The 144,179-nt window shown below is 47.2% G+C and overlaps 2 long non-coding RNA genes across 2 annotated transcripts; one reads left to right on the top strand and one right to left on the bottom strand.

Moving 5' to 3' along the window:
- Nucleotides 1-47,220: 47,220 nt before the first annotated feature.
- Nucleotides 47,221-71,634, bottom strand: LOC119967421. Its single transcript, XR_005460982.1, has 3 exons — nt 71,601-71,634; nt 62,855-62,906; nt 47,221-47,416 (listed from the first exon to the last, which is right to left on the bottom strand). It is a non-coding gene; the product is annotated as an uncharacterized LOC119967421 (long non-coding RNA).
- On the top strand, nt 70,138-111,295 carry LOC119967414. The gene is made up of 3 exons (XR_005460981.1): nt 70,138-70,364; nt 94,422-94,460; nt 110,708-111,295. It is a non-coding gene; the product is annotated as an uncharacterized LOC119967414 (long non-coding RNA).
- Nucleotides 111,296-144,179: the final 32,884 nt, after the last annotated feature.

The raw sequence follows: 144,179 nt of genomic DNA, 5'->3' as shown, positions 1-144,179 counted from the left end.
GGTGAATGGAGAGGTATGTTCCAGAAACATATCTATAGACAAATTCAAAGATGCCAGACAATGCTTAGAATGCAAGCATTTGCAGGTAATTAAATCTTTACAGATCCAAAGATAGGGGTGACCCCAGGTTAAAGAGGTGTGAATTGTCTCAAGCCAGGACAGTTAGTAGGATTTCGCAAGCCCAGGCCAGATGGTGGGGGGGTGAATGTAATGCGACATGAATCCAAGATCCCAGTTGAGGCCGCACTCATGTGTGCGGAACTTGGCTATAAGTTTCTGCTTGCCGATTCTGCGTTGTTGCGTGTCCTGAAGACCGCCTTGGAGAACGCTTACCCGGAGATCAGAGGCTGAATGCCCTTGACTGCTGAAGTGTTCCCCGACTGGAAGGGAACATTCCTGCCTGGTGATTGTCGCGTGATGTCCGTTCATTCGTTGTCGCAGCGTCTGCATGGTCTCGCCAATGTACCACGCTTCAGGACATCCTTTCCTGCAGCAATTGACAGTTCCAACGCGCCACTGCAAAAAACCGCACTGACCTCCTCAGAAGACAAACGCGGGACACAACCGACAGAGTACCATTCGTCGTCCAGTACTTTCCCGGAGCGGAGAAACTACGACATCTTCTTCGCAGCCTTCAACACGTCATTGATGAAGGTAAACATCTTGCCAAGGTCATCCCCACACCCCCACTACTTGCCTTCAAACAACCGCGCAACCTCAAACAAACCATTTTTTGCAGCAAACTACCCAGCCTTCAGAACAGCGACCACGGCACCACACAACTCTGCCATGGTAATCTCTGCAAGACGTGCCAGATCATCGACATGGATACCACCATTACACATGAGAACACCACCCACCAGGTACGTGGTACATACTCGTGCGACTTGGCCAATGTTGTCTACCTCATACGCTGCAGGAAAGGATGTCCCGAAGCGTGGTACATTTGCACGACCATGCAGACACTGCGACAACGAATGAATGGACATCGCGCGACAATCACCAGGCAGGAATGTTCCCTTCCAGTCGGAGAACACTTAAGCAGTCAAGGGCATTCAGCCGCTGATCTCTGGGTAAGCATTCTCCAAGGCGGCCTTCAGAACACGCAACAACGCAGAATCGCTGAGCAGAAACTTATAGACAAGTTCCGCACACATGAGTGCGGCCTTAACCGGGACCTGGGATTCATGTCGCGTTACATTCATCTCCCACCATCTGGCCTGGGCTTGTGAAATCCTACTAACTGTCCTGGCTTGAGACAATAAACACCTCTTTAACCTGGGGTTACCCCTATCTTTGGATCTGTAAAGATTTAATTTCCCTGCAAATGCTCGCATTCCAAACATTGTCTGGCATCTTTGAATTTGTCTATATATATGTTTCTGGAACATACCTCTCCATTCACCTGAGGAAGGAGCAGTGCTCCAAAAGCTAGTGTTTGAAACAAACATGTTGGACTTTAACCTGGTGTTGTAAGACTTCTTACTGTGCTCACCCCAGTCCAATGCTGGCATCTCCACATCATGGTAGGAAAAGAAAGAGTGAATCCAATCTCAGTGATAAAGGAGAAGTGGGTTGGCAAAGATTTTTTAAATATTTCAATCCTATCCAAATGCAGCTTCACACTGTGCAGCAGAACTGGTCGATAGAATTCCAGCCTTTTCGGGGAGGATCCTTTCCCTTATTTTATTCGTGTCAAGGAACATAATGCAGAATTAATAGAGCTTCTAAAAGAAACTGAACACAATGAATATGTTTGCAGCACAAAATGACCTGTATTAATATAGGTGGTTGGCATCAAGTCATCATCTTGTGTTAGGTGTGAAAGTACCTGAAGGAGGCAGTATTGCACATTTCCAAAGGTTTAGCCACTGTGGAAACTGCAACCACTGCAAAGCAGAAGCAACATCTAAATTGAGTCCAGGGGACTCACGAAACAGTCTTTGGGTTTGCACAAATTTTATTTTTAACATTTATCTCTTTCCTCTTCCTGAAAGTGCTAACTCCAGCTGATATCCGATGCCAGAGTGAAATGGGCTGACAGAATCTCACTCAAATGGTCATTCTTTATTTTTGAGATCAGCAGGCTGCTTGGTCAGGGGAGGCATCACAGCCAAGTCCTCATCCGGGATGTTGCCGAATAAACTTTCCAACAGGAATAACAAGGGCGCAATGAGGAGCAAGACAGCTGACAGATTTACTTATTCCTCTGTCTGCTTTAAATTATTGAGGTCAACTGTAGCATGCCAGCTGAGATGAATTAATCTTGCACAGGCTGCGTTTGAATCATGGACCTTCGTGTCTGTTTCATTTCATTCTGTATTGGGCTGGTCTGTTACCACTGCACGAACAAGGGAATCTAACAAGCTTTTCTTGAATATTAATTTTGCTGGCAGGAAGCGGCCAATGAACACAACTCTATTTCCATTTTTTAAGAGGCAATAACCGACACAGATCCAAAACGGTGCAATAGTGCAAATGGTAGGCACAGTCTAATTGTTCTGTGAAAGGTAAACACTTATTAGTTTTTGTTTCTTTCACAGAGTTTGGCTGATGGTCATGGCTGAGGAGACACTTACATATCCTCAAGGCTAGAATATGGAAGAGTGCATGAAGCACAGAAACACAGCAATGATAAATACAGAAGTACAGGACAATAATCTGCATGTGCCTGGCTGCATGGTCCCCAGTCAGGACTACAAGAAAGAAGGCTCACTAATACACATCAATCTGCAGTAAAACTCTTGGTCAATCTGATTTCTTACTTTAAGAGTTCTGAGGTTGGTTGTAATTGTTCAACTCTTGAGTGAGATTGGTTAACTTGACAGAAAAGGGACCATTTTGGTCCCAATGGAGAAGATGGTGGTGAGTTTAACACTTTCTGTACATTCCTAGTTGCATGATTCACCAGGCACTTGTCCCAGTGTGGTTCAGGTGAAGGAAACCTCAACACTACATCACCCTCTTTCCCCAGTACTGGTACCAGCGCCACATGAATCAAAACCCATTTCTTGAGGGTTACGTGATGTGAGTGTGGGAGTGGCTGTTTTTTCTTAAGCTCTAGCTCTACTTGCCTTTTAATGCTTTATTTTAACTTAATGCACATCCTATAATTACTTATGTTTGGGATAATATGCCTTGTACCATGTCCCTGGAAGATGCTGGCTAGATTTTAGCGATGAGGGGGCCAAGTATATCAGAAAATCTGCATTTGATTGAGGTAGTCGGAGTTGGCTGAGTGTGGGCATTTTAGACACCCCTCATCTTGTGTTTAGACCCCCCTCACCTCGTTTATAGAAAAGATGAGTAGAGCCACGGCAGGGTGGTGGGTGGGTGGTTAGGTGGTGGTGGGTGGTAAGGTTAGGTAAGTAGATTGGGGAAAGTCCTCATTTAGAGATATCTGCATCGGATTTTTATTTTTGCATTTTTGTTACTTTGAGTCTTGAGAATCCGTGCTTTCCTCCGATGAAAGCCCAGAAAGTTCACATGTCCTAGAGAGGTAGAGAGGACTGGGTTCCTTGTGTATCTTCATTGTGGTTGGCGTCTTTGGAGTTGTTGCAGTTGGGGGAAATATGGGGTGTGTGCACTTAGGTGTGGTACGGTTAATCTTTGCTTGATTTGCTGGAGTGACAGTTTCTACACTGTGGATATGTGCTGTTGGCACCCTGCTTAGGTCTGTGGGTCGGCTAGGTGGGGTAGATTGGTCCCTCCCTCAAGTGGTCTTATATGGTAGCCTCCTGGGTCTCCTCATTGTAGCTGGATATTCGATGGGGAGCAGTGTTTTTGTCTCTGTGGAGGCAGCTTTGTTCCCTAGTAGAGCCTTTGTTCCTCTGTGGAGGTCTCTTTGTAATGGCATACAGTACCATACAGGTCTGTGTCTGGGTTTATTCCTTGGCTAATCTGGGCATTTCTCCCTTATGGGGGTTTCTCCTCATTATCTGGGTAGCCAACATGTTGATGCAGGTCCTGATTTGGGTTATGGGGGTGGAGTCTCCCTTACGTATCAAAACGCCTCCTCCCAAGATTGATGGTTATTTATTTTATTTCATTACGGGACGTGGGTTAGGTATTTATTGCCCATTCCTCGTTGCCCTTCAGAAAGTGCTGATGAGTTGCTGCAGCCCCTGAGGTGTAGGTACACTGTGCTGTTATAGAGGGAATTCCAGGATTTTGACCAAACGACAGTGAAGGGGTGAAGGAACGACGATATATTTCCAGGTTGGGGTGGTGAGTGACTTGGAGGGGAACTTCCAGGTGGTGGTGTTCCCAGGCATCTGCTGCTCTTGACCTTCTGGATGGTAGTGGTCATGGGTTTGGAAGGTGCTGTGTCGAAGGTGAGTGACTGCAGTGCATCTTGTAGATGGCCAGACTAGGTAAGATGACAGATTTCCTTCCCTAAAGGGCATTAGTGAACCAGATGTTTTTTTTTATAACAATTGACAATGGTTTCATGGTCATCATGAAGACTTTTAATTCCAGATATTTTTTGAGTTTAAATTCCATCATCTGCCGTGGTGGGATTTGAACCCGGGTCCCCAGATCAGTATGCTGGATCTCTGGATTACTAGTCTAGCGACAATACCACTATGCCACCGTGGTATAGTTCATTACCCTGATCCCGTCTTCCCCCCATTTCCCTTGAGTCCATTAGTCCCAAGAGCCAAATCTAATTCATTTATGAAATTACACAACGTTTTGGCCTCAACTACTTTCTGTGAGAGTGAATTTCACAGACACACCACTGTCTGGATGAAGAACTTTCTCCTCACCACAGTCCGAAAAGATTTACTCCTTATCCTCAAACTATGAACCCTAGTTTTGGACTCCCCCCCCCCCCCCCCCCCCCCGCCCCCCGCATTGGGAACATTCTTTCTGAATGTTCCCTGTCTAATCATAGAATCAGATAGAATTTACAGTGCAGAGGGAGGACATTTGGCCCATCAAGTCTGCACCAGCCCTTGGAAAGAGCTCCCTCCTTAAGCCCACACCACCCCCTCTCCCAGTAACCCTGTAACCCCACCTAACCTTAAGGGCAATTTGGCATGACCAATCCACCTAACCTGCACATCTTTGCATTGTGGAAGGAAACTGGAGCAACAGTGCCAACCACTGAGCTACCGTGCCGCCCACAATCCTGTTAGAATTTATAGAATCACTGTTGTAAACTCCGATGAATATAATTCTAACTGACTTAGTCTCATCTCATATGACAGTCCTGCCATAAGACAGGAGCAGAATTAGGCCATTCGGCCCATTGAGTCTGCTCCGCCATTCAATTATGGTTGATACTTTCTCATTCCCATTGTCCTGCCTTCTCCCCATAACCCCTGACCCCCCATCCCAGGAATCAGCCTGGTAAACCTTAATGCCATTCCCTCCACAGCAAGAATATCCTTCCTCAGGTATGGGTATTCCTTCTGGGCGGCACGGTAGCACAATGGTTAGCACTGTTGCTTCACAGCGCCAGGGGTCCCGGTTTAATTCCCGGCTTGGGTCACTGTCTGTGCGGAGTCTGCGCGTTCTCCCCGTGTCTGCGTGGGTTTCCTCCGGGTGCTCCGGTTTCCTTCCACATGTCCCGAAAGACGTGCTTGTCAGGTGAATTGGACATTCTGAATTCTCCCTCTGCGTACCCAAACAGGCACTGGAATGTAGTGCCTAGGGGATTTTCACAGTAACATCATTGCAATGTTAATGTAAGCCTACTTGTGAGAATAAGGATTATTATTACAAAGGACGCCAAACTGCACACAATACTTCAGATGTGGCCATAATTTGGCCGTAATACTCCAGGTGTGGCCAGGTTCTGGTCCTTTTTATCCTGAGACCCTCTACTGGTAGATTTCCTTTTGTAACCAGTCTCGGTTAGTTTGTTGTGAGGCGCTGACTGCACTTACTTTAATCAAACCTATTGTATGAACATTTGTTGATTCTCTCTTTATAAACATGTGGAATAATGATCGTTCTGTACAGTGCCTGAGTTTGGGGTTTTGTTGTGTCTTGTGGTATATGTAAACTATCCTTTTAGAACTGATGTTTACGCAAAAATAATTTTCTGCTATTTTTTATTTCTGCTATTGTGGAGTTTAAAAATCCATGACTGGCTTCTGCGAGGATACATACAGGTCTGATATCGGAGAGGGGGTGTTACAATGTTTTATTGGTGCCTCTGGTGTGTGGCTGGAACTGAGGGAGACATGTTCTGGCATGCGCCCCGAACATGGTGTGATGATCTTATCCTGAATTCTCATTGCGAGCAATCGCCGCATGGCAAGGTGTGCATTATTTTGCTATGTTTTCATCACCTCAGCCTCCTCTTTCTTGTTCTCTGGCAATGTATATGGAACTGCCAAATAGTGTTTAATGATTGTACTGGGTTAACTGTATTGCTGTTCTTCTGTCCCCCTCTGTATCTATGTAAGTTGAAGCATTTTTGCTGTGCTGTACCATTCTTATGGTTTTGTTGCATTATTTGTTATAATGGGAAAACATCAATAAAAATACTTTAAAAAAAAAATTTCCCCACACCAATCTCTGCACACCATTCAATTCTGTCTTCATATTTGTCCCATGCCAATTTCTTGTGGCTCAGGTAGTAATTCAGAGACGATTCCCTTTAAAGTTCTGCTATTTAATTTAGTCCCTAGCTGCTCATACTCCTATAACAGAACTTCTTTTGTAATCCTACCTATGCCATTGGAACCCACATAACCAAGATAATTGGCTCATAGCCCCCTCACTCCAAGTTCCTCTCCAGCCCTGAGATGATAGGTAACTGTTTTGAATTAATTGGCAGATAACAGGCAGTTCCTAGTGAACTATGCTTTTTAACTAACTTACAATTTCAAAGTTCTGAGCCAAAACCTAGCTGTTAATCTAAATCAGAGCTCGAGAAGAAACCTCCCAGAGTAACCCACTTGCACCAATCCCCAAGGTTAGCACTCGTACCTTGAAGCCCCCTATCCTCAGCTCACTCTGTGCTCTCAGAGGAAGGAGAACCTCCCACTACTTCAAACTGGCAGCACAATCATAGACAGCTAGATCCATCATTGGGCAGTTGAATTCATTGAGACAGGACTATCAATACTCAGGTGGGTCGTGAAAAATGATGCAACCGTTTCCTCCATTGCTTTCATATCCTGCTCTGGATGTTTTCTGTAACAAAGATACTTCCTATGTGGAAAAATGATTACCCCCTCCCAGAGAGATAGGCTAGATACAAAGCAGGGGAAGGAATGGGGGAAGCATAATTCCACTCCCATCAGATTTGATGATCCCTGTGGATGTCAATCCAGTACTCAAGGGACTGGGACAGTCGTTTTTGCTTGCCAAGGCTATCTGGAGTGGGACTCAAACTCATAACTTTGAGTGTGAGGCAGGAATACTACCACTTAATGAAAAATCACCACTCAGGTGCTATATCACAGTACAATACCCATTTAAAATCTCAGAATGGAATTGTGAAAGTGCAAGTTGCCATAATCACCTAGGACCATAGGCTGTTCTCCCTTTTTTGAGAGAGAGTTGACTGGTGATGATTTAATCTGAGGGACACCGCACCTCAGGTGAGGGGCAAAGTTTGAGAAGGTGGGGCCTCCATGGATAATCTTAGCCAGCACGGGAATTAAATCCATGCTTCTGGCATCATGAACCAGCCGTCCACCTAACGGAGCTAATGGAAGAGGTTTTCTTTTGAGGGATTTTGGAGGTAAAGGCATTTTGGGAGGATGACAAAGAGCGGGTTCATGCTGTTTGTAAAGACAATGTGGAGCAAAGGGTAGAAAACAAGGGGCTGGTTTAGCACACTGGGCTAAATCGCTGGCTTTTAAAGCAGACCAAGCAGGCCAGCAGCACGGTTCGATTCCCGTTCCAACCTCCCCGGACAGGCGCCGGAATGTGGCGACTAGGGGCTTTTCACAGTAACTTCATTGAAGCCTACTCGTGACAATAAGTGATTTTCATTTTCATTTCATTTCATTTAAACCTTCAATCAAGCGAGAGGCATGGGAAGGAATGTACTGAAAAAAACAATGAGGTCAAATGGGATAAGGTTGTGGAAGCATTTCAAGGTGACGACAAGGATCCTGAAATTATTCCAGACGCAGGGTTATGTGTGTGAGGACACAAGAAATGGTATTCTGAATGAGATACAGTTTGAGGCCTGGAAACTGGGGGAGGTCAATCAGGAGAGTAACTGAGGTGTGACGTAACAAAGTCCAAGGGTTTTGCCCTGTCACGGCAAGAATCTCCCACTGTTTAAACTTGGGAGCATACAAATAGACAGCTGGATCTACCATTGTGTGGTACAATGTTTGACAGTTAAATCCTGTGGAATTTCAGTGGTAATGAGGGGGGATTTGTAGAAATCATCAAAATGTATGACACGGAGGGAGGCCATTTAGCCCACCATGTCCATGACAGCCGACAGAGACATTCAGCTGAATCCCATCATTTGGCTCTTGGCCTAGTCAGGCACTTCAAGCACATATGCAAGTACTTCTCAATGTTTTGAGGCTTATCAAGTACTTCTCAATGTTTTGAGGCTTTTTTCCTCTCCCACTCTTTCAGACAGTCTTCCCTATCCCTATCACCTGCTGAGTGAAAATATTCACCCCAAATTTTCCGAAATCTCCTCCCTCTTACTTTAAACCTGGTTACGGAATTCTCCAAACAAGGAGTGTCGGGCCTTGTTATCCACTCTCTCAAGACCCATCGTAATTTTAAAAATTTCAATCAATCACCCCATAGTTTCTCTGTTGTTTCATGAGCAGCTTACCATGTGGGACCCGATGAAAAGCTTTGCCAAAATCCATGGAGACAACATCAAATGACTACTCTCAATAGGCGTCCTTATCTGCTCAAAAAATGTAATCATGGGCAGTTAGGGGTGGGAGCTGGCACAGAAGTGCAGATGAATGGTTTCAGCAATGGGCACGATGCAGGTAAAGAATTCGGCTCAAAAAGAAGATTGTTCAATTTCCACACCACCAGAGTTAGTCTGACGTTGGCATTTGGGCACCTTGATAGAGTCACATAGGAGCTGATTAGAGCCAAAAAGGGATGCTTTCAGTATTACTAAAATTATGTTGGAAAGAAGGTTTACATTTCCAACACTTAGTGCCAGATATTTTGAAAGGAACACAAGCTGGGAAATCTTTAGACTGCACAGGGAGTGGATATTTTACAAACTACCTCTGTCAAGAATCTGTGTGGAAAAGTGAAACTGGATGATACAGTACAAGAGACTTTTATGTTTTGTGATGATGAGAATTTAATTTTACATTGTGAAACCAAAGGCCAAGATTGAACACAGCAGAAGAGAAGAAATAGTGGTTAGCTGACATTGTGGTTTTTAAAAAGCTGTAAATTCGAGGGCTGGGCAGCAGTGGTGGCTCAGTGGTTAGCACTGCTATATCACAGCATCAAGGACCCAGGTTTGATTCCGGCCTGGGGTCTCTCTGTGCGGAGTTCTCCCTGTGTCTATGTGGATTTTCACAGGGTGATCCGATTTCCTCTCGCAGTCCAAAGACAAAGGTGGAGTGGCCATGCTAAATTTCCCCTTAGTTTGCCTGTGTGTGCGTGTGTGTGTCTGTGTGTGTGGTGACAGACCAGTGAGCTGTTCTAGGAATAATTAGCTACAGGTACAGACGAAGATCTGACCTATGCACCGTCAGGCTGCAGAAAGGTTGAGAGAGGGAGAAATTCGAGGACTCATGGTGATGAACAAATGGGGAAGAATGGGGCACATTAAGCAAGAAGAAGATGATTTCAGTAGTGAGGATGTGCAATAATCACAGAAACATTATAGAATCATAGAATTTACAGTGCAGAAGGAGGCCATTCGGCCCATTGAGTCTGCACCGGCCCTTGGAAAGGACACCCTACCCAAGCCCACACATCCACCCTATCCCCATAACCCAATAACCCAACCCATTACAGTACAAAAGGAGGCCATTCGGCCTCTTGTGTCAGCGCCGGTTCTCACCGCCTAATGCCATTGCCCCGCATTCTCCCTGTAGCACTGCACATTCTTCCTTTTCAGATAACAGTCTAATTCCCTTTTGAATGCCTCGATAAGGATGAAGACTGCGTGGTATGCTATATTTGGAACTGAAGAGGAGCAGTTACAGTGACTGTTCTGTTTGCCCGGTGCTCCTCATTCAGTGCTGTGCTGTTGTCGTGCCAGATGCCATCCACTAGATGTATTCAATGAGCTACAGAAATACACGAGCTCCATCTAGTGGCAAAGACTTGGGAAAAATGCTGAGGTGGTGTGGAGTCAAACTGCACACAGCAGCTCAGGTGACTGAACTTTGGCTGTGATTCCCAATATTTCCATATATTTGAATTCTGACTAGTTGGGCTGGCTCATTTCAAGTTTCAATCGACAGGGGTATGGGCAGATTTTCTCTTTTGGCTTTGTGTAGTGAAATGTATTTTTTATTCAGTAGCTTTACGATGTCACTAGGTAAGCCATGGAAATCATCCCCCATGGAGAGGGTACTTATTCAGCAAACACCACAGGAGGTAAAAAAAACCAGTCGAGATCTGGGGTTTGAACTGCAAAACAAAGATGGATCTGGTCGCTTTCCTTTCATTCTTCTTTCACATTTTTAGCTTTGCTACTCCTTTGGTGGTGGGGGGATGAGGGGAGTGATGATTGGTGGAAAGTCAGCTGATCTGTGCCTATTCAGTGAAGGAGGGCCTCACATTAATGTGTCAAAACTGAATGATACAATTCCTTTCCCTTAGTTATCCTGCTGTCTGTGTGATATATATATATAGATAGATAGGGCAGCACGGTGGCACAGTGGTTAGCATTGCTGAGGACCCGGGTTCGAATCCCGGCCCTGGGTCACTGTCCGTGTGGAGTTTGCATATTCTCCCCGTGTCTGCGTGGGTTTCACCCCCACAACCCAAAGATGTGCAGGATAGGTAGATTGGCCACTCTAAATTGCCCCTTAATTGGAAAAGATAATTGGGTACTCTAAATTTAAAAAAAATAAAAATAAAAAAATATATATATAGATAGATAGATAAATAAATGGTTGTCTGTGTGTATATGTGACAGAGAATAATAATCATTATTAGTGTCACAAGTAGGCTTACATTAACACTGCAATGAAGTTACTGTGAAAAGCCACGGGTCGCCACATTCCAGCGCCTGTTCGGGTACACTGAGGGAGAATTCAGAATGTCCAGTTCACCTAACAAGCACATCTATCGTGACTTGAGAGAGGAAACCGGAGCACCCGGAGGAAACCCACGCAGACACAGGGAGAACGTGCAGATTCTGCACAGACAGTGACCCAAGCCAGGAATCAAAGCCAGGGCCCTGGCACTGTGAAGCAACAGTGCTAATCACTGTGCTACGGTGCCGCCCACAAGGGGGAGTTTAGAGAGTGTTATTCCCTCACAGCAAATATGGAATGACATACACCAAATTTCTTTGTAGGGTTGACTGGGCAGGTGGACTCTTTGCTCTACAGGTTGTTCCCAGAGACCTACACCGAGGGAAACATCTGCTCTTGCTGGAGAATCGTCAACTCAGTGAAAGATGCTCTTTGGTCTGCCCGAAAATTGTTGTACTTCCAGTGTGTTATTCCTTGTCCCTGAATAAAGCTCATTTTCGTCTTTTGTTCCCTGAAGACTGTAAAATGTGCTCAGACGCCATTTTACAGTGGATTTCAGCGTTTTTTTCTTTGTAAAAAGTTAAAGTTACTTTTTCCTTGAGATTTCTAGACTGAACCCTTTCTGTTCTGGTAGTGATTGTTTGAGTTTTGCATCACTCATTCCCTGTGCAAGTTGGTCTGTGAGCATACAGTACTCTTCAAATTCCATACAGTACTTGTTAAATTTTTTCAGTATTACTTCTAATTTGGGGCTGTCTTCACCTTTCAAGTATATAAAGCAATTATATATTTCTCTAGCTTCATGTCCTGCGATGAGCAGTGCTATTTTCATTTCTTCTGAGGCTGCTTCTAAATCATTAGCTATGATATACATATCGAACATTTGTTTAAATCTTTTCCAGTCGTTACATAAATTACCGGTTGTGTTCAGCTGGGGTGAGGTTCCAACAAATATCATCAAATTAGCAAAGTCTTCCCACAGTCCGGTAGGAGTTTTCCTTGCCATTTTGGTATTTCTGTATCTGCAGCTTGTGCAATGTTATAGTAAGCGTTCTGAAGTCTCCTGGTACCCTGTGTTGTTCCTTGTCTCTGAGTTTGTTCTCTCTCCAGCACTTAACTGATGTTACATCTGAACTGCCTGTCCATTCTGCTCCCAGCTGCCATTCCTGTGAAGTCCCTTTAACTTCCTATCTGTCTCTATTTTTACCTCTCCCGTGCTCCCTCTGGTGCTTGCTCAGTTGTATTGCATCTACATTGACCACTTGTATATATACAGATCACTACATCCAGTGCAATGAGTTGGCCCTGACCAAGTGTTGCAAACTGACACATTAAAGTCCAGGGCTATATGCTGGGAGATGCACTAAAGCTGGGAGTAGCCACCGCAGAGGCGCAATGGGGGAACGGCAAATGTCTAAGATCTTTCAGTCATAATGCATCGAGGGAGGGAAGGGGAAATTGTATAGAACCTTTGTGGCTGTGTGACTTACATTGAATGTATACAATGAATATTACATGTATCACAATTGTATTGAAGCACCTCAGAATGCAACCTGATCTATGTAAGCAACTTAATTTCCATTGTGCTTACTGTAATGACAATTTTAAAATGACTGTAATGTTCTTTTGATTGTAGTGAAGTACCTCAGAGTGCAAGTTAATCTACGTCGAAAACTTGAATATCATTGCACTTTTTGTGATGGTCAGTTTGAAAAGTTTGTAATGTTCTTTCAGATATTTTACAAATAAAGTATATCTTTGCAACAAAGATCTCAGTCCCTACATGAGATGCCCTGATCAACATTTGTCCTCAATCAAAGCAGGCTATCTGCTCATTTATTTGATTGTTGTTTGTGAGCTATTATTGTGTGCAAATCAACTGCATTCCACTATTGAATACGCTGCACCTTGACTGTGCTGTGCTCTGTAGGACATCCTCAAGTTGTGGGAAGTGCAAGATAAATGCAAGTTCTTTTTAAAATTTATCCTAATGTAAGATTCGGAGTTTTAAAGTAATTTCAATCCTAGGGTAGTATTTCAAATTTCATAATTCAATTTTGAAATTATTTTTTTCTCTACAGTTCTAATAGATTGGATCCTAAAATCCGACTAAACCAAGGGAGAGTATGTGACCTTGGTTCGCAGGATAAATTGCCTTTGGCCGAATGGACCTTCCCTGGTTGTATTAATGGGCTTGAATTTTGTGTCCATTAGCAATAAAGTAGGAATCGATTGTGCATTCACTCACACAGTTTTCATTATGGAAAGCCACAAATTGATTTTTCATTTTATTCTGATTCCAGGCCTGACATGCACAGAACTTTAACCATGTGTAAATTTACCATTTATTAGACTGGCCTCAAGATGGAGCACCATTTCAGTCAAGGGTCCATCTCCTCAGATTGGCTAGAGAACATCAAATCGTACCAAGTTGCCAAGGAGTTTGTCAAAAGAGCTGAATGTTCAACATATGCAAACTAAGTCTTTACGTAAATTACTTCCACTTGTCCTGCCTTGTCAGACCTGCTAGATATAAAAGAAAACCAATGTAGAGACATGCTGATGACGAATTAAAAGACTTGTGATAGCACTAGTTATACAAAACAAATTGAATCCTCCCAGCTGGAGCATGGAGGTGTGAAGCAGCAGTATTGTATCTTTAATAATAATCTTTATTAGTGCCACAAGTAGGCTTACATTAACACTGCAATGAAGTTCCTGTGAAAATCCCCTAGTCGCCATACTCTGGCGCCTGTTCGGGTACACAGAGGGAGAATTCAGAATGTCCAATTCACCTAACAAGCACGTCTTTCGGGACTTGGGGACGAAACTGGAGCATCCGGAGGAAACCCACCCAGATAACATGCAGACTCCACACAGATAGTGACCTAAGCCGGGAATCGAGCCTGAGTCCCTGGCACTGTGAAGCAACAGTGCTAAACACTGTGCTACAGTGCCTCCCAGGGCAATGTAAAATTTGCTTTTGTGTTTCACACAAAAAGGTTTATTCTGTGAGTGTGTTCAAGGCTCTCAGTGACCTCACCACTATCTGTGCATATCTTAAATCACAGGCAGCGAGTGGACCATGAGAAGTTTCTTCAGCGCACTGGCAGCCACCTATTTCAGTTTAGATTTTGCCTTATTTTCTCATGTGATCCCGGGGCCTGAGTTTATGATGCTTCTGCTTCACACTTCAAGTTAATTTTAATTTTCAAAGAAAATATTGACCCTATGCATCCCTTTTGGACTAATATAAAACAAGATAATCTATCCTTCCGAGCTTTAGCTTGTGTGCTTTGCTGTCCTCTAGATAAGAAATATGCCTCAGGAGACTAGGGAAATGGTGGATGGATCTGTTATCAGTTGGTTTGTGAATGGGGATCTTGATGGCCACAGTATTTGTAAAACTAACTAGGTTGGACATTAGCAAATCAATAACCAGCTGTTCTGTTACTTACTGATCTTTTATATGGGTTATAGTGTAAACAACTGAACCTGCAAGCCACTGTGTAATGGAAGGGAGGGCAGGTGATTTGTGCATCATTGTGGAACGAGGAGCGCAGCAAATACAATGCGGAGGGAAACTGGGCCAAAGGGGAAAGCACTGTAGATTCTGAATACCATCAGCTGCTGCTCCCAAAGTCTATGTACTATGCACAATGCAGGGTTGTTACTTTATAAGGAAGAGCTTGGTGGATACCTGTCTTTCTCCGGATGTGACGGCAAAAGGGATTCTATTATTTTAGGAATTTGTCAACAAATATTTTGGTATCTGCTACAGCTTACACTCAAGTGCGTTAGTTGCTGCTGTACCAACACTTTCTTGGCCTTTTGGGGATGAGTTTGATAGTTTAACTTCAAATTCATTTCATCCATGATTCTTCGAGCTAGAACATTTTCACATCCCATTAGTCTAGGTTAGACCTGAGCTCAGATGCCAGATATGAAGGGGGAATGTTCGGACCTGAATTTGAATTTGATTTATTATTGTCACATGTATTAGCATACAGTGAAAAGTATTGTTTCTTGCATGCGGTACAAACAATGCATACCGTACATAGGGAAGGAAGGAGAGACTACAGAATATAATGTTACCGTCATAGCAAGGTGTAGAGAAAATATCAAATTAATACGAGGTAGGTCCATTCAAAAGTCTGATGGCAGAAGGGAAGAAGCTGTTCCTGAGTCGGTTGGTACGTGACCTCAAACTTTAGTAACTTTTTCCTGACAGAAGAAGGTGGAAGAGAATATGTCCGGGGTGCGTGGGGTCCTTAATTATGCTGGATGCCATTCTGAGGCAGTGGAAATTATAGATAGAGCCAATGGATGGAGGCTGGTTTGCGTGATGGACTGGGCTACATTCACAAACTTTTGTAGTTTCCTGCGGTCTTGGGCAGACCAGGCTCAATACCAAGGTGTGGTACAACTAGAAAGTTCTATGGTGCATCTGTAGAAGTTGGTGAGGGTCGTAGCTGACATGCCAATGGCGGGATTCTCGCAACGGGAGTCGAAGTGCCGACGCCGGAGTAAAAACCAGAGTGTTTTACTCCAGCGTCGGTGCCCGTTCCCAAACCCCATTCTGGGGTCTCCGTGGGGCTGGCAGGGGCGTGGCGCGATTTGCGGGGGCAGGGCCTTGTTGCGGCATTGGAGACCCAGCGTAAAAGACGCGACGCCTTGGGTCCTGCGCATGCTCAGTTGGACAGGTGGCAACTAGCGCATGCGCAGTGGCCGTCCTCCCCCAGGCCGCCCCGCACAAAAATGGCACAGGGTTATAAAGTTGCCGGCGGAGGAAAGGAGGCCCGCCAACCGATGGGCCCCGATCGCGGGCCAGACACCATCGGAGCCCCCCTCCCCCGGTGAGGGAGACCCCCGCCCCCCACAGGCAGCCCCATGAGCTTTCACGCAGAGTTCCCGCTGGCAGCGACCAGGGGTGAACGGCGCCGGCGGGAGTCTGTCGTGTCTGAGCAGCTGCTCGGCCCATTTGGGCCGGAGAATTGGCCCTGCCGATTCCAGCGGCCCGCGGCCGGCGCCGCGCCAACGTGCTGGCGCAAATGGTGCCGATTCTCCGCATTTCGGAGAATCACGCGCTGGCGTCGGGGCGTCATGGCATGGTTGCTCCAATTCTCCGGCCCGGTGCAGAGCTCGGAGAATCGTCCCCCCAAATTTCCTCAGTCTTCTGAGAAAGTAGAGTCTTTGGTGGGCTTTCTTAACTATAGTGTTGGCATGGGGCGGGGGGACCAGGACAGGCTGTTGGTGATCTGCACAACTAAAAACTTGAAGCTCTCGACCCTTTCTACTTTGTTCCCATTGAAGTAGACAGGGGCATGTTCTCCACTACATTTACTGAAGTCGATGACAATCTCCTTTGTTTTGTTGACATTGTGGGAGATTATTGTCGTCCCACTAGTTCACCAGATTCTCTATCTCATTCCTGTACTCTGTCTCATCATTTTTTGAAATCCGACCCACTCTGGTGGTAACATCAGCAAATTTGAAAATCGAGTTGGAGGGGAATTTGGCCACACAGTTTTAGGTGTATAAGTAGTATAGTAGGGGACTGAGGACACAGCCATGTGGGGCACCGGTGTTGAGGATAACCTTGGAGGAGGTGTTGTTGCCTATCTTTACTGATTGTGGACTGTGGGTTAGAAAGTTCAGGATCCAGTTGCAGAGGGAGGAGCCCAGGCCAAGGCTACAGAGTTTGGTAGATGAGTTTCGTAGGAATGATGGTGTTGAAGGCTGAGCTGTAGTCGATCAATAGGAGTCTGACATAGGTGTCTTTGTTACCTAGGTATTCCAGGGTAGAGGGCAGGGCCATGGAGATGACATCTGCTGTGGAGCTGTTGCAGCGGTAAGCGAAATGTAGTGGATCAAGGCAATCCGGGAGGCTGGAGTTGATTCATGCCATGACTAACCTTTCGAAGCACTTCATGATGATGGATGTCAGAGCCACTGGACGATAGTCATGAAGGCACGCTGCTTGATATTTTTTGGTACAGGGATGATGGTCGTCTTCTTGAAGCAGATAGAGACCTCAGATTGTTGTAAACCTCTGGCACTGCCAGTGATTATTTTATCTATTTTGAGAACTGAAGTGTCAAATGAAAAATCAGAGAAGAGTTTGAGTGATTTTACGCCAGCCCATTTTCCTCAGGCTCGGAGGTCGTCTCTCCTGTCTGTTCATTGGACATGCTTGATTATCAGCAGAGTTTGGTGACACAGAAGTTAATGGGGATGCCTTCAATACAAAGGGTTTGACGTTGTTAGTCCATATTAAAAGCTGGACAACTTCCATAATGATTCTGAAATCACTTTAAATATTTTTTAAATGGGTAAAAACATCTTTGAGAGATTTCTTCCAATACACTTACACCTATTTGTTCAAAAACAACATTCTTCCAATTCTGCATACAAAGGACTCAGTAATCTGGTGGGATATGAGGTTTGCAGCATATTCCATATTTAAAAACAAACATATTATGCACATGTAGTGCTTTCAAATAATGATTGAGGTTCGTGGGTTTGATGATGTGAGTGCATAAAGCCATTAGCTTCGCTATATCTGTAAGCGATGGAACAATACATAATGGGAATCAATTGGAAGTAGCTTAAAAGTTCAGGATAACACGTAGGCAGAGCAATTACTATTCTGAGATGTCAACTCATGTCATTTGTGCAGTAAAGTAACCTTTTAAAGACACTGCTAATTGCATTGACTCACACTATTGTACTGGTGATGCTCATAACTTTTAAATGTGCGACGATGAGCAACCCATGGGAAAGCATTTAGTTCTTGCGCTGTTCCCTTTCATGAGAAAACTTAGATGAAGTTTTACTTGTATTTTGTTTACCCAGGTTCAGAATGGGAGCTTCAGAGCTTGTATGTTTAAACTGTGTGGTTAGTGGTGAACAGCAAATACATTTTTCACAAAGAAACTTATGCAGGTTGTTCTGTGCGATACATTATGGTAGCCACAAGATGGCAGCAAATCTTAAATTGAGAGACTCAGGAAGGGAAGCCAATCAATCCAAGAGCAATACCATTGTGGTTTAGTTTGCTTTGTACTGAAACATTCAGCAAAGCCTGTCTGAATAGGCTACGTTCCAGCTACTGAATCATGTGCAAATTGGCAGAACTGATTCAAATAATAACTGCCTTAACCCAGGTATGTCTATCATTTATTTACTGGGATTATGTGGCCAGCATTGTTACCTGGTGCAAATAGTTGATTTAATTCCCAATAAAATATTGATAAATAAAATATGAACTTACTCTTGAAAATGCTGGAAAAAAGTGAACCGAATTCCTAGCCCTGTAGGGGGCTAGTAGGGACCCGGAGTAAATCTCGCAGCTTTTGCTGCAGAGGCCGCGCATGCGCATCGCAGTGGCCTCCAACAGCTGCGCCGTGCTCCATGGCGGACTTGGACTGTGGAGGTAGACCCACAAAGGAGACCACCCCCTTCAGCCGCGCGCCTGACCCTCAAACCCCACACATTACTTTGCCGGCTGCCTATAAGGTCCTCCCGGCCTCCGAACCGCCCACCCCCGACCACGAGCATCCCAACCGGCAATAGTTGGTTAGTTCCACGCCGTCAGGAACTTGCCCGGTCGGGGGCGGAGAATGTCGGAGAATGTCGGAGCGAGCCTCTGGCAATGGCCCCCGGCAGAGCGGCATACTCCCCGGTGACGCCGAGTTTTGGTGCCCGGAGAACAGCCGAACTGGCGCCGGTCCTGATTACGCTGTCAAACTGCATTCTCCGCCTCGGCGGCCGCGATTGTGGCGTCAGGGTGCGGAGAATCCAGCCCCCTGTATTTTATTCACGCAATAACTATTGTGGAGGGAGGCCATTTCATCTACAACCTCCCTCATTGTAGAATATATAATTCCTTACTGACTGATTCCATTCCATATCTAACCAGATGGGTGTTAGATAGTGAGGTGTTTCTCGGCGCTACGAGCATTGGGAAACACGCGGCTAAACGCGCTCGCTATGGGACAATGGGACCCTCTTCCCATTTGGTTAGACTGGCACCTATATGTCAGGGTATTAGAGTGGGTTGTTGCTAGTTTTATTTAAAGCAGATTAAAGCAGCAGTGTCCTGTAAATGAAAGTGATTGTAACTCTCCATCTTTGTCTTGGCATAAAGCCTAAATAAGGAACTTTGAAATATTAGTTTAAAGTATTTATATCATTGGCATGTGTAGGAAGATTTAAATAAGTTAGTATACATGATAATGTTGTTATATGGTTATAGCTAATATTTCAGCATCAAATCACTGTTTAGTTTGTAAGGAGCAATATAATGAATTCCATACTTCAATGGAAACCAGTATCGCCTAAAGTGTTGGTTGTGTAAGGCTTCCTTCACAGCACATTAACTCTGGATTGAAGAGTCAGTAAAACAACCCAAAAAATCTGCAGTTGTTTCCATTTGCACAAACTGCAATAAATTTAGCTTGTTTATTTCTTTTACTCAGCCATCAGTCAGTTAATGTCCCAGAATCTCAGAGATTCAGTCATTGTTCAGACTGTCCATATCAACAGCAAACCCGTGTTGTGTCTAATAAATAAAATAAGAGGAAGTAGATTTAGGACTGAGTTGAGGAGGAACTTCTTCACCCAAAGGGTTGTGAATCTATGGAATTCCTTGCCCAGTGAAGCAGTTGAGGCTCCTTCATTAAATGCTTTTAAGATAGATATTAGATAGTTTTTTTGAGGAATAAAGGGATTAAGGGTTATGGTGTTTGGGCCGGAAAGTGGAGCTGAGTCCACAAAAGATCAGCCATGATCTCATTGAATGGCAGAGCAGGCCCGAGGGGCCAGATGGCCTACTTCTGCTCCTAGTTCTTATGTTCTTATGTGTCTGATGTGTTGGATGCGGAGCGGCAGGGGAGGGCGGACGCTGTCCATACTACCGGATGGCTAATCGCTGGTCAAAGGCAGACTATCTCAGGGTAGGTCCATCAAACTCTAACATCACACACTGGTACCATGATGTGTTGGGTATGCTGGGTCTGCGAGGACTGCGTTTACCATAGCAGTGAGAGAGAGACAGACTACCAACACTTGTAGAAGTACAACTCTATTTTATTGAACTATGAGCTGTTAAACATACTTGCACTGTGGGTTGACAGTATGTTGAGTTGACTGGAGACCTGAGGCTAACTTGACCAGACTATCTTACTACCACATGGTGGATGTTTGTGTTGCTGATCACGGGCTCTGGCTGTCTCAGAGGCTGCATCCCAAGAGAGCGGGAAAACTAGTGCCCTCTGGCTTTATAGTGGCCGTGTCCTGTCTCGTGATTGGCTGCTGTGTTCTGTGTGTTGATTGGTCATTCAGTGTGTCAGTCAGTGCCTGTCTATGCACCATCATATACCTGTGTGTATATTATAACAGTGTCATCCTTCAAGCTGTTTTATTACAACGGATTGGCCTGGGAATTAATATGTGCAGCCAAGTTCTTAACCTTACTCCTTTATTTTCTTGGGAAAGTCCATTTTCTCTGGAGGTACAGCAACTGGAACCAAAACCTTTCACGCCATTTAGAAAATGGCATGTTTGTAATGGTGAAGAACACCTGGCAAAAGCTTATGTTAGTTTATAATCATATTCAAATTCACCATATTGAAACTGGCACCCTTTTCCCCATTAAACTTGCAGTAATAAAGTTGTAAGAACATTTAGAGGGATACCTAAACCCTGAGACTAGTTATTTAGCTTTATAAATATACACATATAAAGGCCTACAAATGATTTAATTTCTAATGAGGAACAGAATAAAATAGAGAAAGAGGCCTGTGTGAGTGAAGGTAAAATCTTTAAGACTTTAAGTTAAAATCAGTTCAAATCATTTTAAAGATCCAATAGTTCTAATCAATGTGAATGAGAGTTCTCCCAATGTTCAGGTCACATTCCTCTGCCAGCCAGCACCATCTAAAAACAGATTGGCCTCTTGCCTGTATGTAGTAATGTGATGATGCAAAATCCCCATGCCTTTGTCTATCTAAGTTTTTGTTTCAAAAAATATACTTTATTCATAAAATCTCTACAGAACATTTTGAATTGTTGTGACTACATTTCCATCAAAGTTACATATTCACTTGACTTTCTTGCATTCAATTGGGATGACATTCCACACATTTCCCTGTTTAATTCACAATAACAGTTACTGCACTTCGGAATAATCCACCAAATATAAAGACCTTTGGGATATTGTTGAGAAGTCTGAGAACCCACTGGAGAATTGGCTCTCTTTATCACTATGGCCAAAATTCTACGGTCAATATTCATGTAAGGTTATATGTTCATTTCAAGTTTCTTTGCTAAATTGATCAAACTTGTTAATTTCAAAGAATTAGTTGGCTTTCTAAAATTTACTTGTAGTAAGATCAAATTTGTCCCTGTTGTGCTTCCTGCGTACATTAGCCCAATCTGCCATTTCAAATTGAAGGCCTTTTGAGCTGAAGCAACAAAGCCAAGAACCATGATGCCTTGCAGCTGCAACACCACTTCTCTTGAAATCCATTAATAACAAGCAGACAGAGCGGCCTCTGAAATAATCTCCTGTGTGTTGATTTGGTTCCTAAAATACGTGCATCAAAAAAGCATGTCATTTGTAGAAAAAAGTTTATGGCAGTTTAAAAGTAGAACGACTTTCAAAATGCTACTGAGAGCTTTTATTTTTTTGAAATTCTACAACACATTGCACATCACCGGTTTCTGACAATACCCACGCTGTAAAACCACTGCTGAATATTTGCACAGTGGATTAAAAATGTTGGTGCAGAAATACACCGAGGGAATGTTAATACTTATTCAAATATGAAGTGACTGCACAAATCAGGAGGCAAAGCCAGAGAAAGGAGTCACTTTCAGAGAAGAATCATAGAATCCTTACAGTGCAGAAGGAGGCCATTCGGTCCATTGAGTCTGCTCCAACCCTCTGAAAGAGCACCCTACCTAAACTCACCACCTACCTGATCCCTGTAATACCACCTAACCTTTGGACAATGAGGGGCAATTTAGTGTGGCCAATCCACTTGAGCTGCACATCTATGGACTGTGGGAGGAAACCGGAGCACCTGGACGAAACCCACTCAGACACAGGGAGAATGGACAAACTCCACACAATCACCCGAGGCTGGAATCAAACCCGGGTCCCTGGTGCTGTGAGGCAGCATTGCTAATCACTGAATCACCCTCTCTGCTAATCTTGCCCTGATCAATTCCCTGCATTTTTGTCAGCCCGAGGGATCATTTTACAATAGGGCTTTAAGGGACCTGACTTTGAAACTTACTGCAAATTCCTTTTACGGAGCCAGCAATTACTCTCCCTGACCTGCTTTTATCGAATTGGCTTCAATACACAATATCCTGATGTTTGAAAGGAAATGTGCCCTTCCCGCTGTGCTGATTTGAAGGTTCAACCACCGTCTGTCTTTGTGGAGAAAAACTCCACTCACCAATTTGCCAGGGAGTTATTTTGTCAAGCTGACAAGCAAAGCAACCGGCCTAACCTCTGAGCTGCTGTGGGCTGTCTGCTTGTGTGCCCCTCTCTCTCTGTCCACCAGCTATCTCGGCATGACTCTGTTCCTCTGTCAGTCTCAGGCTCTCTTTCTATCTCTTTCCTTTTCCTACTTCTTTGTTGTCCATTATCCTTAGTGACGTAGTCCTGCTTGTCTCCCTCGCCCCTTGTCGGTACCAAACATGCATTATATTATCATCCATTCATTTGCACCATAAGACAATTTCAAATGAGTGAGATTTTAAAATAATCCTCCTTCTAAAATCAAGCACCTCAAAAATGAGAGCTTCAGGGGAAATTTATCACAATTAAATGCATTTATTTCTGAATTCCAATTGTGGACATTTTCATGTTTCCGCCTCATCAATGGTCCATTGAATAGCAACATGATTAGGATTGGGTAAACCCAGCACTTAAAATTCATTCTCAGGATGTCGATGTCACAGTCAAGGCCAACAATTAGTGCTTATCCCTAATTTCCCTTGAGGAGTGAGTGGTTAGCAGCTTTCCTGAACTGCTGCAGTCTATGTGGTGAAGATGCTCCTATAACGTTCATAGGCTGGGGAGTTCCATGATTTTGAACCAGTGAATAAGAAGGTGCATGATAGCTTTTCAAACCAGGACACTTTGTGACCTGGAAGGAATCTTGGAAGTAATGGTGACTGTGATGAATGTATTCACCATAATATAAGTTGTCTGTATAGTACTGTGGCCTATGGCCAGGGAATGGTAATATTATCTCCTTCCATGTATTGGACTGGAACCCTGGTGGGCTCCGCCTCTGGCTCCGCCCCCCCGGATGGTATATAGACCGGCCGCCTGGGGGGCAGCGCTCAGTTGTTACAACAGTCAGAGGCAGGCAAGTTCTTGGATAATAAAGCCTATGTTCACTCGCTCTCATCGTCTTGTAGTGAATTGATGGTACATCAGTTTATTACCCAATGACATCACTATGGATGCCGCTCTGAAGCCTGATTAACTGGAACTCGACGCACGAGCAGCAGAAGCTCAGGAAATCTTCTCCCCCTGGCTCCGCTGTTTTGAGGCCTACCTCGACTCCTTTGAAAAGCCTCCCTCCGACATCATCAAGCTGCGCCTCCTCCACGCCCGGGTGAGCCACCGAATCTCGGGTACGATTGAGGACGCAGCCACGTACGAAGCGGCGGTCGCGATTCTAAAGAAACAGTTCGTAAAGCCCGTAAACGAAGAGTTCGCGCGGCACCTCCTCACTACCCATCCTCAAAGCGCTGGGGAATCGCTGGACGAGTACCTAGAGAGCCTGACTCCACATGCCCGCAACTGCAACTACAGGGATGTGAAGGCCGATGAGCACATGAACGTGATGATCCGGAACACCTATGTGACTGGGGTCCGGTCTAACTACATTCGACAGCGACTGCTGGAAAACGGGGCGACTGATCTACTGGACATGGTAAAACTAGCCACCTCATTGGAAGTGGCCTACCAGAGCCTCAGCGCGTTCCCGGCACACCCGGCGAACCCGTCATGGGCACCACAGGCACGGCCTGCCGGTACCGCCCCCTTCAGAAGCGTCATCTGCCTCGTGCAGCTCGTGGGGGCCGCCATCTTTAACTCAGCCCGACATGTGCAACCCATGGGGGTGGCCATATTGACCGCCATCTTCAACACCAACTGACATGTGCGACTGATCGGGGCGGACATCTTGGTCGCCATCTTCAACTCAGCCCGACACGTGCGACCCGTGGGGGCCGCCATCTTGCGACCCCGATACCTCCGACCACACAGACTACCCGCAGCTCGGTGCAGACGTCTGACTCACCCTTGACCAGTCGCAGCCAAAACAGTTGAAGAATTCGATGATGGCTGTCCGGGTCAATGGGCATGAGACCCCTGTCTTTTCGGCTCCGAGAGCACAGAGAGCTTCGTCCACCCCGACACGGTAAGGCGCTGCTCCCTCCACATCCACCCCACGTCCCAGACAATCTCCCTTGCCTCCGGATCCCATTCGGTACAGATCCGGGGGTACTGTGTTGTGAACCTCGCAATACAGGGCGCTGAGTACGCCCACTTTAAACTGTATGTCCTCCCTCACCTCTGCGCCTGTCTACTGCTTGGACTCGACTTCCAATGCAGCCACCAAAGCCTGACCTTAAAATTTGGCTGACCCCTACCCCCCCCCTCACTGTATGTAGCCTCCCGACCCTTAAGGTCACCCCCCCTTCGCTCTTTGCGAACCTCACCCCCGACTGTAAGCCCGTCGCCACCAGGAGCAGGCAGTACAGTGCACAAGACATGGCTTTTATCAAGTCAGAGGTCCAGCGACTCTTGAGGGAGGGGGTCATCGAGGCCTGCAACAGCCCCTGGAGAGCACAAGTGGTGGTCGTCAGGACCGGGGAGAAGAATCAGATGGTTGTGGACTACACCCAGACTATTAACCGGTTCACGCAACTTGATGCTTACCCCCTCCCCCGCATAGCGGAGATGGTCAACCAAATCGCACAGTACCGGGTGTTCTCTACGGTAGATCTGAAATCTGCCTACCACCAGCTCCCGATCCGCCCGGAAGAGCGCCACTACACTGCTTTTGAAGCAGCTGGCTGACTTCCATTTCCTCAGGGTCCCTTTCGGCGTCACTAATGGGGTCTCGGTTATCCAGAGAACGATGGACTGAATGGTGGACCAGTTCGGGTTGCGGGCTACATACCCGTACTTGGACAATGTTACCATCTGCGGACATGATCAGCAGGACCACGACGCAAACCTCCAGAGGTTCCTCCAGGCCGCCCCATCTTTCAACCTCACATATAACAAAGAGAAGTGCGTTTGCCACACAGCCCGGCTTGCCATCCTCGACTATGTCGTGGAAAACGGGGTTCTAGGGCCCGACCCCGACCGCATGCGCCCCCTCATAGAACTTCCCCTTCCCCACAGCCTCAAGGCCCTCAAACACTGCCTGGGGATATTCTCCTACTACGCCCAGTGGGTCCCCAACTATGCGGACAAAACCCGCCCACTTATCAAAGCCACTACATTCCCCCTGATGGCTGAGGCCCGCGCGGCCTTCAGCCGCATCAAGGCAGATATTGCCAAAGCCGCGATGCACGCGGTGAACCAGTTCATCCCCTTCCAGGTAGAGAGCGATGAGTCAGACGTTGCCCTGGCCGCCACTCTCAACCAGGCGGGCAGGCCAGTAGCATTCTTTTCTAGAACCCTCCATGCCTCTGAGATTCGACACCCCGCTGTCAAGAAGGAAGCGCAAGCCATTGTGGAAGCTGTGCGGCATTGGAGGCACTACCTAGCCGGTAGGAGGTTCACCCTCGTCACCGACTAATGGTCGGTAGACTTTATGTTCGACAAGGCACAACGGGGCAAAATTATAAACAACAAAATCTTGAGGTGGAGAATCGAACTCTCCACCTATACTTACGATATCAAGTGTCGTCCTGGGGAGCTCACCGAGCACTGAGATGCCCTGTCGCAAGGCACATGCGACAGCATGCAAGACGACCAGCTTCGGGCTATCCACAATGACCTCTGTCACCCGGGGGTCACTCGGCTTATCCACTTTATTAAGGCCCGCAACCTGCCCTACTCCACCGAGGACCTGCACATGCGAGGGGGACTTCTTTTGACCAACATGGGGTTGGCGTTCAGGGGCCAGCTGCGCCAGGAAGTAGGCCCGGGGGGAGGCGAGAGGCCGACCCGCCGATCGGTGGGCCCCGATCACGGGCCTGACACCATTGGAGGTCCCCCCGTGAAGGAGGCCCCCCCCCCCCCCCCCCCCCCCCCCCCCACAGGCCGCCCCCTGACCGTCCCCGCAGAGTTCCTTCCGGCAGCGACCAGGGGTAAACGGCGCCGGTGGGACTCTGTCGTATTAGAGCGGCCGCTCGGCCCACTGGGCCGGAGAATTGGTGGCCCCGCCGATTCCAGCGGCCCGTGGCCGGTGCAGCGCCAAAAAGCCGGCGCAAATGGCGCCGATTCTCCGCACCTCGGAGAATCGCGCGCCGGCATCAGGGCGTCGTGGTGCGGTTGCGGCAATTCTCCGGCCCGGCGCGGGGCTCGGAGAATCGCCCCCTTTTTTGAACAAATAAGATGGATTAATTTAGTTCGGATGAAATTAAAACATTGAGAATTAAGATATTCTCCCCCCCTCCCCCCGCCTCACCCCTCATCCCTCATCCCAATCTCTGGCTGGACAAGTGGGAAACCTATGCTGAATGTAGTCGAAGCTTAATTGGGATTTGCTGCTTGCCATTCAATGAGGCATTCAGCTGGGATTTTCTCTGCAGGTGACAAATCAAAACACACCTGCCATAGATAATATCAATTTATTAGATTAGGTAGAGGGCCAGTCCTTTTTGCTGCAGGGGTCACAGGACCCTCGGAGACGTGCTCAGGGTGGGGTGTTCAGTCCTAACCACACAGCATCACTTATTGCTGGAAAATGTTGAATGACTGTTTGTAAGGTTAAATCATAGAATTTACAGTGCAGAAGGAGGCCATTCGGCCCATCGAGTCTGCACCGGCTCCTGGAAAGAGCACCCGACCCAAGGTCAACACCTCCACCCTATCCCCATAACCCAGCAACCCCACCCAACACTAAGGGCAATTTTGGACACTATGGGCAATTTTTCATGGCCAACCCACTTAACTTGCACATCTTTGGACTGTGGGAGGAAACCAGAGCACCCGGAGGAAACCCACGCACACACGGGGAGGATGTGCAGACTCCGCACAGACAGTGACCCAAGCTGGAATCGAACCTGGGACCCTGGAGCTGTGAAGCAATTGTGCTATCCACAATGCTACTGTGCTGCTCAAGGTGTTGAGAGTTTCAACTAATTTTCCACAGCAAAGCTCTTGATGTGATTTGTCAAATGTTGCTATTCATTTGGCATTAGAAAGTGAGACTCACCTCAAACACAGTGTTAAGGTCACCTCAAGAGTAGCAGGCCATGGTTTCCACGGAAACAGCTGGCTGTTCTTCTGGCTAATGCGTAGAGCAGAGGGTCAGAGGTCATTCACGAGTTCCCACCTTTGGAGGAAATGAGAGATCAAAGGAGAAGGTGTGTCGAGGGAGAGCCCTATAATTTTGGAGAAAACTTGTCAAAGAAAGATAAGACAGGCTGCTAGTTGTGATAGTGTGGCGTATTTTATTATTATCACAACTTGGGGACTGAAGTTCATTGGAATAAGCTATTTACTTTCTGTCTGTCAAATAAAGCAGTTTACCAATTCATATCTGCGTTATCTCACTACAGGTGTTATCAGGTCTGACCCAGTGTTACCAAAACATTCATAAAGAGAATTTGTAGGGGAAGGGGGCTGGTGTCGTGGCCTTTGCCTCTCTGATTGCCTGACGACGGATTATTTTGCATTAGAGGTCAGATACGCTGCTGGGGGTTGCGGCTTGGCTGGTAGACCTGTAATAGTTTCTCCTGTTGGAAAAGATTAAATTTGCCATAAAGGGGTCAGAAGAGGGCCTCGAGGTAAGGTGGAGGCCGCTCATGACAATATTTGAGGAGCTGTTCAACGCGGGGGCGGTGGGTTGGGCAAGGAAGGGTTTAAAAGGGGAAAATGTGCAAACACTTAACTCTGCCTTGTTGGAATGTGGTTTTATTGTTATTGTATACATTTGTAATAAAATATCTTTTAAAAAAAGGATGAGAATTTGTGCAAAATGCATGATATACAATTCGAAGCACAAGGGGGTGCTGTTGCTATGCTCCCTGGGCTATGTTAGATGATTAGACACTGGGTGATGTGGGCACACTTTGAAAGGAAGACCTGTGCCTCACATATGAAGGGCGCGATCGGCCCACCACGCTCTGCCCAGAAAAGCAGCGCGTTGTGGCACAACTTGGCCGATAGAAGCCGGGAGACCTCACTCCCAGGATCTACCTGCCCCAAAACGCCTGCAAAGTGAATCCCACCCATTGGGGGTGGGATTACCTTTTGGCAAATCTGCATATTAGCTAGTCTCACTCTAATATCCAGTTTCCTGAGGCACTTAAGGCGCTGGGATCTGTCCCTTTCACCTTGGAGATCTCAGGTGAGTGCTGTTCAGTACTGGTCTCCACAAATGGAGACCAGATGGAACAGCATTTGAGGAAGTCTCCTAGGGGATCAGAGATCCCTATCTGCATACTCTCCAGTTTTCTCCAAAATTATAGGGCTCACCCTTAACACACCTTCTCCTTTGATCTCTCATTGTACCCTGGCACTGCTGGTTCCACCCTGACACTGCCAGGCTGGCACCCTGGCAGTGCCACCTGGGTACCAGACTTGCAGTGTGAAGGTGCCTAGGTTGTGCTGGCAGTGGCACTGCCAAGCACTAGGTTGATGGTGCCAAGTTGGCATTTTATGCGCAGCGGTGATAGGGTTGGGAGTGCCCTGTGGGCAGGTCAGAGGAGACCTCAGCACCCCTTCTTTGTGAGTTGGGGCTGGGTCATGGTTTGTGTTGTGGGCTCAAGAGATTGGAACACCATTTTTAAATGGCGTCCCATCTCTCGCTACACTGAGGAGTTCCAGCGAGCAGAGCTCCACAGGGCAGAAAACAAGGGCTATGTGCAGTGTTGTGGGCCAGGGTTTAGAGAATCCCAAAGTGTATTATGGAGTTCACCTGACCCACAACTTTTAATAGATTGTGGTATGGGGAGCACACGGCCCACTCTACAGGTGTGGTATAGCAGAAATGGAAAAGTATTTTTTTAAGCAAAGCAATATTTATTCTATGAATCCAAGTTAACCTTTTTAAAACAAACAGTGAACATCTTAGAAACCATTAATTCAAATACAACCACCAAAGACTACAACACTTTTAAGCTTTCCTTTTTGACATCCATACGACTTAAATACAAAACCTTTATCAGAAGTATATCAGGTTAAAGTCACTACAGAAAACATTTATAATTCTGAATTCACCACATGATCAAGAGATAGTCTTTTGATGGCAGAGAGAACAGCAGTACACCTGCTTGGTCTGGCTTCAGCTCCAGCACTGAAAATAAAACTAAAACACACCCCGCAGCAAACAGCCGAAAACGAAAGTAAAGTAAAAAGCTGACAGACAGCCCATCTCCACTCACTCTCTGACATCACTGCAGTAGTAAGCACCCATTTCTTAAAGGTACTCTCACTATAGATATTTATATATATATCCATTTATAAACACCCATTTCTTAAAGGTACTCCCACATGACACGTCCCCAAGAAAAAAAAATAAACCATCAACTTCAAGATGGTTTCATTTTTCACCTTTTGGATTGGATTGGATTGGATTTATTTATTGTCACGTGTACCGAGGTACAGTGAAAAGTATTTTTCTGCAAGCAGCTCAACAGATCATTCAGTACGTGGAAGAAAAGGGAATTAAACAAAATTCAAGAAAATACAATAAAATACATGAGAATACATAATAAGGCAACACAAGATATACAATGTAACTACATAAGCATTGGCATCGGTTGAAGCATACAGGGTGTAGTGTTAATGAGGTCAGTCAATAAGAGGGTAATTTAGGAGTCTGGTGACAGTGGGGAAGAAGCTGTTTTTGAGTCTGTTCGTGCGTGTTCTCAGACTTCTGTATCTGCATTCTTCAAGAAATGCACACAGTAAATATACTTTGTTATTTTTAAAAAAACACACGTAAACAGGTACAATAATATAGTCCATTTTTGTTCCTCCTCCAACTGAAATCCTTCTTGATTGACAGTCTCTTTGAACAAGAAGGTCTCTGCACAATCCGTCCATTTCTCTACGCCTCGGCATTTCTCTTTAAAGTCAGATACTTTAGTTCAATCTGATCACAGAGTCCCTTGTAATTCTCCAACACAGGAGCATTGATTATCACAGCTTTCAGGACGTCAAATGCCTGTTGAAAGTTCGCTGTCCACTGAAAGTTTCAATGTTTCTTCAGCAAGTCCATCAGTGGAGCAATCACGCTACAAAACTTGTGCACAAACGTTCGATCAAATCCACTCATGCCAAGAAATTGCATTATTTCCCTTTGTCTTGAGGGTATTGAAAACTCCTCAATAACTGTTGGTTTCACATCCCGTGTCTATTTGACCCTGCCCAATTGTATGGCCAAGAAAAGTGACTTGGGCTTTTCCAAATTCACTTTTGGCGAGATTTACCACCAAACCCGCCCCCTGAAGTCGATCGAATAACTCCATCAGATGTTTTAAATGTTCTTTCCATGTCTGGCCTAAAAGTACCAGATCATCGATGTCTACCGCACAATTGGGTAATCCTGAAACAACTTTGTTAGTTAACTGTTGAAATGTGGCTGGTGCGTTTTTCATGCCAAATGGCATAACTTTGAATTGGTATATACCATCTGGAGTCACAAAAGCTGAAATCTCCTTTGCCCTTTCGGATAAAGGTACATGCCAGTAACCTTTAAGTAAATCCAGTTTGGAAATAAAAGCTGATTGTCCCACTTTCTCAATGCAATCCTCCACATGTGGGATAGGATAATAGTCCATTATATCTGGTGTTTTTACCACATAATTCACCTCACTTAATTTCCTTTCAATCTGATAAGGTCCCCAAAACCTAGCTTTTAAAGGCTCATCTACCACTGGTAACAACACTAAAACTTTATCTCCACAGGCAAAACTACGAACTTTGGATTTCTTGTCCATTCCCGTTTCATCAGATTTTGTGCAACTTTCAAATGTTGCCTAGCCAATTCACCTGCTCTATTTAATCGTTACCTAAAAATTGACACATAATCCAATAATATAATTTCTGATTTCTCACTCACCAATTTTTTTAATGGTTGTCTTTCCACATGACCAAAAATTAGTTCAAAAGGACTAAATTTGGTTGACTCGTTAGGTTCATCCCTAATTGCAAACAGTACGAATGGAATTCCTTTATCCCAATCCTCTGGATCATCGTGACAATAAGCCCTCAACATTGTCTTTAATGTCTGATACCACCTTTCTAACACTCCCTGCGATTCTGGATGGTGCACAGTTGATTTAAATTGTTTTATTCCTAAGCTATCCATAACTTCTTTGAATAACCTTGAAGTACAATTTGATCCTTGATCCGATTGTATTTCTGTGGGTAGTCCATATCTAGTAAAGAATTTAAGTAACTCCTCCACAATCGTTTTAGCTGTAATATTGCGTACTGGAATGGCCTCTGGAAACCTAGTAGACACATCCATTATCGTCAGAAGATATTGATTCCCACTTTTTGTTTTCGGAAGCGGTCCTACGCACTCAATTAGGACCCTTGTAAAAGGTTCCTCAAATGCTGGAATGGGTATTAAGGGTGCTAGTATTATCACTGCTTGAGGTTTCCCTATCACTTGACATGTGTGACATGATTGACAAAATTTAACTACATCTTTATGTAGTCCAGGCCAATAAAAATGTTTCTGGATTTTGGCTTGAGTTTTCCTTATTCCCAAATGACCTCCCACTGGTACCTCATGTGCAATTCGCAACACCTCCTTTCTATACCCTACCGGCAATACTACTTGTTGAACTTCTGCCCACTTTTCATCTGCCTGCATATGTAAAGGTCCCCATTTTCTGATCAAGACATCACTTTTATGGTAATAACACTCTGGTATACACTCAGATTCCTCTTCCGTGTATGCTTTCTGATACATCCGTTTTATTTCCACATCTTTTCGTTGTAACTCCGCCTATTTTCTTGAACTAAAAACATCCACCTCATTCTCCACCTGTACTTGTTCTTTTTCAACCATCTGATTAAAAATCGTTTCTGATAATTGCACTTCAACTTCATCTTCAGTCTTTGATTTATCCTCTTGTCTTAACCTGTGACTTTGCAACCTTTTTACTACACAATCCGGAAAAATACCAGGATATTCGTCCTTCAACGCTTCAGTTGTCTGATTTTCCACTGGCTTATCAACCACAGTAGGCATCACTCCCACCTGCAATCTAGTTATATAATTACCCAAGATAAACTGTATTCTTGGACAAGATAGTTTCTCTATTACTCCTACTACCACTTCACCACTCTTCACTGGACTTTCCAAACTTTCCTTATATAATGGAACACTACTCCTCTCACCCTGAATTCCACATATTACCATCTTTTCTGGCAACATTCTTCCCAAACTCCTCGTCTCTTCCCGTTAAAGATTGACGCCCGTATCTCTTATAATTATGACTTATTTACCTGCTCCTCCTGATACACATGAGTAAATTTTACCCACACAAGTAAATTCTTTAAAGAGATCTGGCACCTTCTTATCAATCATCTCTTGATCAGGCTGTACAATCTTTTGCACCTCATTCACTTCACTTGGGCTTTCCTTTACCACTTTAACAAACCCCACTGTCTTATCCTGTTTTGCCACATCAGCCTTCCCAGTGCTTTTCTTCAACCACCAACACAGTGACTTTACATGGCCCAGTTTATTACAGTGAAAACATGTAAAACTTTTCATTTCTTTTTCACCCTCCTGGATTTCTTTTTTAATCTGAGGTACACTCTCCTTATTATCTCCCATCAGATCACCTTTACCTTTACCACTTGAGTATTTCTCATGTACCCAGTTTCTATCCCTCACAGGCTGAAACCGATGTCAGAAACCAAACTTTGATTTATGAACTAATTCATAATCATCTGCCATTTCTGCTGCTAATCGCACAGTTTTAACCCTCTACTCTTCCACATGAGTTCTCACTACATCAGGAATTGAATTTTTAAATTCCTCCAAAAGTATAATTTCTTTGAGAGCTTCATATGTTTGGTCCATTTTCAAAGCCCTTATCCACCTATCAAAATTACTCTGATTGAGCCTTTCAGACTCCATATATGTTTGACCAAATTATTTCCTTAAATTTCTAAACCTTTGTCTGTAAGCTTCAGGCACTAGTTCATATGCACCTAAGATGGAATTTTCACCTCCTCATACAACTCAGATACCTCCTCTGGTAGTGATGCAAACATTTCACAAGCTCTACCTACAGCTTTGTTTGAATCAATAATACCCACATGTCCTGTGACCATTTCATTTGTTTAGCTACCTTCTCAAATGAAATGAAAAAGGCTTCTGCCTCCTTCTCGTCAAACCTTGGCAATTCTTTGACATATTTAAATAGCTCCCCACCAAGCCATTGACTATGATAAACTTTCTCACTATTCTCATCACTATCCTCCAACTGGATGTTTCCCTTTACGTCTGCCAATTTTAACTGACTTATGTTTCATAGCCATTTTCTGAAGTTCAAACTCTCTCTCTTTTTCCCATTCCTCTCTGTCTCTTTCCTTTTGTTCTGCTAGGGCTATTCTTTCTTTGTTTCTTTCTTCTCTCTCCTTTTCTTTTTCCCCGATCCGTATCTCCCTTTCTCTTTCTTTTTCTCTCATTGCATATTCAAGCTACTATAATTCTTTTTCATCTTCAAGTTGCTTAATCTGGAACTGGATTTTTGCCATTTCTAATGAGTCAGACTGTATTTCAGGCAACTTTAAATGCTTAGCCACTGCCATAATTACTTCATCTTTTTGCATTTTGTCAGGTAATGTTAACTGCAATGTTTTTGCCAAATCTAACAGTCTGCTTTTAGTCTCTGTCCGTAAGTTACTGCATGTGACCGTCTCCACCCTCAAAAACTTCAGAGTGTCTGAAAGAGCCATTGTCCACAACACACTCCCTACTTAAACTAAAATACCACACCTGAAAAGCAACCCACAATATGCTCACCCCTCACTGTCTTTAAGTTCACTAAGCCAATCCAATAGATAGACTTTTATCCCAGACGAGCCCCCAATTTGTTATGACCCAGGGTTTAGAGAACACCAAAGTGTATCATGGAGTTCACCTGACGCACAACTTTTAATAAATTGTGGTATGGGGAGAACACAGCCCACTCTACAGGTGTGTTACAGCAGAAATGGAGAAGTATTTTTTAAAGCAAAACAATGTTTATTCTATGAGCTCAAGTTAACCCTCTTAAAACATACAGTGAACATCTTAGCAACCATTAATTCAAATCCAACCCCCAAAGAATACAACGCTAAGTAATCCTTTAAGCTTTCCTTTTAATGTCCATAAGACTTAAAACACCTTTTACCAGAAGCACATCAGGTTAACGTCACTACTGTTATTAGTTTTAAATTACCAGGATCGATTTACAGTCTTTAGATTACAGGGAGAGAGATTCATACACCTTCTGGCTGTGACTGCAGCTATCCAGCACTGAAAATGAAACTAAACACACCCTGCAACAAACAGCCTAAAATGAAAGTAAAAACCTGACATACAGTCCAGCTCCACCCACTCTCTGATGTCACTGCAGTCATAAACACCCATTTCTTAAAGGTACTCTCATTACAGATATTTATATACACACCCATTTATAAACACCCATTTCTTAAAGTTATTCTCACATGACAGGCTGGTGAGGGTAAGGGATCTACATCTGGAAGAGAGGTTCACAAGTGTGGAAGAGCTGCAGGAGAGGGTAGAGCTCCCGAAGGGAAGCAAATTCTGGTATATGCAAGTGAGGGACTTTGCACGTATACAAAGTTATGGAGAGGATTTCCCAAGTTGCCAAAGCATTCTCTATTGGAATGGTTGCTGCTTCTGGATGTTTAAGGCAAGGGTAGGATCGGGGGCATATACAGGTGGCTGGGGGAGCAGGGGGGAGCGCAAGTTGTGAGGATCAAGGAGAAATAGGAGGAGGAGTTGGGGGGGGGAGATAGGATGGGGAGTGTGGAGTGAGGTGCTTTGCAGGGTGAATTTGACCTCCTCGTGTGCGAGGATAAGTTTGATGCAGTTTAAGATGGTTACACAGGGCGCACATGACTCAGGAGAGGATGAATGGGTTTTTCCAGGACGTGGCAGACGGGTGTGAGATGTGTGCGCAAAGACCAGTGACCCACATGTGTCCTGGGGTTGAGAAGGTGGAGAGGAACTGGGAGGAAGTGTTTGGGACGCTTGCAAATATTGTGGAGGTAGAGGCCAGGCTGGACCTAATGATGACTTTTTTTGGGGTATGGGAAATGCTGAAGCTGATGGAGGGGAGGAAGGCCGATGTGGTGGCCTTTGCCTCTCTAGTTGCCCGGTGAAGGATTTTGCTGGAATGGTGGTCAACAGCGCCACTGGTGGTGTCGGCCTGGCTAGGGGACCTGTATGACTACCTCCGGTTGGAGAAGATTAAGGTTTTAAGGGTATCAGCAGAGGGCTTTGAGACGTGGTGGAGACTGTTCACCACCATGTAGAGGAATTGTTTGTTTTGGGGGGAGAGGGGAGAGGGGAGGGGGTGAAAAGGGGGAAAACCTTGTACAAACTGTAAATTGTGAGGTGTGGAGAATGTTATCTGACTTATTTATGTTTTTGTACTTATGAACATGTTTTGAATAAAATACATTTAGAAAAAAAAAGCAAACAAATGGTTGGCTCAAATTGGAAAACAAGTGGAAACAAAGATTCCATTTGTAAAATCGTAAACGTCCAACAAGAACATGGCGGGCATCATCCCAAAAGAAAATCCGAGTCTACTCTAGGAATGAACGGGCGGCACAGTGGTTAGCATTGCTGCCTCACAGCACCAGGGACCTGGGTTCCTCTGGGTGCTCCGGTTTCCTCCCACAGTCCAAAGGTTTTCAGGTCAGGTGGATTGACGCTGCTAAATTGCCCCTAGTGCCTGGATATGTGAAGGTTATGTGGGATTGCAGGGATAGAGTGGAGGTGTGGGCCTGGGTAGGGCGTTCTTTCAGTGGGTTAGTGCAGCCTCGATGGGCCAAATGGCCTCCTTCTGCACCATAGGAATTCTTTGATTCTATGGAGTGAACATTCCCCTCGGCTGGAACGGGACAAACCCAGAGTGCAAAAAAAAAATCATACCAGCTTTCCACCAAGAGAAATGCAAGTTGAAGGAGTGCAAAAAGTGAATCAAATGGAGATAGCGAAATACCATTACTACTACCATTCCTCCAAATGTGACAGACTGAGATGAGGAAGAATTATCAAGTCTCAAGATCGTCTGTATTGATAAAGCCAGAGACTTGAGATGGGGGAGCAGGGATAGTAAGTAATTATTATCTTTTCCGTATTAGGCAGGAAAGTTTTCTTTAGAGAAGAAAAGGCAATGTTGTGATATTGTCCCAGCATGCCATTTTAATATAAAGGTGCTCAGCAAAGCAAGGTTTAACATTAGACTGGAGAATCACACCATCCACTGTATGATGTATAGAATAACATGGTAAGGTACTCAGCGAGTAAACCCTAGAAGCTGCTTACCTGCATGGAAGCGACACCATGCAAGATGGTATGGAGCGGCGTGGTTAGCACTGCTGCCTCACAGCGCCAGGGACCCAGGTTCAATTCAAGCCTTCGGTGACTGTCTGTGTGGTTTGTACATTCTCCCCGTGTCTGCGTGGGTTTCCTCCGAGTGCTCCGGTTTCCTCCCACAGTCCAAAGGCGTGCAGGTTAGGTGGATTGGCCATGCTAAATTGTCCCTTCGTGTCCAAAAGGTTAGATAGGGTTACTGGGTTATGGGGATAGGGTGGGGGCATGGGCCAAGATGGGGTGCTCTTTTGGGGGGTCGGTGCACTCGATGGGCCGACTGGACTCCTTCTGCACTGCAGGGATTCTATGATTCTATGAAGGCAGTAACTAGGGATCTGTAAATAGATAAAAACTATCAATAAAGGGTTCATGTTTAAATATGCAAGTCTCAAAGATCTCCTCATTGAGACATCCAAAGAACTCATTACACAACACCAACTATTTGTGCTTTCAACTGATATGGCTGGATTCTCCGCATGGGCCACAGGTAGCAGAGTTAACAATGAGGCAGAGAATCCAGCGTCGAGGAATTGATGGGGTGCAACTTCCTGTGCTTGAGCCAGCAGGAGTATTGCCCAGGTGAGTGTTAAAGCAGCATTTTGCTAACTGCCTCTGTCTGGACTGCTCTCTAGCTTCCTGGCAGGGATCTCTCATATCGGGGGGGGGGGATGGGGGCATCCTTTTTTAGAGTGTCTTTGTGGGGTCTTTTGGGGGGTCTCTTTATTTAGGGAGTCTCTTTTGGGGGGGAGGGGTTATTGCCATGCAAGAGGGGAAATCCCAGGGCGGTGGGCTGAATTGCTTTTGTGGGGGGAGGAGGGGGGCTCAGCTACGGGACCTCAATTTCCGGCTGCCTGTTCCAAATGGTGGCCCAATAGTGGGATTCCCTTGAGAATCCCTCAAAAACATTGCATGGCTAAGGATTCGGGAATCGCTTCCTGATTGGAGCATAAATCAGGTGCAATAGTTCTGGTGGGAGAACATGGTTGCCCATGCGGAGAATCCTGCCCATAGTTTGTGTTGGTGTCACTGTGCTCATCTTTTCTTCTGAATGCACTTCGGATTCAATCAATGTTGAGATTGTGCGGTAAAGCATGTCTTGTGGCTTTGTGGGGCTATATTGCTGGTTCACACACTTCCTGCCCACAGTTGGATATGGTGGCTGAGTGCCGAGGTCAAAAAGTGGAGGAGTGGATGGTTCTGGTAATAAACGCAGCTGATTGCATTGGTGTCTCTATGGGGGATGTTTTCCCAGGCCCATGGAGGTGGGAGAGTGAGGATCCAGAGGCCAGGAAAACTAGAAAATTCCAATTGGTTGAAATGAAGCCGTGGTCACAACTTCCACTTCTCCCAGAAGCGGTTGGTGTACGTTGGGGCTAACATCCCTGGCAGTGGCAAGAAGCCAGTTAACCTTGTTAATGATTGAATTGTTAGTCAGTTTTGCCAGGACAGTTGAATTTCTTTTCAAATGTATTCATTCTTGGGACGTGGGCTTTGCTAGCTAGGGCATCGTTCGTTTGTCCTTGAGAAGGTGCTGGTGAGTTGCTGCCTTGAATCGCTGCTTTTCATGTGGTGTAGGTACATCCACAGTGCAGTTAGGAAGGGATTTTCAGGATTTTGACCTAGTGACAATGAAGGATGCCGATATAGTTCTTAGTTAGGATGATGTGTGGCTTGGAGAGGAACTTGTTGGCAGTGATGTTCCAATGTGTGTCTGCTGCACTTGTCCTACCAGATGGTAGAGGTCAGAGGTTTGAAGAGGCCTTGCTGCAGCGTATCATGTACATAGTGTACGCTGCTGCCACTGTGTGTTGGTTGTGGAGGTAGTGAATGTTTGAGGGAGTGGATGGAGTGCCAGTCAAGTGCCTTGCTTTGTCCTGGATTATGTTGAGCTCCCTGAGTATTGTCAGAGCTGCACTCAAGTGGGGTGCATTCCATCACACTCCTCACTTATGTCTTGTAGATGGTTGACAGGCTTTGAGTAAACAGGAGGTGAGTTATCACTGCTGACTTCCCAGCCTCTGACCTGCTGTTTTAGTCACTGTATTTATATGCTGGTCCAATGAAGTTTCTAGTCAATGATAACCACTAGGATGTTGGCAGTGGGGATTCAGTGATCATAGTGCCATTGAATGTAAACGAGAGGCGGTTACATTATCTCTTGTTGGAGATGCTTATTCCTGGCACTTGTGTGGCACAAATATTACTTGCCAATTATCAGCCGAAGCCTACGTGTTGTCCAGGTCTTGCTACATATAGACACGGAACGCTTCGGTACCTGAGGAGTCGAGGATGATGCTGAACTTTGTGCGATCATCAACGATAAAACAGCTGAAGGTGGCTGGGTCTAGGACAGTATCCTGATGAACCTCTGCAGTGATGCCCTGGGATGACAATTATTGACTTCCAAAAACATCAACCGTCTTCCTTTGTGCCACATATGACTCCAACCAGTGAAGAGCTTTCTCCCTAATTCCCATTGACTCCAATTTTACTGGGGCTCCTTGATGCCATACTCTGTCAAATGCTGCCTTGAAATCAAAGGCAATTGAGGTCTTATGTTCAGCTCTTTGTCTATGTTTGGACCAAGGCTGTAATGAGGTCAGGGGCTGAATCGCTCTGGTGGAACCCAAGCTGGGAATTTTCCAGCTTCGGATAGCATCCCTGCAATAAAGAACAAAGAACAACACAACACAGGAACAGGCCCAACCATTGCCAAAACCATTAGCATTTCCTTGTGCCGTACCCCTCTATACCCATCCTATTCATGTGTTTGTCAAGATGCCTTTTGAACACTGTAGTAATCCACGGGAGGCAGGAGTTCCGTCACCACACCAATATTTATTTACAATAACAATATTACAGGAGCAGCTACAAACAGTGCTGCTAGCAGTCCAGTCAACTTAAGACTGGCTCACAAAGCCTACACAGGTGATTATATGGGCTCCCTCAATGAGCTATCATTGAGGGAGCTCATACTCCAATTGGCCAACCAATAAAGCCAATTGGAGTCCATTACACCCCTCCCCCCCAAGGTCCGAGGAATTCCTGCCAGCTGGCATTCCTCTGAGCTTCTTCCTGCTCCTCATGTCTGGGTCTGTCACCTCTGTGTCGTCCGCCGGGTCGTTCTCCGAGGTGGGCGGGGTGTACCTTATAGGTGCTCGTCTTGTCCTTCACGACCTCCTTGGAAGTTGTTCGTCCTCCTCCTCGAGGAGAGGTGTCGCGGCGGCCTCGTCGAGTGTGTCCATCTCCGACTCTGATGACTGGATGACGGGGTCTGGAGAAATTGCTCGGGGCTGGGGTGTGGGTATCCTTTCCGTCTGGGCTATCCCAGCTTGAGGCGGTCCTGCTTTGCCTGCCTCCAGGTGTGGTTCCGCTGCCCTTATTTGGTCTAGGTGTTTCTTCAGCACCTTACCTCCTCTTGAAACCTCATAGGATATGGGCCCTGTTTGGGACTCTACAGTGCCTTTGACCCACGTTGGTCCATTCCCATAATTCTTGACCCAAACCGGTGCCCCTACCTGGAAATATCTCTGCTGCCGACTATTATCATGCCCCCTGCGTTGGGCCTCCTGTTGTTTCTCCACTTTCCCCGTTAAATTTGGGAAAAGGAGACTCAGCATCGTTCGCAGCCGCCTTCCCATTAAGAGTTCAGCTGGCGGTATGCCCGTTGTGGAATGCGGTGTGGTCCTGTAATCAAACAGCCAGCGGGAGAGCTTTGTGTCTATTGACGCTGCCGGCTGCTTCTTGAGTCCTGCTTTAAGTGTCTGGACCGCTCTCTCTGCCAGGCCGTTGGTCGCTGGATGGTAAGGGGCCGTTTTGATGTGACGGACTCCGTTTTCCTTCAGGACTTTTCCAAATTCCCCACTTGTGAATGCCGTTCCGTTGTCCGACACCAATACTTCCGGCAGTCCTTGTGTTGCAAACGAGGCCCTGAGCTTTTCAATTGTCAATGCTGTGCTTGCTGTGTTTACCCGGTGGACGTCCAACCATTTGGAGTGGGCGTCCACTATCACCAAAAACATTGAGCCCATGAAAGGTCCGGCGTGGTCAATATGCAGGCATGGCCACGGTCTGCCTGGCCATTCCCACGGGTGCAATGGCGCCACTGGTGGCACTCTTTGCCCCTGTTGGCACTCCTGGCACCGACGTACCAAGGCTGCTATGTCTGTGTCCAAACCTGGCCACCAAACGTAGCTTCGAGCTAGCATCTTCATTTTAGATACCCCTGGGTGTCCGTGATGTAACTCAGTTAAGATTGCCTGACGGCCCTGAGCTGGGACGATTACCCGGGCTCCCCATAATAGGATACCGTCTTCTACGGTTATTTGGTCCCTTCTGCTCCAGTATGGGTGCATCTGGGGCTCCACTGGTCTTTCCAGTTCCCCTGTTAGCAGTAAATGCTTCATCTTGGCTAAAACTGGGTCTTTTTGCGTCCAAAACCGAATATGTTGTACGTCTACTGGTAGGGTGTCCAAAAAATTTAGAGTCATTACTGTCTCCTCTACTTTTGGTATTTGCGGCGGAGTGTCCGTGAGGGGAAGTCTGCTCAAAGCATCTGCATGTGCTACTCGCGTTCCCGGTCTGTGTTCCAGAACGTATCTATATGCCGCCAGTAGCAACGGCCAGCGTTGGATTCTCGCTGATGCAATCGGGGGTATTGACTAGTCTTTTTTTAATAACCCTAATAACGGCTTATGGTCCGTCACTATGGTGAATTTCCGCCCGTACAGATACTGGTGAAATATTTTTACTGCGAATATCACCGCCAGTCCTTCCTTCTCGATTTGGGCGTACTTCCTCTCAGCCATTGCCAAGGTCCTCGAAGCATAGGCTATTGGCCGTTCTTCCCCATTCCTTCCTCTATGGGCTAAGACGGCTTCTACCCCGTAGGGGGATGCATCACAAGTGACCACTAACTCCTTCCTTGGGTCATAATGCTCTAGGACATTTTCGGATGACAGCTGTTCCTTAATGTCCCTCAATGCTTGGTTTTGGCGGGTGGACCATTTCCATTCTTGCCCCTTTTTTAGAAGCTGGTGGAGGGGTTCTAGGATGGACACCCTATTTTCAATAAATTTTCCATAATAGGTTACCAACCCTAAAAATGATCGTAACTCCTGGACCGTGGTGGGAGCTGGGGCTTCTTTTATTGCCCTTACTCTATCTTCTAATGGATGTAAGCCTGACTCGTCTACTTTATATCCCAGGTACGTCACTTGTGGGGCCAGAAAAACACATTTTTCCCTTTTTAGCCGTACGCCTGCCTTTGCAAAACGCCTGAGCACTTCCTCCAGGTTCCTTAAGTGTTCCCTGTTTGTCCTACCCGTGATTAAGACATCGTCCAAATAAATCGCCACCTGCGGTAGTCCCTGCAGAATATTTTCCATCGTACGCTGGAATATAGCGCAGGCTGATGACACTCCAAAAGGTAGCCTAGTATAACGAAAAAGGCCCTTCAGGGTGTTGATCGTAGCGAACTTCTGGGAGCCCTTGTCCAGTTTTAACTGCAGGTAGGCGTGGCTCATGTCTAGTTTTGTGAACAAAAGCCCACCTGCCAATTTGGCATATAGGTCGTCTATTTTCGGGATTGGGTATTTGTCCAGCAGTGCGTATTTGTTTACTGTCTGTTTGAAATCTCCACAGAGACGTATCGAGCCATCTGGCTTCAAAATTGGTACCACCGGCGCTGCCCATTCCGAGAATTGTACTGGTCTAATAATGCCGTCGCGCCGTAACCTTTCTATTTCGTCATCTACTTTCTTCCTTAATGCAAAAGGTACCGGCCTGGCCTTACAAAATTTCGGAAGGGTTTCTGGGTCCACGTGCAAAGTTGCTTCGGTGCCTATGATTTCCCCCAAACCTTCCTGGAAGACCTCCGGGTATTTTTGGAGTACTCCACTCAACTTCCCGCTTCCACTCTGGAAAATTTTCATCCAATCTAATTTGAGGTCTTTCAGCCAGTTTCGTCCAATTAAGCTCGGTCCGGTGCCCTCTACTATCGTCAACGGTAATCTGAGCAATTGTTTCTCATGTCCCACAGGCACATGCCTAGAACTTCCAGGGGTTCCCCCGTGTAGGTTTTAAGTTTCGGCGATGTTTCTGTTAGGGTTAGTGGCTGGAGTCCATCTTTGATTTTTCTAAATGCTGTTACTCCCATTACTGATACGGCTGCACCCGTGTCTATTTCCATTATTGTCGGCCGCCCGTTCACCCGTGGGGTAATCCTAATGGGTTCTGCTTTCTTCATTGTAATATTATATAATTGTTCCCCTTCCGAGGAGGATGAGGCGTCTAGGTTGTGTACTTCCCTGCGTTCCCACCTGCTATTTCTCTTTTGCCACCTCCTTCTAGGGTTTCTGTCGTTGTTACCCCACTCTGTCTGGTGCCAGAAACGCTCCTTCTCTGTTGGGGAAGCCTCAGCCGGTACTTCCCTCTGTCTCCAGTTAGTCCTGGCAGACTTAGGGGCAGTTCTGGGGTTTTCCTTTTTCCCTCTATTCCTCAGGTTTTTCCTGAGAGCGGCTATCTGGTAACAGGACCCGTTGTAGTAGTCCTTCTCACAGGTATCTACCTCCATTGGCGTGCCCTGTAGTTCCTGCGCCCCACTTGCTGCCTTTTCTAGGGACAGTGCGAGCTGTAACGCCTGCCTGCAGTCTAGCTCCGTTTCCGCCAACAGGCGTTTCTGTATTATGAGGTCGTTTATACCACACACTAACCGGTCCCGAAGCATTTCATTTAGCGTCGGGCCGAACTCACATTTTTCCGCCAGCCTTCTCAGGCGGGCCAAGAAATTTGTGACTGACTCCCTGTCTTCCCGCTTCGCTGTGTAGAATCTGAACCTACGCAAAATGAGGGGTGGTTTTGGGTCGTAGTGCTCTTTCACCAATTCCGTTACTTCTTGGAAAGTTTTCGTGTCCGGCGCATCGGGATAAGTCAGACTACGTATAATGGCGAAAGCGGAGGGTCCGCACACCGACAGCAGGATAAGCCGTCTCCTTTCGTCCGTCAGTATATCATTTGCCCGGAAGAAGTACCACATTCTCTCCACATACTGGGACCAGTCCTCAATAGCCGGGTCGAATGCCTCTAACCTCCCAAAAAACGGCATTTTAAAAATGGCAAGGCTTACCCTCCGAGTGCGGCAGCTGGTCTCCGCAAAATTCGTAGTTTACCTCGTCGCCACTGTAGTAATCCACGGGAGGCAGGAGTTCCGTCACCACACCAATATTTACTTACAATAACGATATTACAGGAGCAGCTACAAACAGTGCTGCTAGCAGTCCAGTCAACTTAAGACTGGCTCACAAAGCCTACACAGGTGATTATATGGGCCCCCTTTTTGGTTGGCGAATTGGAGTTCATTACAAACACTGTTAATGTATCTGCTTCCACAACCTCCCCTGGCAATGTGTTCCAGACACTCACCACCCTTTGCAACCTGTCAGTTCACAGAAGGTCTGAGCACAGTGAGAACTTGGAGCAGCAGGAAAATGACTGACAATCTGAATATAAAATGGGGAAAATAGCAAGTGTGTGAGGTAGTCCACAGGCAGAGATTTCTTATTGCATTAGGATCCCCTGCCAATCACCATCACAGATAGTGCTGGGGGGGGTGGCAAGGAACTGGCTGCTCGAACCTTCAGTCTTACATCACATCCATTTCAATCTGTTCTCTTTTGTGTCACTCACCTCAGCAGCACTCTCAGGGCAGCCACAGCGAGGGTTGCCGACCACCCTTCCAATCGTCCTCCTTCCTCTTCATCCTGCCCACTATCCGTAACTGGACAGCGATCCCGGAGGCTGGTTGTTAACTGGCTGTCTCCTGGAAGACTGAGCCAGAAGGCGCACCAATGCTCCAGGCTACAGAGCTGAAAATAAAGTTCTCTCACATTTAAAACCAAGGTGGGGAAATTGAGTCCAATGTGACATAGCCATGGCCAAATGTAAAATTGAGTGGAACATTTGATGTGATCACCTCCTGCCAAAATAGAGAATGGAATTAATTAAAATTCCTGTTAGAATTTCCTCCCAATGAGAATCAAACTGAATTTATGTAATGAATTAAAATCCTATTTTTACAATATTTAAAGATTGGAATTACACTGGAAAATAGTTTTTTATTACAATGCTGAATATAATTTGTATTATAGTATAATTTGTATTGGTGACATACTTGACAATCCCCAGCCCCTGTCAGAATCCTTCTTCAGTAGCACAGAATTCCTGGGCTGAATTCTCCGCTCCCCGACGCCAAACTCGCATTCGGCGAAGGAGGGGAGAATTCCCAATGATGTCAAAATTGGGGGTGGCTTTTGCCCCCTGAAAAGCCATTGCCTGAGTCCCGTCCCGCGATGCTCTGTCCCTGACTGGCCGAGTTCCCGATGGCGTGGGACACATGTGGCCTCACCCGTCGAGAACTTAGCGTGGCGGCTGCGGAGTCAGTTGGGGGAGGGCCGATCCGCCGGCAGAGGGGGCTTAATTCAGGGCTGGGGGCATTGTGGGCGGGTGGTCCAGGGCATGCGAGCGGCCGAAGGGGGGTACTACCTTTGCGGTCCAGGTCCATGGGCTGAGACCGCCATGAAGTACGGCGCGGCCGCTGCAGGCTGCCCCCATGCGCATGCGTGGCCACGGACCCAGCAATGCTCCATGCCATATCGGCAGCTAGAGCTGGGAGCTCTACGCTGTCTCCCTGCTAGCTCCCAGCAAAATGGCAAATCGGTGGCCATTTTGCGCCAGTTTTCCTGATGTAAAACACCACCGTTTCACGCCGGCGAGGGGACTTAATCCCCCAAACGGAGAATCCAGCCGGCAGCCTCCATGTGAATGGACAACGTGGCACTATAAATTTGCTTCAGTCCAAGTAAGGATTTTTTTCAATTCCCTCAATAAAATTGGTTTCAAATTGTCCTTTTAGTTTACATTCAGGTGTTAAACATGTGCATTTGGATATGAGACTATCGAACTTACTTTTGAGGTTACACAATTTGAAGCTTTGAGTTGATGCACAGAGAAGGAATCATAGATGATCAACTATCCATGTAGAGAAGATGTAGGGAAGACAGTTAATGCAGCAACCAGGTGTGACAGGGTTGAAAAGGCCTCCTGTGTAAGAATAGCATCAATATATTTTGCAGGCAGCATCCTGCATCCTGTTCAACTGAGTCTATAACTAATGCCCTTGCTGACCTTGGGGCTTTACTCCTCTGGGGCTCCCATGAAAAAAAGTTTTTTGTAAGGCACAGCCATGTAGAAGGCAGTACATGACCACAAAACCTGAGACCTTGGTCAGGTAACATTGCAGTGAACTCTCAGATCAATCCAGACTGTTGAAGCATGCTTTCAACAGGTCAGTCATCTGCTCAATTATCACTCTGCATCTCATTGCAGTAGTGTTCAGTTCACATCTTTATATCCCATACAAGCGTCACAAGGTACTGGTGCAGAGAACAGTATTGATCTCCCAGAAACCATTCAAGAATTGCCTTTCAAAGAGAAATGACATGGGAATTGTCCTATGAGGAGGGAGTAAATATACTTAAATTCCTTAGAATTTAGAAGAAAAAGAGGTGATTTCATTGAAATATACAAAGGCGTGATTTCTGTGTCCTGTGATTCCCGAAGTGCATTTCCTGATGGGACGCAGATCCGAAAAATTGGCAATCCGAAAAATTGCCAGCTGTTGGTGGGCACCAATCCGAATGTTCCATGACTCATTTGCATTCATTTATTGGCCCCGGCACCCCAATCTCCGGCCCTCCGTGATTTCCTGGACCGGGAATCATGTGGGCGGGAATTACAACAGGTCTCACCAAATGTGAGACTGACATGGTGGTCCTCGCGGTGGGCCAAGGGGATAACCCTGAAGAGAGTTGGCCCCAAAGTCCATCTAAGGGCTACCCTCCCCCCCCCCCCCCCAGAATGCGCTACCCACCCACACTTCCTCTACCAGAACGCTCTCCCAACCAGCCCCCCCCCTCGCAAAATGGGAGAACCCCTCCCAAGAGCCCAAGGGTCTCCTTTAATTAGGAGACCCCCCTTAGTGACTCCCTTAATAGAGAGACCCCTCCCAGGGACCCCCCCCCCCCTTAATAGGAGACTCCCCCGTGACCCTAACTGAAGGAACTCCTCACAGAGGAGGGATCCCCACAGTCCATCTCTGACTTACCAGTTCAGTCATTTTCTCTTTTTAACCAGGAATTGAAGGAAGAATATGAAACTCAAACAACGAGGGGTGCCAAAGGAAATTAGAGTCAGCAGCAACTGGCAAATAATGACCACAATCTGGATAAAGAAGTCAAAGTTTATTTTGAATTCCTTAGATTTATTGTTGACTCTCTTATATTTATGGTCCTTTGTTTTGGACTCCTCACGAATGGATACATCTTCTCTTAGTCTACCTCCATAAAACCCTTCACCATTTATCAGGTCACCCTTATCTCTCTTCTGAGATGGCAATGGCCTCTATTTGAACCTGAATGATTATTCCATCTGTGGAAATGTATATTCAGTTAAATTGTAAACAAACTTAAGTTGATGTCACGCGGAATTGTAAAACTACTGATGTTATTCATGACTGGTTGAGTTTATGAATGAGAAAATGATTGTCATCTGGCACATTTATACCTGCTTTAATTGAACTGTATATTTGTGTGGAGTTTGCATTTTCTCCCCATGGGTTTCCTCCGGTGCTCCAGTTTCTGCCCACAGTCCAAAGGTGTGCAGGTCAGGTGAATTGGCCATGATAAAACAAAAATTGCCCCTGAGCGTGTATGTTGGGTGGGGTTACGGGGATAGGACAGAGTTTGGGCCTAGATTGGGTGCTCGATCCGAGGATTGGTGTAGACTCGATGGGCCGAATGGCCTCCTTCTGCACTGTAGGGATTCCACGATTCAATCTGTTTGTGAATAAAGCCTTGCACTGTGCACACATTTCCTGTCTACCAATCTCACTTCCCGATTGTTATATATACATTTCCAATTCATGATATGGTAGTGTAGTGATTATGGTACCAGACCAGGAAAATATGAGTGTTGAACACCATGAGGAATTTACTAGTATGCTATATATATATTGCAAGATGCCGTGATAATGGATGTTTTATGTAATATAATAGAATCCAGTTTCATAAAATGATATGAACATCACCATCAATGGCATCCGAGGTTTCTGTTACAAGTAGCGTGCAATAAAATAACATTTTTCATCTACATCAAGGCCTTTCAAGTGATTTCACCAATTTCATTTGTGTCTGACTTTGTGGATATGTGTATTTCTAGTCATTATTTTTTTCTCCTTGAACTATGTCAGTGATCAGTCCCTAGATGCCTCACCCAATTAGCCTTTCTTCCGTCTGTGTTGGCATGTAACTTGTCCAGATGAGCCCATGAGTGCACTTTCCAGGAGGGATCATGGTGACCAAGTGGGGAACCCTGGGCGATTCCACCATCCCAAACTCAGACTGAACTGTAACCCCCTCTTGCTGCCACTTTACCCGAGATCATCAAACACCAGATCCAGCCTGAGGCTTTCCAGCTCATGGTACCGCCACAGTATGAGTGTGCACGAACTAGGCCCAGCATGGCAGTCTTCAGTGTGTTTCATTTCTCAGGATTACCTAGAAAAGCCTGAGCAGATTGAGTGGATTTGGAGGGAAAACCTAAGTGTTTTTCTGCCAAACACTTGACCTTTGTAATTTGCACTGTCTGATTTAGTTTATCAGCACTCTGTTAGCTGCCTTTTGTTGGGAGTCCGTTTCACATACCCAATACCCCAGGGAAAAAATTCTAATCGGCAGTCTTGCTTGTGAGTTGTTAATTCTGTACTCCTAATAAATTATATATTAGTTTGCACGCAGATTAAATAGGATCAATGGTGTCTTTACTTCTAACTTAACTCTCTTGATTCTACTACGTGTATGACTTTGGTACTTTTTATCAAATAGGGGGTATTGAAATTGAACTTATAGCCAGTGTTACTGATTGAAATATATGCTCACAAATGACAGAGATACTAAAGTAAAAAGAACTTATAAATAGGATGTGAGTGTCAGATGACAGCCTTAGGTAATTCCCTAACCAGATCATTCCAATCTACCTACTTCTTATTCTTGATATTTCTTTCTATAGATCTGCTGGGATAAAAAAAAAACATGTTCCAAATTATTAACTCACTGCTAAAAATTGTGGCTTCCTCAGCAGTTTCCAAAGAGAGACTAAGATATCGACCAGCACAAGCAGCAGCATGGAAGCAGGGAAAATGCAAATTGTCAAACGATTACTCACAAGATTTGTCAAACTAACCTCCAGCTGAAGCATGGATTAAACTCCATCACTGGTGTTGCAAAGGAGAAGTATTTCTGTGAGTGCTCCTTTTAAAATATCAGATGGTTAGAATTATGAGTGCATCTAACACCCTTGTGTTTTCCTATTCTGTCTGTTCTGTTGATTTATGAATATTTTTGTTTCAACACTGAGAACTGGTGATATCATTGGAGGACTGACTTGCAGAGGTTACTGAGTCTGACAGTGCGGGGGGGGGGGGGGGGGGGGGGGGAGGCAGAGTGACAGCTGAATTAACATCCATGGGTGAAATGACTGGGATTTCTGAAGCACCTCTGGGTTAATGACTGTATCTCTTCAGATGCTAACTCATCGTTATGCTGTTGGGCTATGTAGCTAGTTGATACATAACTGGCCAATTAACTATAAAATTAAAAAAGATAATCAAAGGAATACAAAAATGCTAAGTAGTCTGTTAAGGTTAATGATAATTCCTTGTGCTTGTTTAATTTTTGAAAGGGATACAAAAGGCGAGAATCCCTCTTTAAATACATTTACTCTCTGAAATTTTCACAGTGGTGTCTATCTGAATGGGTTCATGCCGTGTATTTAAGAAGCTTTGAATTATTGATTAATTTGGCTCAATGGTAGGTGGGGATGTGAATAAAGCTGCAAATTCACATCTTGGATTGGATCAAATATTCCTCATTCGCTATGAAGACATACGTTTGCAAAATGATTTGTTAAGCTTTTACACTTGGAAAATCCACCCGGGAATGATGTATAACATGATCTTATCAGTCTTTATATGTTCTCCATCTGATTGTGGATTTTAGCATTTCTTTTTCTATTACAGTTTACAAACTTTACATTGATGTAGAGCTGCCTCTATTGGCGGCACGATAGCACTGTGGCTTCACAGCGCCAGGGTCCCAGATTTGATTCCCTGCTGGGTCACTGTCTGTGCGGAGTCTGCACGTTCTCCCTGTGTCTGCAAAACCGGGTGCTCCGGTTTCCTCCCACAGTCCAAAGATGTGCAGGTTAGGTGGATTGGCCACGCTAAATTGCCCTTAGTGTCCAAAAAAAGGTTAAGAGAGGTTATTGGGTTAGGGGGATAGGGTGGAAGTGAGGGCTTAAGTGGGTCGGTACAGACTCGGTGGGCCGAATGGCCTCCTTCTGCACTGTATATTCTATGTTCTATTAGCTGCGCACTATGGTTCAGAGATACAGATAAGACAAACATGAGATTGTGTCTGTCCCTGCCCTCAAATTGAGTCCATTGAAACCAAGATGGAATTTGATGCTCGCCTTTATGGTATCATTGAGCGATGGGGCCCATTTAGTGAGGTGAGGGGGTAACAGGTGGGAACCTCGCTGTCGTCTCACCTCTGCCCTGATTAGGTCTGTGGCGGGAAGGCTTGTGGATGGCCTTCTGTTCTGGCAGCCAAATGAGACCCTTTGGTGGGTATTCACCTGCCAGTGGATGGGGGGGGGGGGGGGGGGGGGGGGGGGGGGGATGACACGCTCGCCATGCATGGTGGCCAGAAACCCTGTTGGGGTTTCCTACACCGGGGAGAGAGGTGGCAGAGGGTCCCTGTTCAAGGGCTGACAGCATTGATGATCCTGAATGCAATACCAGCAGCAGTCACCGCCTTTCCAGTGACGCTGTTGAGTAATGCACGGCTGCAAATCTCTGATTGACCGGCAGCACTCAATGGGGCATGATTTCTGTCCCTTGGGGTCCATGATCGCAGGGAAGGCCCGTTGTTAAGTGACTGATTGGCATTTAATGTGGCGGGCTTTCTCAAAAGTAGACGATGAGGGTCTCTTGCTGGCCCTCCAGCCAAGGGTGCGAGACCCGGGCGCCTACATTAAATACTGCCCATAATCTCAGTTGGAGTGAGTGACAGGACTGAGTGCATTGGATGAATTGGAAAGCAAACCTATGAATTCCTTTCTAATTGTTTTCAAGTACTACATCGTCACGGCAAAAACATTTACAAATGTGGAAAGAAATTCCCAAAATGCCAGCAAAGCCTGGGTGTAAGTAACTGCGGTGAAACCATAGTGACCAACCCAGCAGAAAGAGCAAAGTTTTCCTTTGTTTTTTGTTTACATTTTTGGGATCACAAGGAAAGTTTGGGCCTCCCCATCTGGGATTTCCTTACTGTGAATTTTCCTTTGCAAAGCCCATTCCAGCAACTTAACTGAGCGCTGGAAGCCGGCCTCCCTCTGCCTGAAATCCTGTAGTTTCCTGCCTGCCAGCAGCCACCTCCTTCTGATTCTGGCGTGTGGGAGATTGATTGGGCCTGTATTAACAGGGCTGGCAATGAAATAATACCACCAAAACTGGTCATTTAATAGATTGCTATTCATGGAGCTTCGATGTGTGCAAAATGCCTGCTGTCAAAATAATCCCTCGCCTTGGAGGTACATTTGAATATTAAGAAATGAAGGCGCTTTACACAGGTAAGTTTCTTTATTTACCTCAGTTAAATCAATAATTATTTGTGGCACTATTTAAAATACAAAAAGTGTGAGTAAATTCAATATAAGACAAAAACGTGCACTGTTTGGGGTTAGGATTAACCATCTGATTTTTAAAAAATTAAAATATGGAAGTCCTCAGGCTCTAACAAACCCCTTGATGTGACTTTGCAATCTTTACACAGCTGATGCTATAGTTTATCTCATCTGGTAAGTGGGCACTTGAGAATGACAGCTCTGATTCTGGTTCTTGTTACCTATTGACTCTGTCCTTGCATTGTTTAGCAGTCACATCGCCCAGTGTTTCAGCTACAAGTTTCATTCCTGGACTGATGGGTATTTTTAGCTTTGAATAACATCTTCATTACCTTATATAGCAGGGCCCAATTGAATTTCACACTCCCATTATTAATAGTCAGGGAGAACTTAATTCAACGCTGCCAAAAATAGCAGGCAAATACTGAAGCAGGGGGAGTGAGTTTAACCCACTCACAGACTCAAACCAGTGTTTGCTCAGAACAGCCTTCGTCTGCATGAAAATATTCATTTTTCCTTCTTGGTCAAATAAATTAAACTTTCATTTCTGAAACAAACATTCCATCATGCAAACTGCATTTGAAACTGCAGTCATTTGTCATCAATGTTATCAAAATTGTGGGGAATATGAGCACAAACCTGGAACAGAAATTCGACTTTGTCCAGCATGCATTGGTTCAATCAGGCTGAATTGAAGTCTGGTTTGAGGTCCGAAGAGGTAACTATTGTTCAGCATTTTGTGAGGAACCCACATTGTGCCTCAAACCACAATGAGATTAATTCATGAAATTATGAAGGTCCGATGTGAAATTAACCCTGAGATGCAATGTCCTATGTTTGGTTCAATGCTGCTTTAGGGGCATTGCCAAATTAGTAAAAGCAGTTTGGAGGAATTTCTGGTACCCACCTAAAGCAAACATTAGGCTTCTTACATACGTCAACGAAAGGGCTTAACTCCTGCTTTAGGCTTTCTCAGAAATCTGTTGATGATCAGCAGAGCTGCTCTCCTTCCAATTCATCAGTGAGCCTTCCAGACAAAGTGTAAGTAGTTTTTCAGAATAAACCCATCATCCAGGAGGAGCAGGAATGCTTCAGCAACTTCACAACGCATGTGATTGGACTACACCTCCCTCCCCAGAATGTACCTGTGGGACTTTGCCAGACGAATGGACCGACATGCCTGTTGTTCAAAGTGGTGAGCTGCCTGTGGAGGTGTGACAGGCATCAGCAGATCACCTAAATTATTCAATGTCAGATCAGATCTGGATCCTTTGCTTAATCTCTTTCTTCCCATTTTAAAATTTATCTTATTCTTATCCACATTCATTCACCGTCCATGATGACACAAGACAAACCTGCTCTGTCAATGCACTTCTTGAATCCAAGGCTTATTATGTGCATTTGTGTACACATGCACATGTGTGTATATGCGGATATGTACATGCAGGCCATTGGTTTTCGTAATAACACACACTAATGCTTTAATAAACTGATTGCAACATTCCATGACTGAATTGCTCCACACATACACTGTGGACTCAGCTTATCAGTCAGTGCTTGCAGTGTTACATAAAGAATGGATCTTATTCCTTTTTAATTACCCCTATAAAAATCAGTTGTGGAAATGAGTTAGAGTTCATTCCAGAGAAATGTGTAATGTAATTCATCTCAACAACATGTTCAAAGTATAAAGAATTTAGCAGTGCGGGGGTTAATGAAGTCTTGGAAAAGAAGATAAACAGGTTGATGCAGGCAGCTGAGGGAGATGCTCATGCCCTTACTAGTGCATTGGGTTGGAGTTTGTAAAATTACTTTTGTCATTAGTTAAAAGTGAATGAAGATCTGTTGTTTTCTCCAATTATGCAACAGCCCCAGAATCATTCTCCGGACAAAACTGAATAAGGTAAGACCAGCTTTACGGAGTGCTCAACTTTCCTTCGTTTAGCACTATGACCGTGCACTGCACAGTTTAATCTGGTGCAGTCAATGTTGCTTTGATAGATTTTGCCGACTGCATGCAGACGGTAGCAGTGTTGACAATTATTTTACTGGGCTTTGCTTTGAAACAGAGATGATTGTGCCATTGAACTGTGCAGTTTCAGATTGCAGCCCTGGTATCACTGCTGTTTCTCTTGTCACTGACCAAAGTGGAATCAGTGTAAGTTCAAAATGAGTTGAATGTTTTCAGGAGTGATTAGACTGATATATATTGAAAAGAGAGTGCAGTTATGTTGGAGTGTGCTATGGATTAAAAGTCAATTAAGATCTTTGGCGTTCAGAGTGTCAAATGTCAGAGTGAGGGGGCTACGAATGTTGATTGAACTCCAAGATTGAGGACAAGCCTATAACTTTCACCCAAACCATTGCTGCCCCTCTGTAGAGAATAAAGATGAGGTTTACTAGAATGTAAGGATGCTGGTGCAGCAGGTGGTAAAGAAGGTAAATGGTTGTGTGGCCTTCATAGCAAGAGGATTAGAGTACAGGAGCAGGGATGTCTTGCTGCAATTATACATGGCCTTGGTGAGATCACGGGCGAAATTCTCTGCAGACCGTCGTAACGCCGATTTCCGGCGAGAAAAATCGGTGTAGATGACTCCGGCGTCAGGGCCTTCTTTTAGGCCGCTATTCTCCGTTCCCGGAGGGGCCAGCAGCTGACTGACGCGATACGCGTCAGTTTCACCAGCTGCGGAAGTGGTGGGACCCGGCGTTTTGGGGGGGGGGGGGGGGGGGGGGGGGAGGAGGAGGAGAGAGACAGCCCGGCGTTTGGGGGGGGGGGAGGAGGAGAGAGACAGACCGGCATTTTTGGGGGGGGGGGGGAGGAGAGAGACAGCCCGGCATTTTGGGGGGGGGGGGGGGAGAGACAGACCCGGCATTTGGGGGGGGGGGGGGGGGGGGAGGAGGAGGAGAGAGACAGTCCGGCATTTTGGGGGGGGGGGGGGAGGAGGAGAGACAGACCCGGCATTTGGGGGGGGGGAGGAGGAGGAGAGAGACAGACGGCATTTGGGGGGGGGCGGAGGAGGAGAGAGACAGACCCGGCGTTGGGGGGTTTGCGACGTTGAGTTGAGAGGAGAGGGGGGGGGGTTTGCGGCGTTGAGTTGAGGGGGGGGGTTTGCGGCGTGGGTTGAGGGGGGGGTTGCGGTGTTGAGTTGAGAGAGGGGGGCGGCGTTGGGGGGGGCAGCGTTGGAGGGGGGTAGGGGTGGTGAAGGGGTAGGGGTGGTGAGGGGGGGGTTGGGGTAGCGGCGGCAGCGTGCAGAGGAGGGGGCGACGGATGCCCGGGGCCAACGCACCGTCGCCCCCCCTCTGCACGCCGCTGCCCCTACCCCAACCCCCTCCCCTCACCACCCCTACCCCCTTCACCACCCCTACCCCACTCCAACGCCGCACCCCCCCCCCACTAACGCCGCACCCCCCCCCCTAACGGAGGAAGGAAGGGGGGGAGGAGGAAGGAAGGGGGGGAGGAGGAGAGAGGGGGGGGTGTGTGGGTACCGGCCTTCAGAGGGAGGGGGACGGGGTGTGGGTACCGGCGTTGAGGGGGGGGAGACCCGGCATTGAGAGGGGGGGGACCCGGCGTTGAGAGGGGGGAGACCCGGCGTTGAGAGGGGGGGACCCGGCGTTGAGAGGGGGGGTTGCGGCGATGAGGGGGGGTTGCGGCGTTGAGAGTGGGGGGTTGCGGCGTTGCGAGAGATGGGGGGGCAGCGTTGGAGGGGGGTAGGGGTGGTGGGGAGGGGGTAGGGGTGGTGGGGAGTGGGTAGGGGCGTTGGAGGGAGGTAGGGGTGGTGAGGGAGGGGTGGTTGGGGTAGGGGGCAGCGGCGTACAGAGGGGGGGGGGCGACGGTGCGTTGGCCCCGGGCATCCGTCGCCCCCCCTCTCTGCACGCCGCTGCCCCCAAACCCCCCCCGATGCCGCAACCCACCCCCCCGATGCCGCAACCCCCCCTGATGCCGCAACCCCCCCTGATGACGCAACCCCCCCGATGCCGCAACCCCCCCCGATGCCGCAACCCCCCCGATGCCGCAACCCACCCCGATGCCGCAACCCACCCCCCCCCCCCCCCCCCCCGACACTGAACGGCGTCAACCATTGAAGATGGTTGACGCCGTTTTAAAGCAACTGTGATTTTCTCCGGGCCAGAGATTTGTGGAAACTAAAAAAAAAATGAAATCCCGCCGGCGCCAGCTGTTTTCAGAGGCTGCCGGCGGGATTTGCACAGCGCCGGTTTTTGGCCGGTCAGAGATTTAAAAACCCAGCGGGAGCGGGATTAACGCCGCTGCCGGCCGATTCTCCGACCCTGCGTGGGGTCGGAGAATTTCGCCCCACATCTGGAATGTTGTTTTCAGTTTTCATCTCTTTATATGAAAAAGGATGTTCTTGCTATGGAGGGAGTGCAGCAAAGGTTCAGCAGACTGATTCCTGGGATAGCAGGGCTGACATACATGGAGAGATTGAGTCGGTTAGGATTATATTCACTAGAGTTTAGAAGAATAAAGGGGGATCTCTTGAAACTTATAAAATTCTAACAGGACCAGACAGGGTAGATACAGAAAAGATGTTCCCAATGGTGGGGGATTCCAGAACCAGGGGTCATGGTCTAAGGATACGGGATAAAATCATTTAGGACTGAGATGAGGAGAAATTTCTTCACCCAGAGAGTGGTGAGTTTATGGAAATTTCCACCACAGAGAGCTGTTGAGGCCAAAATATTGTGGGCGCGATCGTATGGCCTCATCGCACCTGACTCGGGACGCGACAAGGCTGTTAAATCTCGTGCGAGGCCTAACGAGATCTCACAAGACGTCATGATCTGGATCTCGCCCTCACTGGGCAGGACCCAAATTTGCATATTTAAGTGAGCAGTTAGTCTCACTTAAATATGTCTGCGCTGGAGTCTCCCAAGGCTCAGGATCAAAGACCTCGCTGTGGCGCTGTTTAGCACTGGTCCATATGAATGGGAATCAGATGTAACGGCACCTAGGGGGATGGAGCTCCCAGGCCATCAGGAGTACCTGGGTGGTTGGGCTCTGGGCAGGACAATACCCTGGCATTGCCACCTGGGCACCATGGCAATGCAGCACTGGCAGTGCCAGGGTGACACTGCCAGGCTGGTAGGGGCACAGCCAGGGTGCCAATCTGGCAATGCCAAGGTGCCCAAGTGACAGGTTGCCAGTGCTGAAGATTGGGCCTGAGGGTGTCCTGCCCTTATGATGTGGGGTGGGGTGGGGTGAGGGGAGTAAGTAAATAAGATAGATGGGGAGGGTCTGAAGGCTACATCGAGGGGTTGAGAGTTCAGGGTGGCATTTAAAAACGGCACCCCAATCTCTTCCTGTACTGACGAACTGAGCTCATCAGTGCAGGGAATGAGGTGAGTGTTGCCACGGGGGTGGGTGGGGGGGGGGGGGGGGGGGGGGGGGGGTGTTCCTCGCCGAGGCCACAACAAAAAAAAAGTCTCGTTTGATAGCGGGGTCAGTCTCAGCACTGCAGGCGCTGAGAAACTCCCTGCTAAATGCACCCAGTACGTTCTCAAGAAGCAGTTCAATATAGTTTGTGATTGAAGCTAAAGGGATCATAGGATATGAGGGAAAGCAGGATCAGATTACTGAGTTGGATGATCAGCCATGATCATAATGAATGGTGGAGCAGAGTCACTGGGCCGAATGGCCAATCATGCCCCTATTTTCTATGTTTCTATGGTTTGAAAGGCTAATGACCAGAATTCATCAATAAAAATCAAGGGCAGCACGGTGGCGCAGTGGGTTCGCCCTGCTGCCTCACGGTGCCAAGGACCCAGGTTCGATCCCAGCTCTGGGTCACTGTCTGTGTGGAGTTTGCACATTCTCCCTGTGTATGCGTGGGTTTCAGTCCCACAATCAAACAGATGTGCAGGGTAGGTGAATTGGCCGCGCTAAATTGCCCTTTAATTGGAAAAAATGAATTGGGTATTCTAAATTTATTTTTAAAAATCTGTGAAGCTCTTACTGAAAGACCCAAAGTAGGCTAGAAAGCCTTGAATACGAATGACAAAGAACAGGTGTAAGAAATGTAAGGCAAAGAGAAAGGGAGCATTTCTGATAAAAGGCTCAATTTGATTTTAGCTATTAGAACATAAGAACATAAGAACTAGGAGCAGGAGTAGGCCATCTGGCCCCTCGTGCTTGCTCCGCCATTCAATGAGATCATGGCTGATCTTTTGTGGACTCAGCTCCACTTTCCGGCCCGAACACCATAACCCTTAATCCCTTTATTCTTCAAAAAACTATCTATCTTTACCTTAAAAACATTTAATGAAGGAGCCTCAACTGCTTCACTGGGCAAGGAATTCCATAGATTCACAACGCTTTGGGTGAAGAAGTTCCTCCTAAAAGTCCTAAATCTACTTCCCCTTATTTTGAGGCTATGTCCCCTAGTTCTGCTTTCACCCGCCAGTGGAAACAACCTGCCCGCATCTATCCTATCTATTCCCTTCATAATTTTTAATGTTTCTATAAGATCCCCCCTCATCCTTCTAAATTCCAACGAGTACAGTCCCAGTCTACTCAACCTCTCCTCATAACCCCTTCAGCTCTGGGATTAACCTAGTGAATCTCCTCTGCACACCCTCCAGTGCCAGTACGTCCTTTCTCAAATAAGGAGACCAAAACTGAACACAATACTCCAGGTGTGGCCTCACTAACACCTTATACAATTGCAACATAACCTCCCTAGTCTTAAACTCCATCCCTCTAGCAATGAAGGACAAAATTCCATTTGCCTTCTTAATCACCTGTTGCACCTGTAAACCAACTTTCTGTGACTCATGCACTAGCACACCCAAGTCTCTCTGCATAGCAGCATGCTTTAATATTTTATCGTTTAAATAATAATCCCGTTTGCTGTTATTCCTACCAAAATGGATAACTTCACATTTGTCAACATTGTATTCCATCTGCCAGACCCTAACCCATTCACTTAACCTATCCAAATCTCTCTGCAGACTTCCAGTATCCTCTGCACTTTTCGCTTTGCCACTCATCTTAGTGTCATCTGCAAACTTGGACACATTGCCCTTGGTCCCCAACTTCAAATCATCTATGTAAATTGTGAACAATTGTGGGCCCAACACGGATCCCTGAGGGACACCACTAGCTACTGATTGCCAACCAGAGAAACACCCATTAATCCCCACTCTTTGCTTTCTATTAATTAACCAATCCGCTATCCATGCTACTACTTTACCCTTAATGCCATGCATCTTTATCTTATGCAGCAACCTTTTGTGTGGCACCTTGTCAAAGGCTTTCTGGAAATCCAGATATACCACATCCATTGGCTCCCCATTATCTACTGCACTGGTAATGTCCTCAAAAAATTCCACTAAATTAGTTAGGCACGACCTGCCCTTTATGAACCCATGCTGCGTCTGCCAAATGGGACAATTTCTATCCAGATGCCTGGCTATTTCTTCCTTGATGATAGATTCCAGCATCTTCCCTACTAACGAAATTAAGCTCACTGGCCTATAATTTCCCGCTCTCTGCCTACCTCCTTTTTTAAACAGTGGTGTCACGTTTGCTAATTTCTAATCCACCGGGACCACCCCAGAGTCTAGTGAATTTTGGTAAATCATCATTAGTGCATCTGCAATTTCCCTAGCCATCTCATTTAGCACTCTGGGATGCATTCCATCAGGGCCAGGAGATTTGTCTGCCTTTAGCCCCATTAGCTTGCCCATCACTACCTCCTTAGTGATAACAATCCTCTCAAGGTCCTCACCTGTCATAGCCTCATTTCTATTAGTCGCTGGTATGTTATTTGTGTCTTCCACTGTGAAGACCGACCCAAAAAACCTGTTCAGTTCCTCAGCCATTTCCTCATCTCCCATTATTAAAACTCCCTTCTCATCCTCTAAAGGACCAATATTTACCTTAGCCACTCTTTTTTGTTTTATATATTTGTAAAAACTTTTACTGTCTGTTTTTATATTCTGAGCAAGTTTACTCTCATACTCTATCTTACTCTTCTTTATAGCTTATTTAGTAGCTTTCTGTTGCCCCCTAAATATTTCCCAGTCCTCTAGTCTCCCACCAAAATTTGCCACTTTATATGCTTTTTCCTTCAATTTGATACTCTCCCTTATTTCCTTAGATATCCACGGTCGATTTTCCCTCTTTCTACCGTCCTTCCTTTTTGTTGGTATAAACCTTTGCTGAGCACTGTGAAAAATTGCTTGGAAGGTTCTCCACTGTTCCTCAACTGTTCCACCATAAAGTCTTTGCTCCCAGTCTACCTTAGCTAGTTCTTCTCTCATCCCATTGTAATCTCCTTTGTTTAAACACAAAACAGTAGTATTTGATTTTACTTTCTCATCCTCCATCTGTATTTTAAATTCCACCATATTGTGATCGCTCCTTCCGAGAGGATCCCTAACTATGAGATCATGAATCAATCCTGTCTCATTACACAGGACAAGATCTAGGACCGCTTGCTCCCTCGTAGGTTCCATTACATACTGTTCTAGGAAACTATCGCGGATACATTCTATAAACTCCTCCTCAAGGTTGCCTTGACCGACCTGGTTAAACCAATCGACATGTAGATTAAAATCCCTCATGATAACTGCTGTACCATTTCTACATGCATCAGTTATTTCTTTGTTTATTGCCTGCCCCACCATAACGTTACTATTTGGTGGCCGATAGACTACTCCTATCAGTGACTTTGTCACCTTACTATTCCTGATTTCCACCCAAATGGATTCAACCTTATCCTCCATAGCACCGATGTCATCCCTTACTATTGCCCGGATGTCATCCTTAAATAACAGAGCAACACCACCTCCCTTACCATCCACTCCGTCCTTCCGAATAGTTTGATACCCTAGAAATGACACTGAAACCTTTAAAGCTCATTAGTTTGAGAATAAAACATAGGAAATATGTTGAGGTCCACTTTTCCACTGTGGTATGTTACCTTATGTTAAATAGTAAAACTACACAAACAGAGCTAGAAAATACAATGCTTAGGGTGTGATGTCCCAAAAGGGAACATAGGGCGTGATCCTCCTGCCACGCTGCTCCGGGAAATGAAATGAAATGAAAAATGAAAATTGCTTATTGTCACAAGTAGGCTTCAAATGAAGTTACTGTGAAAAGCATCTAGTCGCCACATTCCAGCGCCTGTTCAGGGAGGCTGGTACGGGAATTGAATCGTGCTGCTGGCCTGCCTTGGTCTGCTTTAAAAGCCAGCTATTTAGCCCAGTGTGCTAAACCAGCCCCTAACATCTCGCTGCGGCGCAACGTGGCCGATGAAAGCCGGAGACTCCCAGGATCCACCTGCTCGCAATGCCACGCGTGATTCAACGCAATCTCACGGGATGTAGCAAGGGAAATCCTGCCCACAATGAGCAGGATCACCTTTTAGAAAATCTGCATATTAGAGTGAGTCAGTAAGCCTTACTCTAATGTACAGATTCCCAAGGTACCTGAGGCTTTTGGATTCAACCCCTTGGCCTCCAGGACATTGGGCAAGCGCTGTTTGGTACTGGTCTCCAATACTAGCTCTGATATGCAGATTTTCTAAAATCCCGCCCATTGCGGCAACATCTTGCGAGATCGCGTTGAATCTCACAAGACATTGCGAGCCGGTAGATCCCGGCAGCGGAGTCTCACTGTGGTGAACATATTGCAGTAACCATCCACCATGTATGTAACTGTACCACGCTGTTGCCCATGAGGGCTCCACCTCTGGACCATTGTAAGGTATTACCTGTGATGTATCATATTGGTGCCTTTGTGGGCTCCGCCCCCTTGAGGGGAGGTATAAAGAGCAACAGCAGAGCAGTCGCAGGCAGGCGCTGTTCCAGTCTGGGTCAATTGCACACCCGCCCGAGCAATATATTTTGGCCTTTGTTTGATTTGCTGTATCTGGCATGTGTTCTATAGGCACAGGTCAAGCTCTGTTGCTACGGGAAAGCCCTTTTTATCCCAGGGCAGCAATAAAAAAGCAGAAACCCAGTGATCTGATTTTCTGGCCATTATATATCTGTACATAAATATTTAGCGTTTCTGAGAGAAGTGAAAAGGTATTACTCGGGGGAGCATTCAGGAATCAATGCTGAGTGCATAACTGATCACCAGTGTACATCTGCAGGGTTTTTTTTTATCATTAACACAGTCTCATTTTGCAAAGACTCTTGAGATTCAGAACCAGGTTATTGCCAAATGCACAACAGAAACAAGGACGGCCAAAAGATTCATGTAGCAGTAGAGCTGGAAAACATTTCAAACAGTCTTTATTTGCTTCTCCAATTTGTAAATTAATTGCCCAATGCAATGGTAAGGCCCATGGACCAGAACATTCTCAGGTTCAGTCCTTGAATTGTGCTAAAGTAATTGCTGAGCCAGTGTAGTTACATTGCTACAGTTGGCCATCAAAAAAAAGCACAGGCCAGCCAACTCCCAATTCTGATGTAGTGATTTCTGCAGCAAAATGTGCTTGTGTGCACATTGTGTTAAAAGGTCATTCAGCTGACAATGCCCCCCCCCCCCCCCCCCCCCATCATTGACTATGTTTACAGGTGCAAAATAGCTCCTTGGATGAGGTACCAAAGCACAGGTAGAACCAATGGAGCCATACTCCAGCATTAGTTCGAACCTTCAGGACAGGACAGTAAGACAATTGCAGAGAAGTAAAACTCTAACTTGAAGAAAACTGAAGTTGCTGGAATTAGTCTCTTCTTGTAAGCATGATTTGCTTTGTTGCTCGGTTAGTGACAAATAACCAGGAAACGTGTCTTGTTGAAGAATATACATGAAAAATGAAAAAAATGAAATCGCTTATTGTCACGAGTAGGCTTCAATGAAGTTACTGTGAAAAGCCCCTAGTCGCCACATTCCGGCACCTGTCCGGGAAGGCTGGTACTCCCAGTTGGCTATGACTAACACAATTATTCATGAAGTCCTACAATTATTCATGAAGCTCATAGAAAGTAGAGCAGGCGGGTCCCACCAGAAGCTAAACTGCTCATTAGTTCAGGAATAAAGACTTGGAATGTAAAGCATTAAATGTGTTTGGCCCGTTTGATAAATCCTCCACTTGATTTATAGAAAAAAGATAAAAACAGGTGATAATACCACATCCATCCATGTATTACCTCTTTAAATCTGCAGTGCGTTGTATTGCATCATTACGACAATCTTCCAGTCCTAATTAGGAATTGCATTTAATCAGCAAAAAAAAAAGAATTATATTAAAAGGGAAAAAAAAATCAAGTTACACTGCCCTGTCAAGGTTAACCTTTGCACAGAATAAACTCGCAAAACATGAATGTTTTTTGGGATGCTCCCCTTTCTCTCCATATCACCAGCTGTGCAGTGCCCGTTGCTCGCAAACAGTGCAGTGGAGGGTCTCAAGGTTTTCAAATCTGGCGTGACAGGCAGCAGCAGCAAAAACCTCCAAATTCCCCAGGCAAAGGATATCATGGATGACCAGTTTAAGGTTACGCAATGTTTCAGATCTTCATCTTACTTTTTGTCGCAGCTGTTGCAAACATCATTAACCCTGTCAGTACCACCATTGCAGCACCTACGGGATTGGATTTCTTACGTCGCCTCCAGTGCTGGATCATGCATCCAGCTGAAGGATTTCATAAACTTTCAGAATAATCAAACCTTTTTTTTTAATTCAAATTATCGCATAAGTGCAAATCCTTGCTGGTTCTGATTGTTTTGCAGTGGGTAGACCCTTGATTCAAGCAAGAGTTAATTTGCAAAGCACTCCAGAAATAGTCCTGCACCACAGCAGAAAAAAAGCATGAAAACACTCTCCATTAGTTAGGAATGAAGACTCCTTACATTTGCGTGACCCTATAGAATCTCACTGGATCCCTTAAGATAGAAACAAAAATCCTGCAGCATTTAAAGTGTACTCCGGAGAGTTCAGCAGAAGAGTACTGGGCCCCACCTGCGCATCATGGTCTTCTGCTCTCATTCTATGAAGGCTTGTATGATTTCTAGATAGATTACCCTATGAGTATTGTCAACCATCATAGAACTCTGCACAAAATATATACACTATGATATACATGACTAAGGCATGATGTGCTACTGATACCACAAATGCACCCAGTTGTCTATTGCACAATTGACAAACCCCATATCATGTCAGGGTACATAAAATATTGTATCATATTATTTACAAAGCAAAGGCAGAAGGATATAATCACTTATATTGAATAAAAACAGCTTTTTGTAACTTCTGAAGTAAATTATAGTGTGGATACTCAAGGCTGAGGACACATGCAGTGCCAGAGGCAAAAATGTGGTCAAATGTATGCTGTGGTTAACCTTCTTTGAGGTTTTTAAACATCTGATATTCTGTCTGTCACAGCATAAGCGTGAATTTGAACCTACACTGCAGTCTTCATCATGCACTCATTGAACCATTACCTATGCAAGGTGTACTTTAAATATTGGGTACAAAGAGCTGATTAAATTCAATAGGTACATAGCATTACTCATATCACTGTTCCAAATGAGAAATGCAGTTGTTGTCATATTGCCATTCATTTCAATAAGAAAAGTATGGGGTCAGATTTCTTTAGCAGAGATCTATACGTCCTACACTGATTGGTGTAGTATATTGCGACCCACCTTCCTTCAATCAGTTCTTTCCCAATTTCACTAGTGAATGAATCATTGTAAAATGCTTTTATAGGAGTGTTTCAACACTGGTATGTGAAGTTAAAGGACATCACTTAATTAGTGAAAGTATCTGTCTTTGTGACAAGAGGAAAGACATGCTCGTGGATGTTAGTGAATAGGGTGAGTGCAACATTTTGCCTAATTTCCAACAGGTATGTCTTTTGTTGTGTCTTGTTGCTATGTTTGTGTCTGATTCTTGTGTTAGCATTCTCAGAGGGCTTTGTGCTGTGCTTGCCTCTGATCCCCTTCAATTCAGCACAGTACACGACAGGCCGATGTGCTGTCTGTTTTAATCCTGCTGTGCTTACAGCTGATTGCTGAGGGCTTCATGATGATTTGTGCAAGCTCTTGAATGCCTTCAAAGTGATACTTTGCTTCAGTTTCTTTTTTTAATAAATTTAGAGTACCCAATAATTTTTTCCAATTAAGGGGCAATTTAGTGTGGCCAATCCACCTACTCTGCACATTTTTGGGTTGTGGGGGCGAAACCCACGCAGACACGGGGAGAATGTGCAAACTCCACACGGACAGTGACCCAGAGCCGGGATCGAACCTGGGACCTCAGCGCCGTGAGGCAGCTGTGCTAACCACTAGGCCACTGTGCTGCCCTCTTGCTTCAGTTTCTTGAAGCTTTATACTGCTCAGGGGATGAAAGATGGCTCAAGGAAACTCTCTGGATATGAAGACTTCCATCAAAGTTAAGTTAATGACCATTTCATTTCTGCTTGAAATGATTTTAGCTGCATTGTACATGACGTATCTCACTCAGATTCTTCATCCATCAAATCAGGCATCCTTTTAACATAGAACAGTACAGCACAGAACAGGCCCTTCGGCCCTCGATGTTGTGCCGAGCAATGATCAACCCACTTTAGAATTTAGAATTTAGAACAGTACAGCACAGAACAGGCCCTTCAGCCCTCGATGTTGTGCCGAGCAATGATCACCCTACTCAAACTCACGTATCCACCCTATACCCGTAACCCAACGACCCCCCCCCCTTAACCTTACTTTTTAGGACACTACGGGCAATTTAGCATGGCCAATCCACCTAACCCCGCACATCTTTGGACTGTGGGAGGAAACCGGAGCACCCGGAGGAAACCCACGCACACACGGGGAGGACGTGCAGACTCCACACAGACAGTGACCCAGCCGGGAATCGAACCTGGGACCCTGGAGCTGTGAAGCATTGATGCTAACCACTATGCTACCGTGAGGCCCCTGCTACCGTGAGGCCCCTTTTGTTGAATCGTCTTACAATGGTGTCTCACCTTTCTAAACAGTGATTGAATTGCCACCTCTTTGACTCCTCGGTGCCCTTTGATGCGCAATAAAGATCTTCAACAAGAATTATTAGCCCTGTGGGCTCTTCCACGCATCTTTCTGTTAATTTTGGAGAAGCATGCATTTTCACTTTTTCTCCATGATTTCCACTGATGTCTCGTGGAAGTTATGATGGAAGATTGGGGAGCTCCACTGAATTTCCACCCTTGTTTTTACGCAACGATGCAGGGAATATTTTCATCTTTAATGCTCCGGAGGTACATAATGGAAATCCAAGCTCAACATCTACCATGCCAAAGAGAGTTAAGTGCACGCCCCTTCAGGCTTGAGTAATTTTGAAGTGCTAAGCTGGAAATTGACAGCACCTAACTCTCCTTGATATGGTTGATGTTTGTAAACATTCTGGTTTCAGCATTTAGACTTGCTCAATCATGAAGAAAATAAATGAAGCAAGGCTCAAACTGGTTTGTGCGAGCTGTCAATCACAACCCAATACTAGAAATGAATGAATAGCTTGCAGCTAATGGATCTGAGGGGGTTAAACACAGGACACAGCTGTTCTCTTTTCAGAAATTGACACACGGTGCTTCCAGGTATGTGTGTTACAACTCATCTTTTTCATCGCCACTGTCTGGACTGCTCTCTAGCTTCCAGACAGGGTCTCTTTTCTGGGGTCCCTCTCGGTAGGGGGCCTCTGTGGTGATCCCACTAGTTAGGGGTACCCTGTGGGGGGTTCATTTAGTTAGGGCATCCCTGTGGGGTTCCCCTCTAGTTTTGGGGTCCTGTTCATGTTGAGGGGGAGGGGGGGGGATTCCTTTAGTTAGGGTGTCCCTGTGGGGGGGGGGGGGTTACTTTAGTCAGGAGGCTTTAGTTAAGGGTCTCCCATTTACGGAGTCTCTGGAGGATAGGGTCCTGTAGTTAATGTGTCTCTGGGGATGGTCCCTCTAGTTAGGGGGACTCTGAGGGAGGTTCCTTCGTTAGGGGGTCCCTGTGGGGATCTCCCTATGAAGGGGGTCCTGGGGGGGGGGGGTTCCTTTAGTTAGGGGTCCCTGTGGGGGGGGGGGGGGTCTGCCTATTTAGAGGGCCCCTGGGGGAGGAAGAGGTTGGGTCACCCCTGTACTTGGGGGAAGGGGAGGCAGCCAGAAAATCCAAGGGTGGGGGGAGGTTTGGGATGCGGGGGAGGCAGTGTGGGGCTGATTTGCGGTGCGGGGGAAGGCCAACTGCGGGACTTCGATGTCAGGCCACCTGCTCAAAATGGCGGCCAGTTAGCAGGATTTCCTCGGGTGTCCCTCGTATTCCTCACCATGGATACATTTGCGTGCCGAGAGATACTGAATTGCTCAGTGATTTGCACTCCCAGCTGGAGCGCAAACCACGTGCAATTCAGCTCCTCTCCCAAACAGAGAATTTTGTGGGAAGAGATGGAGGGAAAAAAAGATGAGGAAAATGGGGGGCAAGGGTAGTTCCCCTGAATATGTAACAGGAATGCGGAGCGTGCTTGAAAAATGTAGGCTTTTGATTTGAAGAGGTTTTTTTAAAGCAACAAATTTCAATACTGTACTAATTGCATGGGTGCACAGCAGAACTTGACACAGAAAAATACTGAATTGTCAAAAGCGGAGGGCAGCGCAGTGGTGCAGTGATTAGCATTGCTGCCTCAAGGCACCAAGGTCCCAGGTTCGATCCCGGCTCTAGGTCACTGTCCGTGTGGAGTTTGCACATTCTCACCGTGTTTGCGTGGGCTTCGCCCCCACAACCCAAAAATGTGCAGGGTAGGTGGATTAGCTATGCTAAATTGCCCCTTAATTGGAAAAAATTTAATTGGATACTGTAAATTTATTTTTAAAAATGAATTGTCAGAAAAGCCTATCGCTACTGTGCCATCTTGAAAGCATGCACACTCGCTCTGAATATGCATTATACATATCCCTGGAAATAGCACTGTCTATCAGCTGGCTACAGCTGACCTTGTGTGAGACTGAACCAGAAGGTCGGAAACTTCCACAGACATCTCTTTTCCAAATGTGAGGCTATAAAGACAAGGCCCGAACACGAAGATCTGTGCGTAGACTGACCATCTATTACTCAATCTCCATGGGTCTTTCCGAATTTAGTGTTCGGGCTGGCTTAATATTGTTGCAGTAATTATGGATTCTTGAGTGAGGAAATTCGGACACGACTTGTGCTCCCAGCCTCAATTCCTGAAACCAAAATTAAGGTAGTTCTACCTCCAATGTGCCCAGTTGTTCTAGAACATAGAATATACAGTGCAGAAGGAGGCCATTCGGCCCATCGAGTCTGCACCAACCCACTTCTATCAGTCATCAACATGGATGAAATAAGGTGAGGTATTTGCTGCATCAATTCAGATTGTCTTAAAAAATAGTTGTAATTTTTGCTTCAGGACGAGTAAAATTTAATTGCCACTTTTTTCCCATTGATCCAATTTGGTTTTCAGCCATCTTTTGGCATCATGTATCAGGACAAATGGTTTATGGCAGCTGACAATGGGCAGCTCATCCCGGCAGAAGGCTGGTTACAGACAGCCGGCTTGTTTTAAGACAGGAGTATGACAGTTGTGGTCTAAATCGATTGAATTTCCTATGCTAAAATGTTGCACTTTCAGAACGAATCATAAGCCAATCGCTCCCCCCTCCCCGCTCCCTCACGCACACCCCCTGAAAGATGCCCAGCCAGAACCGCACAGAAGTAACATGTATTGGTCGGAACTTTTAGTTATCCAACTACACTGGCACTCGACCTATTCTCATAGTGCTGTGAAGCACAGTCTAAAGAACAGTGCGGGATCAGGGTGGAAAATTGAAATTTCCCTTCTTTGTACTCTTAGATGTAAAGCTTTGCAGTTTATTATCGGGTTTGGCTTCATTCACTAGCCTAGAATTTTATTCTCCACCCCCCCCCCCCCCCCCTCCCTCCGTAAAACATTACCAGACAATCCTTGCTGATAGCTGCAGTCTAGGCCTCTGAGCTGACCATTAGCTGTAATTGATACAGTCCTCATAGCTAATACAGTCATCTGTGTCATTGCCGCTTCCTGCTGATCAGCACTTTTCATCCTGGAATCCCATTTCTATTCAATTGAGCTCCATGTCTGATGATATCCTTTACTGCCTGTTCATTTACATTGAATACATTAAAAATACATATCTGTGGGCATATGCGCTTTATTGTTATTTTCTTCTTACTCTGATGCAAATGATCAGAGTTCTCTCTGCATGTAAATCGCCACCAAACTGCAGCAGCAAAGAGTCACTGAGTTATTTATAGGGAATTTATTGCAAATGGAAGAGTCTTGAATGTTTCTCTGAGGAGAACTGTACCAGACTGTTGTAAAACCCTGTCACTGCCACTTTTCTTAAGAAACCGAGAGTGGCAATATCTAAAATCCATGGCGTACTGAATATTGCAGTCACACAGGCAATCAACAGCAAGGATGGTAGATTTTGAAAATAATAAATTTACAAATGAGTGGGAAGATCACTTGAGAAGGGGGTGCTTTCCCATAGTTTTTTCAGTCGGGTTAAAATCCACGTCCACTCTGTTTGCAGAACTTCAGCTTTTGGAATTCTAGTGTATCGCTAAAAATCACAACGAGATACTAAAGAGTTATTACCTGCAGCACTTTCAGTAATGGCTGAAATGTAGGAGATGCAGCCTCAGCACGTAATCCATAACTTATTCAGGGTCCTGGGACCATTAACTGTCATCTTAATATAACCGGCCCGTGCTTAAAGATTAAGCAGTTGAGGGGGGAGATAAATAGACAAGGTGCCATGCAGGCAGAACTTGCCTGGACTTTGCGACTGCTTGTGAAGGTTATTGTCATAATTTGCACCAATGTGGCAGTATTATTTGCTAATTCAGGGAAGAAAAAATTCATTATCATATAGCTGTTTGGGCCAGGTTTTTTTTCTTGCTGCTAGTGAGTTGGTATTGATCTAGGGAAGGGGTGGGGGAGGGAAAGCTGATACAGCTTTTACATTCTATGAATGAGCAGCAGTAAAATGTAATGATAAGGAGAGGAGAGCTGCCTTGACTGTATCCTGAGATTCTGCCTTGCACTATCCCGTGTCTCCATGGCCTATAACATCAGCATATTCATCACTGCTGTCAGGATTAGTGGACTGTTTGCAGCCTACAGCCCTAATTGGGGGGAATACAGCACTTTGCAAGGAGAGACAAAAAGAGAGGATATTTTCAAGTCAGCGAAAGAACGATGAAGGCGCTCAATAAGGACAGTTGGGAAGGAGAGAGGTAACATTCAAGCAAAAAGACTGACAGTGTCTGAACAGGCTGTGGTTGGTCAGCTGCCTCCAGCTAATGACAGGTGCTGAATCAGGTTCATTGGGAACAATTCCATGAATGGGAGAGGGGGAGTTGCAGTAAGGCCCCTCCCAAGCCAACAGAATGCAGAAAATAGAAGCATTCTGCCCCTCTCTTTCTCTCGTCCCCTGCTAACTGATGATGCAGCAGAAATCGACCGGCAGGATGGGTGACTTTAAAAATGGCTTCAAGAGGTCACCCTCTGAAAGTTCTGCTGCAAACCTCCAGCTGAAGATGGGATTGAGCTAATCGGTTTCTGGCGAGCAGGGCAATTAAGTGCAATTGATATGGTGGAGGTGTATTTAATAAGAGCAGTAAGGAACTGCAAAGGTAACATTTGCCATAATGTAGCGATGTCTTGTTCAACTTGATTTTTATCTTTCATTTGAAAACATATGTTCTGGGGATGGCGGAATGGGGGGCCGTGGGGATTGGTCATTAACTGTTTAAATAATTTTTGCTAGGTTTAGAGAATGCTGCACTGAGATCAATTGAGAGTCATGCATATTAATATGCTTCCTAATGAAATAAATGTTTTGATGCCGATTCAAATTTTGCAGGGGATTTTTTTTCTCTCTCACCCCCTTCCTTCCCAGGTTGAAATATTTTGAAGGTGGGGCCGATTCAGGATAAACGGGCCATTTTTTATTTGCTTCCGAGCTTCTTGTTCAGGAATGTGGTGGGTGCAGTTTTCACCAAACAGCTGCATTTAGCCGCAGTTTAAGGCTGCTGTCGGTTTTTGTCCCTTTAACAATGTGGCTGCTTTTTTAGCTTTGGTCTAAATGCGCAGATGTTTTGAATTAAACCAGACGGTCAGACTGATGCAAATTTTCTTCCCTGAAGTACAAACTTTACACTTCCCGAATATTAGCTTAAAGAGTCATGCCACGTGTTATACAGAGCAGAGTCTGGGATGAATGATTATTACTGTATTAGGAAATGAAAACCGTTCCAATTTGTTATGTCCTTTTAAGATGCTTTTGCAGTCAGCAGGAGCTTGTAAAATATCCTGCTCTTTCCACGTACTTTGTCATATCTATGATTTTTCAATTTGTACAAGACCGTAACTGTCCACAGGACTGGGTTACAGACTGAGTTAGAACACTACTCCTTCTCCTCCGGGAGCTGGGTTTGAATCCAGGCCAGACAGTGCAGATGAAGGACTTTTCTCCCAATGGGGCGTGAGGCGCTAGGTATCACAGTGTGATAGAATTCTCTCCTTTCACCTCTACAACTTCTAAATGCAGGCCAGACACAGGGACTGGCACCATTCAGTGAATCTTCATTGTCTGATAGCTGTTAGGGGTTTTAAGTTACAGTTAAAGTTTAGGAACAGTCTCGACCCAACTATCAGTCAGTTGAGTCATTATAACGACGTTTACAGCAGATTTAATAACTGTCACCATCTTGAACGCCTCAGTTTGGCTCCGTGGAATGTTTGTCTTCCAGAACATTTTAAATCACGATCTGCCTCTTTTTAAAAGAGACATGCAAAGTCGCACAACAGATACAGCAGTTGTGGTCATTTAATGAAAAATAATTTAAAGATTGTTAGCTGGCTATAACTTGTATACTCATCACATTGCACAGTGCAGATTTTTCCATCTTTTCCTCTGCTCCAGTTGCTTCCACTTTGCCACGTGTTGTTCGCCTTTCGTCCATTTTGGTTGGTGATTCCTTAAACACCGCATGCAATTGATTGGTCACGAGGAGGCGATCAAGAGTAGGTGCTGTTGTGTGGGGCAGCACAGAGATGGATATTCCACAGTATCACGTAAAGGCTACCTGAGAACTGCTGTAATATAAGAAATTTAGGTTGTGTCTTTGCGTGATTTTTGAGGCTGACATGCTATCTTGCAAGTTATCTACACCGAGAGCTATGAGGCAAGTATGGTGAAATTTAATTACGTAAATAGGTAAAAGTTTCACATGGAAAATCTGATGTTTTGCTAAATTCAGTTGTGCTTGATCGTTACATGTATCTTCTGAATGTGGATTGTGGTGTTCCAATGTTGTGTTTTCTCTGTGTATTTGTAGTGCAAGTGTTTCTGCTGACATGACTGCAGATATGACGAGATTCAAATTGGAGGCTCATTTTTAAAAATTGGTACTGACATAAGGCTAACCTTCCATAAGTTGACCTTGTGTCGATATTTCCCTGAAAGTTTATTTGCACAAAGTTAATTTTCAGATTGGGAAGGTGTGTGGTTATCACTCTGTCCTTTATTTCCAGCTGCCTGGCTTGCTCACAAGTGGCTGGAATGTGGCAGTTTCCAAGAGATGTTGCGTTGAGAGATTGTTGTTTTGCCATCGACTCTTTCTTCCCCCCCCCCCCCCCCCAGATTGAAACTTCAAGGAAATCCTTCTGATATTCTGACGCTAATGCAAGAGCACGCAGCACTAAAACTAATTTAAAACTATTTTTTGTTTGATAGCATACCTTCCGCCATTCTACGGCACATTGCTACAGTTGCAATAAAGGGAATGTCGCACTTCCAGGATTACTGCGCACATGCCAGGGACATAGCGTTCACTGGCGACATTTTTTGTATCATAGCCTTGGGGGTTTAGAAAGTAGCACATCTGTAGCTCATCATAAAACTACATCCATTCAAAGAGTTATTTATCCTTGGGCATAGCTTTTCAATCAGTTTTAAGATGAGTCTTTACAATTGGCTAACATAGCTGTCGGAATTTCAAAAGTTAACCTCTTGCAAAGTTCGTCCAGGTTGTCCATGCCAGGGATCAGCCCCCTACTATGAGGTAGGATGAGGGAAGGCTCGAGGACCCTCTGACAGGCAAGTTGGGGTCAACTTTTCTTACCAACTTTTGCAATTGTTTCTGTGTCAAAATACTGTTACTTCCAACCCTGTTCAGATGTGTATGTGTTGTCTGCTGACTCACTGTTCAATATCTTCAGTGCTGGGGTTGCCTGTAGGACATAGTGTCCTTTTTCTACAGTTATTTTAAAAAGTTGATTGCATTCTTGGCACAGTTTAATCTCTTAATGAAATGGTTCCAAGGCACAAAGCAAGAAATCGCCAAACCTTGTTGTCCGACCCTGCCCAGAGTTACGTACTTCTTCATATGCCCATATGAGTTTCCAGGCTATGGAATGTAAAGAAGTATGTATTTGTGGTGTGGAACATCTTCAATCATAAAGAAACCACGCTCGGTGAAAAGACGGAGTCCATGGGCGCGATTTAACGGAAGAAAATGGAGTCCCGTTTTGGGCCGAATAGTGGGGTGTTTCTCGGCACCTGCAGCACTGAGAACAACCGCGATATCAAACGGGACTCTTTTTTTTTTTTCTTTCTCGCCTTGAAGAGAAATGCCCCACCAAGGCCGCACTTACACTCGTTTCCTGTTTGGGAAGAGATTGGTGTGCCATTTTTAAAAGCCACCCTGATCTCTCGAACCCCCCCCCCCCCCCCCCCCCCCCCCCCCCGGCATCCCCACCGCAGCTTCTGGTACACCCCAACTTGCCTGTCAGGGGTCCTCGAGCCTTCCCTCATCCTACCTCATAGGGGCTGATCCCTGGCATGGACAACCTGGCACATGGGCAATGTCAGCCTGGCACCATGGCAGTGCCACCCAGGCACTGGCAGTGCCACCCAGGCACTGGCAGTGCCAAGGTGACCAGGTGGCAATGGGAGTGACAGGGTACCATCCTGCCCAGAGCCCGATGGCCTGCCCCCCCCCCCCCCATGCTGTTAATCCTGGTCCATGTTTGTATGGACCAGTGCTAAAGGGCTCCATGGTGAGGTCTCCCTGGTGTGAGCGTTCATTCCTGGACCTCAGGAGCATCAGCCACTGCCATGTTCAAGAGAATATACCTGCTCATTTAAGTATGTAAATCTGGATCTCATCCTGTGAGGTCTCTCACGAGATTTACCAGCCTTGTCGCGTCATCCAGTTGGGCATGACAAGTGTTCGATCGCACCCACGTTTCTCTCGCTCTAACGAATGGCCTAGTTGCTTTCTTGTGAGGTAGTAGGGGCTTTCTGGTGAAAGAACTTGCTGGGTGCTCAAAATGCACGAATGAAAATGTAACCTCTAAACCCCAGCCGGCTAAAGAAAAAGCGACCATGGGCGGAAAATGGGAAATGATCAGAAAACAAAAAGGCTGCTCATTTCGAAAGGCGCATGATTCCAAAGTGGCAGAACTCGCAGCGTCTAAAGTAGATTCATAAATTCTCTACATAATTAGAGGGTTAAGGACCGTGAAACCTGCCACCTTCATAGACAACAAAAGATTAATTATGATTATTGATAGATTTTATTCTCCCTATCCATTTTCTAGTTGCTTTCTCTCCTCATTGGGTGGAATTCTCCCACAAAATCTGTGTGGGCTCCGTCAGGAAACATGTTGGGCTGGATTCTCCGATTTTAAGACTAAGTTCTGACGCCAGCGTGGAAACACTGCTGTTTTACACCAGTAAAAGCAGCGCAACAGCTGCACCGATCCTCTGTCCGGTGCGGGGCTAGCAGCCACGCAGTGTAAAGCCCCCCGCATTACCTGCGGTACGGCCGGAGAATTGCCGAGTCCGTGGCCGCACATGCGCACGGAGGCGGCCGCGCCGTGCAACAAGGCACCGGCCGCGCGCAGACCTGGCCTGCCACATACTCTCTAGTAACTCCCCTGACCACCCCCCACCAAAGCTCCCCTGCCCGCGGAACGGCTCAGCCCCCCTGACTGTGGTGGTGCTAGACTCAGTCTGCAGCCATCATAAGGGGTCCACGAAAGAAAATAGCATGAGTGATCCACGCCATCGGGAACCCGGCCTATCAGGAATGGAGCATTGGGGGAAGGCTCGAGTGATGCCCTGAGGCCGTCCATAGAGCGTGCAGTGTACTCCCCGAGGACACCGTTTTTTGACGGGGTGGGGCATCGCAACAGCAGCTCTGCCCCCCCCCCCCCCCCCCCCGATTTTGGCGCAAACAGGGATTCTCCGGCCGATCGCCGAACACTATTTTGGCATCGGCGACCGGAGAAACCAGCCCGGTGTGTTCCCGCCGGGCAAATCGGTATGATCCTGATCTCAATCCACCCACTTGGAAATGTTTTGGAGCTGGGTGATTCGCGCCATGGGTCCCATGGCTTGATGGGATGTATCATTCCAAGGTGGTGAAGAATAAGCAAATTGCTTCCCCTTAGTCAGTAGCCAGTGCGGTGTACGATAACCAGAAAAAAATTACAAGAGGTTCCAGTTCTTCAGTAAATTCGCAGCCCTTCCAGAAGGTTAATGTTTGCATTTATGTACGACAACTCCTGATTTTTGTATATTTTTTTCTGAATAGGTAGGAGAGGGTTGATACTTTAAGTGGTGGTATGCAGTCTCCTACATTGTAATGCTGTCATTCAGAGGAGACTTTAAACCAAGGCCCCATCTGTTCTCGTTGATGGATGTAAAATATCCCATGACACTATTTCACATAAGAGCGGGGGAGTTATCCGCAGTGCCCTGGCCAATATTTATCCCACCATCAATATTGCATATTATTTAGTCATGATCACATTGCTGTTTGTGGGCAGCTTATGCGTGCCATCAGCTGCCATGTTTCCTGCATTGCAACAGTGTCCACTTTTCAAAAAGTGTACATTAGCTGTAAAGTAATTTGGAATGTCTGGTGGTTATGGAAAGCACTGTATAAATGTCAGTCTTTCTTTCCTTTTCTTTTCCAATTTCTATTGACACAAGGCCCTGTTTTCCTGTTTGTGCCTGGCCCAGAAAGCCGTTGCTGTGACTAAAGGTGTAGTACTTGAAGCAAGTCGGTTCGAATCTGCATCATAGATATTGGGGAAAGACTAGAAGGGTAAAAAAAATATCACTGTGGTATGCAGAGAGGTTCCAGCATGCAGAAAAGGGAACACGCCTGGAGATGCCAGTGACATCCGTGAGGGTACTTGATAGCTACAGATTTTCCCATGTGATCATTTTGAACAACAGGCGTTAGTTGGACAGAGCAGAAGCAGTAAAGTTATCCTGTGTCCCACAAATCCACAGTGATTTAGGTGGAGCAACATTTGCTAGTTGCCACAGTGGGACACAGTGATTTTAGGCAGCAGCAGCTGTAAGTTTTTATTATCCTGTGTTGTCGTGTGATTACTCAAAGCAGGTGCCAGATGCTAAACTGCAGATCCTGTTTCTTGGAGAGTTTGGTTAAAAGCTGTCAGCTGCACACTGCTGTCAGAAATACTATAGCTACTGTTGTGTCAAAGCAATTTATTTCAAATCTCCAAAGATTTAACTAATATCCAAAGAATACTTTCAAACTCCGATGACACTGTATATTACCATTCCATTGCTGTAAAGAAAGTCACCATTGTTCCATATGCATTGTCACATTTTTCTACTATACTATGAAATATTATTTCAAAATATATATATTGTATTTTGAATGATTTATGTACAAATATCTAACAAACTAATATTCATTGACTGCAATATAGGGACAAACATGGGTCGCTTCTGTTAACCCGGAGTGGGTGTCTCCATTTTTTAATGACAAAATTTCATTTTATCACTCAGTTTAAAATCCAATTTTAAACTATCAGCCTGTCTTCCAGCAGCAAATGAGCTTTAAATTTAATGATGTTGTGTGGCGCTGTGACAAATAAGAAAGAAGGGGGAAAACACCAGGCGGATGGGCAGCTAAAATTGATCAAGTTACTTAACTGCCCTGGAGCCACGAGGAGCCCAATCCCAAATTTAACCTGTTTCAGCAAGTATGCAACTAGGGCATAAGCACATAGAAACAGGCATCGGACATTCAGCTTTATGAATTTGTTCTGATTAGACCATGGTTGCTCTGCACCTAAACTCCATTTTCCGCCTTTTGTTGCATACCCTTTCATACACTTACATACCAAACATCTCTCGATGGGGACAAACAAGAGTTAATGGCAGGAATTCTCCGCCCATTGGGATCCTCCTTTACGGCTGGCAGAGCAACCCCGCCAGTAGGTATCCTGGCGGCGGCATGACTTCAACGGACATTCCATTGATGAGCGGCAGGAGTAGAGAATCCCCCCCCCGCCAGCGAAAGGCGCGCCACTGAGAAACACATGGCTGGGGGGGCCGGGAGAATCCATCCCAACATGTCAGATCGATGACCTTCAGAGTTCTGATGAAGGCTGCAATGTATTGCAAGATCTGATGCATTTTGCTATATTGCCAACTCTGTTGGTAAGGTTTAAATAAAGTTTGTTAGGATAGTACAGTAACACGGAGTGGTTAACACTGTTGCTTCATAGCGCCAGGGTCCAGGTTCTATTCCCTGCTTGTGTCACTGTTTGTGCGGAGTCTGCACGTTCCCCCCTGTGTCTGTGTGGGTTTCCTCCGGGTGATCCGGTTGCCTACCACAAGTCCCGACAGACGTGCTTGTTAGGCGAATTGGACATTCTGAATTCTCCCTGTGTACCCGAAAAGGCGCCGGAGTGTGGTGACTAGGGGCTTTACACAGTAGCGGGCTGTTTAGCACAGGGGTAAATAGCTGGCTTTGAAAGCAGACCAAGCAGGCCAGCAGCACGGTTCGATTCCCGTAACAGCCTTCCCGAACAGGTGCCGGAATGTGGCGACCAGGGGCTTTTCACAGTAACTTCATTTGAAGCCTACTTGTGACAATTAGCAATTTTCATTTTCATTTCAACTTCATTGCAGTGTTAATGTAAGCCTACTTGTGACAATGATAAAGATTATTATTATTCTTAGTTCACGAATGGCTGCCAGTTGAGCATGTGTTCGTATTACTTGTGCTCGGCACGATAGAAAAAGATGATTAGGCTGGGATGGAATTTTCTTTGATACTTTATGTGAGAAATTAAGGGATGAAGGATATTATGATACATTTTTGGAACTCCTAAACTTGAGCAATTTTAAAGATTGCTCCATGTGCACATTCTATTCAACTAAATGGGGAGTCAGCATGCTTTGTAATTGAAAAATGGCACTCGAGGCATATTTGGGAACAATGGGGGAATTCAACGTTAACAAAGGGGACTGGTGTACTATGAATGAAGATTGCACATATGGCTGAATGCAAATAAAATAGCGGATGACGATAAAGAAACTGTTTTCCTCACATTGGTAGGATTAGATGTCCTGTTTAACCAATGTGACCCACAAGACACCAGTACAATAAGCTATTCTAATATGGATGAGATTTTGAACTCGTATTCTATTGCACTGAGTTGCATTCCATGAAAGGAAGCACAAATGAGACTGTTGCAGATTACGTTCTCGAATTAAAGAAACTCTCTCGCCACTGTTTAGGGGCTGACTTAGCACAGGGCTAAATCGCTGGCTTTGAAAGCAGACCAAGTCAGGCCAGCAGCACGGTTCAATTCCTGTACCAGCCTCCCCGAACAGGTGCCGGAATGTGGCGACTAGGGGCTTTTCACAGTAACTTCATTGAAGCCTACTCGTGACAATAAGCGATTTTCATTTCATATGGTGCAATCTTAGAGCCCCATTCATAGGAGGCTTACAGAATATTAAAGTCACAGGCCAAGTGTTTGAGCAAAGGCAATAAGCTGACCAGGAAGGAGGCTGATGACAAGGCCACAGCCATGGAAATGGCAGAAAGTGATAGTTGCAGGTTACAAGGGAGTAGGCAGCGGAGGTCGACCAGATTTAAGCAAGATCCGGGCTGCAGCAGCCACGTCCACGGTCTCAGAGTGAGAAACTTAGATTGTACCATTATAGCTATCAACCATTCAAATGCCCTCATTTCCAGTCAAAGTGCCAGGTCCGTGGGAAAGTTTGTCGTATCCAGACAGCATGCAGGAGTAGAGGGAGCAGTAATGCCCCAGGTGATGGTAAAGTTGTAGGTTGCAGCAATGTACAAGGTCAAAATCTAATTTTGCATCCTCAAAATTCTCAAATGCACATACCCGTGGAATCGGAGGTTGTGTTATTAAGCAGGAAAAGAGTCTGTCTTGAGTCAGAGAGCTGGAAAAACAGCTCATGGAAGATTAAATTACTATTTTTAAAAATAAATTTTGAGTACCCAATTCATTTTTCCAATCAAGGGGCAATTTAGTGTGGCCAATTCACCTACCCTGCACATCTTTTGGGTTGTGAGGGTGAAACCCACGCAGACACTGGGAGAATGTGCAAACTACACACGGACAGTGACCCAGAGCTGGGATCGAACCTGGGACCTCGGCGCGGTGAGACAGCAGTCCTAACCACTGCGCCACCCTGCTGCCCGGAAGATTAAATTATAAGGGATGAGGATATAGGGATAAAGTTTCCAGTCTGGTCCATCACGGAAATTGTTGTGGGCGGAACAGACAATTTGACGGACCATTGAAAGGTCCATTGACCTTAGGTGGGAATCCCCGTCTCGAGGGGAGAAATTCAAGCCATAATTCCAGTGCCCCAAGTAAAAATTAAAGTTGGAGATTCACAACTTCCTTTAATCATTGATATAGCTGCAGCAGTGTCCATTATATCATAAAGAGTACAATAAATCCTTCAGTCACATTCCCTTACACAAAACTAGTGTGAAACTGACTAGTTATTCTAATAACAGTGTTGCAGTGTGAAGTGAAGTTAGAGTTGAATACAATGATACACTTTGTCACTTGTAGTAGTAGTAGTAGTAAGAGGGAACAATGTCCCTGACGGGAAGGAATAAATATGATTAAACTTGGCCAAGTGTTTTTTACAGTGGGCATCAGTAAGAGTACGTCTGACATTGAGGAAGCATTAAGAGAACACAAAGTGGTGCTTGAGCAAGAAGGACGAAATGATAAACTAGCCATCAGAACAACAATATTAAATATTGTAAGTCTGCGGAACTTACAAATGCAGACCTTCTTTCAAGCTTTCCCATGAATACTAATTCATCTTTAGCCACTGAGTTACCTGTGCATTACTTTTACATGCACAAATAATATGCCAGTCTCCACCAGAAAAATTAGTGAAGAAACTTGCAATGAAGTGGTGCTCAGTAAAGTGTGCAATTAAGTCATGAATGGCTGACTTAAGAGAGTGATGAGGAGAAATTGATGGATTATTTCACACGTTGAAATGCACTGTGTAGATCAAAGCTGTTTCTTATGAGGTTTAAGAATCATTATTCCGCCAAGATTTAGAGAAAGATTGTTAGAAGAACTTGATCAAGAGCACACTGGGATAGTCCATCTGAAAGTAGTACCATATAAGTTATTTTGGTATCCAAAGTTAGATATAGATACTGAATATTTTGGTATCCAAAGTTAGATATAGATACTGAAAGTTGTGAAGCATGTCTCGGAATGAGAAGTGATGCAACCAAGGTTCCTTTCGTTCCATGGTCAAACATAAGAAAATCGTGGGAACAAGTGCATTTTTTTGGGAAGTAGAGAGAAAGAGTACTTAGTTTTGGTTCATTACTACAGCAAGTGGATAAATGTTGAATCGATATCCATACCCCAAGTGAAAAAACTATTGAGGTTTTGAGAAGTTGTGCATTTTCTGGATTGCCAGAAGTGTTGGTGTCATAGTTTATGTCAGAAGAGTTTGACATATTTCTGAGTATGGAGTCAAAGACAATCTAATACCACCATATCACCCAGCAGCAAATGGTGCTGCAGAAAGAAGTGTATACATTGTAAAGCGGTCTTTGCAGAAGTACTTGCTAGGTGACAAGTTAAGCAGTAAATTCCGTGTTTCTCTACAACGGAGGCCAGGTAATTTACTCTTCTCTTCCAGAATAAGCCTACATGGTGTCTCCTGGGCCATTGGAGACTCCTGGGTGATCAGGCTAAGTGCAGGCACCTTGGCACTGCCCAGCTGGCACCTTGGCACTGCCCTGGCACTGCCAAGGTGCCTGGATTACACTGCCAAGCTGGCTGGAGCACTGCCCGAGTGCTAGGGTGACAGTGCAAGGGTGCCCAGGTGCCAGGGTGGCACTGCCAAGGGCCAGAGAGTGAGGGGACCATGCCCATGAAATGAGGCTGGAGGGGGGGTTGGAAGGGTGGGTTAGTGCGTGACAGGTAGGTAGGGGCCTCCGGGTCAGGTGGGGGTCCTGGAAGAGAGGGGCTACAGTAAGTGCACTTGGGGGAGGCCTGAAGAGGGCCCCTCCCCTGACACCATAGGTGTGTGTGCGTGTGTGTGTGACTGTGACGAGGTAGCGTGGTATCTTTCACGATGGGTCAATATTGGACACATGTGCGTCTTTACTTGTGCAGTACGCAGCAAATGCGCACTGGCCTGAAACGTTAACCTTTGGTACGATTCTGCGTAAAGATTTCTTAAGTGTTTATAGCGAGTGGGAACAGCCACAAGATTTTTGGCCATTGGAGGCTGCTGGACACAGTGGAGGCCAGGAAGGATGTCCTGTTCCCCTGAATGTCCTGGAGGGGCAGCCATAGGGCAACTCGTGCTGCCTGTGATGAGGTGGCGACGGCTGTGAGCGCCGAGAATGTAACCAAGAGGACTGGCATCCAGTGATGGAAAAAGGTCCCCCCCACCCACGTCAGCATCCACCCCCCAACTCTTCATGCAACTCCAACTCTCCCTCTGTCCCCCCCCCTCTCCCTTAACCCTCCCTGCATACCATCCCCCCACCACTGTGAACCATGTGTGTGGCTAACAATGTCCTCTCTGTGTCTCCTCAGGAAATCTTTCCCACAATCTTCGGGAGAGTGCCCAGACTGGCGGTGGTGTGCCAGATATAAGAATCCTCACCACCTTTTGAGGAGCGGGCCCTGGAGGTGACTGGGATGGCCAAGGACAGAGTGGCCAATAACACGGAGGCTGGCGGACGCCGCAGAGGTGAGAAACCACCAGGCCCCAGCCAAAGGACCTGTAAAATGTGAGTTGTTATTGCCTTACTGACTGACCCATCCCTCCCACTGCCCACATGTCCATTCTCCCACAGGTCCTCCAGCCGACGGCACCAGCCCATCCCGTGTGGCCCCCTCTCCAGCCTCCCAGGAGAACACATTGGATAAGAGCTCTAAGGAAGACCGGATCAAGGCCTCACAGCTGTCATCCCCACTCTCCACCAACGCAGTTACATTTCGGTGGGAAATGATTGTGCCCCAGAAGCCTGACCACTATCTGTTGAGCACCACACTGCTGGTGATGTTCATCAGACGAGTCAGCAGTCGGAGGGCTGCTGGATCCCAGGATACAGCTGGGTCCCACCCTAATGCTGAGCCTGTGGTACAGGGTAACCTGGAGCTGATGGAGACGTTAGGGTGTGGTCAGCACATTCCGAGAGATGTCAGCAATACGATAGCACGTCCATAGCTGCTTGGAGGAGTTAGAGGCTACGGGCACAAGAGATGTTGCCAGCAATGTGTGGCACCGAGGCCAACATGCTAGGGGCAACCACAGGGGAGAGCCTGGTGCACGACGCCGGCAGTGTAGTGGAGGTGTCCAAGGCGTCGCACAGTCAGTGACGACCATAGCCAAGGGTCTAGGCAGAATGTCCGCCTCGCTGGGGGATGCGACCCAGTAACCAGGTTGACCTTGATGAGGTTCTGCGGGATGTGTTCCGCTCACTACTAGGAATGACTGAGACGTTGAGGAGTTTGTCCCTGTCACAGATGGGCATTGCCGAGGTGCTGCAGAGCATGACCCAATCACTGAGGAGCACACTGAGGGCATTGGCACAATGGTGCAGACAATTGGGAACTGTCATAATATACATCCAGGTATATAATGGAGTGCAGACAGGCAGTGATTGAGACACAGGATGACCAGTGAGCACACAGAACACAGCAGCCAATCAGCAGACAGGACACGAACACTATAAAGCCAGAGGGCACCAGTTTTCCCGCTCTCTCGGGATCCAGCCTCTGAGACAGTCAGAGGTCCTGAGCAGCACCTAGTACAAACACCATGTGGTAGTCAGTTAGTCTGGTCAGGCTAGCCTCGGGTCTCCAGTCAAGTCAGCATCGTGTTAAGCATGTAATATAGTTGGATGTTAAATAAAATTGTGTTGCATCTCCAAGTGTTGGAAGCCTGTCTCTCTCTACACTGCACCAAACGCAGTCCACATAGACCCAGCCTACCCAACACATCAGGAACCGCCAGAGTTGGCTGAGCCAGATGATGCAGGGGCAGCTGGGTCTCGAACCAGCTGTCTCTCCATCCCGAGGTGACCCCTATGGGCACCGAGCTGGAGGGGAGGGTGCTAAGTGCCAACACAGACCATCCCATGGAGTGGTGACGGTGGCCACCAGCTCTCCCGAGTTCCACCCCTCTGATGAGGTTGTGTCTCACAGTCAGCACACGGGACAGAGCGGCATGGTGTGCATGTGCTGCCGACAAGTAAGCCGGGACCTTCCAGCCTCTCAGCCCCCAGAGGATGTCTGCCAGGTCATGGGATGAAGTAAGCAGTTGGCTGCCTCCACCTCTGATGTGCATCCCAGGGACACACTACACGTAGCGGTAGAGCAAAGGACGGCACAGGGCATCGGGGGTGAGGGGGTCAGCCCCACCGGGAGTGTGGGGAATTGTTACACACAATAAACATCTTTGTGCACAACTAGTATGATGCCTCTATCTCTTTCTTCTGTAATGCGGGCTAACCTCCGAACCCTAGGCCCATCTCTCCAGGCATCTCGCCTTCCTGTGGCACTCACCTACCCTCCGACTGTGGACGTGTCCATGGAGCTGTATCCCATCCCCCTGAGTGTTCGGATGTTGGCTGCTACGTGTGTGGTGCTGCCTCCTGCAGTGTTCAGCAACAGTGTCTAGGCATCTAGGGGTGATTAGGGTACTCGGCAATGAGCTGCACATACTTCATGGCCGCCTACCCACAGGATTACACTTGGGCCAGAAGGGACAAAACAGTTTTTTTTTGTTTTGAGGCAGGAGTGCTACACAGAACAAAAAAGTTCAGCACAGGAACAGGCCTTTCGGCCCTCCAAGCCTGCGCCGACCATGCTGCCCGCCTAAACTAAAATCTTCTACACTTCCTGGGTCCGTATCCCTCTCTTCTCATCCTATTCTTGTATTTGTCAAGAAGCCCCTTAAACGTCACTGTCATCCCTTTTTCCACCACCTCCTCTGGCAGCGAGTTCCAGGCACCCACTACCCTCTGTGTTTTTTTTAAAAAAAACAAAAAAAACCCCATCTCCTCTAAACCTTGCCCCTCGCACCTTAAACGTTTGCCCCCTAGTAATTGACCCTTCACAAGTGCCAGACATCCTTACTACAGCTTAGATCTCCCCTGTAACAGCTTTGCCTCCTTCTTAATGGCAAGATCCCAACTGATCCCCACCATCTACACTGGGTCGACAGGAAGTTTCTAGGTTGTGTGGGTTTTTCAACTGCTTTCTGTGATTCCTGCCCACAACGGGTGTGAAGTCAACTGTCAATGTGGCCCGGAAGTAAAAATGACATGGGTTTCATTTTTGTTTTAGGTTCGGCATTATTTATTGTTTAATAGGTCCATGTGTTTTAGTCAAATTCATGCAAAATTCAGCATTTTCTGCAATTTAAACACATCCAGACAGTACGTTATAAGTGAAGATTTGTGACATACTTAATTTTTAAAAATATTTTTCCGTGGATTGCGGTGCTCTTGGGCTCCCAATGCTGCTTTTTCTCTCTCCTCAATCATCTTTATTTTGTTTCATTAGACATCGCCTGGCATTACAATAAGCTCCCAGATCACCATTTTTCGATTGGTAGTCTTTCGTTTTCTGCCTGAATTGCTCCATCTCCTTAGTACAGTACAGTTCTGAACATAGCTGTCAACTTCCCTCTGCTGATACTCCTTTTGGAGCAACTACTATCCAAACCCAACTGCTATGTGCTCAAGATTGACTGTCAGAATCTTCACATGGTAGACTGGTGATGCTTTTAACATGTCAAAAATCACTATTGAGAGGTTTGTACCAAAGTATTTGATGCGACCATCAATTCATTCAAAAGCACGAGTGAAGTAAACTGTGGCATTAATCGACTTACAACTGAGCCTGCCTGTGACTAAACTGAACTGAGGGCGGACTCGTAGGACCGCAGCACTTTGGGTGGAATTCTCTGCAAGGCCCGACGCCGCCGTGAAACCCGGAGAGGTTCACGACGGCGTCGGAGGCCGCTCTTGGCCCCCTATTCTCCCGTCCCCCGGGGGGCTAGGAGGGCCATGCCGTGAATCTCGGCCGCGGGGCCTTGTCGCTGGCGTCAAGGCCCGGCGCGCCGAGAATGATGCGGCCAGTGCGCCTAAAGACGTCAGCCGCGCATGCGCAGGTTGGCCGGCTCCAACCCGCGCATGTGCGGCTGACGTCACGACGGCTGATGGCTCAAACACGCGCATGCGCGGTTGCCGTCTTCCCCTCCGCTGCCCCGCAATACGTGGCGGCTTGATCTTGTGGGGCAGCGGAGGGGAAAGAGTGCGTCCCGTTGAGACGCCAGCCCAACGATCGGTGGGCACCGATCGCGGGCCAGTCCCCTCCCGAGCACGGTCGTGGTGCTCACTCCCCTCTCCGCCCCCCACAAGCCACAAAACAGCTGCTGGCGTCATGTTCACGCCGGCCAGGTGTGGTTGCCGCTGGTGTAAACTGGTCAGGAACGGCCAGCCACTCTGCCCATCCGGGTCGGAGGATCGCGGGTCGCCCTGATAAACGGCGGCCCGCGATTCTCCGAGCGGCGTGTCGCAAAACGTGACACACCATTTTGGGGGGGGTGGGAGAATCACGGAGGGGGTGCCAGAGCGGCCCTCCCGCGATTCTCCCACCCAGCGTGGGAGCGGAGAATCGCGCCCTTTATGCTTCCTGCTGGGGGCAGAGCCAAGGGTGGAGCCCTGTACATGCTCCTCATCACCCCCTGTGGGCAGAGCTGTGCAACGGCTCACAGATGGAGCCCACAGGGACACAGTAATATACAGTGTGAATTTGTAGGTTATACATTCACCCCCTGTTTAAAAAAAATCAAGTCCGGCGGGGCTGACGGGTCTATAAGTTCAGTCGGTGGCGCTCGAATCGTGCGTTGAGACCGACGGAGCACTGAAGTTGCAGCCACTTTGGATGGCTGTGGACAGATGTTCGGTGCGAATCCGAGGGTGGACTCTGGGGGTGGTTCTTCCAGAGCTTCGTTCCTGCGGACCGGTGTGGCGGGTCGAAGGGGGCGCGGGAAGCAAGTGGGCGCAGGGCGTGGGAGGTTGGGTGGGGTGTAGTGTGGGGGGTACCTCGGCGGTTGTGGTAGTAGATCCTGCAGGTGTCAGGTCCCGGAGGGAAACTGTCCTGTCGGTCAACGGGATGTTCGACAAACGCATAGTGGGGGTTTGAGTGGAGCAGCAGGACCCTCTCTACCAGGGGGTCTGTTTTATGTGTCCGGATGTGCTTCCGGAGGCGAACCGGGCCCGGTGTCCTCAACCAAGATGGAAGCGAGCCCCCCGTGGTAGTGCCCCTAGGGAAGGCAAATAATCGATAGTGAGGAGTTTTGTGGCCATACACAGGAGGGACCTAATTGCACGGAGCGTGTTGGGGAGGACCTCCTGCCAGTGGGAGGTCGGGAGATTCCTGGACAGTAGGGTCAGTAGGACAGTCTTCCAGACCGTCGCATTCTCCCTCTCCAACTGCCCGTTTCCCCTGTGGTTGTAGCTGGTAGTCCTGCTCGAGGCGATGCCCTTGCCGAGCAGGTACTGACGCAGTTCGTCGCTCATAAAAGACGCACCCTTGTCGCTGTGTACGTAGCTGGGGAAACCGAACAGGGTGAAGACACTGTGCAGGGCTCTGATGACTGTATGGGAGGTCATATCGGGGCATGGGATGGCAAACGGGGCAACTCATCTATAATATTGAGAAAGTAGATGTTACGATTGGTTGAGGGGAGGGGCCCTTTGAAATTAATACTCGAGTCGTTCAAAGGGCCGGGATGCCTTTACCAGGTGGGCCTTGTCTGGTCTATAGAAGTGCGGTTTACACTCCGCGCAGATCGCGCAATTCCTGGTGATGGCTTTTACCTCCTCGGTGGTGAAAGGTGGATTGCGGGCTTTGATGTAGTGGGCGAGCTGGGTGACCCCTGGGTGGCAGAGGTCATTGTGGATAGCCTGTAGTCGGTCGTCTTGCGCGCTGGCGCATGTGCCACGGGACAGGGCATCTGGGGGCCCGTTGAGCTTCCCAGGACGGTGTACGATATCACAATTATAGGTGGAGAGTTCGATCCTCCACCGTAAGATTTTGTCATTCTTGATTTTGCCCCGCTGCGAGTTATCAAACATAAAGGCAACCTATCTCTGGTCGGTGATGAGGGTAAACCTCCTACCAGCGAGGTAGTGCCTCCAGTGCCGTACGGCTTCCATAATGGCTTGAGCTTCCTTTTCGACTGAGGAATGTTGAAGTTCCGAAGCGGAGAGGGTTCGGGAAAAAACGCTACTGGCCTCCCTGCCTGGTTCAAAGTGGCAGCGAGAGCGACCTCTGAGGCGTCGCTCTCCACCTGAAATGGGATGGATTCATCCACCGCCCGCATGCTGGCTTTGGCGATGTCCGCCTGGATGCAGTTGAAGGCCTGGCGGGCCTCGGCTGACAGTAGGAACCGTGTAGCCTTAAATAGTGGGCGGGCTTTGTCCGCATACTGGGGCACCCACTGGGCGTAGAATGAGAAAAATCCGAGGCACCTCTTGAGGGCCCTGGAACAGTGAGGGAGAGAAGTTGTAAGAGGGGGCGCATGCGGTCAGGGTCAGGTCCTAGGACCCCGTTTTCCACGACGTAGCTGTGGATGGCTAGTCTGGCTGTGCGGAAAACTCATTTCTCCTTACTATAGGTGAGGTTGAGTTTTTGGGCGGTTTGGAGAAATCGGTGGAGGTTGGCATCGTGGTCCTGCTGGTCATGGCCGCAGATGGTGACGTTATCCAAGTATGGAAACGTGGCCCGCTGTCCGTACTGGTCCACCATTCGGTCCATTGCTCGTTGGAACACCGAAACACCATTCGTGACGCTGAAGGGAACCTGGAGGAAATGGAAGAGGTGGACTTCTGCCTCGAACGCCGTGTAGTGGCGGTCCTCCGGGCGGATTGGGAGCTGGTGGTATGCAGACTTCAGATCCACCGTGGAGAATATGCGGTACTGGGCGATCTGATTTACCATGTCTGCAATCCGGGGGAGGGGGTACACATCGAGGTGCGTGAACCGGTTAATGGTCTGGCTGTAATCAACCACCATCCGGAACTTTTCCCCGGTCTTGACGACCACCACCTGAGCTCTCCAGAGGCTATTACTGGCCTCTATGACTCCCTCACGTAAGAGAGGCTGGACTTCGGATCTAATAAACACCCTGTCCTGCAGGCTATACCTCCTGCTGCGAATGGCCACTGGTTTGCAGTTGGCGGTGAGATTAGCGAAGAGTGGAGGGGGGTTGATTTTTAGAGTTTTTAGACTGCATATAGTTAGTGGGGGAAGGGGTCCGCCGAAGCTGAGTGTTAGGCTCCTGAGGTTGCACTGGAAATCCAGTCCTAGGAAGAGGGGGCGCAGAGGTTTGGGAGTACATACAGTTGGAAGTTTGTGCCCTGTATTGTTAGCGTCGCAATAATGCGCCCTTGTATCTGAACGGTGTGTGACCCCAAGGCAAGGGCCCCTTTCTCGAGGAGATGCTGCCGCACATAATTGGACCGGACCCCTGCAACATACACATCTCGGACGGTGAATTTCATGAGCTGGGAGGCTGTCACAGCCTGGAAGTTACATTCTCGTACTAGAGCTTTAAGGTCCCGCAGGTAGTCTTCTAGCGACTCTGCAGGTCCCTGGCAGCGAGTTGTAAAGGTGTGCCGTGCGTAGACTTCATTCACGGGCCGCACGTACAGGCGGTCGAGTATCGCGAGGGCCTCCGTATAAGAGTCAGTTACATCAAGTTGAGTTGAAATACGATGGCTCACCCGTGCGTGGAGACGACTGAGTTTCTGCTCTTCTGTAACAGAGGAGGTAGTCGACGCAGCCAGGTAGGCCTTGAAGCACCGAAGCCAATGCAAAAAAAATTATTTTGCTTCTGCGGCCTGTGGATCGAGTTCCAGTCGGTCAGGTTTGAGGGCTGATTCCACGGTAGTTTTTTAAGTCGATTAAATTGATGCGACTATCAATTCGTTCAAAGACACGAGTGAAGTAAACTGTGGCTTTAATCGGCTTACAACTGAGCCTGCCTGCATCTAAACTGAACTGAGGGCGGTCCTGTAGGACTGCAGCACGCCTGCTGGGGGTGGAGCCAAGGGCGGAGCCCTGTACATGCTCCTCATCTCCCCCTGTGGGCAGAGCCGCACAATGGCTCACAGATGGAGCCCACAGGGACACAGTAATATACAGTGTGAATTTGTAGGTTATACATTCACCACAGTATTATAGTTTGAAAAATAAATCCAGCATTTAACAAGTCAGTTATCAGGGCTAGAGAGGTGTTTGTCACTACTTTTTTTAAAAAAAAAAGGCGGGTAGCTCTGCTGACAATGCACCATATTCCCCACTCAAGCCTCACATGATTCCATTTCCAATCAATGATCTTAAAATCCTTTTTTCCTTCAAGTGTTGCAGCTGCCTGTTCTTGACTGAACTACTTGGTATGTGTTTCAATAAAGGCAAAAAGAAAACATTTATAATCGGGTCACCTTATCTTTGCCAATCACTGGTAGCTGGGAAGGAGCCTATGGCCTACCCTGCGTAGGGAAGAACTGTAACTCCCATGTTTAGGGAACCTATACAAACAGAAACTAAACCTTGATGACATTACAGGAGAACACATCCAATTTTGAAGTATTTACAAGCTGAAATTTTGGTTTCCGAACCAAAGACTTGAAGGCACTGCAGAAAGACCATAAGACCATAAGACATAGGAGTGGAAGTAAGGCCATTCGGCCCATCGAGTCCACTCCACCATTCAATCATGGTTGATTTCAACTCCATTTACCCGCTCTCTCCCCATAGCCCTTAATTCCTCGAGAAATCAAGAATTTATCAATTTCTGTCTTAAAGACACTCAATGTCCCGGCCTCCACCGCCCTCTGTGGCAATGAATTCCACAGACCTACCACTCTCTGGCTGAAGAAATTTCTCCTCATCTCTGTTCTAAAGTGACTCCCTTTTATTCTAAGGCTGTGCCCCCGCGTCCTAGTCTCCCCTGCTAATGGAAACAACTTCCCTACGTCCATCCTATCCAAGCCATTCATTATCTTGTACGTTTCTATTAGATCTCCCCTCAACCTCCTAAACTCCAATGAATATAATCCCACGATCCTCAGACGTTCATCGTATGTTAGGCCTACCATTCCTGGGATCATCCGTGTGAATCTCCGCTGGACCCGCTCCAGTGCCAGTATGTCCTTCCTGAGGTATGGGGCCCAAATTGCTCACAGTATTCTAAATGGGGCCTAACTAGTGCTTTATAAAGCCTCAGAAGTACATCCCTGCTTTTATATTCCAAGCCTCTTGAGATAAATGACATCATTACATTTGCTTTCTTAATTACGGACTCAACCTGCAAGTTTACCTTTAGAGAATCCTGGACTAGGACTCCCAAGTCCCTTTGCACTTTAGCATTATGAATTTTGTCACCGTTTAGAAAATAGTCCATGCCTCTATTCTTTTTTCCAAAGTGCAAGACCTCGCACTTGCCCACGTTGAATTTCATCAGCCACTTCTTGGACCATTCTCCTAAACTGTCTAAATCTTTCTGCAGCCTCCCCACCTCCTCAATACTACCTGCCCCTCCACCTATCTTTGTATCATCGGCAAACTTGGCCAGAATGCCCCCAGTCCCGTCATCTAGATCGTTAATATATAAAGAGAACAGCTGTGGCCCCAACACTGAACCCTGCGGGACACCACTTGTCACTGGTTGCCATTCCGAAAAAGAACCTTTTATCCCAACTCTCTGCCTTCTGTCTGACAGCCAATCGTCAATCCATGTTAGTACCTTGCCTCGAATACCATGGGCCCTTATTTTACTCAGCAATCTCCCGTGAGGCACCTTGTCAAAGGCCTTTTGGAAGTCAAGATAGATAACATCCATTGGCTCTCCTTGGTCTAACCTATTTGTTATCTCTTCAAAGAACTCTAACAGGGTTGTCAGGCACGACCTCCCCTTACTAAATCCATGCTGACTTGTCCTAATCCGACCCTGCACTTCCAAGAATTTAGAAATCTCATCCTTAACGATGGATTCTAGAATTTTGCCAACAACCGAGGTTAGGCTAATTGGCCTATAATTTTCCATCTTTTTTCTTGTTCCCTTCTTGAACAGGGGGGTTACAACAGCGATTTTCCAATCCTCTGGGACTTTCCCTGATTCCAGTGACTTTTGAAAGATCATAACTAACGCCTCCACTATTTCTTCAGCTATCTCCTTTAGAACTCTAGGATGTAGCCCATCTGGGCCCGGAGATTTATCAATTTTCAGACCTTTTAGTTTCTCTAGCACCTTCTCCTTTGTGATGGCAACCATATTCAACTCTGCCCCCTGACTTTCCTGAATTGTTGGGATATTACTCATGTCTTCTACTGTGAAGACTGACGCAAAGTACTTATTAAGTTCCTCAGCTATTTCCTTGTCTCCCATCACTAGATTACCAGCGTCATTTTGGAGCGGCCCAATGTCTACTTTTGCCTCCTGTTTGTTTTTAATGTATTTAAAGAAACTTTTACTATCATTCCTAATGTTACTGGCTAGCCTACCTTCATATTTGATCCTCTCCTTCCTTATTTCTCTCTTTGTTATCCTCTGTTTGTTTTTGTAGCCTTCCCAATCTTCTGACTTCCCACTACTCTTTGCCACATTATAGGCTCTCTCTTTTGCCTTGATGCATTCCCTGACTTCCTTTGTCAGCCATGGCTGCCTAATCCTCCCTCTGATAACCTTTCTTTTCTTTGGGATGAACCTCTGCACTGTGTCCTCAATTACTCCCAGAAACTCCTGCCATTGCTGTTCTACTGTCTTTCCCACTAGGCTCTGCTTCCAGTCGATTTTCGTCAGTTCCTCCCTCATGCGCCTGTAATTACCTTTATTTAACTGTAAAACCTTTACATCTGATTCTACCTTTTTTCTTTCAAATTGCAGACTGAATTCTACCATATTATGATCACTGCTTCCTAAGTGTTCCCTTACTTTAAGATCTTTGATCAATTCTGGCTCATTACATAACACTAAGTCCAGAATAGCCTGTTCCCTCGTGGGCTCCATCACAAGCTGTTCCAAAAAGCCATCCTGTAAACATTCAATGAATTCCCTTTCTTTGGGTCCACTGGCAACATTATTTACCCAGTCCACCTGCATATTGAAGTCCCCCATGATCACTGTGACCTTGCCTTTCTGACATGCCCTTTCTATTTCGTGGTGCATTTTGTGCCCCTGGTCCTGACCACTGTCAGGAGGCCTGTACATAACTCCCATTATGGTTTTTTTGCCTTTGTGGTTCCTCAACTCTACCCACACAGACTCCACATCGTCTGACCCTATGTCGTTTAGTGCTATTGATTTAATTTCATTTCTAATTAACAAGGCAACCCCGCCCCCTCTACCCACCTCTCTGTCTTTTCGATAGGTTGTAAATCCCTGGATGTTTAACTGCCAGTCCTGAACCCCCTGCAACCACGTCTCTGTGATGCCTACCACATCATACCTGCCAGTCACAATCTGGGCCACAAGCTCATCTACCTTGTTCCGTACACTGCAGGCATTTAAATATAGCACCTTTAATTCCCTATTGACTGTCCCTTTTTGTTTTCTTAGTGTGGTGGACCTTGGTTTACTGAGCCTTTCCATACACTGTGTCATATTTTGTGAGATGGGGACTATCGTAACCTCTCCTGAGCTCTGTCTTTTCGTGATTTTTTGTAATCCTAAGCAGCTACGCTTCCCACTGATTTCTTCACCTCTTGGTTCCCTGACTTTCCCTTCCCCCCCCCCCCCCCCCCCCCCCCCCCCCCCCCCCCCCAATCTCTAGTTTAAAGTCCTATTGACCACCCTATTTACTCTTTTCGCCAGAACACTGGTCCCAGCTCGGTTCAGGTGGAGACCATCCCAACGGTATAGGTCCCCCCTGTCCCAAAACTGATGCCAGTGTCCCATGAAAAGGAACCCCTCTTTCCCACACCACTCTTTCAGCCACGTGTTAACTTCCCTTATTCTTGCCTCCCTATGCCAATTTGCACGTGGCTCGGGCAGTAATCCGGAGATTATGACCCTTGAGGACCTGTTTTTTAATTTGAATCCTAACTCTTTATAATCTCTAAACAGGTCCTCTTTCCTAGACTTGCCTAAGTTGTTGGTACCGACATGGACCACAACAACTGGATCCTCCCCCTCCCTCTCCAATATCCTTTCAAGCCGGTCAGAGATGTCCCGCACCCTAGCACCGGGCAGGCAACATACCATGCGGGACCCTCGATCCTGCTCACAAAGGATACTATCTATCCCTCTGATAATAGAATCCACTACAACTACAACTTGCCTATTTACTTCCTCCCCTTGAATGGCCTGCTGAACCATGGTGCCTTGGTCAGCTGACTCATCCTTCCTGCAGCCCTGTTCGCCATCCACACAGGGAGCAAGTGCCTCGTACCTGTTGGACAGGGTCAAGGGCTGAGGCTCCTGAGTTCCTGACTGCTGGTTCCCTTTACCTGCCTGACTTGCAGTCACACCCTGCTGTCCCTGGCCACTGGCAGGATTTAAACTATTTACTCTGACAGGTGTGACTGCCTCCTGAAACAAAGTGTCCAGGTAAGCCTCCCCCTCCCGGATGTGCCTCAGTGTGTGAAGCTCAGACTCCAGCTCATCAACTCTGAGCCGGAGTTCTTCGAGCAGCCAACACTTACTGCAGATGTGGTCGCTGCAGCTCGCAATGGGATCTGCCAGCTCCCACATCAAGTAGCTTAAGCACATCACCTGACCAGCCATCTCTAATTAATTAATTTGTTTAATTTAAGTTTACGAGTTTTAAATTTGGGGCAGATTGGTTATCAACCAATCAGATCACAGCTTCCCTCTGACGTCACTTTTGAAAAAAAAAGTGGAAAACAGGAAGTTACCGTTAGGTCTGTATACTCACCCAGAGACTGTTCCTCCTCCTCTGAACGGCTCCCGAAACTAGGCCTCGATCCCCGGGTTAAAGTGAGTTTTTATACTCACCCAGAGATTGCTCCTCCTCCTCTGAACGGCTCCCAAAACTGGACCTCGATCCCCGGGTTAAAGTGAGTTTTTTGAGCAAATGTTGAGCTGGTTTCTCTGGTCCCCCAGCCACGCGGTTCTTAGTGGAGCACTGTTCACTGGCAGTAGGATTCTGTCTTTCCACCATTTGGCAATGGGATTTCCCATTGAAGCCATCACACGCCTCTGGAAAACCCGTGGGCATGGGTGTGTTGCCGGCAGGAGGAGTGAATTGCAATGGGCGGTGATTTCCTGCCGTTATATTTGGTTTTCTTAAGTTTATTTTAAACTGTGTTTTATTATATGTTCACAGATCACCTTTTCTACCAGGGTAGAGCTAGATGAAGACAAGGTAAGTGTCGGTCAGAAGTTGATTACAAAATGTGTAACCAGTTAAAAGTTCCATTTGTAACTATTGGTTAACTAGTTGTTGTTGCGTGAACCAGGTCTAAGAAATATTCTCCTTGCTGGCAATGCACACCTATGTAACATCTGACCCCATTCAAGACAGCTGAACGATCAGCTTTCCAGATCAGGGATGGAATTCTCTCATTTTGAGACTATGGGCTCGATCGAATGGGCAGGTTACGGTGCAACGTGGTCGATAGAAGCTGAGAGACCCCACTCCTGGTATCTACCTGACTCTCAATGCTTGGCAAGATCTAATGCAATCAGTGGATGGCATGGTGGAACAGTGTTTAGCACTGCTGCCTCACAGCTGCAGGGACCTTGGTTCAGTTCCAGCCTTGGATAACTGTGTGGAATTTGCACTTCCTTCCCATGTGTGCGTGGGTTTCCTCTGAAATCTGCATATTAGGGCGAGACAACTAGTCTCACTCTAATATGCAGATTCCAGAGGCACCTGAGGCGTAGGGATCTATCTCCTTTGCCTTGGAGACCTTGGGCGTGATTTAACCAAATGGGAACAATGTCCCATAGTGAGCGAGTTTAGCCGCATGTCTCCCGGCAGTCACAGCGCCGAGAAACACCCCGCTATTTAACGTGGCCCCCTGGTTAGATAGGGGACCTCAGTAGGGAACGCAGGCTGGAGCCGCATTTAGCACTGTTTTCTGCACTGAGGAGCTCTGTTTGCCTGAACTCCTCAGTATAGCGAGGAGTGTAGCACAATTTTTAAATGGCGTCCAGATCTCTGGAGCCCCCGACGGAACCCCCTACCTGCTTCCAAGCCCCAACTCACTATGAAGTGGACTCCGGGCGCCTCGCACCCTCCGAACACCTGTGCAGGGCACCCCACCACCGCCCCCTTCTCCCCCTATCGGCACCACGTGAAAAATGTCAGCTTGGCAAGGCCAACCTGGTACCCTGGCAGTGCCACATGGAAACATTGTCAGTGCCAAGCTGGCACCCAGTTGGCTCTGCCAGGGTGCCATCCTGTCCAGAGGGCAAACACCTGGGGTCCGCAGAATCCTCAGGGAGACCCTCGTAAATGATATTCCATCTGGTCCATGTTTGTGGAGATCAGTACTGAACGGCGCTCTCCCGAGGATTCCGAGGCAAAGAGGATAGTTCCCAAATACTCAAGTGCCTAGGGAAGCTGCATATTAGAGTGAGGCAAACTGTCTTGCCCTAATATGCAACTTGCCAAAACGTTATCCCAGCCACAATGGGTGGGATTCGCATCGCAACGTCGCGCAAGATTGAGTTAAATCTGGTGAGGCGTTGTGAGCCAAGTAAATTCCATGAGCGGGTCTCCCGCTTCTAAAGGCCACGTCATGCCATGGAGTGCTGCCTTTTAGGCACAGTGTGGCTGTTCAATCGTGTCCGTTGAGTGAGCACCGTTCAGTACTGATCTCCACAAATGGGGAGGCCTGGGGACCCCCTCATAGTGAGTTGGGGCTTTGGGGAGGCGTTGGGGGGTTGCGTTGGGGACTCTATCAGGGCGCCATTTTCTCTTGCTACACTGAGGAGTTCTGGCGAGCGGAGCTCCAGAGTGCACAAAACGAGTCTATGTGCGCCCTCAGCCGGACGTTCTCCACTGTGGCCCCCTATGTTACCGGGGGGGGGCATTTTAAATAGCGGGGTGTTTCTCAGCGCTGTGAATGCCAGGAAACACACAGCTAAACACACTAGCTATGGGACTTTGTTCCCATTTGGTTAAATCACACCCCATGCCTTGAGCCAGGGTTGGGGACTGGGAGTGCTTCCCGCTGCGGCACCTGGCCGGAAAACACACCAAACCTTTTGGCCTGGCCTTATTAATTATGCACCCAAGTATTTAACATCCTATTAAGTGGCCTGGATGGTGCGTAGTCTGCTGTCGTGTCCGAGTGCCAAATCGAAAAGACACAACATCACTGAGCCACTAATGAAGAAAGAAGGTGGATTTCTTGAACAAAAGGATCGCTCTCTGGGAACTCTAGACTGGAAGATGGACCTCCTGCGAACAAAGTTGGACCTGCAGGAACATTCTGAGGCTGGAAGATGGACCCCCTTCAGGACGCCGAATCTGGAAGGTCCACGTGCTGTTGCTTCCCCCACCCATTGCTGTGGTGTTGTGGGGTCCAGGATTGCAGGTGGCCTCCATCTTGAACTCCTCGGGCATTGTTTAGGTGAGTCTCGGCATCTGGTGTTCCGAACATATTAAATGCCAGTGTATTTTCCCACCATCATCACGGACAATCTGGGGTGTGGTCAGGACATCATTCGCAACCCACTAACGGGATACAAATGAGGTTCATACCAGCCTGGCAGACACCAGCAAAAGGTCCTGCTGCAGGTTCACACTGGTGTGAAAATGATTTCTGGTCCTCCCTCTATCAAACATTCCGCCCCAGATCTCTCAGTCTGTGGACTTATCCTCTATTTGGAAATTCAGTACCTGTGCAGGGTGTCTGTTTTAAACATATGTTGTACTCTCTGGGAACGAATGTTCAATGAAGTGGATATGAATTTGCAACATTTAAGTTGTCTCATTTTAAATAACAGCAATGAGGAAAATAAATATATGTCGCAAGTTCTTGGTCTAAGAATAAAATATTATAAAGAAGCCTCCACCATGACCAGAATTGGAACGTTTGGGCAGAGTACAACATCACTTGGGCAGATTTATGTTTCCCTTACAGATCAATATTTTCAAAAACTGCATGTTCTATTTTTTTCTGGATACCCAGTCAAACTAATATTAAGAAAATGGAGAAAGTCAAAAATGTACTGAGCCCATGACACTTTTCAGAATAATTTTAATAAAGCTCATTTCACAAAGACATGACAGCCTTGTGAGTTCTCAGCGAAAAAGGTTTAAAAATATCCTGTAGAGGTAAGAAAGCTTCCTGAAAGAAGGTGCAAAAGATAGTTGAACTCCTACAGGAGTTTGATGCCAAACTTCAACAATTACATTAATCACAGCTCTTAAAATTTTTACATCTGAGTTCTTCCATTCTCCTCACACAAAATGTTGTATTTACAGTTGAGCCCAAAAAATATATGCTCAATGTTGATTTGGTTTATTCTACTAATGAATTGTCTTTCCCTAACATTGTTCTATTTATGGATTGTATCCATCAGCTGCCACTAGGGATAGTAACAACTGTTGGCCTTGCAATGCCCAGAGTTGATAGCAATTATAGGCAGGCCGCTGGTTGACTCTTCTCGGCTAAGCCCAGGGCAGCAAAGATAATTGTAGTAAGTTAAATCACACCAAATCAATTAGGATTGGTATTTTGCTGCAGGCACCAAGACCTCGACATCCGGGTGAAAAGCGCACTTGTTGGCAGCGGTACTGCCTCAGCAATTTTACCCCAGGTGGCATACTAAGTGTCCAATGCTGAAGCTGATTCTGATCATCCAATCAGCAGCCTTGAAGCCTCCGCAGCGCCATTGGGAGAGGTGGTGGCCACTGAGAAATGAGACCTTGGGAGCTTGGACAGGTGAGTTTGAAAAAAAAAATGTTTAAAAATCAGAGAGGGATGAGGGGCAGAGAGGAGACCACTCAGAAAGATTGTGAGGGCTGCAGAGGTTGTTTTGCCTGTCCGAGGCCCCTCCTTTGGGCTAGAGAGCCTCTGATGACCTCCTGGGCTATTACAGGGCTGTCACTTCCATTTAGCTGGCAACTCCCCTCATGTAGGGGGATTAGCCCTACCATAGGCAATTTGCTGATAGCTTGGTAAAATGGCTCCTAACTTGAGTCTTTAATGATGCTATTCTGCTGTTCACATCTTGTTAGTGGCCAGCCTCTCCCGCTGCTTGTAAAATGGTCTGGCAATGGAAATCCACCCAACCGGTTCCCTGCCATTTTAGCAGCGTCCCTACTTCTAAGCCCCCCTTCCAGCTACTTCTGAGCCTGCCTTCCAAGGCCTTGTAAAATCTGAGCCAAGGTATAAACCTGGAACTTCCTTAATAAACTTGCTGAGCTAATGATGGGGCCCTGAAGCATCAGTTTGAAACATATTAAGAAGATTCACAAAAGTAAATTATCCTAAATTATTGATTGGTTGTTTAATATTAACGGGTATTTTTTCAGTCCGGTTTAGTTTCTCTTTCATAGCAACATGAAACAGAATTATAATTAAAACTGGACATTCATGCTGATAAATCTTGGAACATACAGGACACGATTCTCCCAAAAGGGAACAAAGTCCTCTAGCGAGCGCGTTTCCCAGCGTTCGCAGTGCCGTCACCGTCATCCTCCGTCCCACGGACAAAATCTGCTGATATTGCCTGCCCAGGGCCAACATTCTGTCAGACCCTTGGACAGATGGAGGGGGGGGGGGTAGATGGACAGAAGGGAGGAGGGACAGGGGAGGATATGAGCGGCTATGGGAAAGGGGCAGTACTTTGAAGGGGCAGGGTGGGGGAGCTACTGTTGGCCAAACCTCTTAGTTGGTAAATCTGGAGGTGATGAGGTTGTCCCAGGTGCAGCAGCCTTGCAACGCACGTGGGATGGCCTGCCATGCCAGCATGGGCTCCATGCATGGTTCTTCCTGGCCATCCTCTTCGTCAGATAAGGTCTGGTGTTCTTTCTCCTCCTCCAGCACGTCTCCCCTCTGCTGCACGATGTTGTGGTGGACACAGCAGGCCAGCACAATGTTAGAGACCCTAGAGGCTCGGAGAACCCCGGCCCTTCTCTCTCCCCGTAGTGATTCTCCACGTCGGTGCAGGACGCGGATTTTGATTATGGCCAGAGGCCTGCGGCGGGATTCTGCGGGAATCGATGGGGCGGGCAACTCCGGCGTGAAGGAGTGCTGTGAACCACTCCGGCGTTGGGCCGCCCCAAAGGTGTGGAATCCTCTGCACCTTCAGGGGCTAGGCCCGCCCCGGAGAGGTTTTCACCATGCCGGCCGGTGGGTAAGGTGCTTGGTGCCACGCCAACCGGCACCGAAGGGCCTCCGCCGGCCGGCGCGAGTTGACGCATGTGCCGGAGCACCAAGGCGTCATCCCAGTGCATGCGCAGGGGGATTCATCGCTGCGTTGGCCATTGCGGAGGACCTCAGCGGCCGAAGCAGAAGAATAGAGTGCCCCCCACGGCACAGGCACGCCCGCGGATCAGTGGGCCCCGATTGCAGGCTAGGCCAACATGGGGACAACTCTTGGGGCCAGATCATCCGCGCCCCCCCCCCCCCCCCCCCCCCCCCCCCCCCCCCCCCCCCCCCCCCCCCCCCGAGGACCCCGGAGGCTGCCCGCGCAGCCAGGTCCCGCCGGAAAATACCTGGTGTAATATACGCCGGCGGGTCTGCCTGAAAACAGGCGGCCACTCGGCCCATTGTGGGCCGGGGAACCGCCGTTGGGGGGGGGGGCGCTGCCCGTGGCCGTCGACCGGTGCGCCAGAGAATTCGGCAGCCGGCGGGGGCGAGATTCACGCTGCCCCCTGGTGATTCTCCGACCCGGCGGGGTCGGAGATTCCCGCCCCGATTCTCTGCCTGAACGTGATTCATGTTTGTGGTGTTTTGAGGCGGAGAATTTCACCCGTTGTTTGGTCATGCTCCTGTGGTGCACCTTGGGATGTTTCGCTACTATTTAAAGGCACGAGATAAATTCAAGTTCTTGTTCCAAGTGAATAATGAGGTATTTTATTCTACCTTCAGCTAATTAAGTTCCTCACTACTTTTGCTTTTGGTTGCTTTTCAGCTTTTCTTTGGCATGTGTTTAGCAATTGACATCCTCCCTGTGCTTCCTCGAATGCTTAACAATGATTTCTGGATCTGGGAAATTATAATGGGTGGGATTCTCCGTCCCGCCGCGCCAGTTTCTTGTTGTGGCGCAGTGGGATCCTCCGTCCTATCAGCCGGCCAATGGAGTTTGGACAGCCCCACGCCGTCAGGAAATCCAGGGCGTGGGTGCGCTGCCGGTGCAACGGAGAATCCCGCCAGCGGAGAATAATAATAATCATCATCATCATTTATTGCCATAAGTAGGCTTCAATTAAGTTACTGTGACAAGCCCCTAGTCGCCACATTCTGGCGCCTGTTCGGGGAGGCTTGTACAGGAATTGAACCCGCGCTGCTGACATTCTGCATTGCATAATCCAGCCCAATGTACTTTTAGTAATCTGGAGCAAAGATATTTGTGCATGTTTTAACACCACCTCAAAAAGATGGTTCAATTTTGTGTTAGTTACAGTCTCTCAGCAATTAGTTGTGTTCCCTCTGCCACTGACTGGCTTCAGAAAGAAAAGATTGTGCAGCGCGTGATAGAATTTGACATGTGCCTCATAAACATGCCATTATTGTCCATTCACCTGAAAAGAAGAAATGGACTGAAACGCACAATTTGCTTTGAAGTAAATTGAATCTGTTGGGAGGGGAAATTAGAATTTGCTGATACCCATCCAGAGTCGGGGAAAAGGGCGAAAATCTCCGACCTCCCATCGGGGTCGGAGAATCGCCGCGGCGCCGCTCTGACACCGGGACGCCATTCTCCGATGCAAAATGGGCGCCCGTGCATGGTGCCCGGCTGCTTGGAGAATCGGCGAAAACGGTCGCAGCAGCGATTCTCCGCTGGAGCACAGATTCTCTGGGCCGAAGTCACGCCGGCGTGACCGGATGCTGGCTGATGCTGCAGGAGGAGGCGGGTGTGGAGCGGGCCCCGGGGGGGTGGGGGGGGGGGGGCTGGTTGGGAGCCCGGGAGGGGGAGCGGCACGGCCATGTCTGCGGACGATGCGGGGAAGGGGGCCACATATCCGGGGGTTTTGGGGGCCCACACATTCAGGGATTGGGGGTAGGGAAGGAGCGGTGGGGGCAACAATGGCTGCGGGTGGCCACGTCCCGCCATGGCCGGTCGGATCCAACGGCCAGACCCAATGATGGCGGACACGCGGCTGTCCACCCAACCCGTTCGCTTCGCGACGCAGGCAGCCTGGCCATCCTGACGTGTGCCAGACACCCGCACACCCCCCCCCCCCCCCCACAAAACTGGCGGCCCCCACCAGTGGGTATGTCCAGGGCGGCACACGGGAGCCCCCCGGTGCGGGCACTGCCACCAAACGGTGGCCCTTGCAGAAGGGACAGGTCTCAGGGCACCGAGGGGGAGGGGTGGGCCGCGTGATGGCAACCGGGCCGGCCATGTACCCCATGGCACCTGGTTGTGGAGGGTTGTATACCAATGCTGAAACCCTGTCTATCCCACCCCCTACAGCGCTGTTGGCTGCCGTGGCGGGGGCAGCTGCCCTGCATGAGGCCCAGTGGGAGCTGGAGCACGGGCATGACAGGGAGGTGGTGGAGCCTGCTGTAGAGCAGTGGGCTGCAGTGGAGCACATGCAAGTTGCCCAGCCTGCTTGGCCACACGCCCGAGAGGCACAGGAGGAGCACCACGCAGTGCGGGAGCCACAGCAGGAGGATGACGAGGAGGAGGAGGAGGGTGTGCCACGGCCACAGAGGCATCCGATGCGACAATGTGTGTACTGGCCCCGCATGTCCTTCGAGGGCCTCCCAGACAGGGCGTGCAGGAGGAGACTCTGCCACACACCTGATGGCACACCAGGCAGCACGTGGGACCGAGGGACATGCCCTCCCGGTGGCCGACAAGGCGCCGGTTGCTCTCAACTTCTTCGTAACGGGGTTGTTCCAGTCACCGAGTGGGGCCCTGTCTGGCATCTCCCAGCTATGGGTGTACAGGTGCGCCCGGGCCATCACCAACGTGCTGTACTATATCGTGGACCAGTACATACAGTTCCCTGTAGACCGCGCCCCTCGTCAGGATGCCTGCGCAGCGGGTTTCGCCACTGTTGCCCAGATACACATGGTGCAGGGGCAGATCGATGGAGTGCACATCGCCATGGAGGAAAGGGTCATGTGCTTGAACAGGAAGGGTACATATTCAATGAACGTGCGGGTGGTCTGTGACCACAGGATGACGATCCTGCACGTCTGCGCCAGGTACCCTGGCAGTGCGCATGACTCCTTTTATACTCTCCCAATCATTCATCCCCGCCATGTTTGAGGGACAACCCCCCGCCTGCGGGGTTGGTTGCTGAGCGACAGGGGTTATCCGTTGCGGCCGTGGCTAATGACGCCTAGCCGGAGGCCACAGACCGACGCGGGGCGTCGCTACAATGATGCCCATGCAGCGACCAGGAGTGTGGTCGAGAGGTGCTTTGGGCTGCGGAAGTTGCGCTTCAGGTGCCTGGACCGCTCTGGGGGGGGCGGCCCTACAGTACCCGTCGGAGAGGGTCGGCCCCATCGTCGTGGTCTTCTGCGTCCTGCACAACATAGCCTAGCAGAGGGGCGATGTGCTGGAGGAGGAGGAGGAAGACGGTCAGGATAAGGGGAACTCTTCTCCAGATGAGGGGGAAGCAGATGCATGGGGGATGGATGGCAACAGGAGGCAGCCCAGCACTGCTTGCTGGGCCAGCAGCCATGGGTGTCGCTGGTAGCTGCACGTTTCGGTGACTACGGTGGGGGTCAGCAGTGATGGGCATGGGCACAGACAGCAGAGTTTGGCACCTCCCCTACCACCGACCATCCTCGCCTCCCCCACCACCATATCGCCCGCATGCATACGACCTGTCCATGGCACATTCACCTGTGGCACAATGGGTGGGGGAAAACGGTTGATGGTGTAAGCGGGTCTGGTACAAGCATGGAGGATGATGCTAGTCCGCCGTGCGATGGGCTCCGAGCCATACATCGTTCGACAATGTCTGACTCATGGCCACATCAAGACCCTCCACCTGGGGTGGACCCTGCACGCGGCCCAGACACTGCATCCCCTGGCGTATGGCTGGGGGCGGGTTGGCATGGGAGAACCATGGGGGGGATGCGCGGGGCCGCACGTCACACACACCAGAGCTCAACTTCTATCGCAGAGCCCCTCGCACATACTGGCACACAGTCCCCACCCGCATCGGACAGAGTACAGAGGCAACTCCCATAGGTGTGGAATGTGTATAATAACAGAAATCCTGTACACGTGCACTAGCCCATCTAACTATTCCTTGCCCTGCACCCGTGCCAACTTGCTCATCAGTGTCTACCTTTCTGGCCATACGGGCCCTATGACTATGTCTCGGCTTTCCCCCAGACGGTACAGCAGAACTAGAGGTGGACTCATAGAACATAGAACATAGAACAGTACAGCACAGAACAGGCCCTTCGGCCCTCGATGTTGTGCCGAGCAATGATCACCCCACTTAAACCCACATAACCCGTATACCCGTAACCCAACAATCCCCCCATTAACCTTACACTACGGGCAATTTAGCATGGCCAATCCACCTAACCCGCACATCTTTGGACTGTGGGAGGAAACCGGAGCACCCGGAGGAAACCCATGCACACACGGGGAGGACGTGCAGACTCCACACAGACAGTGACCCAGCCGGGAATCGAACCTGGGACCCTGGAGCTGTGAAGCATTGATGCTAACCACCATGCTACCGTGAGGCCCCCTTTGGCGGCCTGTTCCTGGGGCATCCCGGCCTGGATGGGCTAGGCTGCACCTCGGGCATTTGGGATGGCGTGGTGCCACCCTGTTCTGCCTGCTGCCCACTAGATGCATCAGGGACGGTTGGGGGTGGGAAGAGTCCGAGGTGGCCGGCATTCCGGCACCCCCCCCTTCCAGGGCAGGCCGGAACGGGTCCAGCATCTCCTCCCCCCTCGGGGTGTCCAGTGGCCCCCGGGGCTCTCCATGGGATGGGGCTGCGAGCGGATCCAGCACCCAGGGCACCGCCATCACCTGGCGTTGCCAATCCTGGAGGCCTGCGCTGGTATCGAACAAGGTCTGGACATTCGACGCCATGGAGCTCGGAGTTCGCCATCCCTGTCTGGCTCTATACAACGCCATCCATCACCCGGGCAATGGCGCTGATGCTCTCAACAATGGCCTGCTGGGCCATGGACTGCTGAGACCTCGCGCGCCTCTGCGATGTTCAGCTGGCCCTGGCTCATGGCTGCCTGAGATGGCAGCCCTGTCCTGGGCCGCGGAGGACGTGTGCACAGATAGCCCCACGCCCTGCAAACTCAGTCCCATGCCCGACACCGTCGTCACCATTGTCTCCAACGTAGACGCCACCCGTGCGGTGTTGGCCTGTGTGGCACTCATGACCGGCACATTTCCTGCTCCTGGACGCAAATGCCCTCTGCACTTGCGTCTGCAGCTGCTTGAAACCGGCCATCACACTATCAGGCCCCTGGGTCCCTGACTGCATTGGGTCTATTGGTGGACGGGGGAACTTCAGGAACCAAGGACCTGTGTGAGCGGCAGGTGTTTGCCAGGGCTGGGCTGCCGTCCGACCGTCCAGCCCCTCGGCTGCTCCTATCTCCACCTACTGTACCGAAGCGGCTGTGTGATGCACGCCAGTTAGTGTCCCAGAAGCCTCATCACTAAAATGGCCAACCGAGGTGGGAGTATCTGCGGTGACGGAGGGTGCAAGGAACAGCTGTGACACAACCTCAGTGTTTTCATCGGACCTGCGGTGGGGGGGTACCCTGGGGTGCCATGTCCCGTATGTTCGTCCCTTCCGTGGTGGTGTCGTGTTGTGTTTTTTCGTACCTGTCTGTCCCCTGTGTGCTGGTGTCCTGCCTGTCTGTCCCCTGGTGTCCTGTGTCATCGTGTCGTGCCTGTCTGTCCCCTGTGTGATGCTGGTCTGGGCCGGAGGGCTGTTGTTGGAGCTGCCTTCCCCCATCGCTGCGAGAGTCCCTGTGGGCTGGCCGGGGGCGGTGTAAGGCTGATGCGCCCAGTTGGTCTGCGTCGGCTGGCCGTCCAGGCGCTGGATGAGGGTCGGTGTCTGTCAGGTGCTCCGGGTCGGTCACTGCATGGCCCTGCGACACACAATAGACCATCATAGTTAGGCAGGTGGAGGGGAGTGTGGGTCGCTGTAAGGGGTGAGGGGAAAGTGCGCTGAGGGGCGAGGGGCGATCTCACTTGGTGGTGCGCCCTGATCTCAGTATGGGCAATCTCCCGGTCCTCGGGTGTGCCAGCTATGTCCAGTGCCCTCTGCTCATGCACGGTGAGGGGCCGCAAGTCCGGTTCACCCCCTCTGGTTCGGGCACGCTCTTGCTGGTTATGGGCGCTCTTCTCCGGGGGGTGAAAATTAGAGCATTGTCAGGTGGTCTGCTGCATGCAGTTGGATCTATGTTGGCATGGGTGCACAGGGCACACGGCCAACAAGGCTTGCATGGGTGGCTGCAGCCATGCGGGTCACGGCTGTGGTTGGACTGTCGTACCGTTCCCTTGGGGAGGAGGTGGATGCTACATATGTGGGGGGTAGGGGGGTTTTACATGTGGGGGTAGGTAGGGGGCACATTGCCGGGTACTCACCCTGGCTGCCCTCAGGTCGTTGAGCGTTTTGCAGCACTGCTCGCCAGTCCTGGGTGTCAACACGATGGCACTGACAGCCACGCCCACCTCCCTCCACCGATGCTGGGGCAATTTGGGTGGGACCCTCTGGCCAGGTCCAGGATACAGACGCCCCCCTCCTCTCCTCGAGGGCATCCTGGAGCGTCTCCAGGCCATGATCGATGAACCGGGGCGCTGCTCGTCATGGTGCCATGTTGCTCCATCAGCAGCCTGTGCGCTCGCATCGCCCTATGTGCGATGTGGCGCCATTTCGATTGCGTTGCGCCGCGCCCCCGCGCTTCCCACCGTGCCCCTGCTGGCACCCTTGTGCAGAATGGGGTCCCAACATGGGTGCCGACCGTGGAGTGAAAAACACTCGCTTTGGCGCTGGCGCCGACCCTGCCGTCGGAGCGGAGAATCGTGCCCATTATCAGTGTCCTCCATACTGTCTGCATTCCCCCCCCCCCCCCTTAATAGCTCAGAAATGAGACTGCCATTTGAAGTACCACATTGGGGATTTTTTTTGTTCCAAACTGAGACTTTACACTGACTGAAAGTGGTCAATTGATTTTACATGAGAAATGTGGCAAGGGAATGAGCTAATTTTCCTTGGGATTGATAATGCTCCATACAGTAGTCCTTTGTCCACTGGGATTCAGACTATTCAAATTTATTTTGCAAGGGATACGTGTTAGTCATCACAGAATGAACCTCTGCCGTTTGGGAGTGTGATTGTTCAAACTCATTTGGATTGTGACTGATCTCAGCTGTTGGGCAAATGAGAACTATATTTACATTCGCTATTGGTCCAAGTGCTGATACTGGTTTGCTCAGGACATATTAATCCTTTAAGAAATTTCTTAGAATAAATAAATAAATATTGTGAATCCTGGGAATCTGAACTAATAACAAAAACACCAAATGCTGGAAATTCATAGCAGGTCAGTTAGTATCTAAAAGGGAGCACATCAGGTTGTTTCATTTGACGTCTAGTGCACAGCACTCTTTTTATGTGAATTGTATTGTTTTGCAGGTTGTTTGACTTCTGTGAATAATATAAATAGCAGGTGCATCTGGTCCAACCATTGCGAATATATTACAAAATAAAAAAAAACATTTCAAGCCATTTTACATGTTTTCCTATTTGCTCCTTTACCCCTATCATGGTGACTGCAGTTGTACGAGATATAATAACTTGTTCTTGTTTTCAAATTTCTCCCAAAAAAGTTAACGTATTAATCCTTGTTTTAAGTATTTGCTGATCCTAAAAATTGTTTTGGTGCAAGTTCTTGCCTGCATAATTTTCTATGGAATCCGATTGGAGGAATCAGAAGCAGCAGGTATTGCCTTGTCTGATGACCGACCAGTCAATTCTTAAGGGATATAACAGCAGCTGTATGCACAAATGCTTGCTTTGAGCTGGAGTCTGCTGTCTTGATGCATCTCATCAGCTGTGTGTGATGGTTCTGGGAATCCTTCTAGACTCTAGGTGGACCTCTCAGACAAATGGCTCCAAGGAAGAATATAGCTTCTAGCATTTTGAACAAGTCACATGACATTGTTTTGCGCATGTTAACCTTTTTCTCAGAAATTTTGTATTTTTTAATGTTCTACCATATAACAAACTTAACTGAAGAAATAGGTCCTCGGTATATTGTAGAAACCATCATGGAATCTGTAAAGACTTCTTAATAATATTTTCAGGATTCACATTGGTTGCTTTTCTCTTTGTGGGTTTGGTCAGCAGCTTATTCTGGATTTCTTGTTTTTATATGTTCTTTTTTTCATTAGAAGGTAATCTGTCAGTTTTCCCCAAATCCTGTTTGTGCATTGCAACTTTTTAGTCATCAATTTGCATTGTTTCAGGAAAGTGAAACTTCTGGTTATCAAATTGGGAATACATAGCAAAGTTTACTTGCAGGTAAGTTTAAGTCTAACAGTCATGTGACCCTCCCATCACACCACCAAATGCGAGAGACACGTTATATGAGGGAAAAGGGAATAGATGGTTATGCTGGCTACGCTCAAGATTTTAAAATATAGATCAATGAATGGATGTATAATTTCTCTCTGCCATTTTCTCCCCAGCTGAGGGGATGGGGTAAATAACTGCATCCTTCATCTCAGTTCTCTATTTAAGCTGTTCTTGAAAGGATTGACAGGGGAAAAAAGGCTGAGGGGGTGATGAGAGTATTCTAAATTATGAAAGGTTTTGATGGAGGGGATACAGAGGGAATGTTTCCACTTGTGAGGAAGAACATAACGATGGACTAACAATATAAGATAGTCACCAAGAAAGCCAACAGGGAATTCAGAAGAAATTTCTTCACCCAAAGAGTGGTGAGAATATGTAACTTGCCGCCACAGGGGCGGGTTGAAGTGAATAATATAGATACATCTCAGGGGAAGAAAGACAAGCATATGAGGAAGAGGGAATTGATGGTTATGATGGCCTCACGGTGGCACAGTGATTAGCATGGCTGCCTCACAGAGCCAGGGACCTGGATTCAATTCCAGCCTTGGGTGACTGGCTGTGTGGAGTTTGCACTTTCTCCCCGTGTCTGTGTTGGTTTTCTCCTGGTGCTCTGGTTTCCTCCCGCAGTACAAAGATGTGCAGGTTAGGTGGATTGGCCATGTTAAATTGCCCCTTAGTGTCCAAAGTTGGATGGGGTTACAGGGATAGGGTGGGGGAGTGGGCCTACGTAGCATGGTCTTCCGAAGGGTTGGTGCAGACTTGATGGGTCAAATGTCCTCCCTCCGCACTGTAGGGATTCTATGATGAAAGATGGCAGGAGGTTCAATTGGAATATAAACAATAGCATGGACTAATCGTGCTGAATATCCTATGTAATCATATAAATTGGTCATTAGCCACTGAATAATAGTATGTCTGATTTCTGCAACCTCCATTTTTCTATCTTTCTTAAAGTCTCAAGGTAGCATATAATAGTTCCAATGAATTTACACTTGGCTTTCCACAGCAGTTTATGAAAGTTTCAGCTCAATTGCATTGTTTTTTTCAAAGTAATTTGCTTGAAATTGGTGCCAGCAGTACAAAAAATGGTACAATTCTAAGGACAAATTACATTCCCCGCAACTTTGAGTTTCTGTGATCTTTTACACTTACTTTTAAAACAATGCACAGGAAACGGGCTCCACCCACAAAACTGGCCACGCCACCAGGATGAGTTGGCCATTGGAAATTTTCATTAATTGCATCAGCTGTGAGCCTTTGAGGAGGCTGCAATAATTAAACTGATTCTGCAAGGACACTATTAAGATGTTTTTGAACAGAATTTTTCCTAACTGACTAAGAAACTGAGAACTGTACCCCAATATAACCAAGATGCCTACAGTTCTGTAAATTTTTGAAAGTTGTCTTCAGGTAATTTAAAATCAGATTATTCACAAGTTGTAACTGTGATTCAATATGCTTATGTTGTGTGATGAAATGAATGAAAATGAAACAAAATGAAAATCACTTATTGTCAGAAGTAGGCTTCAAATGAAGTTACTGTGAAAAGCCCCTAGTCGCCACATTCTGTCACCTGTTCAGGGGGTCTGGTACGGGAATTGAACCGTGCTGCTGGCCTGCCTTGGTCTGTTTTAAAATCCAGCTCTTTAGCCCTGTGCTAAACCAGCCCCTGATAAACCCACTTTCAGCTCTGTCAATCATATTAGACCAGGTTACAACTCTTAAACATATAAAATGATGTTTTTTAAAGCCAATTTATTTGCCCCATGTACAGTTTAGAATGCTGCCCAATTGCACTGCTTCAGGCCAGATTTTGCATTTGGTAATATGCAAATGAGTTTGAAAGGAAACCTGAGGGAAAAAAATCCTCAAAAACAACATTATTCTGGGGTGAAATTTACACATCAACGTGGATGCTCGGGAACTGTACAGTGGATTTATTAAAGGTTCTCATGTACCTTGTGACAGGATTCTGTTAATCAAAATCTTATTCCGTAATTACTCATATTCCAATTGCGTGGGTGCATGTTTGTTATGGAATTTGTTTTGCTTCAAGCATAACAAACTCCCATCTATTTCCTCCCATGAGTGTAGGTTCTTTCTCCTGGCAGCTTAATTAATCTTACTAGTGGAGAAAAGCTCTTGAACACCTACTGCACAGCGGGATCAATAACTGCACTCAGTAATAGAAAAGGGTGTCATAGGGTAAATATTTACGTGCTTAAATCTCTTTAGATCAATAGGAGAGGAATTGGTGGGAAAAAAGTCATGATTGAGACTTAATTGGAGATTGCTTGATAGGTACAGAGGTCGAATACCATTGAGACTATTGAGTGACAGCTTTGAAAACAAAAATGAAACATGCATTCAGAAAAGAGTTTGTCATTCAGCTTGTTTCTGCAAGGTAGCACAGAAGGAGGAGGTAAAATGTGTCAGCATACGTGACCTGTTTGGAGTTAAAGTGGCCCTGCTGAGGGATCCAGGTACAGAGTGTGTTGAAAACTGTTACTCTACCTCTGGGGTCAAGGTTTGGAACCATATAAATCACAGAGAACGATAGGCTTCTGTCTGATTGCTGCAGATGGTCCAGAATGAAACACATTTGGTATTTCCCATCAAGCTGATGTCGGTTCTGTATTGACATCAATTGAGAGGAAATTTTGGTGCACTGTGACGCCAACATTTAATCTGATCCAGTTAGTTGGCTGCCGATAACACCATGTATCCGTCAATACAGAACTTTAGACCATCAACTTTCGACCAACTATAAAGTTGTATTATTCAAGGGTATGCTGGGGTTGATAATGGCTCAAGGGACAGACCAGATGATGTATTGCATTGAAAATTGGGATTGAATTGATCTTCCTGATCATCCATTTATGCCATCCTTCTAGGTTTTCCATGGATCCTCTGGCAAAGTTACAATGGAAGATCTGGAGAACCCGTAGGAATGTTCAACCCCCATGTGCCTTTACATCTACAATTTAGAGTTGATCCAGTGCAGTCACTTGGAATAACTGTTAATAGCGTGTGGTGTGCTACAAAATAATATGCGGGTTTAACCTTTCAGTTGGTTACATTAGAACACCTTGGATATGCTGTAATATACCTAATTCCACATAATCTGTACCTGGATATAACATTGTAGGAAAGGCACATTCTTTTGGATGAACATGTCTTTTTAAGGTGTTTGCTGTTCCTTGTTTTCCCAAGCTGTTGTATTTTAACAGTGTTTTTATCAGATGGTCCATTCCGCTGGCTGAGAATTTGCATTTGGCAATTACTTGGGAGAAAAACAATTAGAGGACGACAACAGAAAAATAACATAAAGATCTGTTCTGGAGAGCATTATCAAACTTTATCTCATCTGAAGTTTTCATTGTAACATAGGACATTTTTGTTATGTAACATGTGAAACACGTCTCTATTTTCGTTGGCATAACACTTCCTCATCCTCAACAGAAACAGATGTTTTGCTGAAGCTGGTAAAAGAGAACCAGATCGACTTTTGCACGGATTTGGTCCCCTTCAACCAGCTGCAGCTGTACATTAATCACCACACTGAATGTCGCAGCCATCACATGAAAATTGATGCCCACGCTGGAATAAACATTACGTCTCAGATATCTGAAGATGAGCAGAGAAGTTGGATAGAGTGGAACCCATTATCTTCTGGACTGTTCTACTCCGTTTGACAAGAAGCTCTTGAATCCAGATGCGGCACACCAAACAGTGGAGATTTTTAAGCCCAGATGTTAATTGTGTTCAAGGCAAGCTATTTATTAATTCATGGGATGTGGGCTCTGTGGGCGAGGCCAGGATTTATTGTCTATCTCTAGTTGCCTTTGAGGACATGGTGGTGATTTGTCTCCTTGAACTGCAGCGGTCCTTGCACCAAGATAGAATGTCCATGTGTCTTGCTTGATGAGGTGTACTTGCAGGCCAATGATGGGACAATAGGATACCATGCAGCTGCTTACCTTTAAAACTCGGACTGTTCTCTTTAATTTCATTCAGGAAATTAAAATATTCTTTTTAGGTAAACGGCACTGGACAGTCACATCGAGTCCCATCCTGGGACTTGAATATAAGAATCAAGGCTGACACTCTAATGCAGGACAGAGAATAGGAATCCTGCACTGTTGGGAGTTGTTTTTCAAATGAGTTGTTAAACCGATGCCCTGTGAGTCATCTTAGATGAATGAAAAAAATCCCAGAGCACTCTTTCAAAGAACCACAGTGCATTTAATTATGCCTGGTGTCCGGGCCAATATTTATCTCTCAATCAACATCACAAACAGTAAATGATCTGATTCTTACAGTGCTGTGTGTGAGCGCATGTTGCGTGTGAGTTGGTTGCTGCATTCCCTATATTACACCAGTTCCTGCACTTCTAAAGTTATTTATTGACCGTAACGTTCCTTGGGGTGTCCTTTGGTCATAGAAAGCAGTACATAACTGAAAATCTTTTTCTCATGCACCATTTTACCCAATCTGCAACTTGCAACACCTTGGGTGGAAGTTCCCGATATTTTTTTTAAAGTGTCGGTCTTGGCAAGAAAACTGGGGAGAATCCCGCTGGCGTTGACAGTGGGAAAAGTTGGCCTATATTCTGTCTCGTGAATAATATTTTTTTTCCCACATGTTTCATGCCATGCCCATGGTAAGTTGCCTCTGATTCATTCATCCTGGTAAAACTAAATCGCTGCAATCAGTGGGGCGCTCCTTTTACCTGTCTCCCTAGCACTTGCGCCAAGTCCAGTCTGGGAGTTGGTCGCCAGGAAGATGGCACCACATTGCACAGAGGGAACCTTCACCAAACTTCTGGCTGGTATCAAACAACGACGTGACATCCTTTACCCGCAAACGGCTAGACACCCAACAAGCAAGGTCACCAACCCCGCCTGGGAGGTAGTGGCCACGATAATGAGTGCCAGCTCACCCAGACGAGGAGGGAGCTACAGAGCTGAAAGAAGATGAATGACCTACTTTGTGTAGCCAGGACAAGTCTGCCTCCCCATGTCTTCCACTGCACCCCTTAACACACATCACACCTCCATAGCAATCTCACTCCCAGCCACCTTACAGGTTTCCAACACTTTTCATGGCACTCCTGCCCCCACCCCCCGTAGCTATCCTGCTCCTCACATCCCCGCTCCCCCTCACCTACCACGCATGTCTGACTCCCTCACCATCTGATCTGGCAGGACTCCCACCAACACTCTCCCAATCTGTCTCATTGCAGGTCAAACCCAAGCGTGACCGGGTACAGCACATGCAGACATTGTAAGAGCCTCATGTGAGTTAATGTTTTACATTAACTGCCCCTATGATGCACTAATGCCATCTGGCATCCCTTGCAGGCCAATCAGTCGACCGGCCTGGACCATCCTCATGCCCTCTGGAGACCATGGGCGGGATTCTCCGACCCCCTGCCGGGTCGGAGAATCCCCGGGGGCAGCATGAATCCTGCCCCTGCGCCGGCTGCCCTATTCTCCGGCGCCGGTTTTTGGGCAGGGGTGACGTTTACACCACACCGGCCGAGGGCCGTTGGCAGCGCCCCCCCCCCCCCCCCCCCCCCCCCGGCAATTCGCCAGGCCCCATTGGGCCGAGCGGCCATCAGTTCCTGGCCAGTCCCGCAAGCGTGAAATGGACATTGTCCCACATGGCGGGACCTGGCTGGTAGGCCGTCTAGTGGCATCCTCGGGAGGGGGCACGGGAGGGATCCGGCCCGGGCATGCCCCCATGGTGACCTGGCCCGCGATCGGGGCCCACCAATCTGTGGGCGGGCCTGTACCGTGAGGGCACTCCTTCCTTCCCTGTAGGGCTCTGCCATGGAGAAGAACCCCCCTCCTGCACATGCGCAGGAACACGCTGGCTGGTATGCGCATGCATGCCAACTTGCGTCGGCCCTTCGGCTCCGGTTGGTGCGGCACCAACCCCTCTGGCGCCAGCCTAGCCCCCGGAAGTGCGGAGGATTCCGCAACTTCCGGTTGGCCCAACGCTGGACTGGTCCATGCCATTTTTGGCGCCGGCGTTGGGCCATCCCGCCAATTGCGGGAGAATCTTGCCCCACGTACCCAAGCAGCTCCAAGGGCGACATCTTGGAGATCAACAAAAAGCTGGGCATTGAGTGTGCTGTGTTTAATGAAATTGACAATTTTCATAATTCCTTTCAACACCCCTTCAAGAAAAGATGGAAATTGTTATTCCTTTCGATACCAATGCCTGACGGTGAATAAAACAATGATTCTAAATAATGTCCTGACCAGCTGCCTCCTTAACCTTTATTATAGCTCCACTGTTTTTCCCCCGAGTTATATTGGCTGTCCCATCGCTTGTGATCCCTCTGCAATGAACCCAGTCCAGCCCCTACCTTCCAACCACGTAACTATTCAATGCTTCAGAAATCTCTCCGTAAGTCGTGTTGATTGGTAATGACAGGCAGCACAACAAATCCTCAACAAATTAATCATGCCAAACATACCTAATGTAAACTAGCAAAACTTTCAGAATCTGATACATTTTTCATCCAGTTGTATTGAGAACTCCTGCGTTTTACTATTAAATGAGAAATAAGCTGGGCTTCTAAATTCTCAGCAATGTCACAAATTCGGCGAGCCACTGTGTTATCATTAAGTGGGGTGCATTTCAGTTTTTCAGCTGACCTCTCATCTAGGATCATACGAACCATCTTTAATGCTGCAGGGAGAATTATTCTCTACTGTGTGGGCATTTTCTCTTCAGCTACACAGTAAGCTACTCAGAGTCTAATTATGCTGTGTCATTCAATGTTACATTTCTGCTAAGGACTTCAGCTGATGATTTAAGTTCTCACTGCATCCTTTGAAAAAAAATCAATTTATCCTGAAACTTGCCATCAGAAGACTTTGTCTTCAAAGTCGTCTTCAAATGCCTTTGAAGTTTTCAGTGTTTTAAACTCTCATTTGCCAGTACTTCCCTGCATATAACACACACGGGTTTTGCATCCTGATTTGCATTGGCAGTTAACAAAGCCATACCTCAAGAAAACATCTTTATACTGCTTTGTTCCCGATTTCATTTTTTTCTCAGTCAGCTGTTCACCAGAAGACCTGGAGCAATAAGTTCAGAGAAAGGCGCAAGTTCAAAAGCAGAAATTCAACTTGGCCCTAGAAGAATATAGGAAGTGCAAGAGGGGACTTAAGAAACAATTAGAAGAGCAAAAAGGGGGCCATGAAAAAGGACTTGTGAATAAGATTATGGAGAATCCTCAGATGTTCTATAAATACATTAAGGGAAGAGGTTAACTAGGAAAAGAATAGGGCCCAAGGGGGCAATCTGTGTGTGAAGCCACAGGGCATTGTTAGGATGTTAAATGAATACGTCTCATTGGTTTTCCCTCAGGAGAAGGAGGATGTAGGTACAGAATTCAGGAAATACAATTGCGAGTACCTTCAGCAGTTTGATATAGAAAGTGAGGAGGTATTGGAGACTTTGATGGGCTTAAAAATAGACAAATTCCCAGGCCTGGATGAATTGCATCCCAAGCTGCTGTGGGAGGTGAGGCAGGAAATTGCAGGGACTCTGATGCAAGTTTTTAATTCCTCTCTAACTACGAGTGAAATGGCAGAGGAATGGAGAACAGCTAATGTTCCACTTTTCAAGAAAGGTGGTGGAGTTAAACCAGGGAATTATAGGCTGGTGAGTCTCACGTCAGTGGTAGGGAAACTATTGGAGAAAATTCTGAAAGAAAGAATTAATCTCCACTTGGAAAGACAAGGGTTAATTAGAGATAGTCGGCATGGCTTGGTCAGAGGGAGGTCATGCCTAATAAATTTGATAGAATAATTTGAAAAACTGACTGACTGCATGGATGTAGGAAATGGGGTTTATGTAGTTTACAAGGATTTTAGCAAGTCCCATATGGAAGGCAGATTGAGAAGGTTGAAGCACATGGAATTCAAGGAAACTTAGCAATTTGGTTCCGAAACTGGCTTAGTAATAGGACACAAAGGATGGTGGTAGAAGGCTGTTTGAGTAACTGGAGGCCGGAGTTCAGTGTCGTACCACAGGGACCAGTGCTCTGTTATTGTTTGTTATATATAAAAATGATAAAGATGAGAATGTGGGCTAAATGAAAGTAAGTTTGCAGATGACACCAAGATTGGTAGGGTAGTTAACAGTGAAGAAGAGGGTTGTAGGTTACAGGAAGATATAGATGGGTTGGTCAGATGGGCAGAGCTTTGGCAGATGGTATTTAACCCTGATAAGTGCGAAGTGATGCACTTTGGAAGATGAAGCAGGAGAAGGGAGTAAATAATGAATGGTAGGACATCAGGAAACTCAGAGGAACAGATGAATCTTGGGGTACTTGTTCACAAATCCCTGAAGGCAGCAGAGCAGTTAATAGAGTAATTAAGAAACCATGTGGGACACTTGCCTTTATCAGCCATGGCATAGAATATAAGAGCAAGGTGATTATGTTGGAGCTGGACAGAATGTTGGTTAGGCCACAGCTGGAGAACTGTGTGCAATTCTGGCCACCGCACTATAGAAAGGAGGTGAAAGCACTGAAGGGGGTACAGAGGAAATTAACCAGGATGATGCCTGGGATGGAGCATCTGAGCCATAAGGAGAGACTGGATAGGCTGAATTGTTTTATTTAGAGCAGAAAAAGCTGAGGGGGATATGATTGAGGTGAATAAGATTGAGGGGTTTGGACAGGGTAAATAGGAAGCAGCTGTTCTCCTTCATTGAGGGATCAATCACAAGGGGGCATAGTTTTAGGATAAGGGGCAAGGGATTCTGACGGGATTTGAGAAAAACTTTTTTCACTCGGAGGGTGGTGAGAATCTGGAATGCACTGTCTGGGAAGGGAGTGGAGGCTGGAAACCTCATAACATTTACAAAGCACTGAATGAGCACTTGAAACACTATCACATTCAAGTATATGGGACAAGTGCTGGTCAGTGGGATTAGCACGATATTAAGAGTAGTGATTGTCAGTACAGACACAATGGGCCGAAGGGCCTTTTTTGAGTTCTGGTGACTATGGTGCTCAGTATACAGCCCACACTAGCATTGCTATGTCCTGCCGTGGACTCTCCTGCGCAGTTCTCTCCAACAGATTCAGTTGTGAGATCCTGGCCTGTTTAAGTCTCTGGTCCTCTCTTCCTTATAACAACATAATCCATCTTCACAGTCCAGTTGCCTTGCTTTCTCGCAGCTAGAAAATAGAGGAATTTCTACTCTTGGTGCCAAAAGCATAGACAGGGCACATGAGTCAGTGTACGTGTCGGGTGTGTGAACTGCCGTCTGCCACCGCTTCTGGTGGGAAGACTTTATTGTTTCCTTTTAAAAGCCGGTTGCTGCTGCTGGGCGCTTCTCCTATGATTGGGAAAGTTGCAATTGATTGCTCCGCGACCAACCCGACACACCTGCAGGTTGCAACCCATAATTTGAAAAACCCTGTTCTAGATGTGGTCGTGGGTTTGGAAGGTGCAGTCTGAGGAACTTTGGTGAGTTATTGCAGTGCATCTTGTAGATGGTACACATGACTGCCACTGTTCATCAGTGGTGCAGGGTTTGAATGTTTGTGGAAGGGGGAGCAAGCAAATGGGCTGCTTTGACCTGGTTGGTGTCCAGCTTCTTGAGTGTTGTTGGAGCTGCACTCATCCAGGTAAATGGGGAGTATTCCATTACACTTCTGACTTCTGCCTTGTAGATGGTGGACAGGTCTTGTGTGGTCAAGAGTTGAGTTACTCGCCATAGGATTCCTACCCTTTGACCTGCCCTGGAAGCCACAGTATTAATATGGCTAGTCCAGTTCAGTTTCTGATCAATGGTGACCCCCAGGATGTTGATTGTGGGGGATTCAGTGATGGTAATGAAATTGAATGTCGAGGGGCGATGGTTAGATCCTCTTTTATAGAAGATGGCACTTGTGTGTCGCAAATGTTACTTGCCACTTGTCAGCCCAAGCCTTGATATTGTCCAGGTCTTGCTGCATTTGAACATGAACTGCTTCATTATCTGAGGAGTCGTGAATGATGTTGAATTTTGTGCAGTCATCTGCGAAAATCCCCACTTCTTGCCTTATGATGGAAGGGAGGTCATTGTTGAAGCAGCTGAAGATGGTTGGGTCTAGGACACTACCTTGGGGAACTCCTGAAGTGACGTCCTGAAGCTGAGATGATTGACCTCCAATCACCACAAATATCTTCCTTTTGTGCCAGGTACGACTCCAACCAGAAGAGAGTTTTCCCTCTGATTTCCATTGACTCCAGTTTAGTTAATGCTCCTTGATGCCATACTCTGTCAAATGCTTTCTTGATGTCAAAGGCCGTCACTCTCACCTCACCTCTGGCATTCAGCACCTTTGTTCATGTTTGAGACAAGGCTGTAATGAGGTCAGGAACTGAGTGACCCTGGCGGAACCCAAACTGAGTGTCCGTGAGCAGATTATTGCTGAGTAAGTGCTGCTTGAAAGCACTGTTGATGACTACTTTCATCACTTTGCTGATGATGGAGAGTAGACTGATATGGTGGTAATTGGCTGGGTTGGATTTGTCCTTTTCCTTGTGTATAGGACACCTCTGGGCAATTTTCTATATTGCCGGGTAGGTGCCAGTGTTGTAGATGTACTGGAACAGCTTGGCTAGGGGTGTTGCAAGTCTTGGAGCCCAAGCCAGAATATTGCTGGAATATTGTCAGGGCCCATAGTCATTGTAGCATCCAGTGGCTTCAGCCATTTCTTGATATCATGTGGAGTGAATCATATTGGCTGAAGACTGACATCTGTGATGCTGGGGACCTCCGGAGGAGGTTGGTGGGATTAACTAGTGGGCAGGCTTCTGGCTCACTCACTGGTGAGCACCTCACAGCTGAAGATCCATAGCAGGCAGAGGAAGGGACATCCCAGGGATCCAGCATTCAGGGGAATGCCGGAGACTAGGACTCTGCTGAGCCCCAGGCAGGTGATGTTCCCCTGGGTACAATTGTCCCAGAGCTGCCTGGGGTACAAAGGTAGAGTCTAGATCCATCAGGAAGGGAAGGCAGCATCCCCCCTTGGACTGCAAGGCAGACTGGAGGAATCACATTGCCTTCTATCTGAGGTAGATGGTGTCTTTACTCTGACGCAACCAGGCCAACACTGCGAGGATGGCGTTCTAGTGGAGACCTTGGTGCAGGAGGTGCATTCCATAGCAGGGTGATATCTGCTCCATGGTTCAGGTCATGACCTCCAAAGCTGAGTGCACAAGTCCATGGTGCAGAGCATCAACTGCATGTGCAGGCACTAGTGTAAATCCATAAGAGTCAACGCCAGAGGCTGGTGAGGCTTCTGGATCTCACTCCAGCTGCCACTCCAGCCCATCTGACCCCCCCCCCCCCACCTTCCTGAGCAACACGCCTTCAGCCCCGCACACTGAAGAGGGCAGCACTCATGCAGCCAAAAGCAGGCCTGGATCCTCAAGGTTATGGCCTGCCAGGTGAAGCCCACCATTGACATGAAAGGCAGCAAGCAGCCTCAACCTCAGTTTGGATACTGGGGTTACACCTAGATACAGTGGAAAGGTGAGGAAGAGTAAGAAACGATAGGCACGGGTGAACCTCAGCACTAGTGGAGATAAATCAACATTGTAAAAGCTCTTTTGTATTAAAAATCACTTTGTTCATCCATAGTCATGTCATGGAGCTATGGTCGGTGCCATGATCCGCAATCCTCCGCACAAACCCAATGCTTCTTCGTTGCGCAGTAGGAGAATGACATCACCATGTCTCTCCCATCTCCCAGACTGACAACACAGTAAAACCATGCCATTCCCAGAATGTGTCCTCCAGCCCCACAACCCGCCATCCATGGAACGTTCCACCTCCACCTTCACAGCAATACTAATGTTTGCCATCGTTCTTAAGTTATGAGGAGGCCAAGGGCTGAAATGGTGAAAGGTACACATTGGGACCCCTGGTTTCTAAGGGGGCAATAGCAGCTGACGGGTATAATTCAGCCTCTGTTCAGTGGCAGGTCACAGTCAACCCTGTCAGGCAAGTGTCAGTTATCTCGTGAAAGTTAAGAGGAGCATCGCTCTGGCGTCACTGCAAGTCATCATCATTCTCCTGCAGCATCCAGCTAATCACTTTTGCGCCCTGCCCATGAATGTTGCAACAATCACAATGATCTCCCGCAGGCACCACGTAGAGACATAGGCCAGGATTCTCCCCTAACTGGTGGTGGGCCGCACCAGCGCCGAGGAGTGGCATGAACCACTCCGGCATCGGGTCGCCCAGAATCCTCCGCACCTTCAACGGCTAGGCCGGCAGGGTTGGCGCCATGCCAACCAGTGCCAAAGGGCCTCCGCAGGCCAGCATGAATTTGCGCATGCGCAGGAGCGGCAGTGTTTTCTGGCGTGATTCCAGTGCATGCACAGGGGTTCTTCTCCGCGCCAGCCATGGCGGACCGTTACAGCGGCCGGCGCGGTGGGAAAGAATGCCCCCACAGCACAGGACCGCCAGCAGATCGGTGTGCCCTGATCCCGGGCAAAGCCACCGTGCCCCCCCCCCCCCTTTGCTGGCTGCCCGCAGAGTCAGGTCCCGCCGGTAAGGACCTTGTTTAATTTACGCCGGCAGGATTGGCTGAAAACGGCCGGCCACTCGGCCCATCACGGAGCAGAGAATTGGCGGGAGGGGTGGTGGGCACTGCCAACGGCCCGTGACTGGCGTGACGCGATTCTCGCCCCCCCCCCCCCTGCCGAAAATCTGGCGCCGGAGAATCCAGCAGCCAGCGGCGGGGCAGGATTCACGCCACCCCTTGGTGATTCTCCGGCCCGGCAGGGGGTCAGAGAATTCCGCCCATGATGTCAGACCCCATGGTGGGAGAGGTCTTCATTTTTTAGCCCTGATCTTCCCCAAACCGAGAGCTATGAGGGTGCCCCAACCTTGCACCCCATGAGGACCCTGGCCATCACCTGAGGTCCTTTCTCCACGTCCTCTTGTGGGTTGCCCTTCGCTGCCCTCCTAGACATCCTCATCTAAGGAGATGTGGCACTCCTGCATCTCCTCGTGGTCCAGCTGCTCGCCCCGCTGCAATGTAAGTTGTGTAGCGTATAGCAGACCGTTATGATGTAAGACAGCCTCTGGGGTCTGTATTTGAGGACTCCTCCAGACTGGTCCAGGCACTAGAACCCATACCACCATGGGGATTGCAGAGTCATGTGGGTGCAGTCAATGACACCCTGTATCTGGGAAATACTTGCTATCCAGGCAAAGCCTATGGCCCATATCATCCTGGATCACTTGGTCCTGCTGTAAGTTGATGCACATTTGGGCATTCGCATATATGCACATCTACTGCAGACTAGGAGATGCTGCGCAGGTCACCAATGCAGTCCTGAAAGCACTCCAATCACCTCTTCAACCAGCGCTGATCCATGTTGTAGTGTATCTCAGCGGATGTTTGTGGCCTCCACATTGGCGGCATCAGACACTTTCTCAGAGGGTACCTTTGTGTGGTGAATGTGATTCACACCGGATTATAATCTGTATATACATGTGTCTATATTGTAAGTGCAGTTGCACTACCTGACCACCAGGGGGAGTAGCTCTAGGAATGCTCGAGAGTTGCACTGGGCTTCTCCCTTGGCTCCGCCCAGGACTCCCCCCCCGGGAGCTGCTGTATAAAGATTAGTGCCACAGGGTCAGCCGGCCAGTTCACCGATAGTTCAACGGCTAACAGGCTGGCTCTGTTGTAAGTATATTAAAACCGCTATTCTAATCCTACAAGCACGTGTCCGTAGAATTGTTGGTTCTAACACTTTGTCCTGAGGAGTCATTCTGCTAGCCGCTTCTCTCCCTCAAAAAGGAGCTATGAGGGTGCAGGTACATTTGAGTGCAGGGTAACTGTCATGGACACACCCTGGGTAACGGGCACACACCTGCATAATATATCTGGCATGGTCACAGATGATATGGACATTGAGGGAGTGTTAACCCTTGGGGTTCACAAATGGTGCCTCATGTCACCATAGGCGACACAGAGCCACGTAGGTGCAATCGATGACACCTTGTACCTGAGACATACCAGTATCCAGGTGAAGCCTATGGCATCCTGGCTCACCTGGCCCCGATTAAGTTGCGCCTTCAATTATATGCACATCTGCTGCAGACTAGGAGATGCTGCACAGGCCACCCGTGCAGTCCTGAAAGGAGCAAGTGGCATAAAGGTTCAGAGCGGCAGTGGCAGAGGGACATGTGGTGCAACTCTTGCATCACATGGCACAGATGGTTCACTGTCTCCCAGGGCAGACACAGTCTTGTCTGTCCCTCGACCTCCGACATCTGCAGGTAGGACATTCTACGGTGCTATAGCAGTGGCTGGTAGTGTCTCCTGCACGGCTCCACCATTTGTGGCCCTGCTCCCAGAATATCAGCGGGCTCTACCTCCCCCCGCCGTCTGCATGCAATGGTTGCCCCATAGCAATCAAAATAATTGCCAGCTCGACTGGCTCCATGATTCTCCAGAATCAAAATATGAAATGAAGAGAACATCAAACTGGGCAATGAGGAGTACTAATAATGCCCTGACCCACAGTCCTCTGACTGGGACATCCATCCATGTGCATCCCACTAGCGTTTTCTATGAGCCTTACTCCTCCCCTGTAACACAATGGCCACTTCCTTGCCATTTGTCCTCTCAACTCCACCCGAATGAAGCACTTTGCCCCTTTAGAGACTGAGCCGGCCACCTGGCTCCCCCAAGGGTGAGAAGTGAGGGCTGTTGAATGCATTCAATGGACCTGCATTCTGACCTCAGTGGGGAATAAGATGCTGCCACCCGCCATGTCACGAATGGGGTAACTGATGAGTGAGTGCATTCACCATTACACCTTGTCTTGGGGGCTACATCTGTGTTACCTCTCTGTTATGGTCAAGTGAATATTAGCCTTGGAGTTCAGTGCTTGGTGGATATGCTACCAAAGGGTTAGCTGTTGGTGCCAATCAGTGGCACACTTATGCATTGCACTGCTGACTAAACTGGCACAATTGACTCATGAAGGAAGGGTTAGGGAGCTGATTCGGCAACTGGTTTCCCTTTGTCACAGGCAATGCACACCTATTGCATGTGATGACGGCAATTACAGTCAAATTCATTCTTAGATTGCACCATCATTCCCCAGCTTTCATGGGCTGCGGATTAAACGAACTTTCCAACTTGAATGGGCTGCCACCCACACTCTACTGCCTGACAGCCTGGCCTCTATAACCAGTGGCTTTGAACTTCCAGACATCACATACCCTCAGGCTTCAAGCTTCACCCTGAGTATGGGGGTTCATTCTGAGTGCATTCATCCTCCCCACTGTGTGAGGAGTATCAGTGGTCATGAGGCTGGGAACCAACTCTTGTCAGAGTCTTCAACTCTGCCCATGCAGCCTGGCATCTCACGGGACCACACTGAGGACCTCACAGGCTGCATCTGTGAATTCGCCTGCTCACACTCCCTTCGCAGCTGCCCTCAGGAAAATCCCTCAGCGGTGATATCGCCACAAGCCCAGTAAGGAGGGCACAGGATGTACTGCTTACAAACCAGCTGTCAGATGTCTTAAAACCTCAAAGCCTTGAAGGGCTGCTAAGACCTCCTAATGGCCACTCCCCCCCCCCCCCCCCCCCCCCCGCCAGATTAGTTTTATCTGGTCCCTGTGTACTCTCCGGTGTCCCTACTGTGACTGGCACCCGGAGAGTAATGGTGACCTGACGCTCACCTCCGATATTCCTTTCGAAGGTGAAGCCACCAGGTTCTTGTTTTTATAGACCTGTTGTAAATCAGTGAGGGGGAAGAAGACCCAGAGAGAGGGCTCTCTAATTTTATGCCAATGCATTTGAATAATGTTCCCAACGTGCCATGGCAGGAACCTTGTTACGTCATTGGTGAGGGGGCCGGGAAACTTGGGAAACGTGATCTTGTTGCATTTTGCACCCTCATTGCTGTTCTTGCTGATGGCTAACACGGTCTGAAAATTGCCCTCTTTGCTGATCTTTATATGCCTGACTTCTGTATATTGGCTGTTATTATATTTTATTATAACTTGACAAGGGATGACAAAAATAATTTTTAGACAATAAGTTATTCACCTACATTGTACACTTTGCTTCCATGACAAGGGGGATTTATTCTTTATCATACATTGAATGTGACATCCTTTCACATTTTATACCTTTTTTATCCATTAACAAACGCTCTTGCACTCCCTGACCTCCAAGCAATACTTTAAAAACATTTACTTGATGGATCCAGACCTTCTCTACGCCTTGTAGCTCAGGAGGCCTAGGAGACTGGCCAATATACGTTAAAATTAGAAATATCTTTTAAAATGGTAACCCACAGGCCCTATAAAAAGTTTCACCACTTGACTGGCACCCAACCACAAACATTCAATTTTTCCACCACTGATGCACATGGCAACAATGTGTACCATTTACAAGATGCACTGCAGGCCCTCACCAAGGCTCCTTAGACAGCACCAAACTTCGAAACCCACCACCGCTACCATCTAGAAGGACACGGGCAGCAGGTGCATGGGAACACCACCACTTGGAGGTTCCCCTTCAAGATACTTACAAGCACGGTAGCATTGTGGATAGCACAATCGCTTCACAGCTCCAGGGTCCCAGTTTCGATTCTGGCTTGGGTTACTGTCTGTGCGGAGTCTGCACATCCTCCCCGTGTGTGCGTGGGTTTCCTCCGGGTGCTCCGGTTTCCTCCCACAGTCCAAAGATGTGCAGGTTAGGTGGATTGGCCATGATAAATTGCCCTTAGTGTTCAAAATTTCCCTTAGTGTTGGGTGGGGTTGCTGGGTTATGGGGATGGGGTGGAGGTGTTGACCTTGGGTAGGGTGCTCTTTCCAAGAGCCAGTGCAGACTCGATGGGCTGAATGGCCTCCTTCTGCACTGTAAATTCTATGAAATACTCACCACCCTGACTTGGAAATTTGTTGCCATTCTTTCACTGTTGCTGGGTTAAAACCCTGGAACTCCTTTTCTAATAGCACTGTGGGTGTACCTGCACCACGTGAACTGCAGCGGTTCAAGAAGGCAGCTCACCACCACCTTTTTCAAAAGCAAATACAGATGGGCAATAAATGCTGTCCTAACCACAAAAGCCCACATCCCTTGAATGAATGTTTTAGAAAACTGACTGGCTTTCTGAGCGTAGATTAATCACTTGATCCTCATTATGCCTCTGTTAAAACTGGAAATGAGCAGGATCAAGGTAAGTAAGATTGATTTTAAAATTACCATTAATGTTACTATTAACTTGCAACTATGTTTGGGGTTAAAATTCCACCCCCCCCCCTCCCCCCCCTCCGCCCACAAGTTGTCAGTTTTATTTGTATGGTGTGTCTGCTTATCTGTTTCTGAATATTGATAGGTTTCCCATAATTCGCACCATCTGCCATCATGGAACCAGCGGCAAAGGGTTGATGTTGGCGGGGCTGGAAGATCCCACTGGCGGGAATAGCCAGAAGGTTTTGGCCAATGGACTTTTGAATGGCTTGCCACATTTTCCGTTCCCGCCACAATGGGGCCATAAAAGTCTGCCCATGGGATTTTGACGTCGCATGAGAAAAACAACTTTTAACAGTACAGCAATCTCTTGAAATTATTTGATGATTTTTGGGCTCCAATATTGGAATAAGGTTTGAATTTGCAGCATTCTGACTTAGAGGTGAGGGTGCTACTAACTGAGTCACGATGAATAAAATGCTCGCTTTGCAATTAAACATCAATGACCCTTTCTGTTGCAGTCTCTCTGTCGACTGGAGTGGATTACTTTTTTTTAATGTATTTTATTACAAACATGTATCAAAACAGGTTACAGCAAATAAGCACCCCGGGAAACATACTTCCCAACAATCAACTATACAGTCTGTACAGATTTTTCCCCTTTTTCACCCTCCCCTGGAGTGGATTACTTTATAAAATTTGAATTGTTTTATTCTGATTTTATTTTTTGTCATGGTTCAATTGAAGATAACAGCAATGGATCACCTTGCACAGAACATACACTTGCAAATATTCTATAAATTGATAAAAATATGCAATGCGAATCAGGACAAGGCACTTTATAAAAGCGATGTAAGCTAAAATTGATTGGTTTTCAATAGTGAATATAATGTGCTTGCACAGAAAACAGATTTCCAACCTCAATTTATAGACACTTCACATAATTATTCACTTAGTGGTTAGCTATGTAGATAAGGTCAATGATCAGGAGTAATATGTTCTTCCCCAGATTGCCTTTTGAAAGGCAAATTAAAATGTTAAGTTAAAACGACATTTGGAAATTAGTGTTTTATGGATGAAATTCAAATATACTGTCTGCATTAGGTGAGGTTGTTTTGCCTGTGAGTGCTGTCATGGTGCTAAAAAGAAAGTCATATTCCTCTGGAGACACCAGCTTCCGAGCAAAGAGAAAACTACAACATCAGCATTGTCACAAGCCACATCATTAGAGTTATGATTAATGGTTCTTTAAGTCTCATCGGAGGAGGCAGTGGAAATGACTGCTCATTAAAGAGGCTGTATCATCAGCAATTTGTAACTTCAAAGCAGAAACTCCTGTTGACACAACATTCCAAGGTTGTGATGTTCATGATGCCACTGTTTTGTTATGCTCTTGATGTAGCATAAGCTGCTTCCTTGATGTGCACTCTGACAAAGGAAGGTTCAGACTTAGAGATAGCTTTGAAACAATTATTAAACTCCTACTTGGATTTGACTCTCCCGTTAATCCTGCTCTAGCTACTCAGACTGACGAACCAGTCTGCTGCAATCCAGGTGGTGGGTATGATGTGTTGAATCAACCCTGTGTACACACTGAGTGTCTCCACTGGAAAGAGGAAGATCATTGTGTGCTGTGTCCTTTTTATATGGGTTGGTGTAATGCCCTCCTGTGGTAGTGTCACCTCAGTGTGTATCATGAATGCCATTGGTCGTGTCCTATCTTACTGACCTATTGGTTGAATGTCTGTGTGTCATGTCTCTGGTGCTCCCTCTAGTGTCGATCTAGTCTACGTGTATTTACATTAACCCCTTGTGTATTTACAGTGATGCATAGCACCACAGCCACTTCATGACTTGCACTGCCATTGACGACAATAAACATGTGAGAGTTTCAGAAGTCAAAACTCGAGCTTAATTTTGAAAGTCACTGTTTTAATAATTTTAAATCTGATATTGTGAGTAACATCCGATTTTCATCATGGTGGAGACTATAAGCAGGCTTCTATTACCTGTGTCTCATCTTTCCTGTGAGAATAACGCAACCACGTCAAAAATAAGGATTACCTGTTCTTGCACCAGGAATTAGTTTGGGTCAGGAATGGCCTATGGGTCATCAAGGAGCAATATCTTAGAAATATTTATTGCACCTACTTTCAAATTTTGGTTGAAGGAACAATGAAATTCTTTCTGGTGCAATGGTAAATGCTAGTCAATGTGAGAGTTAAATTTCGGGGCACAAATTCGCTGAGAAAAACTGCCCTTGAGTTCATCACTGGCATAAAATTTCTCAAGGAGACCGCAAGGAACCACAGTCCAAAACAATATTAACTCTGCCAATAGTAAAAGGTTGCTCTTTGAAGCTGGTGTTTAAAGCAGATTTGAAGCTAAGAAGTAAGAGATTAGCATTGTTTCTGACCCGCCCGACATAATTAGGTAATGTCTCCAGGTGCAACGGGGAAGCAATTTATTCTGCTCCATGAGTAGTACAAATGAGCAGCACAAAATAATCATGCCCACTCTCACATTTCTCTACAGGCAAAATAGAGCTTTGAAATCTGGTAAATGTAACATATTTTGAAGGGGTGGCGATGGGGGTGAGGGGGGAATGTTTCCATTTGTGACTGTCAATCCGTGGAACCTATGCAATATGATGTTCAAACGGATTGCAAAATAGACACCCCAAACACGACAGGGTTCTGGTGAAAAAATATGCAATTATTTACTGGGGAACTCAAGTCCTTTATGCATTATAAGGCAAGAACTGTTCACTGCAACACTTTTACAGCATTACGCTCTTTAATGTAACACAAACTATTTACGGCACTGTGATTGATAAAGATCAAATTTCTCAAGAACACACCATGTAATGGTGCAGTTTTGGGTTGCTTTAAAAGATAGCATTAAAGTCAGAGAGCTAGAATGCAAATTTTCTGAATCAAAAACAAACACTTTTTAATGCAGTTAATTCTTAATAACAGTTGACCTCAGGTCAATCTGTAACTTAGCCACAAAATTCAGACTGAAGAACCTAGGGCAACATTTAACCAGCCCACGGGTGGCAGGCTAGGAGATGAGGGAGTGATCAGTAAAAGGTGGGGATCTGCATTGGGACAGTTCCCTGATCCCGTCCCAGGGATGTTTTAGCCTTGCTGGTCGAGCCACCAGAGCTTGAGGTTCTAAGACCCAAGGTTAGGGTCGCTGGCATAAGTTTTTATTGGGATTTTGACATTTCACTGGAAACTTTACATTACAAGGCAGGCGCAACACATGTATTTACAAACATTTATAGTCACTGTGGCTCAGGCAGTAATTTATGAACAAACTGTCCCTTGCGGTTTTCTTCTCCTCTACCTGTACCTGTCCCATGTTTTCCTTGGGTGCTTTCCCCCTGAATAGCCTGAGAAATTCCACTAGGTTGTACAGCCAGTCTGCAGCCTTGGTTGGTGCTGCTGATTGCCAGCCAAACAGGAGCCGCCAATGGGCGATCAGGGAGGCAAAGGCTGGGGCGTCAGCCCCCCTCCCCGCAAAGCGTTCTGGCTGCTCTGATACCCCGAAAACCACCATTGGTGGGTGCAGCTCCACCCTCCCACCCACAGCCCTCAAAGAAGGATGTCTAGTACCCAACAGGACCAGAATATGTGGGTGTGGTTGGCTGGGCCTTCTTGGCACCATTTACACTTGTCCTCCACCTCCAGGAAGAATCTGTTCATTCATGTTCTGGTTAGGTGTGCCCGGTGCACCACTTTTAACTGCATTAGGCTCACCCCTGTGCAGTGCTTCAATCCAGAGTTCCCCCCCTATTTCCCTGCCTAGCTCTTCCTCCCATTTTTTTCTTGTCTTGTACCTCATCTAATAGTCATCCGAACATGTCCGCACAGTTCCCCTCTCCTAGTTCACCCACGGTCAGTAGTCCTTCTAGTAACGAGTGTCCTGGTATCTGGTAGTACATCGTTGTTTCCTTCCGGAGGAAGTTTTTGATCTATATATACCTTAGGTCATTCCTTCTTGGGAGTTGGAACTTGTCCGTGAGTTCCCCCAGGATCGCTACTCTATGGTCTGTGCACAGGTTCCTAACCTTAAGTTTCCTCTCGTCCTGTCTCCACCTTTTGAAGGAGGCATCCACTGTTGCGGGAGTCTATGATTTTTGCAGATAGGGGTCATAGTGAACATCTCAGTTAGTCCGAAGTGCAGTCTCGTTCGGTTCCATGACTGGAGTGGGACCACTACCACTAGGTTTTTGAGTATTTGGCTGAGGGGAATGGGAGTGTGATTATGGCTAGTGCTCGGAGGGATATTGTCATACAGGAGCTCTACTCCATTTTGACCCACTGCGGTCCCGGATCCTTGACCTATACTGTACCCTTTCTGCGGTGGTCGCCCAGTTGTGGAACTGAAGATTTGGGAGGGCCAGGCCTCCCACATTTTCTCCTTTGTAGGATCTTCTTCCTAATCCTCAGGCTCTTCCCTCCGCAAACAAATGCCATGATTAGTTTGTCCACTGTGGTCTTGAGAATACAGATTGGGATCTGAACAAGACGAGGAACCTAGACAGTGCGTTCATCTTGATCATCTGAACTCTCCCTGCCAGGGAGAGTGGGAGTGAGCCCTACCTCTGCAGGTTTTTAACTTCCTCCACTTGGCTGGTCAGGTTCCATTTGTGGATTCTTGTTCAGTTGTTGGCTAATTGGATAACCAGGCATTGGAATTTGGCCTGGGCTAGTTTGAACAGCAGTCCACCCAGCTCTGCTCATCCCCCCTGCGGCTCCATAAGGAAGATTTTGCTATTACTCAGATTAAGTTTGTAACCCGAGATGGATCCGAGCTCCTTTACAAGTTTCATTGTCCCTTTCATGCTGGCCAGGGGGTTTGAGATACAGAGGAGCAGGTCATTTGCACAAGTGAAACTCTATGCTCCCTGCCTCCCATTTGGATACCTCTCCATCCCTTTGCCACTCTAAGAGTGATTGCCAGTGGCTCAAAACAGTAGCGGGGGTAATGGGTATCCCTGCCTCGTACCTCTGTGCAGCCGGAAGTATCCAGAGCTTGTGATTTTTTTGTACGCTCGCCATGGGAGCACTGTACAGTGTTTTCGCCCACGATGTGAACCCTGGCCCAAACCCAAACCATCCCAGTACCTCTATGGGGTATCTCCATTCGACCCTGTCGAAGGCCTTCTCTGCAACCAGGGGTGATCACCTCTGGTGTTTTCTCCCTGGATGGGGTCATGATCACGTTCAGCAGACGCCTGATGCTCGGAGGTGTACAGTTCTCAATAGAAGGTTGCAAAGGCCTCATTAATCTGCTCTGTAGCTGCAACTAGTTTGCCGCTCCTATCCTTTAACTGAGCTATTTCCCTCGTGGCTGCCTGCTTTCTCAGCTGGTGAGCCAGCAGGCGGCCGGCTTTGGCTCCATGCTCATTGAAGGCTCTCCATGTGTGACGGAGCTGGTGCACTGCTTTCCCCGTGGAGAGCAGGTCAACTTTCATTTGTAGCTTTTTCCTCTCCCCAAGTAGTTCCACGGTCGGGACCATGGAGCACAGCCAGTATGGATTCGACCAGCTGTTGCCTAGCTGACCTCTCCTTCCTAACTTTGAGTGCCCTGCATGCAATAATTTCCCACCTTATCACCACCTCCAAGAATGTGGAGGATGAGACCTCTCCATTCTGGTTGCAGGTTACATACCCTTTCGATGGTTAGTGATACCGCTCACAGAATGCCCCCCCCCCCCCCCCCCCCCCCCCCACCTTCCTCCCCCGGGAGCAATCTTTTTCTTCCCCACCCATTGTGTCCCTCCCCCAACTGCTCACCTTTCCCGTTTCTGCATCTTACCGCTCTCACCCCCTCCTTCCTGGGACTATAACAGATTGAAAACAAGGCCGCTTTATCCCGCGCAATTGTCCTTTAACGTTTGTTGTCATTGCTGCCTTCCCAGTCTGTATCTGCACACAAAGTAATCCATTTTGGTCAGTGCGGTGAAATAGTGTTCTTTTCCTGGAAAGGAAGGTTACCCAGAGCTTGGCTGGGTACAGCATCCTGAACATGACCTGGTCTTGTACAAGGCTGCCTTGGCTGCGTTTAATTCGGCCCGGTGCTTGGCCACGTTTGCCCCAATGTCCTGGTATCCCCGGATTGAGTGTCGCTCCCGTTTACAGGACCATGTGTGTCTCGCCCAGTTCAGGATAATCCTACTATCCTGGTACCGGTGCAGCTTCGCAATGATGGCCCATGGCTACTCTCTCATTCTTGGCCTCAGCCAGAGTGACCTGTGGGCTCTGTCTCTAGAGGTTGGGGAGGTTCTGCCCCGCAACCAAGTTACCCCGCATCTGGGCCACATACTCCACGCTTAATACCCTCCTGTAGGCCCACAATGCGGAGGTTCTGGCGGTGCGATTGGTTCTCCTGATCCTCTCCCTTCCCTTTGAGTGTTCCTTGGGTCTCCACCAATTTTGCCACTTCTGTCTCCAATCAGGCGATTTGGTCGCTTTAAACGGTCGCTGCTTTTTTCCAGCTCCCTTATCATCGTTTCCTGCGCCTCCAACCGTGGCTCCGTCTTTTCAAGTGCCTCCTTGAAGGGGGCCGGGGCATCCGCAACCTCCCCTTCACGTTGCCGTCATCTCCAGCTTAATAGCATTTCTATGCTTTAGGAGTTCCTGCATTGGGAGCTCTGTCCACTGTCTTATTGGCGGGTAATCCGGCATGTGCATTGGCGCCCAGCCTCCTCGGTTGCGACTTGCGCCATGCGTTTGCCGCCTCGTTCTTTGTCTCTAGACTATTGCTAACTCTACAGTCTCTTGGCTTTTTGAATTGTTCATGGGCATCTCTCTGTATCTGTGGTGATCTTGGAGGGGGGGTGGGAAGATTTTTGTCGGCCTATTTCTGGTCTCAAAGTGCCAAACTCCAAACTTTCAGAAGGAGGTCCACCATTCCTGTGACTGCTCAGCACATCGCTGCCACCGGAAGTCCAGTCGCTGGCATAAGTGACCGTCCCTGTGGCTCACATACCACTGCTGGGCAGTCTCCCCCTCTGAACACTGGGCCTGCCTGCTTGGCCCGGGAGAAAAATGAAATGCTTTCCTCCTCTCCGAGGGTACCTCAAGATGGAGAGGCCCTCTTGTTCAGCTCAATTTGCTGTACAGCTGGTTTGTGATGCAGAGCAAGACCAACAGCACAGCTTCAATTGCAGTATCGGCTGAGGTTATTCATGAAGGCCGGCCTTCTCAACCTTGCCCCTTGCCTGTGTGATGATCCTCAGGTTAAATCACCACGGTCACTGACCGTGTTTAGGGGCAGCACGGTAGCAAGGGGCAGCACGGTAGCATGGTGGTTAGCATAAATGCTTCACAGCTCCAGGGTCCCAGGTTCGGTTCCCGGCTGGGTCACTGTCTGTGCGGAGTCTGCACGTCCTCCCCGTGTGTGCGTGGGTTTCCTCCGGGCGCTCCGGTTTCCTCCCACAGTCCAAAGATGTGCGGGTTAGGTGGATTGGCCATGATAAATTGCCCGTAGTGTCCTTAAAAGTAAGGTTAAGGTGGGGGAGGGGGTTGTTGGGTTACGGGTATAGGGTGGATACGTGGGTTTGAGTAGGGTGATCATTGCCGGCACAACATCGAGGGCCGAAGGGCCTGTTCTGTGCTGTACTGTTCTATGTTCTATGTGTGGAGTTTGCACATTCTCCCTGTGTTTGCGTGGGTTTCGCCTCCACAACCCAAAGATGTGCAAGGTACGTGGATTGAGCATGCTAAAATTGCCCCTTAATTGGTAAAAATGAATTGGGTACTGTAAATTTATCTTTAAAAAGGTTAAATCACCACAGATCAGTTCCCCCCCCCCCCCCCCCCCCCCCACCCCCCGCCAACAAATGGGGAAATCAGCCTTTCGTCATCTTGGACTACGGTGACTTTATTACTCATTTGGTTATCCTTGCTCCCTCAGCAATGGTGGCCTCTCAGGGGCACTACCAAGTCTTCTGAGATGTTAGTCAACTAATTGGGTAAGCAATGTGGAGTAGAGTGTCTACCCGTAGTTCTTAATTTGAAGGCGAGCCAATCTCGGAAAATCATATTTGCCGCATGCGGGCTCAGGGACTCCATTTTATCCCAATGTTGGGACTTACCCCGGTGGAAAAAAATCCACCTCAAAATTTCAATGAAGCATATTTCTTCCAATTCATCCAAATAATACAGAATTTCTAAACCAAGCATTACACGTCACTGAATCCAGGCATAATGGATCAGGCCATAACTTGTGGTCAATGACTAAAGCGACAGTGATTGCCACTGAACTTGAAGAAACCTGCACTGAGACATCAGGATCTCTATGGTGGGAGATTTACCTTTCTTAACATGGGATTTAATTGTTGCACTGTTTAATGGGATTGCGGTGTTGGGCTGCATTGATGTCATCAACCCACATGAGCACCCAATCACATTAAAGAATTTTGACAGACAGCCAACCAGGATATAAAATCAAATCACCTGTTAAAAATTATTACAGAAAGCAAAGTAAATGCCTGACACAATCACATGCAGTTAAGGTGGATTCTGAGATGTTATGAAAAATCTTTCATTTAAAAAAAAATAAGGGAAAAATTTAATAGCATTTTTCAAATTGATCATTATTTTCTCTGGGCCAGATTGATAGTTGAGCAGTTGTTATTACTCGGATTGTCATTAAAATCCCAGTTACACAGCAACCAATGAGGTTTTTCTTTCTAAGGGGATTCTTTCTCAGTGTAGAAAAGGGGAAGTTCCTGCTTGGTCAATTTTTGTTGATTAGTAGCTCCGCAGGGTGAAGTGGGAGAGGGGCATGCACAGACCGCAACTTCAGGATATCCTTATAAATCTGTGCATGTAACAAATCCTGAGCCTGTGGCGAGTTTCAGGGGGCATTCACTGTCATAAATGCAACAAATTCCAGACCACTGTCTACCCTGAAATGAGCATTGAGCACTCTGCAAAGTATTCTCAACGCTCTGTCATATTTCCTCCAGAAAGAGTAGCACACTTTAGGAGTCTAATCACCTTTGTGTAAAATCCATTATTGTTAAAGATATGTATTGAAAGAATTGTGACATGATGATTAAATAGCCCGTGGTACAAAGATTTGCAAATTGGCTATTTTTATCTGCACTTTGCACTTTACAGAAATCCTGATTGATGCTGAAAATGTCCTGGGGAAATAGTTCTGCATTTATCAGGGCTCTGTTCCAATATTAATTGGAAATGGAGAAATTCATGGAACTAAATGGCAGAACTAAATACATTTTCCATTTACTATAATATTGTTGGTGAGAAAGGCTCAAAGTATTGAAATTAAAACAACATTTCTATACACACCTACCCTTGCAGCATTCTGAGAACACATTACACTGTAATAACTTGATGTAAAAGTCAATTGCTGAAGATCACAAAGTAGAAATAGAAAAATAGATTATAACCATTCAGGATTGATACAGTCTCTAAATAATCATTAAAAATCTTTAACCTGTTTGCTATGCAGTTAATTATTGATATCTAGATAACAGTTTTGTGAAGAAATATTACTTTTAGAATTGAAGACATTTATATGATAGAAGGCAATTTGAACAGTTTACTGAACAATGGATTATTTGGGTCAGAGCTATAGCTGAGCTGTAGGTGATGTTGTATGATTGGCTGTATGTTGTCTGATGAAGATGTCTAGAGGCATGTATGGTTGAACACTGACTGTTTATTAACAACAGATAACTGTATACATATATACAGGATATGGTCCTGCCCAGCTTCTATTTTCATACTGACCTCTACCAGGCTCACCATCACACTTTCCCAGTCGCACGTGACTCTCCACGTCATAATGTGGATGATACCGTGTCCCAGTCCCACATTAATCCTTATAGTTTCAAACACCCACATACTTCAGGTGAAGTGCCATGAGTCTTATTTATACAATTGGGGAGTTTTGGTAGTGCATCCAATATCCTATTCTGAATGGCAAAACCAACTTCATGGACACAATTGTAGCAATCAGCCTACCATTTCCAGTAGAAAGTGTATCCCTCTGCTTGTTCCTTTAGATGTCCCTCTTCTGGAGATGAGTCTCATTTGCATGATATGTTGTGTGATAAGACTTCAGTTCTTCTTTCCTGATGGTCAATCATGAGATTATCCATGAGTGCTCCAACATTGCACATTGCAAAATTTGGAGTTCCCTTTCTTTGAACACAAAGATGATCCCACAAGGTTTCTCCAGCTTGGAGGAGGTGGGACATAGGGCACCCTTTCTAACATCCTCCCCATTTGGCGTGAGAAAAGGGTATCTTTAAGCGGACTGCTTAGTCACAGATGCTGATGCCCAATGGCACCTCTGTCCAAACACAGATGTTCAATGACCTTCACACATCTGTCACCCATGTGCAGATTCTTGACTCGGGATGTCCAGGTTCACAGCACTGTCCCCCTCCCCAGTCCCCCATCACCACAGAACTTGGTTGATGGACCCTTTTAGAAGCTAGCACGTGACTTCATTTAATGTGTGAACCATGGAATGCTAACATTGTTCATACAATCTTGACGAATTTGTGGTCCTATTTGGGTGATATGTCAAAGCATAATGACCAGAACAACCCCGTCACTGTAGTATGCTTCTATCTTTGCAGCCAGTGAGATACATAGACTTCCTTCGCCTATCTGCCATTAAGGACCTTTTGGACCACTTTGTCTGACACTTGCCCCCCCTCCCCCGCCCCCACCTCCCCCCCACCCCCAATCATGGGCAGCTTTGCAAGGAGTTCCCGAAGGCATCCTTCATCATCCCAACACACAAACTTCTCCACCACATCAAACTGGTAATTCACGTTGCATAAGCATGGGTTACCTATGATGACAGGGACATCTATTATGCTTCCAAGACACAGTAGATCTTCATGCGAAAACAGTGATTTTCCCCTTTGAGATAGGAATAGTAAGGCCTTAGATTACTCAATGTTGCGGTTCCGCCTCCTGCCTCGCAGCACCTGGCCATGCTACTTTGGTCTTCCAAATGTCAAGCTGGATGAAGGTATAATGGCGTCAGGCAAACAGGCTGAAATAACAGAAACAAACAAGTGGTTGAGAAAGATAGTGGAGAGATAGAGTTGGATGCAAAATAATGTACATTTTTAGGACTGTGAATGATTATGCACCTGATACTTTAAGACGTGCCCAATCTCAAGAGACACAGCTGAAATAGTTTCTTTATGCTGCATTGTGGAAACTCACTGTTACTATCTGACACCCCATGAGACATGAGATGGTATTTGTTTTTCATAGATTTAAACAATTTTGAACCTGTTCCAGAAATAGATTAAATGGAACATGGATATATTCACATAGTGGTTATATTACTGAAACGAGTAATCCAGAGACCTGGACTAATGATCAAGAGTTACAAGTTCAAATTCCACCTTGGCAGCTGCAATAAAACTGGAATAAAAAGCTGGTATCAGTACTGACCATGAATTACCTTGTCCTCAGAAATAGCCTATCAGGCAATTCAGTTATATCAAAGCCACTACACAAAGCTACAACAAGAATAATACCCGACAAAGCATCTAGCATTGACCTAGGCACCAGATTGAAACATGACCAACGGCACACTACCCCACTTCACTCCACTCGGCCCTGCAAAGTCCTCACTAACATGTGGGGAATTGTAACCAAATTCAGGGCCAGCATTTCCAGACCCCGCCAGCAACAGGCATTGTTGCGGACGAGACATGAAAATTTGGAGAGTGGCCAAAGGTCAACTGGCAGCAGGTAAATTGGTCAAAAGTAGAGTTTGTACATACACGATGGGCTGAATGGCCTCCTTCTGTGCTGAAACAATTCTGTGATTTCATGCCCTTAGGTTTCTCTCCTGATTTCTAATATGACACGATTTAGTGCAAAAAATGTACACACGTTTTGTTTTACGGAATAGCAGATCTCGCACTTCACAACTGATGATTGTCCATTACATTTAAAGTTGAAATGCAGGTTTAGGCCTTTAGTCTATGGATTTATCCTCATTTTAGTACATATATATGTGTGGCAATCATAAGATCAAAATACTAAGCAAATGCTGACAAAGCCAAATATATTGTACGTTTGACATAATAGTGTCATCTTGGATTAGTTAGTGACATAATGATAACATATGCAAAATTTCCCTCCATCATATTGAGATACACTTCGCTTAAAATAAAAGAAACAAACAAACAGAAGAGGGACTTCCACAGTATGATTTAAATCACTTTATGCTTTTGCTCCTTTCTTTCTTGGTAAACTTCAACAGCCTTACAAATCTCCATTAACCTTGAATTTTTCCAACTCTGGCCACTGATGACCCCACCACTCCCTTCACCACAATTGGTGGCTATGCCTTCAGCCAGCTATGTCCTCAGCTCTGGAATTCCTTCTCTGAACTATAACACAACCTCTCCTTTTGGAAATTTCCTGAGAACCCAATCTTTTGGTCAACCTCTTTCAGTGTATCCTCCCTTTGGTTTAGAGTGTTTTGCCTGATTACACTTATGCAAAACACTTAAGAATGTTTTCCTTTACTAAGGCATTGTTTAAAGGTAATTTTGTGGTGTTGAATGTGCAGTAGAAAAAGCTTATTAAATCAAGGATCCGCACAGTGGCAGAGTGGTTAGCACTGCTGCCTCACAGCGACAGAGAGCCGAATTCGATTCTGACCTCAGGTGACTGTGTGGAGTCTGCACTTTATCCCCATGTCTGTGTGAGTTTCCTCCGGGTGATCCGCTTCCCTCCCACAGTCCCAAAGATGTGTAGGTTAGGTGAATTGGCCATGCTAAAATGTCCCTTAGTGTCCAGAGATTGGGTGGGTGTGGGGATGGGGTAGGGGACTGAGCCTCAGTGCGGTGCTCTTTCAGAGGGCTGGTGTAAACCCGATGGCCATAGGGCCTCCGTCGCCCCGCTAAGGCTGGACTTAGTCCCGTTTTCTGCACTGAGGAGCAGCAGTCCACCCCCAGACTCGACCCAGGAACCTCCCCAAAGCCCCAACTCGCCTAGACGGTGTCTCCAGTATCCAGCAGCCCTGCTGCCTTTCGGGTGCAATGCAGCTTTCCGATCATGCCCCAAACCTCATTACATCCTATCTTCTATTTACATTAGAACTGGAAAGAATAATACAGGTGACAGGATGATACTGAACTTCATCTAAACTTTAATTGAGTATCTTCCTCCACACACCGGTACTTTGTTGCAATCGCAAAGCTGACTGTTGCTGACCTTCACATGCAAATTGAGATTGACTGATTTATTGCTGATTAACCTCAGATTGACGTTGACAGATTGGCTCTTGTTTCTGAGAATTTGTTGAACTACAAATTCATCAAGAAGGTGCATTTTAGTACCTCAAAACATTTCAAATTTTTGTTCATTTATTTATGTCTTTTATATGAAAGGACTGCACTAACACAGTGATTCTTAAACTTTTTTGTTTAACGAGGCACTTTTCAAACTGAATAATAATCAGATTACACCCATCACGCACCATACACTACCCTACACAAGCCCAGCCTCTAGCAACCACCCAACTTAATGTGTAAGGCTTTATAACACAAATAATATTGGCAGACTTTGTATTTTAGCCTCTTGGCTTGGAGTTTACAAATCGCTTTTCTTGAACAAGGTTCAACCTTAGTTGGCACTCACCATTAACAACTGTGGATCTAGCTGGTGACTTGCTGCCACTCTAAGCACTTCTGCATGTGTGTCCTATTCCAGATCAGACAGCCAGTTCACTCTGCATTGCACATGATGTGACAGCTGCAGTCAAGGACCACCCAACTCTGACCTCCCATCTTCCGCTTCACACCAAACCTACTCCAGGTGTCACTCATTCATGTATTACTGGACTATTTCATGGGCCCCCTGAAAAGTCTTAATGGACCACCAGGGACCTGTGAATTCAGTTTGAGAAACACTGTTCCAACAGATTGTGTTAACTTTCAGACCTTTAATAAAATCAGTGCTTTGAGGACAATTTAGCCGCCACCAATATATCAGGCTTTGCTCTGATCTCGCCCAGATTATGCGAAGGAGCTGGCAAATGGAGCTAAGACTTTATCCACAAAAAAAACAAGAAAAAAATAAGATAATGAGCCATCCAAGCACACTCTTCTGTATCTCATAATGGGCATCTCAAGAGGAATAGTGGTAGAGTAAACGGCCGAATCTGTAGGTCAGAGAACGGCTGGCAGCCCAGGATTATTGAACGCTCGTAATAAAATGTTTTTATCTCCAATGTTCCTGAACTAGCAGAAAAAGTAAGACTAAAGTAAACTATTTAATCCACTTTGAATACCTCTGTGTAGTCCATAGGTCTCGAGCTGAATCCAAATTGAACCACAACATAGGGTTTATGTGTATTAAGGAGTACACCACATTCTGGTCCTGTCATTGTGTACTGGTGGTCTGTTTACCAAGCTGGTAAAGCACTCTGTAATATAATTTATTAAGGAGCACCTTTCTTTCACATTGTGTGGGGAATTTTATGGAGTCCGCACAAGTTGGAAATGTGATTTAATGAGGCGGGATGTAAAATTTCAATTTCCGATGGTGGGTTGAGATGCAGTGATAAAATCAGTGGTGTGTTGAAAATTACGCTGGCCTGTGGTGGATTCATACATGTAATACATTTGTTTGCTAAGAATACTAATTTATCTGAAACAATTTTCAATAAGGTCTTACCCTTGGTTTAAAGTCAGTGACACGCGAGAATCTCATGGCACCTGTTTCACTACAGCTTAAAGGTGCCGTGCTCCTGTTGGCCTCATGCACTTGAGTGTAAGGTCAGCTGTTTTCCCTGTTTAACTCTAAGGGGAGCAGGAAAGTGGACTCTTGCATAGAGGCTCGGGACGAGCAAGGGTGAGGGAGTGGTGAGGGGGACTGTGGCACAAATTAGGGACATGGAAGAAGAGAGGGTGGGGTTGATGACTAGGAGATGTGAAGTGGGAAGGACCAGGTGTCCTGGCTGTGGTTGGAGTATTTACCAGAGGGGAGGACGATGAAGAGAGCCAGACAAGGTAAGAAATGCATACATGTCAGTGTTGGTACTATCCAAATGTGTGTTCATTTGAGTGTTTGCTGGTATAGTCCTTACTGGGCTACATTCTTACAACATTTCGATCACTCCCGCTAGAAATAATCTCAGACAATGTCCGACACAATGCATGGAAGGGAGGACTAAATGAGCCTGGGTATTCAGCTATGCCCCACAGAGCGATCACAACAACACTGGGCACTAACACAAACATTCAATAAAGAGTGCTCAAAAAAACACATTGTTTCTTCTGCAATAAAGGAAATGTCTACAACTCCCTTATCACCATCAATGTATGTCAGTACATTCAGCTCTCTCAGTAAGCTAGTCTTGACAAATAATGATGATGCACACATAAAGACAGTGAAATCAATGTAATGTGGAATATTTAACGTGAAATCTAATTTTGAAAAAAATGCATGTCATCTTTGTGCTCTCATGTTTTATGTTAATGACAATGTAGTTTGTGAGTTAACTCCTGTTTGTGGATTCCAGAACTCACCTAGGCACGGCGAGAACCCACTAATCGCCACTTAAAGGCCAATCTCCATCTCATTAATGACACGGTCGCCGTATCCCATGGCTTCCTGAGATCTAACCAGTTCGCCAGCGAGAGGTCCCACAAGTGACGATTAGTGCTGCCCCGCACAAATGAGGATTGGGCGCAACATAACCTGGAGGGTCTCCCTGGCCACTGACAGCCCTTGAGTGGTCAGGGACAGGGCTAGGTCCCACTCCAGTCTCCCCTTGACACCCAGGTATTTTGGTACTACGTGGCTGTCACCTTGGCACTGCCACTCTGGCAGGAATACTGCTAGGGTATCAGGGCAGCAGTGCATGGGTGCCAGAATGGCATTGCCATGGGTCAGGACCTGAGGCGAGCGATGCCTGTGAAAGGTGGGATGAGGGGAGTATGGAGGGTTGGAGTGAATGAGGGGTATGAAGGTGCCTCCAGAAGGTTGGGGGGGGGGGGGGTGAAGGGTGGTGAGGTGAAAGGTGGGGTCCCAGAAACGGGATGCCTGAAAGGGGGTATGGGACGGCCTGAAATGGGGGGGAGGGGGGTTTGCTCAGTTACCCCTTGGCGGGGTGTCTGCACTTGGGGGGGTGGGGAGTGTGGGAGGGGGGGGGGGGTGTCAGGGACTCACACGCTCATCTAGAGTTTGGGCATCCTTTCAAAATAGTGGCCCTATCACTGAGGAGATGGTCTGGCCAGCGAGCTCAGCTCCCCAGTAATGAAAATAATAAGCTCACCTAACAAGGAACTCGCGAGGGCCCAAAAAAAAACCCGACCATCGAGAAGTTCACAGGAAACCTCGCTCGCTACGGCACTTAGAACGTCTCCCGTTCAATTGCGCCTAGCGTTCAGTTCTGGCCGTAATTTCAGGAATGACACGGCAAGGTGGTGGCTTAGTGGTATTGTCACTGGGCTAGTAAACCAGAGACCCAGAGTAATGCTCTGCGCCCCAGGCTCAAATCCCATCACAGCTGATGGTGAAATTTGAATTCAATAAAAATCTGGAATTAAAAGTCCAATGATAACCATGAAACCATTGTCAATGTTGTAAAAACCCATCTGGCTCACTATTGTCCTTTATGGAAGGAAATCTGTTGTCCTTACCAGGTCTGGCCTATATGTGACTCCAGACCCACAGCAATGTGGTTGATGCTTAACTGCCCCCTCAATGGCAAGAAATGCTGGCCCAGCCAGCGACACCCAAGTCCAGGAACGAATAATTTTAAAAAGCCCTGTTAAGAATATTCCAGCCTCTGCTGGAAGAATTTAGGGTAGATTCTCCGTTAGCCGATGCCAAAATCGGGACAGGCAATTGCTGTTCCCGTACCAGCCTCCCCGAACAGGCACCAGAATGTGGCGACTAGGGGCTTTTCACAGTAACTTCATTTGAAGCCTACTCGTGACAATAAGCGATTTTCATTTCATTTCATTTTTTTTTCAGTTAAGTGGAGAATTGGTTGTGTCGCCGAAATCGCCGCAGGATGCCAAATTGTGATTCTTCATCATCTCGACAGCGGCATCAATGCGTTCCAGAAGGCATGTACAGTAGACACCATTTGAATATCATTAGCGGGCCTATCCTGGTATTCTCCGGGGTCTCCGCGATTCTTCGCTTCCGATGGGCTGAGTTCCTTACGGCGCAGTTCACTTGTGCTTTTAAAAATCGTGAAACCGGGACTTCCAGTGGCGGCCATGGAGGAGTAGGTCGCACATTTGGTAGCTCCCGTTTGTGGCGGAGCTTTTGGACCTTTTATCTCAGTTTTTTCAGAATTTCACTGGATAAATTGGAGAGTGAGACAGTGAGGAGCAATTCCTCACCAATGTATGGAGAGCTGGACTAGAAGTGGCCGTGTAAGGAAACATAGTCAAGCAAGGAAGATGTGGGTAGAGCCGGCAGCGTAGGAAAGCATGGTGGGGACGCAGGACCCTGGGGAGGTGGCACAGTGGTCAATGGTACAGCTGGTGACGTTCTTTGATGAGTGCTTCGCCAAGCTAAAGAAAGATAAGCTGGACCGATTAAGGCATCGATTGATTGGGTGGAGCAGGGTCTAGAAACCTATGAACAGCTGATTCGGAAGGTGGAGGAAAAGGTGTCCGAGCACAAGGAATATATAACCATGCTGGAGGCTGAGGTGGGGCTGATGAAGACCACCAAAAAAGATTACAGGAGAAGCTGGAGGACTTGGAGGACAGGTCCAGGAGACAAAATCTGAGGATTGTCGGCCTCCCTGAGGGCAATGAGGGGCCGGACGTGAGGGTACATGTGGCAAGTATGCTGGAGAAAGGTTGATGGGGGATGGGGCTTTTAATCGACCCTGGAAATGGGCAGAGCACATAGAGCGCTTGTGAGGAATGAACCGCCGCGCACCGGTTCCTGGACAAGGAACTGGTGGGCCAAGCAGGTACGGAGCATCAAGCGGAAAAACTGTGAGTTGCTCATCTACCAGGACCTGGACGCGGATCTGGCCAAAAGGCGAGCCGGATTTATTAGGACAAAATCGGCCCTCTTCAAGAAGGGGGTGAAGTTTGGGATGCTGTATCCAGCCCGTCTTTGGGTCACGTTTGAGGACCAGAACTTGACTTTGAATCACCAAACAAAGTAATGAATTTTATCAAGGACAAAAGACTAGTTGGGGACTAAAGACACTGAACCTTGGGGGAGGGCACTGTGGAGGCTTTTAGGTGAAAATCACTTTTGTGATGTTCTGAATATACAGTGCTCTGTGTAACAAGGGATATTTCTGTTTCTAAAGTTAACCTTCTCCTATTGGGAGCTGGGTGGTGGGATTTCTTCCACTGTTCGTTCACTGGGAACTGTGCTGCTTTGAATATGTATGTCCATGCGGGAGGGGGCGGGGGAGGGAGAACAATGGGGAGATAGGATGTCTGGCACCATGGGCGGGAGCTACTAGGTTAGCTAGGGTAGCTAACTCACGGAAGCACAGTGGGTGGGGGGCGAGTAGGTGATAAGTTTAATATGGGAGGGGTTTGGTGCTTTACTCGGGGGAGGGAGGGAGGAGCTGCTCTGCTGACAGGGGAGGAATTGTTACTAGGGGACAAGTGGGAGGTTGAGGGCGGCAGATGCCTGAGGGTGGGCTCGAGGAGGCAAGGGAGGTGAGCTGGAGGCTGGCCTAAGAAGGGTAATGGCTAGTTGGTGGTGGGGGACAGGTACCCGGGCTAAACGGGCTGGTCAAGAGGGCTCGCGTGTTTGCGCAATTCAAGGGGATTGATGGCGGATGTGGCAATGTTACAAGAGACACACCTAAAGGTTATAGGTCAGACCAGATTGAGAAAGGGATGGGTTGGACAGGTATTCCATTCAGGGCTGGACTCTAATGGACTCTAAGACCAGAGGGGATGCGATCTTGATTAACAAACGGGCGGCATTTGATGCAGGGAGAATCGTGGCAGATATGGGGCCTGGTACATAATAGTGAGTGGGAGGCTTGAGGGGATGCGGGTGGTACTCGTCAACCTATATGCTCCAAACTGGGATGATGTGGAATTTATGAGATGGGTGTTCAGTAAG

The sequence above is a fragment of the Scyliorhinus canicula genome, chromosome 1 (assembly GCF_902713615.1).
Source record: "Scyliorhinus canicula chromosome 1, sScyCan1.1, whole genome shotgun sequence".
NCBI classification, from domain to species: Eukaryota; Metazoa; Chordata; class Chondrichthyes; order Carcharhiniformes; family Scyliorhinidae; genus Scyliorhinus; species Scyliorhinus canicula.
This window is presented reverse-complemented; position numbering and strand designations above follow the sequence as displayed.